The following is a 128,990-nucleotide window of genomic DNA, read 5'->3' on the forward strand; positions in this document are numbered from 1 at the left end:
TCTTCCTTTCTATCTATCATCTATCTGTCTGTCTGTCTTTATCTCTTTCACTCTTTTTTCCATCTGTCTGTCTGTCTGTCTGTCTATATCTATCTCTTTCACTCTTCCTTTCTATCTATCTGTCTATCTGTATGTCTGTATCTCTTTCACTCTTTCTTTTCTATTTGTCTGTCAGTCTGTATCTCTTTCAGTCTCTTTTCTATCTGTCTGACTGTCTGTCTAAATCTATCTCTTTCACTCTTTCTTATCTATCTATCTATCTATCTATCTATCTATCTATCTATCTATCTATCTATCTATCTATCTATCTATCTATCTACCACTCTTTCTTTTCTATCTATCTATCTATCTATCTATCTATCTATCTATCTATCTATCTATCTATCTATCTATCTATCTGTCTGTCTGTCTGTCTGTCTGTCCGTCCTTAAAACGCTAATTTAATAAAAGCAAACACAAACTGAAGCTAACAACAAAATGTTTCAGCCTTGTCCTTCGGCACAGCAATGCAGTCAACCGCAGGTGTTTTTTGCTGCGTGCTAAAGCGCATATTGTAAACATTTATATTCACTGCCCCCTAGTGGCTGATCCTGATACTACGTCATCTAAGTGAAATGTAGCTTTGAAACCACTGCAGTTCCAGCATTTATTCTGGTAGGAATAAACTACGTTATTATCACAGAGGAAGCTGGCGTGTGCCATTAAATGTTTTAAAAGTGGGTATCTCTTCACAGAGTTGGTGTTACCACTCCTGACACAGCCGTCCACAGCTGTCCACAGCTGTCTATGCATTTCTTATAAAAACCAACAGGGATCGCTGCTCTTCCACAAACGGACGCCCACCTTCTGCCAGTCCGATAGTGACGCATGCAGAGGAGGGCTTGGTTTTACAGAATGAGCCGCAACCGGCTGTCAGTTCACATACTGAGATCTGCAGACACAGGAGATATCACAGCCAAGCACCGACGAGACCAGCTCCTATCCCGTTGCAAACCAGTTCACGTTGATTTTTCTTTTGGAAATAATACAGTAATTAAAGAATATACAGTGCATGAATTGAACAAAGTAACAAATAATACGCAGAGAAGGAAGAAGAATGGGGCAGAATACGCTATTAATATTGATGACTTTATTGTCTTATTGCGTCTGGAGTGATGAGGTAAGATCTCAATGCAGATAATACATTTATGTCACATTGTGTTAATGCATGTAAGTGTATTACACTAATTTAGTTTGGTTTATTTCAGTATTTTGTTTGTTTCAATAACCTTGGCAACAACATTTTTGAAGATAAAAGACAGATTGAAATTTGAATTTACATATAACATACAATCCTTGTGTCGGATATGATATTTGCAGTAGTATTTGTTGTTTACTGATGTGTGCGTGTGTCAGTGAGTGAGTAAAAGAGAAAGAGAGAGAGAGAGCCATTTGGGACCATGGCCTGATACATGGAAAGATAAATTAACTGAGCATATTTATTTCTTATGCTAGGTGCATGGCTTTTCATTATTGACTAATAGATTATAATCTAGTGGAATAAGTATTGTATTAAGTACTTAAATGAGAAAAAAATGCTGTGATGGATATTTCACACTGCAAATAATGAATGCGTATTCATGCTTGTCAGGTTAAGATTCTGTATCAGTACAATTTTAGTTTCTGTTTTTTTTTTTTTTTTTTTTTATGGAACCAAACTGACTATTCAGCTGAAAAAAAATTCAGCATATCAGTGAAACGTGACATTTTACAACTAAAGAGTATTTCAAATAAAAGGCTCTGAAAAGCTTAAATTAATTAGGCTAAATAAAGTGTATAGAATGTTACAGCGACTCAGTCTCAACCCTGATGCTTGAATGATGTCTGGAGGTTGTTGATTCAGTGCTATTAGATATGCTGCAGCATCCACGGCCTGCAGTGCTGACGAACCCTGCTGCACTCCAGGCCTAAGATGAAGAAATTACAGAGATGGTTGCATTGACATTTTATGTCTTTGCCTCTTACGCCTTGATATTTGTTCTTCATGGCTTTTTGCATAATGAAAGATTAATATTTTGGATAAAAAATTATATCATTTAGAAACAGCACAAAATCCTTTAATGAAACTGAGCAAAGAACAACAGGGCAGATTATATTATATATAAAGGTTTTATATAACATGATGCTAGATTTGGAAGCATCCAGATGTTGAAAAAAATAAAGTGTTAGTACAGGCAAAGGATTTTGTATTTGTCTGAAACGATCTGCAATTTTGTAAATCCCTTTCAATACTTGTGAACAAATCAGAGTGCATAAGAGAACACATATTTTCCAATCCCTCGCTGGATCCAAAGGGATTTTTAGTGCCACAGTTTTGGGGAGAATAAAATTTGTTAGCCAGCAACATCAGGATGATTTTGACTGAAGGAATAGTTCAGCCAAGAATTTTAATTCTCTCATCATTTACTCACCCTCATGCCATCCCAGATATGTATGAATTTCTTTCTTCAGCAGAACACAAACAAAGATTTTTAGAAGAATATCTCAGCTCTGTAGGTCCATACAATGCATGTGAATGGTGGCCAGAAATCTGATAGGTCCAAAAAGCAGATAAAAGCAGCATAAAAGTAATCCATATGACTCCAGTGGCTAAATCCATAGCTTCAAATGCGATATGATAGGTGTGGGTAAGAGACAGATCAATATATAAGTCCTTTTTTAACAATAAAACCTCCACTTTCACTTTCAGATGTAAAAGTCTTAGGAATTACTTTTACGCTGCTTTTAGCTACTTTTTGGACTTTTAGATTCCTTGCCACCATTCACTTGCATTGAAAGGACCAAAAGTTTAGAGATATTCTCCTAAAAACCTTTATTTGTGTTCAGCAGAAGAAAGAAAGTCATACACATCTGGGATGGCATGAGGGTGAGTAAATGATGAGAGAATTTTCATTTTTGGGTGAACTTTTCCTTTAAGCACAGCATGAGCGATGACTTCTGTCGACTGAAGAAAAGTGCTTGAACTAAAAACGTCCTTACTTTGGTTTCGTCATTCCCATAACGTAATCAATGACCAATAATCAATCAGCTTTAATTAAACTGGTGTCTCATAGAAAGCAGATGGTTAATTAGAGTGATTGAGGTCTATGTATTGTATTTTATAACCCATACCCGGGCCCAGACAGAATCTGCGCTGATTCTGTGGACAGGATTTAAAAGGATTGTTCACCCAAAAATGACATTTCTGTCATTCACTCACCCACATGTTGTACCAAACTCGTATGACCTTCTTTCTTCCCTGGAACACAAAAGCAGATGTTAGGCAGAATGTTAGCCTAAGTCACCATTCACTTTCACTGCATCTTTTTCCATATAATAAAAGGCTGACATTCTGCCTAGCATCTCTTCATGTTCTTCCAAACCCTTATGACTTTCTCCTTTTGTGAACGAAAGTCATATGTCTTTGGAAGATTATGAGGGCAAGTAAATGATGACAGAATTTTCATTTTTGGGTGATCTATCCCTTTAAATAGGGTAAAATGGCAACACGATCACACATTAAGTTGGCATGTTGTTTCCGGAAGTTCCGGTACCCAAGGATTGGCGACATTACGCCGACTCACTGACAAGCAGCATCTCCCATCAAACATGTTTGCATCGGCTCAACCGTGTTTACTTTTCTTTGTGGCATTGCGTATCCCGCGTTGAAACCAGGAAGTAGTCACATTCGTATAATCAGTGACGACTGTGATTAGGAGGCTGCATTTTCCCTCATAACATTACATAACAACTACAGCTGCATACAGATTCCATGTCTTTACCAATATATCCATTTTACTACTTCCACATATTTAGTTGTGTGATGGCATATGTAGTTTTCCAATGAGTAGTTATTAAGCCTGTCCAAACCCTAATATATCAACCTGAATTTTGGGACATAAATGAAAAACATTGGTATTGTATAAACACCTTCCCCAGCCTGATAGAGAGAAAGAGGGAAGGAGGGAGACCTGGCTGACTTCTGCTGTCCCGTCTCCTGCTGTCTGAATGGGTCAGCACTCACCTCTAGCTGCAGGTCCACAGATGCTGTCGTAGGCCAAAAGGGAAATGAATAGCAGAGTCTTTAGGGTGTGTCTAGGAAACCCACAGTCACCTAAAACATGCACGGACCCAGTATGTCAGTATTGGGATGGCATAGCAGGTTGATAAAATGCATCTGTTATGTCTGAGGCACGGAGATCAAAGCTTATATAACTTTATGAGGGAATACCTATTCGCTGTTAATGTTTTTGTAGCTTTGCCTTTAGCAATACCTTTACAGTTGTTATAAAATATCAGACAGACAGGAAATGTGGTGACATATTTGTGAAGATTGTGTAAGGTAGAACCTTTTTTTTGTGTGTGCTCTTTTAAGTAGAGTGGGGTTTTAAAAGTCAGATTTTTCGAATTCAAAATGTTTTATGAAAAATGATAATATCAACATAACAACTTGAATTTCTTAGTATTTGGTATGTCCCCTTTTTGCTTTAATGAAAGTATGCACTCAAGCTGGCATGGACATGTTATTTCAACATGATTTGAAAATATTTCAAAGAGCATCTTGTGTGCTTCATTGAAAGCTAGGAAATCTGACCTTTTGTACAATGGAGTAAGCATGGTTAATGTCACATTTGTTAAGTTGCCTAGAAATAGTGCAGAAACGTGTTCTTCATTTTACATTTATTTATATATATGTCAAGTTTAATTGAAAGAATTCCTAGATTTTCAGTGTGCACTTTTTTGGACTTTTGGACCCAACTGTACATGTTTCGACCCTTGCGACCTTTATTTGTCTTCACTTGAGGCCAGAGTCGGAGCCAGGATAATTTATCTGAGGAGGCATTTGACATTTCGAAGAGGGCACAGATTTGTCACTTTACCCTAAGTTGTAACATTGCTGAAAATGATCCCCCCACCCCAATACCTTCGTTGCCATCTGAAAGGCAGCGCGAGTCATGACTTAGATATGCACATGCATAAGCTCAAATGAAACATCACCAAACGTTTGAAATAAATAAAATCTATTCAAATGAAAAAGCTTTGACAGTTATAATTTCTTGTATGCTCATTTTCTCACTTCCCTAATAATTAATTATTTAAAGAGCACCTATTATGGTTTTTAAATGTGCCTAATTTTGTTTTAAAGGTCTCATACAATAGATTTACATGCATCCAAGGTCAAAAAACACTTTAATTTGCTCATAATTTAAATTGCAGCATTACCTTTTTTTTCCCAGTATCAAAAACGACTCGTTCAATGATCCGTTCTAAAGGATTCATTCTAAACTCTTCCTTTCAGAGAGCCTACTCTGCTCTGATTGGTCAGATGTCCCAGTCTGTTGTGATTGGTCTACCGCTTAGTGTAGTGTTTGAGGGCAGGTCAAAGCTGTTCACGAGTAGCCAAAGAAGACCAGAGGCGGGTTTTTTGTTACCAAATTACGTAGGTTAGTACAGGAAATAAGTCTGGAATTACTAAGGACTCGTTTCAGGTGTTCAGAATCGGTTCTTTCTTTTGGGAGTCAATAACTCCATTTGTCGTGCACTTTGATTTTTGAAACTTTTTAACTTTCACAAACAGCTATATAACACACTACATGAAAGGTAATATTTGAAAAACCATAATAGGTGCTCTTTAAAAAATAAGCATGAGACAGTAAATATGCTGACTACCACACCTGGAGTTGCAAGTTCAAATCCAGGGCTTGCTGAGTGACTCCAGTCAGGCTTCCTAAGCAACCAATTGGCCCGGTTGCTAGGGTGGGTAGAGTCATGTTGGGTTAACCTCCTTGTGGTCTTCATAATGTGGTTCTCGCTCTCAGTGGGGCACGTGGTGAGTTGTGCATGGATGCAGCGGAGAATAGCATGAAGCCTCCACACGTGCTAGGTCTCCGCGGTAACGCGCACAACAAGCCATGTGATAAGATGTGCGGATTGATGGTCTCAGACACGGAGGCAACTGAGATTCGTCCTCTGCCACCTGGATTGAGGCGAGTCACTACGCCACCACGAGGACATTGGGAATTGGGCATGCGAAATTAGGGAGAAAAGTGTAGAATTTTTTTTTGTTTTTTTTAAATAAGCATGAGACAAATGTTAACTAAAAAATTAACAGTAACTAAAATTACTAATGAGAGAACAATAACATTCCATCGAAAAAATTATGCGGACAGTTATCCCATCAATGTGTGCCAACCCGACGGCTTTCTCTGTTGCACACTGTCTCCGTGTTTATATCCGCATCTACCACAGAATGCATTTAGATGCGCTCTACAATATGGAATAGCCTTTCTCTGGGCTCCCCTCCAGTCCGGGCCCCCCTCATACCCGGACTCGGGACAAAAGGTCCAGTTGTCCCCCCTTTTTGGCGTTAGTTATTTAGTTAACAACATTAGTTAACATCAAATAGCAATGAACAATAATTTTACAGCATTTATTTATCTTGGTTAATGTTAATTTCAGCATACAGGATACAGTAGAAATACATCAAAAGTTGTATATGTTAACATTAATTAATGCACTATGAAATAACAACTATTTATTAACTAGCATTAACAAAGACTAATGTTAAAGAATGGAACCATATGGTTACCCATATACCAATTATTATACAGTATGTGTGTGTATATATTTATACAGATTCACTATACATATAATCATTGGTAGGTCAAGGTCGACATTCAAGAAGAAAAATATTTCAAATTTCATTCATGTTATTCTTTAATTAACCACGTATCTGTTTACACTTGCAAATACATCCATCCATCCATCTTCTACAGCTGCTTGTCCTTTGCAGGGTCGTGGGTAGTGCTGGAGCCTATCCCAGCTGTCTCGGGCTGAGGGCAAAGAAACACCCTGGACAAGTGGCCAGTCCATCACAGGACAACACAAACAGACATACACATTCACACTCTCACTCACACCTATGGGCAATTTAGGGTCTCCAATTAACTTAGCCTGCGTGTCTTTTTGGACTGTGGGGGGAACCGGAGCACCCAGAGGAAACCCACGTGAACACAGGGAGAACATGCAAACTCCACACAGAAAGGCCAAGTTGAGCCGGAACTCGAACCCGGGACCTTCTTGCTGTGAGGCGACAATGCTACTTGCAAATGCAGTACGTTACAAATGTAGCACCATACAAATAAACCTGTATGACAGATGAAAGCTGAAGGGATAAATGTGAGAGTCTGTCAGGTCACCTTGAAGTGTGAAACAGTGAGCATAATTCCATTTAGCAATAATCTGGATGAGTTGCAAATCCCATGTATTGTCATTTGAAAGTGGGTGCTTGCAAAAAAGTTGACAGTCAGATCCTAAGAGGATTATTAATATTTCTTTATTTATTAACCGCTAGTAAAGAGTGCTTAAATTTATTAGCCATAAGCTCATCTTTTATTGTTCAATTATTCTGGGCTGGTAAGAGCATTACTGGGATTACAGTAACAGTCAGTAACTCTGTTGTGGTGTACCGTCAGTCTTGGCTTCATCTGGGTTTTGCAGTCACGATTGGGCGTGTTGGATTCCCCCTGTTTGACTCACAATAAAACCACTTCTTCAAATACCCACAAATATGTGGTTTTCAAAAAAGCACCATTTTCTTCACCGTGCCTTAAGATGTACCTCACGTAATCGTCTCTGGGTGATATTTCCCTCATGAAAGCAATGTTTTGACTGTTGTGAATGGATTGTTTTTTGATGGTAGAAAAAAGAGATTATTTTCAAGGTTTTTGAAGGTTTTCTTTTTTCGTTTTTGTGAGTGTCACAGTATTTTTCATACCACAGTGGAGACCAAAAGTCTGAGACCACATTTAAAATGTGTGATTTTGTTTATTTAATTCTTGAAATTAACAACATTTTAGGATTCTGACAAATGTAAAGAAAAGTTATGACGTAAAATGAAGAAGAAATATATCATCAGGGTTGGGGAGTAACGGAATACATGTAACGGGATTACATATTTAAAATACAAAATATAAGTAACTGTATTCCACTACAATTACAATTTAAATAGTTGGTAATCAGAATACAGTTACATTCAAAAAGTATTTTGATTACTTAAGAGATTACTTTGCATTTTATTGTCATTTGTTTCATTTAATATTTAGTCTATTCATTTGAAAAACATTAATCCGTGTAAATGATGTGATCCGAGGAGCGTTTGAACAGCAGTCATACACTTAATATGTGTTACATTTATACGAGCAGACAGATAAGTAAGTTTGAAGTATGTTTGGAGCAGCAGGAATAGTAATAAACCTTGTGTAAATTCTCATGTGAACGGTTAGCTTTATGCTAAGTTAAAAATGCTATTTCTAGTCATTTTACATGCACCTGTTACCAGGCATGATCATATTTTTTATCAAGAAAATCCACGTTGGATCATCAGGTTTAGCCCAAACTTATGGAGTTTAATGCAGCTTGAGTGCATGGTATCATTATAACAAAACGGGGACATACTAAAACCTGAGAAATTTTGAAATTCATGTATATACATGTCATGTAAATACATTTTTTAATTCCAAAATTGCATTCAAATGGTTATGCTGCAAATAACATTTGTAATGAAACACTTTATATTAAATTAGAAAAATGCAAAACTAGTCAAAACTTTTACTAGTGTTCTCAGACATTTGGACCTACATATGTTTATGCACGGATGAAACAGCTGAATTGTGGCATGTTGTGTAGCTTGTTGGGATTGTGATATCCCTCTGAGAACATTTTGATATTGGGTTTCTAGAAGCAGAGGAGAGACTCCACATTATGGAACCTGAGACCAAATTAAGCTGTACTGCGAAGCCCCTCAAGGGAAAATAGCATGAAATGTTTCCAAAAGATCATGCACAATTATGGAGAATATCTGGACTGAGTTTCTAAGGAACAAAGTACATTACACGTTGGTGATCGTAGTTTTACCTCAGTGCCTCTTAGATGATATGTTTATCAAAATGATATATTGCTCTTCATCGTTTTTTTGGTTTGTCTGTTTTGAGTCTGGATATCAGCCTTAGTGGTAACACTTTACAATAAGGTTCCATTTGTTAACATTAGTTAACAACATTAGTTGACATGAACTAACAATGAGCAATACGTTTGCAGCATTTATTAATCTTGGTTAATGCTAATTTCAACATAGAGGATATAGGAATATCAAAAGTTGCATTTGTTAAAATTAGTTAATTCACTATGAACTGACATGAACTAACAATGAACAATTGTATTTTTATTTACTAAAATTAAAAAAGATTAATAAATACTGTGAAAAAAAATCATATTTTGTTCATGATACCGAATGCATTAACTAATTTTAACAAATATAACCTTATTGTAAAGTGTTACCGCCTTAGTCCTTTAAGGCAAGTCCAACTTCCAATCATGCAAGTACAGCTCAGAGTGGGGAAAGACCGAAATCTCCAAAACTGACAGTCAAGCTTACGTTCCAATAAAATCTGACAACAATGGCATCATAAACTGTGCTTCTTTAGCTCAAATCACATAAAAAATATAGAGATTTTTCAGGCTGTTCTTGCTAATATGCATTCTACAGTAAAACAAAAAACAGCTGATTGGCTTTTTTAACTGCAAGGACTTCTATTTCTACAGCCACCATTTTGCATTATGATTTCTCCAATTTATATATATATATATATGTGTGTACACTGTATATATATTAGGGATGTCAATCTATTACAATTTTAATTGAATTAATTACATGACTCATCTAATTAATCACATACAGTATGTCAGTATTTACTGAGAAAAGCCCCCAAATAAAGAGAATTCACTAAACAGTAAATATACATAATAATTCAAATAATTAAATAAAATATATAATTCAGATTGAAATATACTGCATTATTGTGGCAGATGTGTAAAGCATTGATTAGACAATACAAAAAGTGGCTTTAGAGGTCAAAAATTGTTTGTTGTATTCGCAAATCACTGAAAATAAGCCTACAATTGAGAGCAGTCCAATTTGCAGTTGAGTTTGTCAATCTGTCCTGACCTTACAAGGCGTGTTTTCACATTTCGTCTGCGCTATTTTTAATTGTATAGTCGGTCTAGGTTCATATGTGTCAGACGGATGCTTTTGGAGCATTTCACTGGTTGTTAGCAGCATACTGTAAATGCCACGTTTTTAGGACGGGGTGTCAATTTAAAAGTAGTTGAAACTTTACAAATCAGATCTTGAGATTCCTGCATTCTATTGTGATTCATCCAGCTGTCAAGCACACATTCTGTGTGACCGGTTATCTTTCTGAGTGCTGCTTGTGAGGTTTGTTGAGGCGTGCTGACTGGCCCCTGCTAACGTGGCTTGTAAAAACACAAACTTATGTACTTCAAGCTTGAATTACTCTGATGGTAGAACAAACGTGCGTTTTTACTGAATTTACTTACGGGTCAGAGGGGATAATTAATTGCGAACATTTTTTGTAACGTCTTTTTTTTATTTTTTATTAATCACACTAAATGAATGCATTAAATCGACATCTCTAATACTGTATATGTACGAGTAAGCTGGTTCTTCACATTATAAAGTCTCTGTATATAGCTCTCCATACTCCACTGGAAATCCTTATATAGTCATTTTTAACAGTGGGTGGTGGAGGGGTGAGACAGTTTTAATCAGGTGGAGAGACCAAGGATGGGTGGGATGGGCCATTCTGGGGAAGCTTGGGGGTTTGATGGGCTTAAATTGTTAAATGGCCCAGCTTGCACGCCACTTCCCCAGTACACTATGGCTGTGTGAGTACAGAGACACAGCAGCTCTGGCTACAGGGCAGAGGATTTGTTGAAACAGATAGGAGCATGCAAGCCCCACCAGATCTCCCCTCTCCCGTTTAATTAATTTCTGAGCTGGGAGATAATCAGGTTGCACTAATGTTTTCCAATGTGCTTTGCTTCGCCATGCACATTTGCTACAGGGTATGAAATGCACCATTTTAGAGCATAATTCCTCTCTTCCTTCCTCTTTTCCTTCAGTTTTTGTGTTCCCCGTCATTGCAGAAATGAGACATGCTCTGTGACTATGAAAGAGACATAGGCTGCTCATTTAAAAGAGACTTACAACGTTGAAACCCATTAACTCACCAATGAGATTATGGCCATTTCAGCAGTGTGGCTAATTTGGCAGCCACTGTCACTTACGTTTGTTGATTATAATATCCAAGGCTGTGCTGTTGAATTCCAGCACCTTTATAATACAGCTTCTAATTATAGGTAAGGATAAAAACAAGCATACTAAATAGAATTTTGTATTTCAGATTTTTTTTTTTCTCATGTATGGAGCATCATTAAATGTGGATGAAAATCACTGTATGGAAGTAACTAACTGTCTGTAACCAAGGTCTGTTGGTCCATAAAATTGAATGGTGACCAGACCTTTCAATCACCAAAAATCACATAAAGGCAGCATAAAAGTAAGCTATATGACTCCAGTGGTTAAATCCATGTCTTCAGAAATGATATAATAGGTGTGGTGAGAAACAGATCAATATATAAGTCCCTTTTTAGTACAAATCTCCACTTTGACTTTAACTTTCACATTCTGAAAGTGAAAGTGGAGATTTATAGTAAAAATGGATTGAATTTTTTTTATCTGTTTCTCACCCAATGTTATTGCATCACTTCAGAAGACATAGATTTAACCACTGGAGTTGTATGGATTACTTTTATGCTGCCTTTATGTGAATTTTGGTGCTTTAAAGGTCTGGTCACCATTCACTTGCATTGAAAGAACCAACAGAGCTAAGATATTCTTCTAAAAATTTTTGTTTGTGTTCAGCAGAAGAAAGAAGGTCATACACATCTTGGATGGCTTTAACATTGGATAGTTTTAATATATTTAAAATATATTCACCCCTTAAAAAGCTTTAATATAGTTACTTTCTGTTAATGCTGCTAACTACTTTATAAAAAGGGTTTCTTGACCTAGTTTTTTTATTTTTTTATTTTATATTATTTTTTCAATTTGGAATGACCAATACCCAATGCGCTTTAAGTCCTCATGGTGGCATTGTAACTCACCTCAGTCCGGGTGGTGGAGTGACGAACCTCAGCTGCCTCCACATCTGAGACCGTCAATCCTTGCATCTTACCACGTGGCTTGTTGAGCACGTTACCACGGAACGCGTGTGGAGGCTTCACACTGTTCTCTGCGGCATCCACGCACAACTCACCACGCGCCCCACAGAGAGTGAGAACAACACATTATAGCGACCATGAGGAGGTTACCCCATGTGACTCTACCCTCCATAGCAACCGGGCAAACTTGGCTGCTTAGAAGACCTGGCTGGAGTCACTCAGCATGCCCTGGATTCGTACTCGTGACTCCAGAGGTGGTAGTCAGCATCTTTACACGCTGAGCTACCCAGGTCCCACTTGACTTAGTTTAACCACCTAAAATTTTGAGTAACTTTTAGCTTACCCAACACTGATGGAAATAGATGCAAGTAGGACACATCTGCAAAATACAGAGGATGTCTTCCCTCAACTTTTTGAACCATTGAGAATTAAAGCCCAGCACTGGTTTCATTCTTGGTGTGCTTGGCTGGAGTAAAGCCTTATTGGCACTGGTTTCTGTTCAAACTTTGAGAGATTGCAAGGCTGAAAATTAAGGCCTGCTCAAGCTTTGACTTCCCAGTAGGAGACTTAATTCAGACAGCCGTGGAGCATCTGCAGTGAATTGATAACACTGTTCTTGCCTTTTATTGGAGGGAAATGGAAAGAAAGTGAAAGAGAGAGAGTGTTTACATACTGTAAAAATATCATTGGGGATGAAACTGCGAAAAAGAGTGCAGGCTTTGGGAGAAATCCTAACTCTGCCGGCCCTGGATTGCTCGCCTGATACTATTTATCTCTGTCAGTGATCTACACTCACATATGGCCTGGTGGGAGATGTTGGTCAGTGGAGAGTCATGTATGGCCTACAAATCTTCAGAGGACATGTTATATAAAAAGTAAGCCGGACATTTCTGTGTCCAAGAACTGATTTCAACACTGATTCAAGGGTGCTTGCAATAATGAATCACCTTGGCAGAAATGTAGGTGTTGAAGTATGACTGTATGCAGAACTTGAAAATCAAGCCATATATTTTAGTCTACATTTTACAGCAATCACCGCAGTATTTCTGTTGTAAATGACAGTGATTTTGCATGGGCAAGTTTAGACCAGCAGCTAGATATGCAGTTACATACAGGAGTGCAATGCAAACTGGGCTAAATGTGGAGTGATAATAGACTTATTGCAAATGGAGCTGGCAAATGACTGTAGGCAAGATAAGATGGATTTGTAAGATCGAAGACAGAGTTAGGGCAGCCTTGGTGGAATTCTGTTGAATAAAAAATATTGTTCTTTATGAGAAATGCTGGTTAGCACATACCACAGGGAATCATGTAGGTTAAGGCAGAAGCATGATTAAACAGATCATGTATAGATGGCAGCTTGATTCGGCTTACTTTTAACCTTATGGGGGATATATTTTTTGTCTCTTATTGGCTTGTACAGAGGAAATGCAAAACTTGTGATGCAAATAATGATGTCAGGTAGGTGTTTTGCCTGTTATCTGAATATCACGCTCTGGAAAAATCACTCTGGACCCCACTCACCCTGCCCACTACATTTTGAACTGTTGCCTTCTGGCCAACGCTTCAGAGCTCTGAGCACCAGAACCGTCAGGCACAGGAACAGTTTTTTCCCTCAGGCTATCCAGCTCATGAACAGTTAAATTGCCCCATTGAGCAATAACTATGTGCAATACACAGTTTAGTCTTTTTTATATTTATCCAACACTTCCAAGCCATTTCATTCCTCTGAGAATAAAAAAGCATCTGTATTCTGCAATCTGACATTTGTAATGTACATAACAGATTATATTTGCACTGTACATAACAGATAACAGATATGTATTAGATTTGCACTACGTATGTGTATGTGTGTACGTATGTGTATAATTTTTTTTTTTTTATTATTATTATCTATGTCTTGCTGCTGTTTTTGTATTGTTTTTGTATTGTTGTACACTGGAAGCTTCTGTCACCAAGACAAATTCCTTGTATGTGTAAGCATACTTGGCAATAAAGCTGATTCCGATTCTGATGTCAAACCTCATGCAGTGATTGCCAAACCATTTAGCCACAATCTTGATAATACAAATACAAACAAAATAGAAACAACAGAGGCACCTATTCAGGATATTTTAATGTTAAACATAATTTGAGGTGCTTGTTAAAGGTGCACTCGGTAACTTTTGTGTTTGTGTCATCTTGGACCTACAGTGACACCTATTCAAAATCAATAGTTTTTAGTTACAAATGCCATTGTAAGAATTCACTATACACAGTCAGCCATGATTAATTTAATCCAAGAGTGAAAGTGTCCAATAACAAGGTGGTTACTGAGATTAAGCCAGTAGTATTTGGCTAGTCATGTGATTCTAACATGGCAGCCCCCATGTGTGGACCCACTCCATGTAGAATAAAACAGCTTTTATAAGGTTACTGATATGACTGGAGTCTTCAGCTCATGTGTTTGCTTATTATTTTGCACATATGTTTTATAATGACTATTAATTTCTTTAGGAGTCAAACTATTTTAATGAGGAAAAAATTACTGAGTACACCTTTAATGAAAGAATCACTATTACATTTGCTCACACTTAGGTATAGGGATTTAAACCACCCCCTAACCCTAAGTACTGAAATTAAACTTTGTTTTGTTTGTGCTGTGTACAGTATAGGCAGTTTGGTGAGAAGAGGTGGGATTTTACTTTTCTTAGCAATCAAACATTTTCACATGGCGGGCGCTAAAACAAACATACAAACAAAAAAAAACATTATATTGAAGGAGGGATCCGAGCTATATTTAGGGACCAGAATAATAACAGATACTTGTGGGTGGGAGAACACCCTAGCAACTGCATAGCAATACCCTAGCATTGTGGAGTTGACCTTTGCACACGCACCCTCTCAGAAAAAAAAAAAAATTGTGTTTAAGGTGGTACCCTTGTTTTGGGTATGTATTACTATTAAAGAGATAGTAACCCAAAAATTTTAATTCTTTCATTATTTACTCACGCTAATGCCATCCCTGATGTGTAAGACTTTCTTTTTCTGCTAAGCACAAACAAAGATTTTTGGAAGAATATCTCAGCTCTGTAGGTCCATACAATGGAAGTGAATGGTCGCCAGAGCTTTGAAGGTCCAAAAAGCATAGGCAGCATAAAAGTAATTCATTTGACTCCAGTAGTTTAATCCATGTCTTCTGAAGCAATATGATAGTTGTTTCATACTATATATTCTTTCATACTTTTTTACTATAAATTTCCACTTTCACCTTCACATTCTTCTTTTGTTTTTGGTGATTTGCATTCTTCGTGCATTTTGCCACCTATTGGAGGTAGAGGAGAATTTATAGTAAAAAGGGACTTAAATAATAATCTGTTTCATACCCCCACCTATCATATCACTGGTCTGTCAAACCTTTTGAAGAATAGAAAAAAGCAACTTAAACCAGCCAAAGCTGGTTTGCTGGTTTAACTGGTCTTTCTGCCTGGTCTAGCTGGTCTTCATCTGGTTTAGCTGGTCGGCCAGCTGGTCTCTGAGGCTGAACAGCTGATAAGTCCCCGGAACACACAAAGGGGTTTTTTCAATAGAGTTTTCAAAAGGGTTTGATAGGTTCTGATTGAATAGTTGATTCTGAGCATTTCAAACATGTGACGTTCATTCTCGGAAGGTCTTGTTTTGGACTTAGCCATAAGAACCTGTTACAGCATTTACAATCTCTCTTGTTAAGATGAGGAAAGAGTTCTGCCTTCACTGCAGAGCGGCTTTGCTAAATGTTTTATCCAGATCTCAGCTGGAATAAGTTTCTAGCAGTTGGGAAATTTCATTGTACAGTTGTGTCGCCATTATACACAAACCCAAAAATACGTGTGGCAGCTGTCCCTGTAGCGCATGGAGTGTGATGCTCAGCACGCTTTAAAAAAGATGGCTGTTTGCTGCAGCTCCATCAATTATGTAGGGCCTTGGAAAGGTCCAGAATCTTGCTTGTCGTATCTACTTGGGTACCTCTGTCACGCTCTCCATTTCTCCAACATCCCCCGTTAACCCCCTACTGTCCCCCGCAAAGCCATGTGTTCATCCCCAGCCTACACACCACTGCTTTTCTCTGTTTGTTTTCCAATAAAATATTTATGGTCTGTACCCACTTCACTCATTTTCCCCTGTCCCTCCCTGTCTCTCCTGCTAGGTCAGTCAATCTAACCGCTCTCCTCTCTGTAATAGAACTCAGTGTTCTCCACAGCCTCTTTTCGAACCATTGCACTGCAGCTATAGAGTCTTTCTATGCTTGTTAATCACTTTTAGAATGTTTGCTTCTCACCGCAGCAATTCATTTTTCTATTGCGCTCTGTCTGTGCAGTGTGATCTTTCATACAATGTGTTTTCTTGCGAGAATCTTTTGCATAGTTCACACCGGCAGGGAATCTCAAGGAAACCGCGAGAAAATGCTATTTGTAAACACTTGCAACTGTGAGCTGAGAAGAGTTCTATTGTAATCAAAATGATTCAGTAGTACAGATAATAGACTGAATTGTTGAACTGTAGTACTTTATTGTGCACAGATTACAGAGCATTTTTCCCCTGTCAAAAATATAAAGTATTGAATCTCTGGGATTAGACTGAAGAATAGTTCATTGACTATATTGTATACAGACCGTTTATTTTTCCAATCTGATGATGTTCACTGTCAAACTATCAGTTAAAAAGAGTTGTGTTTAATTCAGATGGATAGTGAATTAATTCAGGCTGACACTGTTTTAAATGGTATTGTTGTAATGTTTTGTACCTACCTGGGAACGTGGGAGTTGTTTGAAAGAAATTAGTGTTAAAGGGATAATTCAACAAAAATGAAAATTCTCTCATAATTTACTCACCCTCAAGCCATCACAGAAGTGTATTTTTTTTCTTCTGCAGAACACAAATGAAGATTTTTAGAAGAATATCTCAGCTCTGTAGGTCCATAAAATGCAAGTGAATGGTGGCCAGAACTTTGAAGCTCCAAAAAGCACATAAACAAAACATAAAAGTAATCCATATGACTCCAGTGGTTACATGCATAACTTCATATCGCTTCTGAAGACCACTGGAATTATATGAATTATTTTTATGTTTCCTTCATGTTATTTTTGGAGCTTCAATGGTCTGATCACCATTCACTTGCATTGTAAGGATCAACTGAGCTGAAATATTCTTCTAAAAATCTTCATTTGTGTTCTGGTGAAATAGAAAGTCATACACATCTGAGATGGCATGAGGGTGAGTAAATGATGAGAGAATTTTTATTTTTGAGTGAACTATCCCTTTAAGAATAACGTTTATAAGATAAATTCTTGATGTATAGCTTCATGTGATGGGAAATATAGCTAATAAAATCAGTATTTTTCACAATTATAGTATTTAGATATTTATGTATTTGCTCTGAAATGGCTTAAAATTGTGAAAATATAATTTAAAATAATCAAGGCATGTTATCCACACTATTAACACATGAAAGAATAATATAGAAGAACTTTCATTTAAATACACAATAATGACAATACATAGGGATTAACACCAATATTTACATACATATATATTTACAAAAAAAATTATTTATATATATATATATATATATATATATATATATATATATATATATATATATATAATATATATATATCAGTATATATGAGAAAATGTAATGTTTTTGCACATTTTTGGGTGATGATCAAACTTTAATTACAGCTTTAAGTTGTATTGTTGTAAAATTTTGCACCTGTAACTTGGGAACCAGGAAGTTAGTGTTGGGGCTGGGTCGTGATGCTTTTTGTTTAAGTTAACTTAAAAAAAAGACAACCACAAACACATGCCGGGCAGCTGCCTGTAACTCTCTCTCTCTCTCTCTGGAACTGCCGCCTCCGGTCACCTTTATCCCTCTGGAGGGCTTGATTAGCCTGATTAGGGCCCGGGTGTGCAGAATCACGACCTGGCCCCGCCCTCCTCCCTGCCACAGCATGTTTTCCACATTGTTTTAACACAATATTTTTCATTTATATGCACCTTTATAACAATACTGCACATTTTGATTAGCAATATGTACCTACATATGTTTACAAAAAAAATTAAATATGAAAAATGCCATGTTTTTGTACATTTTTGGTTGGTGATTGATAAAGCATTGAATCAATTAATTGAAATTGATATTTTTTTACTGATTCACAGATATGATTTGAAATTACCAAGTCTAAACACACTCATTCTCACGAGAGAAGCGGAAGAATCAAGAAACCACTGTAGTCTTATGAGAAGGGAGACTTAATGGCCAAACTAAAAGTGCATTAAAATCATTGAAATATTCAAGATGTTGTTTAGTTTTGTATCGCCACCACAGTCATCCTAAAAATATAGTAAATATTCTTTATATTGCCAAGTTCCAGTTGCAAATACTAAAGCAACTACTAAACCTTTGCTAATTGCAGCAATTACACATTGTGATTTAGAAGACCCAGAACATGAATTTAAAACATAAGTAATCACTCGCTAATGGTCTGTGATGAATATGTAAATGAATATTAAAGAGCCCATAAGGGTGGATGAAGCAGATCTTGTATATTTCACATATAAAGACACTCTTGCTGTCACATCAGGGAAAGAAGGCAGAGAAATGAAGAGACCATTTAGAACAATCTGTGTAACATGGTAATTCACTTTTTAGGCATTAACGAAGCAGATAAAAAGAGAGATGCAGATCAAACAAAATGTAGCATGTACAGATACAGAGATTCGAGTAGAAAGGCACTGGACCCATTTAGAAAACTAAGATTGGTCTACATTAGCTGATATGGTTACTCGCTCTTGTGTAATTATGTCTTGAGCCATTGTGTTGGGGGACATCAGTCACATGTAAATGTGTGTGTCTCCCCATCTTAAGTGGCATCAATGTAGCATTCAGACAAACTAAATAAATGGCTTTAATGCTCTGCACGCAATTAGCTGTTCTTTGGGCTATATTTTTGACCTACTGAATATCAAGCAGCCAGGGAAGCATATTTCAGTTCAATTATGGAAAGCACAGAGAGAGAGAGAGAGAGAGAGAGAGAGAGAGAGATGGAGTGGATCATTTGGAATCCTGCAGAGAACCAGTTGCTACGGTAACAGGGAAGGTAGCCAGCTCCATTGGTAATGTTGTTGCCACAGCAACCAGCCTTAGTGGCCAAGTGATGCTGCTGAAAGAGAGAGCAAAAGGTAAAGAATGGGGGAAGGAATGGCAAAAATAAACAAGGAAGTGTTTTAAACGAGTAAGAAAGAAAGAGTGATGGGGAAAGGCTTGGGCTGGTGGTGACGAGATAAGATGAAATAGTTGATTAAAAAAGCTTAAATGTGTTATCGCACACGCTGTAATGCTAGGGGATGCTTAATTGGGCCTTGTGGAAATTTCCACAACAAGTGAACAAAGGTAAATGCGTAGAGGCGAGGAAGGGAAACCCATCACTTCTCTCCTTGGGGAAAGAGAGATCATCTCAGCTGTAGACGTTGACAAGTTCTCCATAACCCCCAACAATCTGCCAACAGCTCAAAGCCCATGGACATAACAGCTTATGGCAGTGAGAGTTTCAATTCCTCAGCTTAGGTTTAATTACACTGATGCAGGATTTGTAAATGAAAGCATAAACATACTGTATTATTATAATTTGACAGTTTTATCTCACAGAAGTGTAAGTCGTAAAAGCTGTATGAATATCTGTCTTAAAAGTGTGAGATCATGCAAAGATTGAGGATTCCACCTTTTGTAGAATTTGTTTTTAAAAAATATCAATGTCTTTTTTTTTCTTGCTTTTTTTGTGGATTTTTGTTTGTTTGTCCATTTAGGAAAGAAAAACCATGAGGACAGTGGAGAACACTGATGTCTTTAATATCACAATTGTTTCTTCTAGACAGCAATGAAATGGAGAGCAAATTGAGACTTTTGCTTCTCAGATTGTTCTTCTAAAAAAAGCCCCTTATCTCATCTATCAGAAGAGATCTCAGCATTGTCATAAACTGTGCTCTTATTTGTCAAGATAACAAGACTTTAAGTCAAATGTCAATTAAAAGTCAGAGATTTCAATGTAAAGATTTCGGTAACACTTTACAATAAGGTTCCATTTGTTTACACTATTAACAACATGAACTAACTATAAACAATGTAACTCTTACAGCATTTATTAATATTGGTTCATGTTAATTTTTGTATTTATTTTTTTCTCCCCTTTTCTCCCCAATTTGGAATGCCCAATTCCCAATGCGCTCTAAGTCCTCGTGATGGCATAGTGACTCGCCACAATCCGGTTGGCGGAGGACGAATCTCCCGTTGCCTCCGCGTCTGAGACCATCAATCCACGCATCTTATCACGTGGCTTGATGAGCACGTTTCCGCGGAGACGTAGCGTGTGTGGAGGCTTCACACTATTCTCCACGGCATCCACGTACAACTAACCACGCGCCCCACCAAGAGCGAGAACCACACATTATAGCGATCACGAGGAGGTTACCCAATGTGACTCTAACCTCCCTAGCAACCAGGCCAATTTGGTTGCTTAGGAGACCTGGCTGTAATGACTCACCACGCCCTGGATTTGAACTCGTGACTTTAGGGGTGGTAGTCAGCATCAGTGCTCGCTCAGCTACCCAGGCCCCCCTCAAGTTAATTTTGAACAGATTGTAAAAAACAATTTTTTTATTAAAAGTTGTATATGTTAACATTAGTACATGCACTATGAACTAACATGAACTAATAATGAACAATTGTATTTTTATGAACTAACATTAATAAAGATTAATAAATTCAGGAAAAAAAATATAGTTAATGTTACCTAAAGCATTAACTAATGTTAATGAATGGAACCTTATTGTAAAGTGTTAAAAAAAAAAAAGTAAAGTTGTAAAAGCCCAATTATATTGCAGAGGCAAATATTTTTTTATGGCTCTGAGGGTGATTCTTATGAAACCTTTAAAGAAAATGTCCTGGTCATATTCAAACCCAAATCAATAAAAAAAAAAAAAGTTGCATTGTTAAATGATTTCCAAGACACCCAATTCTCAGTACTGCAATGCGTCCGGACGTATTACTTTGACTATTTCCATTGTTTTAATGATGATTCGCATTACCGTATAACAGAGTAATTTTTTAACTCTATTACAGCAAAAAAGATGCTGTTGTACAGTGATTTTCTAAATTAGGAGCAATGGAAATGAAAGGCAGTGCTAAGGAAGTACTACTTTGATGTATAACTACTTTTCAGTAATAAATAATATATCATTTTTTCCACATTGGAGTATGCATGACCATCTTTTTTTGCATTGCAGTAATAAAAATTAATGCATAACTGTCATGAAAATAATGTCACAATTTAAAAAATCTTAAAGGGATAGTTCACCCAAAAATGAAAATTCTCTGATAATTTACTCACCCTCATGCCATCTGAGATGTGTATGACTTTCTGTCTTCTGCAAACACTTTTGAGATTTGTAGAAAAAGATCCAGGCTCAGCAGGTCCTTGTGGATGGTGATTAGGTATTTTTAGGTCCAAAAAGCACAGATAGTCAGCATAAAAGTAATCCATCCTATCTCCAGCAGTGACATTAATGTCTTTTAAAGCAAATCGATCACTTTGTGTGTGAAAAAGTATGATATTTTAAATCTACACATTCTCATGGTGAAATCATAAGGATTCATATGACTTTTCTAAATTTGGCTAAATAGTATGATATCGTACGACTTTCACTACAGCCAATGATGTCGCTGGACATCATTTCCATCTACTACGCAACAAATAATTGCTTCTGTCACACACAACAGCTTCCTATCATGTTTACACACTCTACTGATTGGTTAGGTTTAGATAAGGGGTTTGGGTAAGGGCATAATATTAATAAGCATGTCCTTAATGCCTCGTGCGCGAAACTCGTACTTACTTCCGCATTGGACATCCGGGCATTTGCATGTGATGAAGTCGTACAAATTCATAAGAACGACCTCATACGAAATAGCCAACTCGTAAAATATGTACGAATTTTCATGAGACTGTGTTGTTTTAACTATAAATGATCACTTTCAGCCAGGCATTGACGAGACGGACGAATTTTCCCATGTGTTCCCGTGATGTAAGCGCATTGGCACGTTCCTTCATCTCGTTGGTTGTGTGTCTGTCACGCGTCAGTTCACGTGCCATCGTGCTTACGTCATGGGAGCACTCCGGTAAATTCGCCCATTCATCAATGCCTGACTGGAAGCGATCTTATATAGTTAAAAAGTGCTTAAATGTTATTCTTTTTCGCACACAAAGTGATCGATTCACTTTAGAAGACATTGATGTCACCGCTGGAGATAGGATGGATTACTTTTATGCTGACTATCTGTGCTTCTTGGACATAAAAATATCTAAACACCATCCACTCCCATTCTAAGGAACTTCTGAGCCTGGATCTCTTTCTACAAATCTTCAAAAGTGTTTTGCAGATGAAATGAAGTCATACTCATCTCAGATGGCATGAGGATAAATTATCAGAGAATTTTCATTTTTGGGTGAACTATCCCTTTATTGGCCCTAAGAATAGGCTTCATTGTTTATAAGCAAAATATAATTTCTTATTTGTTTCTTTTGATTTGAGTAAAATAGAATCAGGACATTTTCGTATAATTTTCATGTTTCGTGGGAATCACTAGTGTAATCTTAATGTATGTCAACAATTGTCTCATTTGTTTCTATTTTTATCTTTCCAAAGGAATGTTACAAATATCAGAAACAATGTTGACTTAAATGACACATAATTGATAACCCCATTAAGTCACCAGCTCTTTCAAAGACATGTTTTGTTCTTTTTTCATGAACATCTTCCCATCTTTCCCAAAGTCCCTGCAGTGGGTCTCTCTGGCTTCTTCCTGATGCTAAACTCAAGCCTAGACCTGCTGCGCCTGTGTCATCATCTGATTTATTATGCACACGTACCTTATGCAAAAGAGATCCATGGGAGACGGCAACATGAAGGCAGCAACCTGCCGCGTACAAACTGAACAGATGTGCACAGTGTAGAGTAAAGAGAGCGAGAGTGGGGAAGTGATGAGAGAAGAAAAGAGGCAGTAATGAGGAAGAACGTGACATGGAAATGTGCTTTTAAGAGAGAGAGAGAGAGAGAGAGAGAGAGAGAGAGAGAGAGAGAGAGAGAGAGAGAGACAAAGATCTCAAGGTAAACCTGTCAGTGACTTCCATGTCAGATGACAACACAGAAACAGTATTGGAGGCAGAAGCTCTTGAAGGACTTGTTAGGACTGTTTAAATTGTTGCAGGACCATATTAATTTCACACATGGGCAGTTGTTACACAGAAACAGCCTTGAAGAAAAACAGCTTAAATCACAAGCTCCATGTGGAATGCACATTGTCCTTGAGAGGGGAAAACAGAAAAGAGAAAAACATGTTTGTCTGTTTGCTTGTGTTGAGGTGTTGACATTTGCACCCTCTATACAGGTGCTTCTCTTTAGAACGTTATTATTCCATAAACATAAGCAGTTCCATAAACACATTTATTTACTCCACATCTTTTAAAATCCATATGTATGTTTTTCTGTATCTCCCTGGTAGGGTGAATCCAGTCCTTTCAATTGTCAGAACATGAATATGATATATCATACCATATTAAAAAGACCAGCATGGGGTAGTAAATAATTTATATAATGGCGTGGCAGTCTCCGCGAACGACTGCACAGAAGAAGAAAAAAAACGAGAAAATAGCAGTAAATCTGTAGAGAGTCAAAGTACAGCACACAAAACATAATCACAGCATATTCCACAGACATAACCAAGTAAACAAAGCAGAATATGCGGTTCTGCTCGTGGATATCTGCTTTACTTTCTGCTGCGTGCCTCAAACAAATGTCACATACAAAAATCTGGTGATTATTTTGTCCTCAAAAGCGCTTAGTGACTACATTTACATGGACACCAGAAAGTGGCTTATTTCGAGAAAGTGGCATAATGCGAGAAAGTAGCGTTCCAGCTTACATACACTGTATATGCACAGTAAGCAGCTTTCTCTACATCATCGTAATCTTCCTGCAATGCTTGTTTAAATAAACATGGTATCCAAGGAAGACTTCACTATTTTATTTCCCGTTGCTTCGCTTTATTTCCAGATATTCCAGAGTTGTTGCTGTGTTTTTAACCTAAAATTTCTATTGTGACCTGCAAAGGAATTACGCTGCAATAGTGGGGTTTCCCTCTTATGTAAAACTCCAGGATTCCCCCAATGTACGAGCGCATTTACGTCAATATTTTATACTGGTGTGTATAAATGGGTATTGGTTATAGTATATGTGCTTTCCCCACTGTACTCCCAGAAAGGTTGAAGTCTTTCCCCTTTGTTGCCTTGTTGTTGAGCTCCATCCTATGACGTTTGTTATCCGGTCTGTACACGCACATGCGCACTCCTCAAAAACTTTAGAATGCCCCTTATGCGTTTACATGGTGTAACGATGCATTCTGTGACATTACAACCCCCCCCCCCCCCCCCCCCAGGCAGGGACTGGATCAGGAGGCCTGGGAGGCGGCCACAGGGCAGGGACTGGGTCAGGAGGTGAAATTGCTGGAGGAGGAAACTCTGGGGAAGCGGGCAGAGCCATGTAAGACTCTGAGGGCGGGAGCCGTGGAAGAGTCTGAGGGTGGAGCTAGGAGAGGCTCGACGAAGGCAGGCGGAGCCATGGAAGGCAGAGCCGTGGAAGGCGGAGCCATGGAAGGTGAAGCCGTGAGAGGCTCGAGGGGCGGAGCCATGGAGGGCGGAGCCAAGGGAGGTGGAGCCAGGGAACTTGGTGCCTGGAGAGGAGACGATGGCTCGAAGGGCCAGGGTGGAGCCGAAGGTTCGGAGGACCGAGGTAGTGCCAAAGGCTCGGAGGACCGAGGCGGAGCTGGGGGATCTGAGGACAGAGGCGGAGCTGGTGGGACTGAGGACTGAGGTGGAGCTGTAGGGAAGGAGGTCCCCGGTGAAGCCAGAGCCTCGGTGTGACAAAGCGTAGCTGGAGGGTCAGAGAGCCAAGGCGGAGCCAGGTGACCGACTGACCAAGGCAAAGCTGGAGGGATGAGGGACCCCGGAGAAGCCAATTGGCTGAAGGACCACGGTGGAGCCAAAGGGACATAGAGCCGAGGTGGGACTGAGGGAATGAAGGACCAAGGCAGAGTCCAGGGCTTGGAGGGTCTAGGCGGAGTCGGAGGGTTTGAGGTTCCCCTTGACCATGGCTTCGCAGGGAGCGAAGGTCGAGCCGGTGATGCGGGAGTTGCTGGCTGACCAGGAGGAGGAGGAGGAAGTGTCCTGAGTGGAGCCAGCGGAGGAGGAAGGACCAGGGTACTGAACAGAACTAGGGTGTCCATGATTTTGGGCAGAGCCAGTGGAGGAGGAATATACTGGGTGGGCATATGGGTGGGAATGGAATCAAAGTCAATAAGCTCCGTGAAAGCAGGCTCTGGGACAGATGGGGCTACAGGTACTCATCCTCCTTACCCACAGTGAAAGGAGAGCCACAGAGCCACCTCCACGTAGTTGGCGATCGTCCAGTGAGGACCCGTCGGAGGCATCAGCTCCTTCAATGCACTGTTCAGGCCAGCCCTGAAGAAACTCACCTGAGTGTGGTCATCATAGTGCACCAAATTCGCGAGATGGAGAAACTCACGCACGTGATCCTCAACTGGACGGTCTCCTTGTTCGAGGAGGAGGATTGCTACTGCCAGTATATCCATTTTGTTAGGTCAGTCCTTCTGTAATGATGGGTTCTAGGAGATGTAGTCCGTAGGAAAACTTCAAAATAAGAGTCCTTGAAGAACATGAGGGAGACAGACTGTGACACATGGCCACATTAAGCCGAGTTCTCCGGGAGAAGCCTGGGTGTGTTAAACCACTTTCTCTTAACCCCTTAAACAATGTAAGGAAATCTCCATTCTTGTTTACATGACGTTTCAGAACGCCGCTTATTGCAAAAACCCTGCAATAAACCGTTTTCTGAAGTGCATGTAAACGTGGTCATTGTATGAATGCGGAACCTTGTGAAGGCAACTCTGTTTCCAGGTGAACTGATGAGAAGTCCTGTGTGTTTCTACTCACATAAGTTCCAATAAACCAGCCAATAAGATTTGCACTGAGTGGTTCGGGAAAGCGTTTTCCAAATTTGTGTGCTATGTACATCAGATGGTTAGAGCACGGAGTGTGGGCAGTCTGTGGGTGTGCCATCTGAGGCTGAGACTAGGTCAAAACAGGTTGTCCTGCCCGAAACTCTTTTCATTGGCAGAGAGTCGCCTCAAAGTTTTCCGATTGGCTATCCTCCGCGGTCTGCTCAGATACTTTTTGTCAGAACACCTAAAGTAGCCAATGGTCTTGTAGAATCATGTTACTATTTTTACGTGGCTCGTTGTACATATCGCAGCAGTTTCCTGGTTAAATGAACACTAGAGGCGCTACAACAACATTAAATTTTTTTCACTTTCAAACAAATCACGAGTAAAATGAGAGATTATCGGTTCATTAACACTAACTACCTTTCTATCCAAGGATTTTTTGCGAAAAAAGTTTTAGCGCATCAAAATTAAGCTGATGGAAACGCAAATTATCGCTAAAATTTCGCAAGTGTCGACATAATATTTTTCCGTTTAACTCTAGCACATAAACTCTAGGTCGATACTTCAAATGTCGCGAAAAACTGGTTTGGAAACACTTTTTGTCGAGAAAATTGGCATTAATGCAAAAATGTATTGTCACATGACAGAATTTGCCCCAATCATTAGCCTGTGTTAATCATGACGACAAGGTATGCATCCTTGAAAGCCAATTTACTGTACGTGATTATGGATTGATCTTAACAGCATAAAGATCCGATCACTGCAAACATGACACTTCCAGGAATACCAACACAAATATCTCATATCATGCACGTCGACAAGTGCACAGAGAACAAATAATGGCCACTGTTTGTGATTAATGTAATCGCGGTAGCCATCCGTTTATTTATTAAAGTTGCTTTTTCACACCATTCAAAATAATAGACAGCAGTCATGGAATTAGCCCACAATACAAAAAACATATCATTTCTGTGCACAAAGATGATTTAAATTAAAAATAAATACACAATACTAAGAGAAAAGCTTCAGTGTGCTTTTTTGGAACACTAACATATAGCCCAAATCTATAAAATTATTGTTTAGCTTTTGAAAAAATACAGGCAAAATTCCCTATATTAAATTAAATAAATTTCCAAACGAAAAACGCATTAAATTAAGAAAATAAATTACCAAACAAAAGAAATTATATTTTTAGACCTATATATGCCTTTTCTTTACACAAACTTAAATTAGCCGTACCCTGTTCTGTAGACGAATAAAGTCGGCTGAATGACATTTTCTACACTTCAAGACTATAAACTATCAGAACTATTTGTCCAATGAGTTCACTTTCAGAAAACCAGCTTTTGAACCTTTTAAAACTTTTACATTTTTTAAATCTAACCCTCTTTACCTCAGATCGCATTTGCTGAGCATCTTCACAAAATGTAAATTGCATTATGACACTAAAATTAATTTGAGATGACAATCAAGTTCAGATGGTCGTTAAAAGTTGCTGGACGAATATGCGGGACATAATGCAGTTGTGATGGCAATGCTTTAGATTAGATGATTGTTCAAAATAGCCTGTTGAATATCATGAATGTATCATGTAAACCCTGATATTACAACGCATCAATTTTTCTTTAATGGCTGTGCACACTGCATATACACATGGATGGATGGTCCTTATACTAAGACTGAAAGTTTCCCCCACTACTTGGTGCAGATTGCCAGCTTGAACAAGGCCATGACGATCCGCTTTCGTGTCGGAACCAATGGCAACTTGCAATAGGCGCAACATTAGGACAAAAATTACAGTCCTATCAGAAGGGCAACAGTTCCCTTTTGATTGCAATTCCTCATCTACTGATTGCATTTATTTGTGAATTAAAAAGACAGTAAGCTGGCTAATTTCAATGAATTGTCTCAATACTCTTCCCATTTTACCAGAACTTCGGAGGAAAAAAATTTGGGACATCTGGTAGGTGAATTAGCGATAAACACACATTTCTGAATGGAAACGGCTTAAGGGCAGATTTATTTTGCGCTATACCAAAACTTATGCGACAAAGTGTTTTTTTAGACATGACGTCATCACGCACACCATTTTTATAGATAAAAGGCCATTTGAATGGAAACAGGCAGAAGACGGCAAATTTCGCAAAAACTTTTTTACGCATTTTCACTTTGTCGATAACAAAATAGCACGAAAAGTGGATGGAAACTAGGCTACTTACTTTTCACTCTGTTCCTCACAATGCTTATTACATCAAAACACTTATACTATAGTGAATGACTTGTAGGGGTTACATTTTAAAGTTTGCATTATGTAACCAACAACATTTACAAGCTTATTCATATGCAGTTAAGTTGCACAGTAGCTCAACTGATAGAGCATTGCACTTACAATGTGAAGGATCAGAGTACGAGTCCAGAAGAGCACTCAAGTCAACACATGAACTGAAAGTGTCATAGAATCACCAAACAATTTCGTGGTTGCTTCAGCAATTGTGTTTTTCATCTTATTTTTACTTTTTATGACATTATCGGTTTATGTTAAAGGTTTAGGGTAGGGAGGTTGGTTTTGTTTATTTAAAACTCGATAGAGCATTAACCATAAAAACCTCACCTGTTTGGGAACACATTTAACTCGGTTTCAGCACCACACAGTGAAACTGCCACGACACATGTAAAGAACCACATATTGTACAATTTTGCCACAGTCACATAATTTTCATGAGATCACGCTGATTGTAGCAATTTTGGTCAGGTATTAGGGACATGTTTTATGGTATTCAGAAGTTTACAGCAGCTTTAAAGCTGGTTTATGCTGGTTAGTGCTGGTTTAGTTCTAGTCTAGCTGGTGGATGAGCAGGCTTGTTGACCAAGTAAGTCTTGATGGTTGAGCTAGTGAAAAAGCCTGGTGGGGACCCCAGCATACCATGATGCATGCCGATCGTAACGTATTCAGGTGATGGGTCTTAACAGATGGCACTGAATAATGGAAGAAGCACCAACCTCATTTCGTATCCTTGATTGCCCAAACAGGGCAACAATACTCTCCTAGAGAGTACAGGTAATTGAAGTGAGGAAAACAGTAGAAAGCAGAGGGGAGGTTTATTAAATGTTTGATTATAAAGATGAATCACACAGTAAGACTTGAATTAATATCCAGAGGGATAAGCGATCACAGTATTCCCTCAGCTCAGATTAAAGTAATTCACTTGATGGCTTTTGTTTGGTCTTTCATTAAACAAGCTGAATCTGATAAATCGGTCTTTAAACATACACATTACCTTTGATACACGCACCTGCCTTAGCAAAGACAAAATAAAAAGGAATGAAAAAATATAATCTTTATCCTTTCAAATCCAATTCTTATGCCATTCACTGATCTGCAATAACCTGCAAAGAAAAGCTAACAATTTTCAAGCAGGATTAGTAATTTCACAGTGGTTAGGGAGTCAGATATTGCTGGCAAGCATTTAGGTGACATAGACACTGATTTGCAATGGCAAAAGAAACAGCTCGAATGAAATGCATTACATGAGTATTGGGAATAAATTGTAGCATATGTGCAGCTGGTAACTGCTGCCACTGACAAGACATTATTAAAGGGATAATTAACGCAAAACTGAAAATTCTGTCATCATTTACTCACCCTCATGTTGTTTCAAACCCACAAAACTTTCTTTCTTCCGTGGAATACAAAAGGAGATGTTAGGCAGAATGTTCGGGACTGACAACCTCAGTTCTCTCTCACTTTCACTGTATGATAAAAAGAGCAGCCTCAACATTCTTCAGAATTTTTCCTCTTGTGTTAATTCTGTAAATCCTTTGGAAACATTGTCTGGGTAGATTATAAAATAGATTTAATTTTAAAACACAAGACTTACATAAGCACAACATGTTAAATTCACATAGCAGGGTATATAATATATCATTCACATAGCATAGTCCTCTTGCATCATCAAAGCCCCCCTCGAACCAATGGCAGATTGTCAGCAAATACAAGCCTTTTAAGTATACTTATGGATCATTGACAAATAAGGTTGTCCAAGGTGTTAAAATGACAAATCTTTTTAAAAATCTAGTTCAAAACACTTGTGTCATGTTCTCAGAACTTTAATATTTGTGTCCAATTTGGTTTCATACTTTTTTGAAAAACTGTGGTGTAACCATCAAGTAAAAGGTATTATAATACTTTCTTTGAACCTTGAATACATGAAAGTATAAACAACTTAATCATTAATTTCCAAAAAGTTTTCAAACACATTTTTCAAGGTAAAAAAAAAGTTTTTTTTTTTTTTTAATAAATATTATGAATTTTTGAGTCAAGAATATCAAGTTCTTTAGTTTTCTCAGTGTTCCACCACATGACTTGAATAAAATGAGCCTTTTCATAAAAATGTCAAAATTCACGCTCAGTCTTGAGGATCTAAAGGTGTTCACTCTGTTTTATGGTTTTTATGGTCAACATTGGCTACCATCATGTTGGTTTCACCCATTGACTTTGATTTGGTGGACAAAAGCGTTTTTAAATTTGAATGATATTTTAGAACACAATTGTTTCACTGCTTTTTTTATTTTTATAACATTACAAGATTATTCTGCTTTAGTTATGCCAACATTTCTTTTTTCAGGAATTTCAGCTTTTAATGAGACTATCACAGACACAATTTTTTTTCTACTCCAGTAACTGAACTATAAAGGAATTTTGCGCTGTTTCTATGAAGGATGCTTAAACAGTGGTGTAAAAAATTGTTTGACGAAACCTGAAAATTGGTTGAATTCAAAACATGTACATGTTGTAACTGTACACTCATCATAGCAGTATCTCACCTTCTGTTCTCTTCTTTTTAATGAAAGACAAAATATCTTCTTGAACTGTTCTCTTGGCCATTTTTGAAATTGCGCGAAACTTTTGAAAACTTGCATTACCTTCAGCGGCATCAGTTTCACGTGAACACTAGGAAGGACAAGTCAACCATCACTAAACTCCGACATACCTGTTTGCTGCTGTTTTCAGAAATCCTGCATCTTTGTGCTGTGGAGAGAGCTTGCACGGTCACGGTTGCCAGACTGTGTGACTAAAGCGTCACCCTGGCAGAATATTTCCAAACTGTATAAGTGTCCATGTCTGATTGGGGCAGTTCACATATAGAAATCTGGCATCCTCCCACAGGTCGAAATCTAATTCTGACTGGCAAATCACCCTTATTTAAAGTCTGTTATTTATTAAAAGTAGAAAATTAAATATTTTACTTGCATGATTAGTTCTAAGTAATACATGACACAACTGATCTGGGATGGTAAGGGGGGATTGTGGTTTTACAAGGGGGATGCTTTTTGGTATTTCTTGTTACAAGGAGGATGTCATCCTCTCGCGTCCCCCATCAACTCGAGCCCTGCATATACTGTATATATATGTGTGTGTGTGTGTGTGTGTGGAACAAATCTATGCTGATCATACTTAATTTATTAATGACATTACATTTTCTGTTGTTAAGATAAGCGCTAATCAGTGGTAATTAGGGTTAGTTCTAAACCTCTAATCCTAAGAATAAATTTTGCTGTGTAGCTTGTCATGCACCATTTGCGCTATGGACATGCATGATATTTCAAATTGTGTGGCTTATTGAGGAATAGTGTGCTATTTTTTTTCTTAGCAATTAGACTTGGTGGATGATAAAACAGGTGAAAAAATCGCATAGACTTGGGAAATGCTCTTTTGACTTGGGCAAGTAAGCAATATACCAGAACACACTAGTAACATGCTAAAAACACTTACCAATGCATCGCAATGCATTTTCTTTTTGGCAAATGAATCTTATTTAATTCATATAATAGTGGTGAGAGGAAAGGAATAGAAAATGGGAAATGTTGCAAACTAATGTAGCACTCAGCGACTGAGTACATGCTTCAACCACTAGGCCACGGCAGTTTCCAAATATATATATATATATATATATATATATATATATATATATATATATATATATATATATATATATATATATATATATTAAATGAAGTTAAACCTTTTCAATATGAAGTTAAGATCTTCTGAAGATCTTTGATGTTGTTTTTATAAAAGCAATAAGAAATCTCTTTTTCAAAACTAAAGGCTGCATGCTGGGTCAGAATAAAGTTGTGGTCGGGGTGGACTTGTGTGGTTTTAATTTATATTCTTCAATGCAAACATTTTGCTGCTTCCTTTATGAAATGGTAATTGTTTGTCCTTAGTATAACAGTGACATGCTGTTCGGCACTCCTGTTGGGAAAGGTGGGCAGAGAGAAAGGGCAAACAACTTTCTGTGTTTAAGCAAAGAACAGCAAGGGTTCCTCTGCCTACTTTTCATATGAAGAAGTACAGTGATTCATTGTGCCAAATTACTGAATTGTGGGAGGGAGAGAACAAACTGAAAAGAAATAATAAATGTTTATAGCCTATATCGTTTTCATGATCTGTGGTTTTGATTTTGGCATTTGTGAGACAATCGAATGCAAACTCCAAACCACCACTAACCAATTCTTATAAACTTGATACATTATAATGGTGACAATGGGCTAATGACACCGGTAGTATTTATTGGTGTAAGCAAGCAGCACTATTACAATTGCTCATACTTAGGATTAGGGATTTAAACATTGCCGCTAACTTGCTAAAACACTTAGACTGCAACTGCAAAGCAAAAACACTGAGAACACCTTAGCGACCATATAGTGTAACAAAGCACTAAAAACACTCACACATTTACCAACTGCACAGAAACGCCCTGGCAACCACCACAAAACCACAGAATTGTTTTGCACAGGCAAGCAGCACTCAGAACCTTAGCAACTGCATTGCAATGGGAAAACAAAACACTCCAAACACCCTAGCAACTGCATAGCAATGCGCTAAAATCACTCAGGACACCTTAGCAACTACAAAGCAATTTGCTTATAACACACAGAAAACCCTCGCAACTGCATAGCAATGCGCTAAAAATACTCAGAACACCTAAGCAACTGCATTGTAATGTGCTAAATACACTCAGAACACTTTAGCAACTGCATAGCAATGCTCTAAAAACACTCAAAACACCTTAGCAACTGCATAGCAATGCGCTTATAAAACACAGAAAACCCAAGCAACTGCATAGGAATCCGCTAATAACACAGAATCCCCTAGAAACTGCATTGCAATACGCTAATAACACAGCAAACCATAGAAACTGCAGAGCAATGCACTTATAACACACAGAAAACCATAGCAACTGCATACCAATGTGCTAATAACATAGAAAACCCCAGAAACTGCATAGCAATGCACTAATAACACAGAAAACCCTAAAAACTGCACAGCAATGCGCTAATAACACAGAGAAAACCCTAGAAACTGCATATCAATGCGCTAATAATACAGAAACCTCTAGAAACTGAATAGCAATGCGCTAATAACACAGAAAACCCTAGAAACTTCATAGCAATATGCCGGTAACACAGAAAACCATAGAAACTGCATAGTAATGCACTAATAACACATGGAAACCCCTAGAAATTGCATAGCAATGTGCTAATAACACAAGGAAAACCCTAGAAACTGCATAGCAATGTGCTAATAACACGGAAAACCCTAGAAACTGCATAGCAATGTGCTAATAACACAGAAAACCCTTGAAACTGCATAGCAATGAACTAATAACACAGAATCCCCTAGAAACTCCATAGTAATGTGCTAATAACACAGAAAACCCTAGAAACTTCATAACAATGCGCCAGTAACACAGAAAACCATAGAAACTGCATAGCAATGTGCTAATAACACACAGAAAACCGTAGAAACTGCATAGCAATGTGCTAATAACACAGAAAACCCTAGAAACTCCATAGCAATGTGCTAATAACACAAGGAAAACCCTTGAAACTTCATAGCAATGTGCTAATAACACAGAAAACCCTTGAAACTGCATAGAAATGAACTAATAACACAGAATCCCCTAGAAACTCCATAGTAATGTGCTAATAACACAGAAAACCCTAGAAACACCATAGCAATACGTTAGTAACACACGGAAAACTCTAGAAACTGAATAGCAATGTGCTAATAACACAGAAAACCTTAGAAACTGCATAGCAATGTGCTAATAACACAGAAAACCCTAGAAACGGCATAACAATGTGCTAATAACACACAGAAAACCCTAGAAACTGCATAGAAATGCGCTAAAAATACTCTGAACACTTGCATAGCAATGTTTAAAAAAACACTCTGAACACCCTAGCAACTGCATAGCTAAAACATAGAGAACATCTTAGCAACCATATAGTGTAATATAAATGTAGATCAGTGGTAACAAAGCACTAAAAACACTGAGAACACATACTAACTGGCAACCACCCACAAAACCAAAGCAGTGTGGTGCTGAGTTTTGCACAGGCAAGCAGCACTTATTTTCTTCAGAAAATGTAAAAATCAAGTTCTAACTACAGTAACAGTCAGTTTTTTTTATTTATTTATTTTTATACGATTTTACACGGTTACCAACAAAATCGTATCTTTTGTGTGTGTCTGTGTGTGTGTGTGCGCGTGCTTTTTGGGGCATGTCAGACTGTAGTTGTCGTAAGAGTGAAGCTTGATTACAATTTTTTTCAAGAGCTGGAGGAACATTATGTGTTCATCAGAAAGACCCAAAAAACAGAGTGTTTCATGTAGAGCCCTTGTCTTTGAACTGTGCCTCAATCTGAACAGAAGTAATTGAATTTAGAAAATGAAAAAGCCCCTTTGTCTGTTATAAAAAGATTGCTGATGCCATCTTTGATGTTCTCGCAATTAAGCTATAAAAAGGAAGTGGCCCACTCTCGAGTGGAATGGAGAAAAAGCTTTAATGACCATGAGGAACTAAACAGTGGGTGACAACAATAAAGAAAAAATTGAGTTTGACAGGAGATTGTTGAAAGTCGAATGTTATGAGTCATCCAGATTTATCTGTTGAATTACTGGTGAAAAAAAAACAACAACAACCATAAATGTAAAACCAGCCAAGGGTGGTTTAAGCTGGCTTCCCAACCTGGCCAAGCTGGTGTTATGCTGGTCTAGCTGCTCTCTCAGTCTGGACAAGCTGTTTTTATCTGGTTTAGCTGCTCTGACAACAAAAAAAAAAAAAAACAGTTTGCTGGTCGTAACTGCTTGATATAAGGTTGTTTAATTGGTCTTCCAGGCAGGCAAATCTAATTTTTAGATGGTTTTAGCTGTTTCTCAGCTGCCTTAGCTTGTCTGGAAAAAATGTAAACCTTGGTTTGCTGGTTTTAGCTGGTTTAATATGTTTCAGTTGTTCTCCCAGCCAGGCAAAGCTGTTTTTGTTTTTATTTTTATTTTTTTAGCTAGTTTAGCTGGTCTCCCACCAGTTTGGCCTGACTGGGAGAACAGCTAACCATCTTCAGCTGGTTAATGCTGTTTTTTTTTTTTTCACAGGATGCAGCAATGGCACATATGCAGAAAAACATTTTTTTTTTTTAGATTGTTTGTATATTATAACTGTGAACTGTTATTCAAGGTCTGACGAGTGTGTTTGTGTAAATTGACAGTGACTCACCTCTCACTGCTGGTACCCATCTGGACTCATGTGGGTGTGTAGAAACCTCTCAGTCCAGTAGGGTTATTCTCATTATTTAGCTCACAGGCTACGTGGGAGATCTCTGGCTACACATCGTGGGTTTCTTCTTCACAAAGTATGATTTGAAACTCTTGCACAGGACGTGGACTTCAGTCACGAAAGCACGGCCCACAAACACATGTAACTCAATGAGTAAACCTAAAATGTATCATCATTTACTAATCATTCATTAGTAAATGAATGATACATTTTGTTTAAAGAACATTTAGTGTAAAAGTATGGTAAAAGTAGTCTGTACAACTTGTGCGCTATATTCCAAGTCTTCTGAAGCCATACAATAGCGTTATGTGAGGAATACACTGATATTTATGTGGTTATTTGCTGAAAATCTATCCCTCAGCTGTAGCTCTCAAATCTCATTTGCGTTTGGGTATATTCAAATGTGCCAATGTTCTCATGTGTTTCATAATCAAATATGATGCACCAGTTTGAATATGCCGAAGTGCGAATTAAATTTAAAAACCACAATAGAAAGAAGCCCTTTATGAGTTTGGATTAACATTTGGGTGAGTAAATGATGACAGAATTTTGATTTTTGGGTGAACTATCCCTTTAAAGCAACTGCCCTTTTACTTGAGGATTTTTTTAAAGGGCTAAATGGGAGTGCACCCGCTGCACCCAAATGTGTAGGGGTTCAGCCACTCTAGTGTCCCAGAACAACCCCTGTAGGGGTCACCCATCATCTGCCATCTGCTCGCCATCAAGGCAGATGGAGCTTCAGCTTGACTAATCTGGACTGATGAAAGTCTGAGCAGTGAGCGGCCAGCTGCCTTGTCGATTCAGACACAGCTGCCTTACATCCTACTGTTGGCCCATGGCAAAACAAACACACATGAGAATAAATTAATATGATGTTGGAAAAAGAAAATGACCTTGTATGAGAAGGGAAAGTTAAATAGGTGTGGAGCCTGCTGAAAAAGACAAGCACAACTGGTCACCAACTTACAGTATGTTGTGTTTTAGTTTGTGGTGTGTTGATGTCATACGCTTATTTACTGGATCAACGAGCAAGACTTCCTAAGTCAACCAGCTTCACTAGGCAACATGATCACATTGGAAATCGACATGCTGCTTCCAACTATACCCTAAAGTCTACCCCATTCTACTGAATTACTGACAAATGCTATACTTCATTGGACATTTTGCATCATTTTAACTTAGGGTAGAGGGTTAGGTTAATAATTATGCATTCCTATTCACTGTACATCATTTACAACTAAAAATACAACTCACTTTTGGCACCACTTTGGCACTTTTGTGCATATTTCACCTGGAAACCGGAGCTCATACATGCCCATAGACCAATCCCAATGTTCATAAATGCAACATTCATTCATTCAGTCCCAATGTTTACAAACATTGCAGCACATGCTCAGTAAGTTGTAGCAGAAAGCCGGCAAGCAAACTAGCCACAAATTTGCTGCAAATTTGTAGCTTGTTATTTTCACATGCAAATGAGCTTTTGATTCTCCGCAAATGTTTGCCAGTAGTTTGCAGCTCTTCGCCAGCAGTGGTGAACCTCCGACAAACCTTTGGCAACACTGGACAAAGTTTGCCGCAAAGCTCATTTGCATGTGAAAATTATCAGTGGCGAATTTGCGGAAGTTTGCGGCAAATTTGCCACGAACTCTCGATTTTCGTAAGGGATTGTTTTAGATTTGACAGATTAGACAGCTAGCGCTAGCTAGCTCCTCTAAGTATTGCTAAAAGATAATAATTGTTCCTCAATACTAAGAACATGTTCTTCTTCTTGGGTTCATATGAAAATCTTGCCTTACTACCTTTAAAGAGTGAACTCAGAAGACTTGAGGACACAAAACACATCAGTGCGAGTTTTGAGATGTGCTGCCTGCGATATGTAGATTCATAAATATGTTTTTTAGAGGTGGGTGATGACCTCAGTGATGACATTAAGAAACATTGTTTATAAAATAAAATTATCCTTCCTAGCTAGCTTTGAACCTGAAGGATAATTTTATTTTATATCAAAGGATCAAGTCTGATATAAACGGAGGTCGGAGCCAGCTCCAAATGGGTGGGCTTTAGCTTCAAGTGGGCTGTACAGATATCCAACCTTGGTTGTGAATGGGATTTCCACCTACTTGCAGCATAAACTCCTCCCATTTGGAGGCGCCCTCCTACTTGCGGCGTGAGACCCTCCCACTTGGAGGTCTCTGGTCTGTGGTCTGCAGCTATGCATACTTGAAGATATCGATCTGTATGTTCAACAGCACTTCCAGCTTTGGACAGAGGGGGCAGTGATTCAAATTTTTGTCATTTTCAGGCCGATTTCAGCAGCAGAACTTTCGACTTACACTGCAAAAAATTATTTTCTTACTGAGTTTTACTGTCTTGTTTTCCAGTAAAAATATGAAATTCTTAAAACAAGATAAAATTACTTGAGAAGCAAAATGACAAAATAATGTGTCTTGTTTTCAGAGAAATCAAACAGAATGTTGTATTTTATTTTATTTGGGGGGTGGGTGGTTTCTCCCCTTTTCTCCCCAATTTGGATTGCCCAATTCCCAATGCACTCTAAGTCCTCGTGGTGGTGTAGTGACTTGCCTCAATCCGGGTGGCAGAGGACGAATCTCAGTTGCCTCCGCATCTGAGACCATCAGTCCGCACACCTTATCATGTGGCTTGTTGAGCGCATTACCGCAGAGACTTAACGCTTGTGGAGGCTCATGCTATTCTTCGTGGTATCCACGCACAACTCACCACGTGCGTGGAGAGCGAGAACCACATTATAGCGACCTTGAGGAGGTTAATCCAACATGACTCTACCTACCCTAGCAACTGGGCCAATTGGTTGCTTAGGAAGCCTGACTGGAGTCACTCAGCACACCCTGGATTTGAACTTGCAACTCCAGGTGTGGTAGTCAGCATCTTTACTTGCTGAGCTACCCAGACCCCCCAAAATGTAGGACTGTTTATGCTTATATCAAGAAAAACTATTTGCCTATTGGGTAAGAATCTTTTTTTGAAAACTTGATGATTGGCATTATTATTATTTTGTTAATTTATTTTAAGTATAAACCCCACTACATATTGTTAGATTTATCTGAAAAAAATTTCAGCTTTTCATGTTTGTTTTTTTTTTTCTAGCTTTAAAGTTATTTTTCAGGAAAATAAGGTAAAAGTAAAAATACTGTTAATGAATTCATAGTGTGATCATTCTGAACTAGGACTACAATGATGGTTGACAACACTGCAATAAAAAATAAAAAAAATAAAAATTTAAGTATGTATTATTATTGTTTTCCTGCAATAATAATACATACTTAAACCAAGATAAATGTACTTGAGCAGCAAAAAATTGCATGAGATATTAAGACCTGTTTTAAGGGAATATACTGTAGGTCTAATTAAGTTAATTTTTCTTTCTCCGTCGTTTTTTTTTTTTTCTCTGTTTTAATAATAAATCTATCAAAATGTAACAAAGCTTATGTTTAAAATGAGACAAAATGGGGTAAGAACAATAAACTTGATTCAGCATATATTTTCTGAAAACAAGTCATATCCCTTCTCAAGTAAATATATCTTGTTTCAATGTATGTTGTATAATTAAATTTTTTTGTGGTGAAGATTCAACAGCTACATTTTGCTGGTTCACTGGCTAAACAAGCATGGACCATGTTGGAAATTCATGCTGGTCTTTTCAGCATGGGAAATCCAACTACTTGCCCCCATAACATCTCATTCCTGCTGTGTTGTCCTCTCTTCACACCAGCTAAGTGTGAGAATTGATGGCTTCACACCTTGTTGCCTTTCGCTAACATTAATTACAGCATGCAATTAGCATGGGGCATGCAATTAGCGTCCGACAGAACCGAGACTGTCCGGACTCTTTCATCAAGCTTTTGCCTACTCCAAAACCCAGCTGACTCTTCGTTCTCCTAATCAAGGGCTGGCAGGCAAACAAAGTTGAGTGCTGAATAATTAATCAGCATGATTACAATGATGAATGCACTGAAATCTTGTAGGGGCCGTAATACTCCGGCTGGGGGTGGGAGGATGGACGAGGGAGAGTGACACGGAGAGAAAGGGAGGGGTAGACAGATTGTGCAGGGTTGAGATCAGCAGAAAGTGAGTGAGCGAAACGTTGGAGGGGGCTGGAGATCCGGGTTGCCACCCACTACTGGGGCCATCTGTCCAGCAGAAAGACAAGCACTTTTGTGTGAGTGGTTTGCGCATGTTCCTTTCTATTTTTTCCCCCAAACTGCGGCAAAAGCACAGTGTACTGCTGAGATGGAGGAAGAAGTGTTTCCAGGGACACTTCCTGACATGATAAAACTTGCTGTGAAATATTGACTATAAGAGTTGGCTGAACTCCTGGGACTTAAAGCTGCTATGGGTTTTTCAACGTGTTTAAGTTTGATTTTTATGTGTATGTATATTATATCATCATCTTATGTAGCGATAGACTTTTGTCAGGGTAGATGTTATATCAAATTTGACACAAATGCAAATGAGGCTGAGTGATGGATGTACAGTCCATTCATATTATTGTATTTTTAAAGAAAGATAAGCACAAGCACACTTTTCAAGCAAAATATTTCAAGTTTAAAGAGTGTGTAATTTTTTCTGTTAAATATGTTCTCCCATCCCACCTTCCATGCTGGTTTGAATCCCGCCTGGAGTGGCTTGAGCTAGACTGGTTACATAGACATTATTTTTGCAATTCTGTTTGGTGATGCTAGTGGCGTAGAAATTACACACTTCCCTTTAATTGTCCTACATCACATTTATGCCTACGTTTCACAGCCCATGATTCCCGGAGTTGTTGTTGTTTTTTAAAGAATTTAATACAGTAGGTGAATATTGATTGTTGTTTTGTCCTAAATCCTTAGCGTGGAGGGACCACTATTCAGTGCTGCCCCATTATTGCAAAGAACATTAACATTAAAAAAATCTGCAGCTCGATAATCTTGACTAACAGTCACATGTCTAAAATGATGCATGGTCTGTTGCTCATCCCACGGTATAAATAGAGATGACTACATCTGTACTGAACAGAGAACTCAAGCACACATACACACATACACATGCACACACACACTGGATTTACTGCAGGGCAGTCTGTAGGTTGACTTATTAAATGGTGACATGTAATGGACTGGCATCCTTATCCAGCAGCTCTTCATGATTGCATCATCCTAAGGCATGATGTCATACTGCATCTACGACCAAAACTGGTGTAGAATATTTAATCAGATCAACACCCCTGTGGAACACAAAAGGAGATGTTAGGCAGAGTGTTAGCCTCAGTCACCATTCACTTTCATTGCATCTTTTTTCCATACAGTGAAAGTAATTGGTGACCGAGGCTAACATCACCTTTAAGCAGCAATATATAGGTCTGGCTATGTCAAAAGTAGTCTTGTGTGTGGAGCTTGTTTAGGTTAGCAGTCATTAGTTCAAGGTCTGGCTTAATACTTGTGCTAAATTAGGCACATTTCAGTGTATCTGATTAGGTGCGTGTCTGTGTGCTGGACTTTCCTGGTCTGTTATACTCAGACTGGATGCACCCAGTTCTAACTGTCCAATTAAGGAGCTTCTCGGGTAAGGCGAGCACTCACTCTCTGCCTGGATGAGCTGAGCAAAAGTGGGCAGCTTTCTGCACTCCACTTTGGCAGAGGGAAAATCGATCACGACATCCAGACTCTTTCAAAATGAGGGAAGTGCAAACACACGTCACTGCAGCCCAGTCTAAATGGCTTCATGCTTAGTTTCAAAAACAGTATGCTGTGTGGGCACTGTTATTAAAAAAATGAACAATTAAATCTTGAGTTTCCATTGTACAGATGGCGAGGTGGACCGGTGGAAGAGAACAAATCAGTTCAGGCAATGTTTTTAAATGGAGCGGTGTTATTTGTGAATGTAGTCTGGGTCGTTTCACTGGGTTTAATCGGTAGATGTTGAATGTTAGAATTTGAGAGCATACAGGAATCAAATGAAGCTTTTCAGTGGCATTACAATGGAGCTTGACTTGCATTATGACTCAAATATAATTTTCTGTTTTTAAAGCTAATGGATAATAAAGCTTTTGAACCGAATTGAACAGAACTTAATGGAATGGATCAGAACGTAATCTAATTACATTTGCTAGATGCCGTGGTCTATTAAAATAAAACATTGACTAAATCTTGTTGATGGGATTTTCTTTTTAACGAGCTGTAGTATAAAATGCCGTAATTTCCATTGAGAGCAGTGTATGAATGCTGGTATTTTATCCTCTGCACATTGTTTTAAATGGGAAGTTGACATACCCATAGTGTAACATGCTATACTACATCAAAAACTATTTTAAACAGCATTTTGCAGATTCTTTTATAATTATTATACAGCTGTGTGGAATATTTGTACTTTTCAGAATTCATTTGTCACACCACAGGAACATATAAAATGAATTAACCAGTAACAGCACTTAAAATACACTTTCCATTATATATTCATAATTATTATTTATTTTTTTAATCTAAAATCTTGACGTTAATTTAAAATAAAGTTCATGGACATGTTATGCATCAGCCATGCATCAGTTACCCAAGTACTCTTTTCTGCTCGATTAAAACATACACTAACACTTTACAATAAGGTGTATACTGTATGTTACTTTAGTTAACACAAAAGCTAACATGAACTAGCAATGAACAATATTTTTACACCATTTGTCTTGATTAATGTTTATTTCTACCTACAGTATAATAATACATTTTTAACATTTAAGTTCATTTAGTATTTTATATATATATACACTATATTGCCAAAAGTATTCGCTCATCTGCCTTTAAACGCATATGAACTTAAGTGACATCCCATTCTTAATCCATAGGGTTTAATATGATGTCGGCCCACCCTTTGCAGCTATAACAGCTTCAACTCTTCTGGGAAGGCTTTCCACAAGGTTTAGGAGTGTGTTTATGGGAATTTTTGACCATTCTTCCAGAAGTGCGTTTGTGAGGTCAGACACTGATGTTGGACAAGAAGGCCTGGTTCGCAGTCTTCGCTGTAATTCATCCCAAAGGTGCTCTATCGGGTTGAGGTCAGGACTCTGTGCAGGCCAGTCAAGTTCTTCCACACCAAACTCGCTCATCCATGTCTTTATGGACCTTGCTTTGTGCACTGGTGCGCAGTCATGTTGGAACAGGAAGGGGCATCCCCAAACTGTTCCCACAAAGTTGGGAGCATGGAGTTGTCCAAAATCTCTTGGTATGCTGAAGCATTCAGAGTTCCTTTCACTGGAACTGAGGGGCCAAGCCCAGCTCCTGAAAAACAACCCCACACCATAATCCCCCCTCCACCAAACTTCACAGTTGGCACAATGCAGTCAGACAAGTACCGTTCTCCTGGCAACCGCCAAACCCAGACTCGTCCATCAGATTGCCAGATGGAGAAGCGTGATTCGTCACTCCAGAGAACGCGTCTCCACTGCTTTAGAGTCCAGTGGCGGCGTGCTTTACACCACTGCATCCGACGCTTTGCATTGCACTTGGTGATGTATGACTTGGATGTAGCTGCTCGGCCATGGAAACTCATTCCATGAAGCTCTCTACGCACTGTTCTTGAGCTAATCTGAAGGCCACATGAACTTTGGAGGTCTGTAGCGATTGACTCTGCAGAAAGTTGGCGACCTCTGCGTACTATGCGCCTCAGCATCCGCTGACCCCGCTCTGTCATTTTACGTGGCCTACCACTTCGTGGCTGAGTTGCTGTCATTCCCAATCGCTTCCACTTTGTTATAATACCACTGACAGTTGACTGTGGAATATTTAGTAGCGAGGAAATTTCACGACTGGACTTGTTGCACAGGTGGCATCCTATCACAGTACCACGCTGGAATTCACTGAGCTCCTGAGAGCAGCCCATTCTTTCACAAATGTTTGTAGAAGCAATCTGCATGCCTAGGTGCTTCATTTTATACACCTGTGGCCATGGAAGTGATTGGAACACCTGAATTCAATTATTTGGATGGGTGAGCGAATACTTTTGGCAATACAGTGTATATATATATATATATAGTATATAAATGCATTATGAACTATAAATTAACTATAAACTATAATGCTGTAAAAACTAGTGTATGCTACATTGTTAGTTCATGCATATATACATGAACTAATGTAAACACTTAGAACATTATTGTAAAATCTTACCAAATATACTCTCGGAAAGCGTCTTTGTATGCTTTTTGTTTTTCGTTTTTATCTTGTGCTTATTTCAGCTCGTGCCTCAGAGCAAAACTATAACCAGATCTATAACCTTGCTCTCTTTTTGTCTCTAATAATGCAGTCGTGGTTCAACCTGCAGGGGAATGTGCTATCATATGTTGTTTACATGCAGCCATTCGCTTTACTGCAGTTTATTTCTGTATCTCCTGGAGCACAGGGCTGAGTGCTTAAGGAAAAACCTTTATAAATCTTTCTTTTCAACTTACCCGTGCGTTGTTGACCTTTTCATTTTTTTCATGACAGATGAGGTCTGTCATCAACAAGCAAGATATAAGGCTGCACCTTGAATACTTTGTAGTGAATGAGGGTGTGTGTTCATCTCTGTCATCCATAATACACCAGAACTAATGCTTGAAGTTGCTGCTTAGTGCTTTTCTGCTTCGGACGAAACTCCGAATGGAATACTAGTTTGCTACTTACTGAATACTGCACAGTATACACTGTATGCTGCTTGCTATTTTATTTTTAAATAGTACTATAAGTAAAACAGTAGACATTATTCCATGGTAAATGTTTCAAACTACAGTTGTCACATGAGCTTGTCACATCAACATTTGGCAGTCCGATCAAATAATTACTATATTTGGAATAGCATACTACCAGACTACTCTAACTTTTTCTGCAGTATACTGTTTATGAATACAAACTGGCAAACTGTATATACTATACTATATACTGCAGCAGTAGTGAGAGTAGGAAGTATGGTAGCAGGGGCGGACTGGGACTAAAAAGTGGCCCTGGACTTTCTGACCTAGAGCGGCCCGCAACACACCACAACGGCTCATTTATTTCATTTTCAGGCTCAATTTCAGATTCTTGTGTTGAAAAAAATACATTTCTATTGACTGCTAGTCATGACAACGGGCCCCACCAGTGCAAAATTGTCATAACTTTAAAACATATAAAACCGCTGTAAATGTGATGAGTGGATTTTTCAGAGAAAGCACTAAAAATAAGCACTTTATAGTTCAGACAAATAACATGTCTGAAAACTTTTTTTCCCAACCTACAGATTTTAGGTTAAAATGTACATGAATGTACAAGGGAAAGTGTCTATTTTAGGTACTGTGACAAGTCAGCATTTCTTCAAATATTTTAAAGATCTTTCAACTTTTTTCTAGAAGTGCAAAAAACTATTGTCTTAGTGAAAATGAGGTTGCAGAAACAACAAGTATAATAATAATATATTATATGTTGTATGTATATATAGCTATACAAGATCATAAAATGTTGTTTAAAATAGTTAGATGAAGAAAGTGTCACACAGCAGGACACTGATGACAGTGCTTAAAATTTCATGTCAATTACCCACATAACTATGTGTAAATGTTTATTTACAAAAAATCAATGAAAACAAAGTTGGCTAGAATATGTACATATATAAATTTAAACAAACATAAATTTATGTAAAAATAAATAAATTAAAAACATACCTTTTTTTTGTTCACATATGTTCACTCTAAATGAGTTTGTTGCATCTTTATATCTGCAGTGTTTTAATTCCTTCCCCAGGTTATTCTTGAGAAAAAGTGAAAAGTCCAGTGATTTGACAAGTGCCGTTTCTGCTATCCTTTAAACAAAGTAAGCCTCAAAGACTTAAATAGCCACAAAGTAATATTTTTCATGACTTATTTTCTGCATTTTTATCAGGTGTGAGCATTATTCAGCAAGCTGCACTTCAGCTCCCAGTAATGCTTTGCGGTATGAATAAATTATGCAAATTACTATGTATTGCTTATAGCTTTACTGTTTGCCGATTTATTTACGCTGCTGTTATTGTATTTGTAACTTGCAGTTATTTGTCATTTTGTGATTATTCAGAACTCATCTTATACTTAATATGTTGTTTTGGTTGTCACCATTATTGTGATTTGTATGTCAAAAAATAAAGTCCATGTGAGTTACGGAGTAAACATGCACATATGGAGACTGTGCCACTGTGTAAGCGATTTCAAAATAAAAGTCAATACATGATTTCAGAGTTAAAGCCATTGTGTTGTTTTGACCTTACTAAGTTTATTGAATTCTCACTCTGTTACGGGTTCCCGCACGGCCATGTTGGAGCCCAGGGCGGCCTGGTGGTACTTGTACAGCAGCGGACCGGCCCAAATTAACCAGTGGCCCACCGGGAAAACGCTCAGTGCTCCCGATGGCCAGTCCGCCCCTGAATGGTAGTATGCTATTCTGAACATTGCCATTGTGGACACTGGCTAAAGAATTAATCACATTATGCTCATCATGGAGTCACGCGTATCTGCAATCCCAGAATGCGATCTAACCTGAGCCTTAAGACTTGGTATATAACTAGCATTCTGTGTTTGTGTATGTGTCTGTGAGTGCATGCGTAGGTGTGTGAGAGAGTGTTTTAGATCAGACCTCAGGGCTCATGATGCACTGATATTGATTGAAGGAGCTAGATTGTACAGCAGCTCTAGGTATTGATCTTGACCGTGTGTGTTTCTGAGTGTGTGTTTGTGCCGTATGTGCATATGGAACTGAGAGCTGTGCAAGTGCAAGCACGTTATCTTCTCATATATCCGGAACTCTCCCATGTGGCTATGACCTTCCTCCAATTAAAAAAAAAAAAAAAACTCATCCCATTATCTGAATAGTTTTGAATCTCAGCAGATAGAGGTACACCATACTAGCCCCTGGTTTATCCTGTTTTAAACCACATCAGAGGTCTAAGAAAACTCTAAACTTCAGCTTGGCTGATCCTTATCAGCCTAATACATTCATGTAAACATCAAAGCATTGCTGTAATTCAGTGTGTGAAAAATACTGCACATTTTCATGTGTTGTACTTCAAAGTATGTGGAAAGTGCCCATGGACATGTAGTGTAATTTTTACAAATAGATTTGCATGGACATACAACCACTAAAACTGGATGATCACACTGGAAATTGAAAAGTTTCTCAATAACATCATGTACCTTGAAATCGACCACATTTTACTGAATTACTTACAAACACCATCTCCCATTAGATATTTTTGCATGTTCACCTTTCCCTCTGGCATCTTTACTCCACTGAGAGTTAGGTTTAGGGATGGGGTTTGGGTTAGGGGGTAGAGTTAATAAAGTATGTGTTACTGTTGACTGTAGTACATCATCTACTACAAATACAACTCGCTTTATGCACCACCCTGTGGACATTTTACCTGGAAACGAGCGTACATGTTCCCATACATTTAGAAACACTTCTAGCTTTGGCCACTGGGGGCAGTGGTTCGATTTTCTGGAAACATAGACCGATTTCAGCAGCAGAACTTTCAACCTCCTGTTGCCGAATTCACAGTCTGGATACCGATATGGTTGACGAAATAATTGTGCATCCCTAATTCCACTAAATCCATAGAGTTTCCCACATATATGTAATATATGTGGGAACATATTAAATATAAGATTCACTTATGTGATATTTTTAACATGCATTTTAATTTACGAGTAATCAAGTACCCATTTTTTGTGGGTTAGAGTACTCATCTTCAAAATTACTTGAAAATGCCCATCCCTAGAAATGAGCAGATGATCACTTGTCTGAGAGCAGTTTTATGAGCAGCAATCGACAGATGAAATTAAGCGTTGACTAAGCACAAGTTCATGACCCCAGGGTTATCCTGGTTCTTTCAGAACATGCTTTTGCGCACTGCAATAACCAATTCATCAAGGCTTCAAGCTGATGAGATTTTTTTCATAATTTTTAATCCAACAGGCTCCTAATGGCATTTGGCTCTTATTCTCAGCTCTGCACTAATGCTGCTCTCTCCTGCGGGCCCACTATATTTATTGTATATTTACAGCTCTGATTTATATATTTATTTTCTCATAAATTTTTATTAGGACTTCAAACGTTTTTTGCATCGGCCAGCAGAGGCACGGTTTGCCTTTGATCACTCTCACATTTCGGCTTGCTCTCTCCCTCTGCTTCTTTTACCCCCTCTTCCCCGTGGGCATCTCTACTCTAATTGGTTGCCTGAGTTCTATGTGTCTTCTCTGTCATTCACACTGTCTGTCACTGAAGATTAAAGTATGGCAGCTTTCCAGTCTTTGCCTGGGTTGCCAGATTGGTGCCCTCACTGGGGATGTCATTGAAATGCAGCAAGCTTTGGAGTGTAAAAGACATGTGACGGGGTTCTAAGAGCTGTTTTTTAGCTTTGATTGTGTCTCTCCACCCACCAGCGAAGAGCCGTGAAACCTTGCAGCACTCCTCCTCAAAAGGCACGCGTGCAAAATGATATTCAGGCTTGACGTGCACAGTGTCTGGTGTTATAATTACATGTTAAAATGTGTTGTTTGTCATTAGTCATTACAATTTACATAGAAACACACTTGGCCACAGAACCAAACTTGTATAAGTTATTGACTGTATAAAAAGATGAATAGGAAATGTATGTAGCCTGAATTCTTCAATGTAGCTTGACACTTGGGATGAATTGTACTGAGAATCAATGTCAAATATAAACGCTTACAGATAAGTAATGTACAGATATTTTAAGATTTAACAATACAGTATATTTGTAATAATGTTTATACACACTTTAAAATACAGTAAATTGTTATTATTATTTTTATTATTAACATTCAATACACTGTTAAATCTTAAAAGTCAAGCATTAAAAATTGCTTTGTTCATCAAAGGATAATTTTGGATGAATATGATTATATAACAGTCCAAGTGAAGCAAAAATAATTAATGATTTCATAATAATAAACAGTCACCCATGTAAAGTTGTTGCTTCTCTTTAATTCAGTCTTTGTACCCCTGATATAAAATGTACTCTTAATTTAGCAGATTAGACTTAATCCAGGATAAATCACTCCCGACAAACCCCAGGATAATGATGCTTTGTAAGGCACAGTATTTTTCATTTCTGAAATGCAGCCTTGTGTCATCTTCTGTGACATTTCTTATGATTCTTGTGCATTTTGATTTCATTTAGTTGCCCTAAAGTTTACATAAAAGAAAGTTTACATTTTGTTTCTAATTTAACAAAATTATGTGTTTATGTGATTATTGCTTATTTTATAAACTTCTTTTTTTTATTTTTTATCTAAATAAATTAGCTAGTTTTGAAAAGCATTTCATTTTGTGTTCTTTTTAATTAAATCGTGTATGCAAATGCATATATTGCTACTTCAGATCATATTGCTTTTTTGTTTTAGTTTTTTGGCATTCTCTTTTCTAAATTAATATAACCTCAGCTGTAAATCCAAAGTGCTATATCATTAGATCAGAGCTTGACCAGAGTCATTTCATTTGCAAATATTACTGAATGAACAAATGTAAATCTATGCGGGGCTTGTTTCTGTTGAGCAAGTCAAGTGATATGCACATAATATAAAACACTCATTTTTTCCCATTACTGAGAACAGATTAGTGTGCTCACTACAGCTACTATGCTTTACACAATTAAATAGATATATAACCAGATAAAATGAACCCTCTTCCCTGATTAGGCTTCCTCCTCTGCTCCGATCCCTTGTTTCCTGCTCTATGTTGATGTACTCAAGTGACCTGCTGGTCAATGAGCTTGTATTAACACCTGACTCTGGCACGGGTTACTGTTTGTTCTGCTAGTGTGGCTGTCCCCGGGGCCCTCCTCCAGGAGTACTGAACAGATTTCAGATCAATACCAACATCCTTTGCCAGAGATAGCGAGAAAGAAAAAGAGATAGGTGGAGTAAATGATTGAAATAGAATCTTGAGTGAAGTGAAGGAAGAATGAATTAGGTACATATGGTGTTCATAATGGCGTACTACTATAGTACTGTATACTGTTCACAGTTTTCACATTTTCGGAATATTTATATATTCCGGGGCATACAATGTTGTAGTCAGGGCAGTGGTGGCTCAGCGGTTAAGGCTCTGGGTTACTGATCAGAAGGTCAGGGGTTCAAGCCCCAGCACCACCAAGATGCCACTGTTGGGCCCTTGAGCAAGGCCCTTGACCCTATCTGCTCCAGGGGTGCCATATCATGGTTGACCCTGGCTTAGCTGGGATATGTGAAAAAAAGAATTTCACTGCAAATGTGTGATAATTAATTAATTATAAATTATGTAAACAATTAGCATTGCATACTGTATATTGTTTGACATACATTCTATTTTTTATATATAATGTGCAGTATACAATTAATACTGTGCAGTAAGCAGTATGCTAGTATTCCATTCCGAATATAGCCAAAGATAATGAAGAGAGGATTGTGGGGAGGGTATTATGTAGATAACCTGGAAACAGGATATTTAGGGGTAATGATGGCACATTATTTTGATGAAAAAAATGACAATTACCAAATTGAGTCACTTCCACTCATAACATTTTTGAATATAATAGTGTACCTTTTCCCTTAATAAAAAAAAAAAAATTCTTCTGATGGGTAACCAGACATATTTGTGCCTATCAGTGATGCACAGTTCAAGCCATATGAATCTGTTCATTTCCTTCGGGTTCTCTGAGTTGCTGTGCACTTTTGTGGTTGAGAATACTGCCTATGCCTGTCCTCCAGTTACACACACACACACACAAACACACACAGGTTTGATAGAAGATGTATAAGCTGCATTTAGGGTTATCTGCAAGTCTGGTTTTCTGGCTCAATTTGAAATTCAATAATGAGCCTCCATGTTACATTTCCTCGACGCTGTCAGGGCAGCTGATAACAACTGAACTCACCCTTCTTCCCTGTCTCCCTGTCTCCGTGTCTCTCCTTGTCCTGTACTTTCCACTTTCCATATAATTTCTGCTGTACTCAAAATGTTCTTATCACTTGGTGGTAAGTAATAACAGACAGCTATAGGCTAAATTTGTTTTTATTCTGAATGTAAGCCACTCCGAACCCAAGATGGTGCAGATCAATTTGAATTATCTCTCTTTTTCTTTCTGTAATATATAAGATTAAATTAAAGATTGAATGAGAGTTTATTTGGTTGCTGAGCATTTTCTGTATACAGTTTCTTGCTCTTGTGTTGCTCTAAGAATTGTAATGATCTGATAATCTGGACCTTTGGCTTTGTTTTGAATGGAACTAAAGGAGTGTTCTTATTATTTGTCTTTTAGTATTTATCCTTAAAGCCTAAGTGTGTAATATTTTTGATATTGTAAATTACTTCCTCCTATCACAGCATAATATGCAGAGACAACATCAGTAACCCATATACAAGCTAATTTCCACAACCGATGGCATGAGTTTGGGAGAAAACTATCTGTTGGCCGAAGCATTTGATTTGATTTGATTTCATTATTTGTGACGCTAGTGGCACAAAATAATTCAAGTATATGTTACAGCTCTTTTGGTATGTCTAGTTTTTTAAGAAAACATGCCGGATGACACGTGACGCCATGCGAGAAGAAGACGTGTGATTGCGAGCTCTGCGCACTGCTAGTTTTTAAAAGTATTTTCATGTTATAATCTGGTGAGATTCGATACACCCAGTTACATACTTGCTCTTTGAGGTAAACATGGCAAAGAATTCAAAATCCTCAGACTCTGGAGAAATTAAAAGACACTTACGTGTTCAAGCTGAGGCCTCTGACGGGCCTGCGAGCCGGGGACTCGGGAGATGAAATCCAGCGTCAACTGTCTAACATCTCGGTGATGTTGACGAAGGTTGTTGCTGACTTGGAGGATCTTGCTGTAATACGTTGATCGATTATGGCGATGGAAACAAAATTCTCTGAGTTGGTCACAAGAGTCACAGATGTTGAGAAACGAATCGATTATCTGGAATCATCGGAAAGGGAATTATCCGCTAATCCGCCCGCGTCCAAAACAGACTTGGAATACATTTTGGAAAAACTTGAATATTTCGAAAATATGAACCGAAAGAATAACATACGAATTGTTGGAATTCCTGAGTTTGAAGAAGGCAGAGATATGGTGAAATTCTGGAAATCAAGCGAGCTCACAGAGTCCCTGCTTGCAGATCTGCTGAGGGAGACAGGCCCCGATCAATCCTGGCTAAATTTCTGAGATCATCCGATAAAGATCTTATGTTGCACCAGGCAAGGAGCAAAGGAAAACTTACTTGGAAGAATTACAATATTTTCTTGTTCCCTGACTTTGCGAATTCGACAAGAGAGAAATGCGATCGGTTCAAGGAATGTAAGAAACTCTTACATCAATGGAAGATCGCTTTTGCGCTGATGTTTCCGGCCAAACTGAGAATAGACACCAAGGATGGCAGCAAAGTATTTACATGTCCAAAACTGGCACTCTCCTTCATAAATACATTGGAGTGAGTAAGCCATTTGATGTTTCTTTCTTATATTAGTGGACTGACTCGCTGTTCAGTGATTCGATTGTCTGAGGAAGCTGGGCGCCATATTTGTTTCTTTCTGCTTTGGCTCCACCTATCAGCTGGAGTTTGTTTTGAAGAACGACACTCAAAGAAACTTTGAAACTTTCTGTTATGTAATTTTGCCTCACAAAATTTGTGCAGAAGCACCGGACTTGAGCAGTCAGATGGCAAAGTTGTCGCGGGGGCTCTCGTATGCATACATGGACCTTTTGAGTTTAGAAGGATTGACGCCAGTTGGCACTGTCATGCGCGGGGTCAATGTGCACCTTTTTTCTTTTTTCTGTTTGTTTTGTTCGGGGGGAAGTTCGGGGTTTGATTGTTGCACTAATGGGGAATGTGGTCTGTATAATCTTTTGACACACATTTTATTTTATTTTATTTTTTATTTTTTATTATATCAATATGTTAAATGTTATTATGAGTAGGTTATCTCTCTCCACATGGAATGTGAATTGGTTGGGGCACCCCATAAAAAGAAGGAAGGTTATTTCTTTTCTTAAGCGTAAGAAATATGATATAGTGTTTCTTCAAGAAACACATCTTTCCTCGCAGGAAGCTGAAAGATTTGGGAAGATATGGGGTGGACATGTTTTCTTTAGTGCAGGCTCAAGTAAGAGTAGGGGAGTCATTATACTGATAAATAAACATTTACAATTCAAATGTCTTAAACAGAGTAAAGATTAATTAGGAAGAGTCATTGTTGTTTTAGCAGAAATTCAGGGGCAAAGTCTGATTTTGGCTAATATTTACACACCTAACGCTGATGATCAGGGTTTTTTTTGGAGATCTTGAAGGGATGTTGCATGCCGCTGGCACCCCTCATGATATAATATTGGGAGGAGACTTTAATCTTTTGATGGATTCAGTCCTTGATCATAGTGAAGCAAAAGTGTGCAAGCCCACTAGAGCAACACTGACACTTCACAGGATGTGTAAAAATCTTGGTCTTGCAGATATCTAGCAACTTTTGAACCCATCTGGTAGGGATTATAAATTTTTTTCATTAGTCCATAAGATTTATTCTAGAATAGATTTTTTTATATATATCTAAGTCCCTCATTTCATCTGTTGTGGATTGCTCAATTGGAAACATCTTAGTCTCAGATCACGCCCTGGTGAGTTTAGAGATGTTGCCACAAACGGAGAAATAGAAATCATATAGCTGGCACTATATCATATCCCTTTTGCAAAATACTGATTTCCAACAAATGTTAAAGACTGAAATCAATGTTTATATGGAGACCAACTGGTCCTCAGTATCCTCTGTGGGCGTGGCTTGGGAGGCACTTAAGGAGGTTCTTAGGGGTCGGATCATACAGTATGTCTCATTCACCAAAAAATCCAAAGCACGTGAACTCGTGGAGTTGGAAGAGAATATTAAAAGTGCCAAGGCAGAGCTGAAGCGCTGAATGTCATCCGAACAGGGAAGCTTTTGGCTAGATATATAAAGCAGAGAGAGTCTTTTTCTACCATTCCCTCAGTGAAATCTGCTGATGGTGAAATATTTACCTCAGCCATTGATATTAATAATGCTTTCAAAGAGTTCTATCTTGATCTCTATAGTTCCATGTCTTCGTCTAATGATGAAGATATTAGAAAATATGTGGAACCATTAGAAATCCCTAAATTGACAACTGAGCAAAAAAATTATCTTGATTCTGAAATAACCTTGGAGGAGTTTGACGAGGTAATTAAGGCCTTGCCTACAGGCAAGGCTCTGGGGCCAGACGGTTTTGCCGCTGAATTTTTTAGATCTTATGATACAGAACTGGCTCCACTTTGTTAGAAGTTTATACAGAATCTTTAAAGAATGGAAAGCTTCCGCCAACCATGACACAAGCCCGGATCAGTCTGATTCTTAAAAAGGACAAAGATCCAAGCGAGTGTAAGAGTTACCGTCCAATTTCCCTGATCCAGCTAGTTGTAAAAATTTTGGCTAACCGATTAAGTAAAGTTATGACATCTCTTATACATATAGATCAGGTGGGGTTTATTCGGGGCCGTAGCTCTTCTGATAACATTAGGCGTTTCATCAATATCATGTGGTCAGTAGCGAATGATCAGTCTCCGCTGCCATCTCACTTGATGCCAAAAAGGCGTTTGATATGGTAGAATGGGATTATCTTTTTAAGATTTTGGTAATGTATGGGTTCGGGAGTACATTTATTGGTTGGATTAAGTTACTTTATAGACACCCTGTAGCAGCGGTACAAACAAATGGATTAATTTCAGATTATTTTACTCTGGATAGGGGCACCCGGCAGGGTTGCCCTCTTTCCACATTATTGTTCTGTCTTGCCCTGGAACCATTAGCAGCCACGATAAGAAAGGAGGATGATTTTCCAGGGGTGCTGGCGGGAGGTGTGGCGCGTAAGCTTCTGCTTTATGCAGATTATATTTTATTATTTGTCTCTGACCCTGCTAGATCTATGCCTTGCCTCCACAGAATTATTAACTCTTTTTCCAAACTCTCAGGGTACAAAGTCAATTGGTCTAAATCCGAAGCTTTGGCTTTGACAGCATACTGTCCAGTAACGGCTTTCCAGCCGGGCACCTTCCAGTGGCCCAAACAGGGCATTAAGTATTTGGGGATTTTATTCCCAGCAAATTTGTCTGATTTAGTTAATTTTGACCCTTTAATAAAAAGGTTTTCAAGTGAGCTTCATTACATTTATCAATGATTGGGAAGGTTAATGTTATTAAAATGAATTGTATTCCAAAATTTAACTACCTGCTACAATCTCTCCCTGTAGATGTCCCCCTCTCTTATTTCAAACAATTTGATAGCATAGTGAAGTCCTTCCTTTGGAATGGTAAGTGTCCCAGATTGCATTTCAATAAGTTACATAGGCCGATTGACAAAGGTGGGCTGGGCCTACACAAGATTTTGTTTTATTACTATGCGTTCAGCCTCAGACATTTGGCTCATTGGTCTCTTCCACCTGAGAGAGCCCCTCCCTGGTTTGGTATTGAACAGGAAGTTCTTGCCCCTATTTCACCATTTCAAATCCTCTCTATTAAACAAACCGGAGAAGTTAAGTCACGCCCCGTTATTTCGCATGTACACTTGGTATGGACAAACGTGTCCAGAATGTTTAAATCGGACATTTATATAAATGTTGCCTCGAGCATATGGCAGAACCCAAGATTGTGTATCGGTAAGTCCCCTTTCTGCTGGTCGGAGTGGATTGGGAGGGGGGTTACTACATTCGGTGATCTATATGAGAGTGGAGTGTTGAGTTCGTTTGAAAATCTGGTTCAACATTTTGGGATCCCCAGATCTCAGTTTTATAGGTATTTACAACTGTGCCACCTGCTTTGTACTGTCTTTAGGAGTAGCACACACCCCCCCTAAAGCAGCAGATACTCTAGGAGAGGTGATTACTGCTTTTGGAAAAGGTCATGAGGCATCAGTGTATTACTTCATGTTAATTCAGAGTTTGGGGGACGGAGCTTTAACCTCTCTTAAGAGAGTATTTGAGAAAGACTTCAACTTGTTATTGGAGGAGGGAGTGTGGGCTAGGATTCTTAAAACATTAAGTCTGCATCTAGAGATGCAAAGGTGCATCTTATGCAATTCAAAATTTTACATCAATTCAATTGGACCCCCTCTAGATTGTATAGGCTTGGTCTTAAAGACACACCCACCTGCTGGCGATGCCAATCGGAGGATGGAGACATGGCCCATGTTTTTTGGTGGTGTGTTGAGATCCACAAATTCTGGTTGAAGGTTCAGAATTTTGTGTCTGACGTGGTTGGCACTCGTGTTTAGTTTTGCCCCAGACTTTGTGTTCTGGGCGATGGGGCGGTCATTGATGTGGGGGATAGTCATATAGAGAATTGGGTTCTGACCTGTGTGATGATCGCCAGGCAGGTTATTTTGAGGGGTTGGAGGTCAGCTGGTGCGCCCCTATATCTGGAGTGGTGTACGGAGGTGGGGAGGGTGGCGGCTTATGTGGAGGTGTCATCGGGAAGATGGGGTGGCTTGGATTTGTTTATCCAGAAGTGGGGCAGGTATTTGGAGTTTTTGGAGGGCTCTTGGGCGGGGAGAGAGTATTGCGATATAGTTAGTATAATTATTATGTGTGTATGTATGTATGTACGTACGTACGTGTAAATGTTGTTTTTATATATGTTTTGTATCTCCTTGTTATTGTATGATTTCATTAAAAAAAAAAGGTTAATTACAAAAAAAAAAAAAGCATGCCAAAATCATACATGTAAATGTAATGTTTTACCGTATACAAATGTAGGCTTGTTTGGATTAATTTAAATAAAAAGTCAAAATCTTTTTCTCTTTTTCAGGCTCTGGCTATGACTGAAGTGGATGGACCAGTTGGTGGTCCCCATGTGGCAGAACCACAGATTGCCATGTTTTGTGGGCGTCAGCTTCTGCACATGAACACTGAGACTGGACAGTGGGAACCTGATCCTCAGGGGCGCCAGGGTTGCTTCACCCAGCCCAGCAAGATCCTGTCATACTGCCAGGAGGTGCAATTCTATTCTATTCTATTCTATTCTATTCTATTCTATTCTATTTTTGTTTTGTTCTATTTGTATGTTTATTTTTTATTTTTTGCTCTATTCAGTTTTTTGTTCTGTTCTGTTATGTTATGTTTTTTTTTTTGTTTTTTTTCTGTTTTTTTTTTTTTTAATTTTTTAATTTTTTTATTTATTACAATCCATTATTCTTTTCTACTTACTAGGGATCTAAACTTGTTAATTCTGTTGTATTATGTTCTCTTTTATTTTAATTTTGTTATTTTCTTTTGGTCTCTTTCATGTAATTAATTTCAGTGAAGTGTAAAACATCAAACTCACTGCATTTAAATTAGCATACATGGCGACTGGTTTAATTACTATGTGGAGAAGCATCCTCCACTCAGGCATATTCTCAAGGTGAACGCAGAGGGCAGACTGGTCTAATAATAGCAATGTGCAGCACAGTTTATGAACATACACAGAGAACACCATGCTCATTGCAAATCTAAGTCTCTAACTCTTGGTGTATTAAGTGTGCAGGATAATGAGAATATTTTTCACCATCAATCAGCCGTGGAGATTTATGAGCTCTGTATGCCCCGGGCTGAAACATATTGTGCAGCTAATGTGACTGTATTCTCTTTAAGAATACTCTATAAGTTTTGTCATTCCCTGTTGTCTCATCTAGAGGAATTAGGGTTGAGCAATGGTGCCTTGTTGTTTTCCCTTATTTTATTTTTTTTTGGTTTACAGCAGCGCTTCCATATACAGAACTTTCCGTTGTCCCAATTGGATAGCAACATTACAAAATAGTGTTACCCTTCATCCCTAAAGATTTGCAACGTTGTAAATTTCCAATTTCTATCCCTTTAGGATAACACGATTGATAAATTCTGGCCTCCCTTGCATTCATTTGATCATTGAATATAAATGTTTTGCCAAATACGGCATTATGTCACGCATCATCATTGCACAATACTCTAAGCCTCTATGTTATTGCTTGACAGCAACTCTGAAAATTGCAGTGTCAGTCCAAATAACGTAATAAAGGTGCCAGTCTATCTAACCATGTCTGAATGAACACACTGTCCCTAGCTTCACAATATAAAATCACCTCATTGTGGGCTAATCTGAGCTAAACGAGTCAATCACTCTGCTTTTAAAAGCATTATTGTGCCCACATTCTAACCTAGCACAGGATGGCATATACATAAGCTAGCTGGCACGAGTGACACTGAAAGATTTAATGCAATGAAGAGGCCAAAGAATGTGTCATTCTCCTGGCTCGATGAGGTTTAGACTAGTAGGCGGTCGGTCAGTGCACTGCAGCATCATTGCCAGAGCTTGTTTAGAACATAATAATCCCTAACCATATGTCTCTAAGCTACCACTCTCACTTTGTTCAGCCCAGTGTGAATACATTTGATACATCCCTGAGCCTAGAACAATACTTTCTGACATGAATATGATAAGGGAACTATTTCATATGCTATTTTATACTGTATATAATATATTGTATATACAACAGTATATTGTTTATATTGTATATATTATGTGACATCAATTTGAAATATATATTTATATATATAGTACTGTGAAAAAGTTTTAGGCACTTGTGAAAAATGTTGCATAGTGATGATGTCTTCAAAAAATAATGAAATAAATAGTTTTCATTTATCACTAAATGTCATACAAAGTCCAGTAAACATAAAAAAGTTAATCAATATTCGGTGTGACCACCTTTGCTTTTAAAACAGCACCAATTCTCCTAGATACACCTGGACACAGTTTTTCTTGGTTGTTGGCAGATAGGATATTCCAAGCTTCTTGGAGAATTTGCCACAGTTCTTCTATCTATTTCAGCTGTCTCAATTGCTTCTGTCTCTGCTAGTAATCCCAGACTGACTCAATATTCAGTGGGGGGCTCTGTGGGGACCATGCCATCTGTTGCAGGGCTCCCTGTTATTCTATTCTATTCTATTCTATTCTATTTTCAAAAGAAATGTTTGGGAGTCTAAAATGTATATTTCCTATTGATACACTAAAGCTGAAAATATAAATAACCATCTTAAGACAAATGTTTTTGTGAAACATCTTATGTGCCTAAGACTTTTGCACAGTACTGTGTGTGTATATATATATATATATATATATATATATATATATATATATATATATTAACAGAACTTTATTCAATGGCAGTGTGCAGTGAAATACACAGTAGCAAGGTGAACAGATGATTTTCAATCATGGCTATATCATATTACTATACTGTGTATTTTAGCACAGCTGGAACACTGTTTTGACCAATAATCATCCAGGAGGAATTATCTGCTTTGTAATAATCCTTTTTGGAACAGAATGTAATGATATAATGAACTGCAGTCTTGGTTACTGAGTCTAGAATTCTTACATGGAAACTTGCAAGCAAAAGTGTATTAATATTTATATTTTTGTATGACTGACCTTGTCTTGTCAAATCTGATCTATATATGTGAAAAAATATATAGTGAAAGAACAAACCTCATGTGGCAATATACTCCTGTATATTCCTGAATATACGTGCATCTTTCCATCAGTTTATTTTCTCTGTTCCTGTCGTGATCCCCTCCCTCACCTGATGTATTATATAAAATTGTTTTTGATTTTATTATTAATCATAAGTGCCCTAAAAATGTACAGATGGCTGAGTATGAGTCAATGAAATTCTTGAATAATAGGCATCCTACTGGCCAAACTCAAAAATAGTTCACATTATTTAAAGTGTTGCAGTCTTACCCACCACATTTGACTCAGGCACTCCATCTACTGTTTGTATGAGGATCTTTCATTCAAAAAAGCAACCCTGAGCTATCCATAAACAATCCATTATCTATTTGTCTGCTTTGTCATGAATTGCATGTGTGGTTTAGTCTTATGGTCATATTGATGGATTTCCACATTAAACAACATTTTCAGACTCAAGACTTCTTGAGAATACAAAGGATATTGGTGCTATCCTAGATCTCAGTAATAGTGCTTTGTTATTAAAATGGAGAGAGTTACTTCACTTTGGAATATAGAAATGTGGCGAAATGGCCCACATTGATAATTTATTGTAGTTCCAAATTGTTTATTTTTTGCCTCTTTGTCTCTCATTCTTTCTACCCTTACATTTTCCTGTTAAAAAATAAGCTTAAACCAGCCTATGATAGTTAGCTTGTCTCCTAGACTAGTCAAGCTGGCTAGTTTAGTTTGGTTTGCTGGTTTAAAACCAGCTAAAACCAGCTAAGACCAGCAAAACCAAAGGGTTCTATCTTTCATTCCCCTGTGTTTTTGTATTTTCTTTTTTCTGCATGCTAAATTTATTATTTCTCTGTCTCTCATCCTTTTTCCAATTGTTGTGATCCTGACTCCTCTTCCCAACTCTTTTCTTTTGTTTATGTGTGTGATTGTCTGGCTGTATGTCGTTCTCTATGTATGTGTATCAGATGTATCCAGGACTGCAGATCTCCCATGTGGAAGAGGCTTCATCTCCAGCGACCGTCCCAGGCTGGTGTAAGAAAGGATGGGGTCACTGTCAGACCCGTTCCTTTATTGTTGTGCCCTACCGTTGTCTTGGTAAGTTGCGAACCGTAAACCTCACCTTGAATGCTTTCTAAGGCAAAAATCCTATCAAGAAATCACCAAGATTTACAAACAATGTAGATTTGAGATTTTCAGGCTATGATTTTTACATGAAATTGCCATAATCTGTGATCAGAGTACAGTATGTTATATACTGTTTTTCTTCAGCTGGATTCTTTGGTGGACATTCAAAGCAATAGTTTACCCAAATATGAAAGGTCTGTCATCGTCTACTCACCATCATTTTGTTCCAAACTGATACGATTCTTCCGTGGAATGTAATTTTGAAACATATGTATAAAATAATGACCACATGTGAGATGAAGAGTTCAGTTATATCAGTAACCTTATAAAACATGGAGCAGGGGCGTCTCATGGGGGCAGCCATGTTAGCATCACATGACCAACTGAATACTACTTGCTTAATCTCAGTAACTGCCCTGTTATTGGACACTTTCATTCATGGTTTAAATTAATCCTGGTTTACTGTGCATAGTGAATTTCTACAATGGCACTGGTAACTGAAAACTACTGTGTTTAAATGATGTAGCATCCAGGCCACTAGGTCTCAGTGTAAGCCAATGTATGCCACTTTGACATACTTAAAAAAAAACTACTGAGTGCACCTTGTTTAAAATATCATAAAAGTGGTCAGTATAACTTGTGTGCTACATTACACGTCTACTGAACCAATATAATAGCTTTGTGTGAGCAACAGACCTAAATTTAAGTTGCCATTTGCTGAAAATCTTCGCGTTTGCCGTAGTTTGCTGCACATTTGAATATGCGCATACACAATTTGAAAGATAAGTGAATAATAAAATCATTTTAATTTTGGGGTGAAAAATTCCTTTTAACCCTTAAATACATACCTTGGGTCTTTAGTGACCTCATTCTACCCCCTCTACCTCATACATATATTGGAGTAATGTCTTCAACTCTTTAGTATTCCTTAACCTTTTTCTAATGAATATTGTAACAATAACAAAAATGCCAAAACTGCAAATAAATAAATAAATAATCTAATTGCTTAATTGCCAAAAGTGTACAGTTGTTAGGGACCTGAGATATGTTATAGTGTCGCAATATATATTTTAGCTTTCATAAATCATATTTATATGATTTTTTCATATCTATGTACTGTAAGTTTACATCACATGATATCTAATGCTTTGCTTACTACTGTACATAACAAATACCTACTTGCTATATTCCTACAAGTGACTACTATTTAATGTACATTTTCTGCTAAACAATGGCGAATTACAAGTATCCCAATGCATGTTTACATAGATATTACACATGCTGTTTGTTTCTTAAGGTGGCACTGTTGTTTCAGTGATTTACTTGATTAACATTTCACATTGCTATTTGACAAAAAAAGCAACGTGGATGTAAAAAAATAACAAGTGTACAACACATAAACAACTTGGCTATTGCCATTTAGGTGTACTACTGAAATTATTTAAGTTGTACGCCTATTTAGACTCAATAGGTGCCTTAAAAAAATATACTGTATATGTGTAGCTTATGTGTTATGTGTGGCTCAATATGTATTTTACAGCCAGTTGTGTCTCATAAAATTTCAGTGTGGAATTAATGAATCCCGTTCTATCATTTATTGCATCATCTCTTTAATAAGTTCAAAATTAAAATTAAAATATGAATTAAAAAAAAAAATACATTTTACTATTTTCTAATTGTCTTGAAAATTGTTCACTATTTGGGCATTTTTTAGATCAAATTGTGAAATACATATGTGCCAGGTTGCTGAAGACCTGAGGTACAGTATGAAACAATGATTAGCAAAACACCCATGCATTTAAGGCTTAAGAGTGCGATTTGTACAGGATAATTCTGAAATGTATTACCTACAATGTAGTATTCATAGTAATAATTTGTATACTATTTACTCTGCAGTGCTAAAAAAAAAATATGAATCTGTTGGCTCAGAACTATTTTAGATGAATATGTAATGCTGGTACAGCTGTTTAGCTTTGAGAAGCCTTCGTCCTTGGTTTCTGCTCACATAGTGCAAACATTTCAAAGTTCCCACTTTCTAATTTTGCCACATCAGCCCAAGTGGGTATTTTCAGAAATGTTAACACCACTGTTTTGGTTTTATCTCCTTTTTCTGCACAATGATCAACCTCATCTTCCATTGTTTTCATTGTATTAATTTGAGTATCACATTCATTACCATAATTGTATCCTTTCTTAAACGTTCGTTCTTAGCAACCCCCTATAACTGTCCTCTTATACTGTTATTTATCATGTTGTACCCTATTGTTTATCTCTCAGTTGGTGAATATGTAAGTGAGGCACTCCTGGTTCCAGATCGTTGCCGCTTTTTGCACCAGGAGCAAATGGACTCTTGCGAGAGCTACGTGTACTGGCACAACATTGCCAAAGAGGTGAAAAAAATTCCAGATCAAAAATTAATGTGGAAACTATATAGCCTGAAAAAGAATTATAAATGGAATTCAGCTTTAACAACTTAACATTTTTAATGGTTAGTCTGATGTAGCACTCCAACCCCATGCTGTGATCTATGATCCTCTTATTCTCATTTCCTGTCTCATCTCTCATATTGTATCTGTCTCTGTAGTATCTCCTGGTACTTCAGGTTTTCCCTTATGCATTTTGTAGGTCATTTCTCCTCCAGCACCTACTCTCAATAACAAAGGGAGGAAAAAGAAAAATGTACTTCAAACTCATTCAAAAGCATTCCTGTTGCAGTCATTCATCTTCAATGTCAAAATGAAACTGATTTAATGTGGTTCTTCTTTTAATCTCTCTCTCTCTCTCTCTCTCTCTCTCTCTCTCTGTCCCTCTCTAGGCTTGCACAGCTGATAGTCTGGAGTTGCATAGTTATGGGATGCTGTTGCCATGTGGTGACCGTTTCCGTGGAGTAGAGTATGTGTGTTGCCCCGGCAGGGCTGGAACAACTGGACGTGGTGAGACAGAGACAACAGATATTGTACAAGGAGAAACACCACCTCTTGTATCCAAGGCTGGAGAAAAAGTTACCACTAGGTATATAACTTTGTGGACCATTAATCTTAACCTCCTAAGACCCAAGTGTGACTGCTGTGTGCATTTTCCCTTTCTCTTTTTATTTGTAACTAGTAGCACCTAATAAACATAAATTCTAAAGCAAATAGTTTTTCGAAAAATATATGGCAACATATGTGGACAGCGGGACTAAGTTGTGAAATGTTAAATAATACCAAGCTATAGAAAGTCAAATATTTTGTATCAAATTGTTTGTGTTTCCAGGAGTGTTGGTTATTCATGTTTTTAAGACATTACAGATGTTACATCAGAAATTAGAATAATTAATTCTGATTCAAAGTATTGGCTAGCATCATCCAATCACTGCCAACCATATTAAAATAAAATTATACATTATAAATTCTAAATCTATGTACTGATTACCACTGTCCCATGTCTGCCAAACATGTTGAGTGGTCCAAATATCATTTGCAGCCTAAAACAAAACTTTTGGTCAGATTTTAGGAGTTAATGCACTATAGGATGCTCCCTTGCTTCCTATTTAGTGAAGGACTTAACCTCCATTGTGCTGTCTGTCTGCACTGGTCTCAAAACAGTTCAAAATGCACCTTATTTTCATCCTAACTCCATAGAAAGCTCTGAAAGCAAAATTATTCAGCTTTTGGATGAACCCATTTATTCTCAATGTGATAATGCACAGTGTTTATAGGATTTCCAAGGGAAAAATAAGCTTAAGTACACATTAGTTTACATTGTGTTTAGCAGCGTTGGCGTTTCACAATAAATTGCTCAGATTTTAAAAATAGCATATCAGTTGAAACTAGAGGCTCTAATCTTTTGACTCAAACAGGTTTCAATGTAAAAACTCAATTAGGTTTCTAACCAAATTTAGTTTTGTTGCTGTTTCTCCCAAAGACAAACTCGATCTTCGATCGCCGCCATGTTATTTTGTCACATGACTCTGCACATAGAAAGTTTAACCCTTTACTGACAGCCCAGAGTCTTCTGAACTGAGATCAGCCAGTTTAAATTAATTTAAATTATGCTTTGCATATAGCGAAGCCAAAATACAACGTCCACGCATTTGTACACGGGGTCGCAGACCAAACGCGTTCTTGCGTTAAAAAAAGCTTGATGCAACTTAATAAATATTTCAGGTATTCGAGACATGGTTTTAAAAGTTTTAGTTCTTTGTAACGTGACACGTCGTCTGAAAAACGTGGCACTCATGTGCAAGATGCTGAAAAAACAGTTTAACGCAGTGCCTGTTTACATTAAAAAAACAATGCAGATGGATGCAAAAATCGCATATGTTGTGAACAACACCTTACTCTTTTCAGTTGAACAATCCTTTATATGCAGTTGTTCTTTTGATTGGCTAATTGTCTAAGCTAGACTTTTTTTGGTTTTAAATTGTTTATTTATTTTACTTTGTAAAGGAACAATACCAAGTTACTTGCATCACATTGTCTACGTTCACATAGCAGAAGAATACAGTGTTACATACAGTTCTGTTCACACACAGTTTGGTTATAAACGAGAGTGACAACTGCATTCTGTAACCGAAGGGACATCTAAATTTAAGTTTTATTTTTTCAGTACTCACAACCGAATATTGAGATTTCAGTGAACCTGTGCGTATTCGATCTGCTCCTGTAAACTGTTGTATGAACAGACAATTATAGAGTCACTTCTGTCAGCAAATATGGTTGTGAATACTAAACACTGTGGACTGTGAACGTAAACATAATGATTTCAAAACACTATAAAAAAACTACTGCATTCAGTTCAGATCCACAATGCATGTCGACCAACAATTAATACTGTAAAATGTGTTAAAAGAGTGTTAATATATTAATGTAACTTCCTTAAACCAAGATCAAGACATTACTTTCAATTGCTTCCCACTCTAACAGTGTGAAAACGATGTCCCCCACACCCAGTCCCTCCCCCGAGACTGACATAGAGGAAGATGATATGGAGGAGGAAGAGGAGGAGGTAGTGGAGGAAGAGGCAGAGGAGGAAGAGGAAGAGGAGGAGGAAGGGAATGAAGAGGAGGCAGCTGAGGTAGAGGAAGCAGAGGAAGAGGAAGCCACCACAACAGTAAAAGACCAAGAGGAGTACGAGTACCCTATCGATTCTCATTTCCAGCCCCAAGACTACATGGACAACATCTACTACGACAAGACTGCCAAAGCCTCCACCCAACCTCAGACACGGATGGACAACTGTAAGTTCTCAGTCTGCGTAAAACCTGGTATTTTTTGTTTTTGGCATGTACTGTAATCTAAGTCAACATGAAATCAAAACTGATCCTGTTTACTTGACTAATATACTTCCTGGTTTTAGCTCTCACAAGCTATTGGTGCCTATTAATCCAAAGAAAAAATGTTTGTCTTTGAACATGATGGACTTGATACCATGGTAATGCTTTGGTATATTATTGACTTTTTTCTACCTTGATAAAGTCATGTTTTTGGACATGTAGATAGATAGATAGATAAACATTGTAATACCATGTTTTTTTTGGACATGTACAGTACCATGATAATACTATATTTTTGGACATCTACCATAATACATGTACCATGGTACTACAATGTTTTCTGGACATGTAACATGGTAATACCATGTTTTGGACATGTACAATGGTAATAATATGTTTTTTGGACATGTACCATGATAATACCATGTTTTTTGGACATATACCATGGTAATACCATATTTTTGGACATGTACCATAATAATAATGCCATACTTTTTACATGTACCATGGTAACAACTTGTTTTTGGACATGTACCATGGTAATTACATTTTTTTGGACACATACCATGGTAATACAATTTTTTTTGTGATATGTACCATGGTAATACCATGTTTTTTGGACATGTGCCATGGTAATACAATGGTTTTTGGACATATACCATGCTAATACCAAATTTTTTACATGTACCATAATAATAATACCATGTTTTTTACATGTACCATGGTAATAACATGTTGTGGGACATGTATCATGTTAATACCATGTTTTTGGACATGTACCTTGGTAATACCATGCTTTTTAGACATGTACCATGGTAATAATATGTTTTTGGACATGTAGCATGATAATACCATGTTTTTTTGCACATGTACCATGGTATTCTTTGAAGTACCTTGTAGCATCATATATTCATACCATATTGATATGGTAATCGTTCAGTACCATGGTATATATTAAAAGTAGAATGGTATGACCATATATATCACTGTAACAGTTAAAGGACGGGCAAGGAGTAGGCGGAAACTGGCTGAACAGTCAATGTAACTTTTAATGTAAAACTCAATATTAACAAACACACATGCAACATGGCCACGTGCGTCTCTCTCTCGAACTGGCATCTTCGACCCCCCTTTTCTTGCTCTCCCACTGATCACCTGATTCAGCGCCGTTGATTGCACTGATTGCAACTGGACTGACTTACCCCCCCTCCCCCGCCATCTCTGGAGGAGAGACGCTGCCCTTCCGGCCGTTCTGTCAGCCAGTGGTCCACCCCGCCTCCTGGGAACCTGGGGGAGAGACGAGGGGAGGTGTGGGGAGAGGGAAAGGGTGAGCGGGAGACACACAGAGAGAGAGAGAGAGGAGAGAGAGAGAAAATTGCTTGCCGGTCCCCGAACACGCTGTCGCCCCGCCCCCAGCTGCTCCTCCGCCCTCTGGCGGACGACAGCTCGCTACTCCCCCGGCGGATGGCAGTGAGTCCTCCGGCCCCTGGCGGATGGAACCACTCCTCCCCTTCTTTGACGGATGGCAGCAGTTCCTTCGGCTCTTGGTGGCCAGCAGCGACCCCTCCATCCCCAGGCAGACAGCCACAGCTGCTCCTTTGGCAGATGGCAGCGGCTAGGACTCCGCAACAGCGCATCCCTCCTCCCTCCCGGGTTTCGGGCACCACTATAACAGTTAAAGGATTGGCAAGTAGAAGGCAGGAACCGGCTGAACAGTCAACGTAACTTTTAATGTAAAACTCAACATAAAACAAACATAAACAAACACGCACACATGCAACGTGGCCGCATGCGTCTCTCTCGAACTGGTGTCTCCGGTCCCCCCATCTCGCTCTCCCGTTATCACCACCACAGTACTTTTTTTGTAAGGGTAGTTTATCCTCTGGAGTCACTGGTCAGAGAAAAGACAATCTACCTCCTCAAATTCAGCTCAATCCGGTTTGATTTATTTCTGTAATAAAGTACTTCCAATTGCACATATACAGAGAATAACAGTAGCAAAAGTGTAGAGGCAATCAAAGCATCAATAAAGACAGAATAAACAAGCTTAGTGTATCTGGTTTATGTATTCTCAAACATAATATCTGGAACTCACTAGAGAGGTCATATTGTGTGCTGGTTATATCGGTGAATAATACTCAGCATATGAGAAAAGCATATTATGTCCATATTGTTTTTTTTACTCCAGAGAGGAATTAGGCTCATTAGTGAAGCACTGATGCTGGTAAATGTACAATATCAGACCTGACCAGCTCACTAACAGAGGTTAAACAGAATGTGTGAGGTTAAAGATGAAATGTATCCTCTTTAACTCCCTCTCAGATACATAATGCTAAATATTTAAAGATTACAGACTCCCTGCATTGATGCTGCTGAAGCCTCACTGATCTATAGTGATCTGTATCTTTCTCTTTTCCTTCTTTGATAGATTAATCGAGTGAATTATTGATTGGTTGATGATTAATTAACTCTCTCTCTCACTCTCTTTCAGCAGTGCCCACTCCTCGTCCTACAGATGGCGTGGATGTTTACTTTGAGATGCCGGGTGATGACAGTGAACATGCCAACTTCCTCCGTGCAAAAATGGACCTGGAGGAGCGGCGAATGAAACGCATCAATGAGGTGAGGGAGGTGGGACTTAACACATGGGAAACATTTTTAGAATATGTGTATAATTATAGGATCCATACATTTATGTGTTATAAGAAATCATGTGTGTGCAGATCATGAAGGAGTGGGCAGAAGCAGACAACCAGTCAAAGAACCTGCCCAAGTCAGACCGCCAAGCATTGAATGAGGTAATATAATCACAATATTAGCAGTTTCAGTCAAGTAGATAACTTTTACAGTTAAAAGGGGCTATATTCTATCCTTTGTAGCATTTTGTTTTTTCCTAATCTACTTAAAGTGTTATTTAAGGTCTCTTTAAAATAGATTTCGACATTTAAAATGGATTCGCTATCTAAATAAAACTACACATGCAATGCTTTATTGTTATAGCAGTGATTCATTCACTTAAAACTCTCTCTCTCTCTCTCTCTCCCTTCAGCACTTCCAGTCTGTTTTACAGACTCTTGAGGAGCAAGTAGCTGGTGAGAGGCAGAGGTTGGTAGAGACACACCTGGCTCGTGTGGTCGCCACTTTGAATAATAACCGTAGACTGGCCCTGGAGAGCTACCTGAGTGCTGTGCAGAGCGACCCACCACAGGTCTGCCTCTTTAACTAATAAATGCTGTTAAAACATTAGCTCAATAAAATATTTTCAAAAGAATTACTAAAAGAAAATGTATTAATTTAGAAGCACAGTATAAGCAAAAGAACATGATTTCAGAAGACAATTAATGCAGAACCATACTGGCACAGAATTATATTAGTATGTCTCATCCTAACTTAATATGCAGAGACAACTATTAGTAAGCCATTTGAAGGCTGATTTTCCCAAAAAGTGTAAAAATAAAAATTACAAATAAAAGTGGTGCTATTAAAATTTATTTGTTTGATTTGATTTTGACATAGCAAGATACAGGTTTTGCAGGCAATCAAAAATCTAATTCATTATCTTAATAATCAACATTACAATCATTAATAGTACATCAAGGATCTTTTGGCTGATTATTTGTCTTTTATACTGTTACGTAATTTAAAAAAAATACTCTTAAGTAATTTTTTGTTGTTTTTCATAGCTGATAGCATGTTGATGTAATATGGTAATACAGTTTTCTAATCCTCCTCCACTTTTCACTTTATCTTTTTTTCCTACTCACTCACACATGAACACAGCCGGACCGTGTGCTTCAGGCTCTGAAGCGTTATATGGCCGCAGAGCAGAAGGACCGAAGACACACTCTGCGTCATTACCAACACATCGAGTCTGCCGACCCGCAAAAAGCTGAGCAGATGAAATTTCAGGTTTGAAATTTTCACAGTGATCCAATTTAAAAAGCCCACTTTCAAATCCATATCTTTCAACCCTCCCATTCATCCTTTTATTTAACAGCTCACATTTGCAAACAACAAGACAAGTTTTCTGCTGCCACAAAGCAATAAAATCAAAGCTAATCAGAACATATTTGATGTATAATGTACAGTTAGATGGAGCAGGATTTTAGACCAATGAGATTTCAGTGTGGGTGGGGTTACTCAACACAAAACAACAGAAAAACCAAGTGACTGACAAAATATCTTGTTGATTGTTGCATCTTGTTTTCATGATAGGATTAATTGCTTCTTATATACAAATAAATACATTTCTGTTTTTAAAGGTGTACACTCACCTGCATGTGATCGAGGAGAGGATGAACCAAAGCCTTGCTCTGCTCTATAAGGTCCCCGGCCTGGCTGAGAAACTTCACGATGAAATCCGTAAGATCTCTTTGTTTTGTTTTATTTTGTTTTGATGCCAATCCTTTTGTGCAACAAAGACTCAACGATCTTTTTATTTCTCTATCACTTATTCTTATACTTATTCTATCTATCCATCCATCCATCCATCGTATGTAGAGGAGTTAGTGAGAACAGAAAGGGGGGACATTAGTGAACTCATGACCACTTCCTTCTCTGAGACACGCACCACTGAGGAGCTTCTTCCTGCTGAGAGTGAGGAAGAGAGAGATGATGAAGAGGAAGAGGACAGAGCCTTCCAGAACCGTCCATACCCTCCACGCATCGGTACTACATAACACACAGAACACATACATTGAAGGGAGGGCAACCAGCCTGTCTAAACGTATATCACAATGCCAGCATGTCAGACTCTTCAACTAATATAAGGAACCTTAAAAACTTTTAAACAAGTCTTCTAATGCTAAATATGCTTTATTTCCCACTTTGTTGTTCACTCTTCTCCTCTCTTGTTAACTACAATGAAGACCCCCAACCCAGCGACAAGAAAGGTGACTCATAGCTGTATTCACACTTCCAGTAACATATTATTTATTAGATAGATTGATCATTGTGATGTTTATTTGATGTTCATAAACTATGTTCGATTTAATAACTGTGGGGTCACTTTCCGTCTTTTCAAAGTTTCTTTAGTAGATGAGTACGACTACACCACATCTGAGAGAGGACCAACTTATGAGTATGAGGAAAAGGTAAGGGAAAAAACCCCTGCTCTGAAACGGACACAAAACAACACATTTAATATATACTGTATGTATTACTCAGCAATTTGTTTTGTTTTACTAGAGTAACTTAAAAGGAGGTGCAAATAATTCACATAGCACCCAGGCTTTCAGAAATGCTTATGTAGTTTTTACCACCAGAGGGAGTTCTGTACTGTTACAGTTGATCAGATCTGTTTCTAAATAAAAATGCATGCAGAATTTATACTTATTAATGCCAAATTGAGCTAAAACTTTAAATTGGAACTATCCCTTTACATCAGGGGTGTCAAACTCAGTTCCTGGAGGGCCGCAGCCCTGCAGAGTTTAGTTCCAGCCCTGCTCCAAAATGCCTCCTTGTAATTTTCAAGCACTCCTGAAGACCTTGATTAGCTGCTTCAGGTGTGTTTAATTAGGGTTGGAGCTAAACTCTGCTGGACTGTGGCCCTTCAAGAATCGAATTTGACACCCCTGATTTTCATAATCAACTCTAAGTGTTGCTGTGTTCCTCAGATCAACACCTCTGTAGAACTGAAGCAGGTGGTCTACAAGTCTCCAGGAATCCAGAGAGATGAGCTGGTGTGTATTTAAATACTTTCATTATGTCGAAACAATAACGTGCTGCTCATGACTCGCTAATACCCCACTCACGGAGGATATGTGAAACTGGTCTTAAGAATCTGCACAGATATTCAAGCTAATTAACTTAGACACTTTATTAACTAAATGTTAATAGATATGCTTAGTGCCCTATTGTACTGTAGGACTACTGAATTGCAACAACTCTTAACAGGTAGAAAAGATTCCTCTAAAATCAGACAGTAGATAACAAGGAGGGATGCCATTTTACTTTCAAAAATAAAGATATGTAAAAATATGCAAGTAAGGCTAAACAAATAAAGAGTCCTGAAGGTGAAGGTGTTTTTCAAGCTTCTTCTCTTCTTCCACAGCAGCCAGATGTTTTAGAGACATTTAACCGTGGTGCGATGGTGGGACTGCTGGTGGTTGCTGTGGCCATCGCCATGGTGATGGCTATCAGCTTGTTGCTAGTCCGCCGTAAGCCATATGGAACCATCAGCCATGGTATAGTAGAGGTGAGAGTTCAGCTGAAAGTCTAAAATGGCTTGTTTTGTAAGGCACTCACAAGGAGTATAACCCTGATGAGGCCGCAATGTTCTTAATATGATGACATTGTTTAAATACAGACTTTTTAACATTTTACCCCATGTGATTGCATTAGAGTTGGCTGTTACTTCTTCAAAGAGCACAATAGGACATACTGTAACAGCCAACTGCCCCGAGGCAACTTCCTGCTGCTATCTGTTTTTTTATATCTACCTTGTTTTGTATTCTGATATTTTGATTTGATAGGAAAAGAGCATGAAAACTGATTAACAGGGACAGTTTTGGCCTGAAGGAAGATTCATTAGTAATTTCTGTGGTTATCCATGGGCTGGTAAATGTTCTAATTTCACTCCCCAGTGATTGAGTAGTAAATTGGCGAAGAAGTACCGAGATCCTTCCATTGCGTGTTGAGAGTAAACGTTTGGTTTGACTCGTTGCGTTTAATGTGTTTTCAAAGTAGAGATCCATGCAATCCATTTGTCATTGAACAATGTCTCTTTTAATACCCTTTTTGCAGTTGTTGATCTGACACAACAAAAATAGAAATATTTCATTCTAACCACAAATAGCACGGATGCGGTAAAGAAGCCATGCTTGTTAATGTGTGCCCAACCAAAAAAAACTGAAACTCACTGGACTGCTGGTATTCTTAAAGAGACAGTACTGTTTTAGCACTTGGGCTAGGGCTAAAGGCCCCTATAAAACACATTGTTTTTCTTAAGTCGTGCGAATACATTTGTTATGAAGAATGTTCAAAGTTGGCTCACACTGACTGACCCAGTCACAATGTTGAGTAATTTGTTTATACAATACTTGAGATGTTATGAAATGTGATTGAAATTAACAGGAAATTGTGCAACTTTTTCTGAAGAAGTTATTCTGAATAGGCGTTATCTTAATTTGATACTCAAAAAAAACATCTTGCTGTTTCAAAATTATCTGCATTAGTTTAAAAAAAAATTGCACTATAAGTATTGCCCCTATATCTACACAATGTCACTATACCACTAAACTCTACAGTACAGTACTTGTTTCTAATTAGACAATCTCTAAATTCTGCTGTCAAATATGCTAACATTATAAAAAAATATTTGACAGCAGAATTTAGAGATTGTCTAATTAGAAACAAGTATTGTAATAAGAAAGAAGTATGTAATGGGAGATTATGTTCTACACATTTAAAAATACCTTTTTTAATACTGGTCACCCAAACGTGCAAGAATCTTAATGTCTTTTCTATGGAAAGCCTGTTCAGATGTGCTTGCCCTAGTGATTTTAGATTTGCTGAAGGCTAACTTGTTTCTGATTGGCAAATACGTTTCTGTTCATTAATCAACACCATTCCTTTATATTCACACTCCATTTTGAAACTATTCTCTTTATCTCCCTTTCTCTCCCCCTCATCTCCAAGCAGGTTGACCCCATGCTGACCCCAGAGGAAAGACAGCTCAATAAGATGCAGAATCACGGCTATGAAAACCCCACTTACAAATTCTTTGAGCAAATGAACTGAGGAGTAGTCTTCAGTGACAAGGCCATGCCCTCCCCCTTGCCTCCTGTTTTTGATCTGGGTTTCAATGGCAACCCCATCTCCCTTATACTGTATGTATGTCTATATGACCGATGTTAATGTACAACAAACCCGGCACGTGAATAGGGAGTTTGTAGTAAAACGTTTGCATACTACTCTCTCGTCAGGTGAGAAAACTAATAAACAGAATCCGCAGAACATAGAAAGCTCTCTCATCCCCGGTTTTTGCTTTCGTTTGTGAGGGTGTGGCCACGGCAAGCATGTTGGGTGTCCTTAAATGCCATTTAAAATCTTGGAAAGGTGCCCCACATGATTTCCATATGAATTGTGGGTTCAAAGAAGCTAAACCTGTTCTAGACTGGTTTGTTCTATTGTTTCTATTTTCAAAGCAGAGTTAATTTCATGGTGAAACTGTGATATGGATGAAATAATATATTTTTGAGTTCGCTAGGCCCTCCTAGACAAACTAATTATAGACTTAACTCATTTTCAAGACTTCAGACTGATAAAAGAACAAAGTTTGTATTCATAGATAACCATCTGACATTCTGGTAGATCATTAGTCTCCATCACACAATAAGAAATGTCTATCTGAATCAGTGTTTTTAAATGTACCACATACTACCCAAAAAGCGTAGAAATATTTTCTATCATTACTTCTTTAAAAGTAAATTCTAAGTAATCTGAAGTCCATAAACGTAAAGAAAAAGCATGCAAAATTTGGTGTATGATGCTATAACGTACTTGTGTTGGTCCTGTTTCTTGCTTTTTGATAAAAATGAAAAAATCACAGTGCAACAATGACGTGTACATAACTGAAGACGTAACTAAAATAGACGTTTCTATCATTAATTTGTATCGATGCAATGTGTGGACGTAAAGATGAGCTTGTGCTGCTCACACCGAAAGAGAAACATTTCCTAACATGGCTGAATGAAAACAGACTGTTGAATAAACCAGCACAAGAAAATGACACAATAACTTCTGACTGAATGTATCTTAGGTAGACATAGACTCCATCCGCGTTCCTCCTAACACACCACAGCGTTTTCTAGAATGCAGTTAGAGCATAGGTTAGTTAGCTTTGCTAAGCACTCAGTTTTCATATAGTAGTTCATCGCAGTTGATTTACATTTAGAGAGAGTTTGTGTTACATGACGGATACTAGTTTATTGTCATGTCTAAAAAGTGGTATGCTTGGTACAACTTGAATGACAAGTTCTGGTTCAAAGCCTGGTTTAATTTGCTGTACTCAAAGGTCATTCACTCCTAAAAAAACATCATACGTTTGTTTTTAATATTAGAGGGTTGTTGAGTTGTCTGTCTAATATATTTTTAGTATGATAGAAATTTTGGGTGTCTGTCTCGGTGACAATAACATAAATGCAACAATTTTACCGTTAGCTTGTTGTAGAGAGAACATTTGTTGCTCTGAATCTTTTTGTTAAAAGGAAGAATACATTTTTGAGGAGAACACAGTATCATTCTCTGTTATATTACATGACATATCAGTAAAAGTGAAACCAAAATGTGGTCCCAGTACGTTTTAATGTTTTTTTTTTTTTTTTCATAACTTCAAATCAAAACAACACTTTTATATAAACCAATCTCTAACCATTCCATCCTGTGAAATCTTAGCACATATTTATTTTAGTTCATAAATATACTGTTTTGTTTTTTTGTTTTTCTGATGTATGAGACACTAACAATTATGGCATGTTTTTTGTATTTGGTTACATTGCCTTTTTGTTTTCCTTTTTTCCTTTTGGAACACATGGGAATGCCCAAGGTACTCACTACATTGTTGGACAATAACCCACAGAATACATCTGTTAATTTATTCTGAAATTACCACATTTCTGTATCATGTTATTAGATGGAATCTTCTTGAGGCATACTGTACAGTACGTATAAGGCATGTATTATAACAGGTTGGACTGGCCTAATTCGACACATGGCACCATATGCTCATGACACTTACAGTAAAACAAAAAAGTGATGGTATAGTGGCCTGGTTTCAGTTGACCTGCTATTGTTTTGATCGCTCTGCGACGAGTATTTATGAATTGTGATGAGTTTCAAGCTTCCATTGATGTGGATTGATGCCCTAATTTAGGACTTTTTATGTAAGGTGTTACCAAGATTTCTTATCAGCATCAGGAAGATTTAGGACAGTGTATTCTGTAGGGATAAAATTTAAGTTTGTATGTATATATTCTTTTGGCTGAGATGACCCCCTCCTCTATATGGCAACCCCTCCCTCTCTTATCCTAAACCAATAGAAATGTAAACAAAGTTACGGATGTTTTAACTGCTGCATTATTGCCTTTTTCAATGCTGTGTTTTGGATGTAAATTATATGTATTTTTTATTTAAGTCAATATTAATTGGAGTTTGGGTCATTCTGTAGATTTGGAGTATCCTGCATTGGATTGTAAACATTGAATGGGTCTGATTAACATCATGCTTTAAAATTAAACCAACTATTTATCTGGGGTGTGAAACCAAGCACAACTGTATCCAAATTGATTCATTCTAGTCCATTCTAGAGGTCATCGTTTTTTTGTTTTTTGTTTTTTTTGTTTTTTTTTATTATATTTTCTTTTTTTTATGTCTTGCCGAATTAAGAATAAATAAAGTGAAAGCCAATAAGATGGGAACACATTTAGCCAAGATCTATTCTGGAATGTTTTTAACATCCAATATGCCCCAATGTTATCTTACAAATGATAAATAGCATATTAAAATATTCAAGGTTCAGCTTAATAATGTAAATGTCATTTTGGAAATTTGGTAAACTGGTGCTTCAAAGGCTTTCACAGAATTGGTCTGTGTTTCAGATGTCATTAAAATACCGAAACCAATGCAGAGAAATAAGCTGATTGCTAATAAATCTGAATTTCACCAAAGACATGTTCTGGACATGATTGGAAGGTTAAACAATGTGTCATGTTTTAATTAAATCAATTGACATGGATTGAAAGAGCAAGCAATCTGTGAACTGATCTGGCTTGTTGTACTTGCATTAAAATGATAATAAAATTATAAATGACCCACAGAATTTGACTATGCTTTTAACTTTTTTTTTTTTTAACAAATTACAGAGTGGAAAAAGCCTCATTGTTGCCTGTGTGTGTGTGTGTCTGTGTGTGTGTGTGTGTGTGTGTGTGTGTGTTGGAAGTTATCGTAAACAGAACAGAGCTTCATGTGATGTCTGTGTTACTTAATCCACTGCAGAAAACAAGCTGTTATTAAACATTTTAGTATGTCAGATAACAAAATAATACATTTATCTAAAAGATGTGAACTGGCCATGCTCATTGAGTTTCCTTTTAATGGTTTCTCTTTTACCATTATTTATTTAATTTATTTTTTAATTTATTTTTTTAGCTATTGCCATTGTTTATGTGACTAAAACCACTCTAATGCTAACTAAAGCGTTGTCATAGGAGCAGAAGCTCTTTGCATATCCTGTCAGAGAAACACACAACCACAGCTTTGGTTTTCAAAGCTGGCGGAATATTGTTAATTGACACAAAGTGAAGACAATAACAATTATGCAAATATGACTGAATTGTTTTATTTGTCAGTCCTTCTTTTTATTGTTTTTTGATCTATTCCAATTTTTTTTTTTTAAGAAGCTTAAAAGAGAGAGAAAAAAAATCCTTTTGAATTGCATCCACTCTTCATCTATTTCTGTCACACAATTAAAAACTTCCACTCTCAATAAGAAAAGAACAAAGTAAAGACAAGTAGTTTTGAAACTGCCTTATTTACATACGGCTTACAATGTTACAACACAGTACAACATTTTTGTTTCAGGGTACTCACAACGTATGTTGTTGTTGGTTCTTTTTAGTTTAAATGGCTGTAAATGTTTCCATTCTGGAAACATTTACAGCCATTTAAACTAAAAAGAACCAACAACAACATACGTAGCCTGAAACAGTGCACCACACAAGCAGGGCCAGAATCTAAAAAGTTGCACACATTTTTTGATCTGCCACAATTAGCTAGAGAAGAACAGCCTGAGGTTGGAGATGAGCTAGGTAAGGGGAAAGTACATACATAGACAGGAAACACCGAATGTGGTGTCTGATTATCTACATCAAATGTACAGTAAGCCATCCAGCCCCAAACTCATTCCATTGGTTGAGCCACAGTTTCACTTTTTGGTGGAAACAACCTAATACAGGTAGCTTACTTGTAGTTGTCTCTGCAAATTGAGCTGGGATAAGAGAAAGTATCAAAATTAAAAATATATATACACATTTCAACTTTAAGGTTCAAAGAAGACATAGGTTATCTCAATTAACTATTAACTCCCAATTATTTTACATTATAACATGTTCTACCTTAATACTCAGTTCTGATTGGCTGGAATGTGTGTTAAAACCATTTATAAAATGGATAGTTCTGGTCCTGGATGCTGATTGGTCAACAGCTGTGCTTTATTTAAGCAATAAGGCATGAGAGGCTGTGCTATATTGTAAATATAGTCATGGCTGAAGGGCTTTGTTTGGCATAACACGAAGCAGAGTGCCTGCAACCAGGGGTGTGAAAAGTACTCAGAAAGTATACTTAAGTGAAAGTATGGATACTGAGTGAAAAGTTTACTCAATTAAAAGTCCAAGTATCTAGCCAAAAACATGCTTGAGTGAAAGTAAAAAAGAATTCACATTAAATTGTACTTAAGTATTAAAAAGTAAAAAGTTACTTTTTTCCTAGCTAGAATGAAATCAAGAGAGAAGATTGTGTGAGAGAGGATGTTGGGAATTCAATCTTTTGCAACCTGGTCATAAAATCATGTTACAATAACTACATTTTTGCAAAATGATCTTTCTGTGGACTGTTGTACATAACACGGCAATTTCCTGGTGGAATGAACACTAGAGGTGCTAAATTATTAATAATTAATTTGAATCCCTTTCACTCAAATCTCGAGTAAAATGGCAGATTATCAGTTCATAAACACTTACTTTTCAATTTGTTCCTCGCACAATGCTATCTTATGACATCTAAACACTTTTACAATAGCGCATGACTCAATTTAACAAACCAACTACATTTACAAGCTTGTTTAAGTGTGATCAGATTGCATGGAAGCTCAGCTAATAGAGTGTTGCATATGTGATACAAAGGACCGGTAAGAGTACTGAAAGCACGTGAGTCAAAACGTGAGCCGAAAGTGTCATAGAAGCACAAGCACCACAAAATGACATGGTCGCTTCAGAAATTGTGTTTTTTTCTGATACTATTGGTTAGGTTTAGGTTTAAGGTTTTGGGTTTTGGGTTTTGCCACAGTCACGCACTGTTCGTAGCATGAGAGAAGGCACTCACAAATCGCGATGTCAGAGCATCCAGCCCCTTGAGACCTAGAGAAACATAAAAAAGTAAATAAAAAATAATTAAAAATAAGCTTTAAAGAAAGTTAGTAATGTTTTTGGTTTTGTGAATTGTTTTCTGAGGTTTGCTACCAAATCTTGCTGTTGAGCAGATGGATGAATACAATAAAATAATTAATATTTACTCAGATTCCATTTTTATTACCATTATAATCGTCATTATCATTGCTGGTTTTATAGTTATTTTTTTTAATTTAATAGTTCCCTAACAAAAACAACAACAATAATATTTCAAGTTCAAATTCATAGATATGATTTAAATATGAAGGCAAGTGTAGAAATAAATGATGTACACATTTAATTACAAAACCCCTTTGTTTTTATATACTGTATATTTGCAATGTGAATGATCATTTCATAACTGTCCAATCTGTAGAAGTAGCAGGTGTTTAGAATAAAGTTTAGGACAAAAACCGTCAGTGTTTCTCACTTCGTGTTCATAGTTTTGAATGAATGCATCACATTCAGTCAGGTGGTCACATATGGGCTAGTCGCACAAATATTTGAGCATATCCGAAGCTCATATTAGATCCGAAATTCTGCCTCTACAGATGATTAGAACTCCACACAGCCACCATGTGACACTCAGTCGCTTGTCAATCTGTCATTTGTCGGATGCAGTGAAAAGGTGGCTTCAGTCCAGTAAGACGAAAGAAAATGATCTGCAAAAATGTAATGAGTAATTTTCAAGTTTAAATAAAATTGTAAGGAGTAAAAAGTAAAAAAAATTCTTTGGAAATGCAATTAAGTAAAAGTACATGTATTCCGTTTAAATTGCAACTGAGTAAAGTACAAATCCCCCAAAAAAATACTTAAGTATTTTTACTCAATTACTTTACACCCCTGCCTGCAACCCCTTTCAGCTGTGACTTTATTCACAATTTGCACTATCTCAGGTGCCTTGTTGCTTTTATTCACCTTATTCCGCTCCACCCCTTTTCTGCGCTCTGCTCTTCCGAATTTTGTCATCTAACTTCCTGTTTGTATTGAAGTGTACTGAAAAGAGTCGATCAAACTGGATTACGTGTGGGAGCACAGAAAGTATTTTTCCCCAAGAGGTGATGGTGTGAGTCTATACCACCCCTTTACTACATGAAAATGCTTTTGAGGTGTTTTTTCTGTCACTGTAAATGCTCGTTATTTCGACACCCACAGAGGTAAATTGGACCTGGCTGATCATATTCAGACAGCTATGACACACTGCACTTTTTCATGATACAAGTGTTTAATTGCCCAGCAGCCATATCACCCTGTAGCTCAAGACCGGTTGCCCACTGAAGCTAAGCAGGGTTGAGCCTGATCAGTATCTGGATGGGAGACCTCCTGGGGAAAACGTCTTGGTTACGTGAAACGTAACCCTGTTTCCCTGAGTGGGAATGAGATGCTGTGTAATCACATTGAGACATACCCTGAGTGTCATGTGGTCTGAAGCACTTCAATCATGCCAACTTATTGGCTGGTGGCGCTTAAGCGACGTCCCTAGGGAGCTGCTTCATAAAAGCACTCGCTTTGGACCATCGAGTCAGATTTTCTGCACGAAGGCATGAGCCTATGCAGCTGCTAGAGAGTATGGCCAGCTTGTGCAGTGTCTCGTTCCCACTCAGGGAACCAGGGTTACGTTTCATGTTACCTAGACGTTCCCTTTCGTAGGAACTCGAGCTGCGTAATCGCATTGGGAACAATATAAATTGACGCCATGTGAAAAGTAGCTGCCAACTGTCTATGCCCATGTGGCAAGCATATAGCGGTGCACAAGTGAGCTAAAGTGTCTGAATAAAACAACAGATAAATCCCATAAAGGAACACAGACGGGATGAAAAGGTCTAAGCCTGCGTACCTCGCGCATAAAACAAGAGAATGTCTACCGACAGAGACTCCATTGATAAGCGCATACTATAGTGGCAACATAGACTTTAAGTGTTGCCGGGGCAACCCCGACCCCAAAACACTTGTAAAAAATCCAGCACTGTACCGACAGGGATTTTCACCTTGCGCTGTACACCAAGAAGCAAAAATATTCCACTTGATCATATAGAGCTTCCTAGTTGATGGAGCTCTAGCATTCAGAATGGTATCAATCAAAGTGGGGGACAACCCATAATTAAAAATAGTGCTCCATTGAGGGGCCATAACCATAACTTCCACAAGTCTGGCCGGGGGTGCCAAATGCTGCCCCAAGCCTGAGACAGCATGTCTGTTCTGAGTGCAATATCCCAAGGCTCCAGTGGCGCAATCGGTTAGCGCGCGGTACTTATACAGCAGTACAAAGCAGAGCAATGCCGAGGTTGTGAGTTCGAGCCTCACCTGGAGCAGAGTTTTGGGGGCAGTGGTAGCTCAAGTGGTTAAGGCTCTGGGTTACTGATCAGAAGGTCGGGGGTTCAAGCCCCAGCACCGCCAAGATGCCACTGTTGGGCCCTTGAGCAAGGCCCTTGACCCTATCTGCTCCAGGGGCGCTGTATCATGGCTGACCCTGCACTCTGACCCCAGCCTAGCTGGGATATGTGAAAAAGAAGAATTTCACTGTATATGTGCAAATGTATAATGTGTGATAAATAAAGAAAATTAATTATAAAAAAAAAATTAATTAAAAGGCATTTCCTCCAGGAGAAAGACCAGAGTCAAAAACCATACTTGAGATGCCAAACGGTGCCACTAATAGAAGCCGAACCCAATCCTTCCGAACTCTCTGCAGAACTGAGTGCAGCAGACTGACTGGTAGGCACGTGTAAAGATGTGTTGTCGGCCACTGATGTGTCAATGCATCGATGCCCTGTGGTGCCAGGGGTGAGAGGGAAAACCAGAGGGGACAGTGTGACATCTCGCTCGAAGCGAACAGGTCTACTTCCACTCTGCTGAACCTTCTCTAGATTTGTTCCATAATCTTAGGATGTCCACTCCCTGCATATCAAGCTCTGTCTGGACAGGAGAGCTGACCCCAAATTCAACCAGGACATGCATGGCTTGTAGAGACAGCACATTGTCCTGTGCCCACAGAAGAATGCAACTTGCCAGTCTCAGCACGGCATGAGAACGCACTCTTCCCTGGCGATTGATGTAGGACACCACCGTCCTGTTGTCTGACCGGATGAGGACATGGCTGCCCTGAATCTCTGGGAGGAAAATCTTTAATGCCAGCAGCACCGTGAACATCTCCAGACAGTTAATGTGCCAATATTTCCACTGGCCCGTCCAAACCCCATAGGCTGGATGACCCTCATATACAACACACCAGCCTGTGGAGGAGGCGCCTGTCAATATAATTTTGCGGCGACACACCTGTCCCAACGGAACGCCCGACATCAAAAGGAGGGTCTGTTTACATGTTAACAGAGTAACAAACATGTGTCACTTTGAAGAGAAGGAACGCATTTGTAAGTGGTTGAAGTCCTTTTGTGGAGTTCATTCAGCACTGAAAAAGGTCTCGCATGCAACTTGCCCAAGGGAATGACAGTGGAAGCCATGATCATGAGCCCAAAAAGCCTGTGAAATTTTCTCGCAGGGAGAATACCTCCCACTCTGAACATTGCTAGACACTGCCGAAATGACAGAACATGAACTGGAGACAGACGCGCCTGCATCGCTCGCAAATCCAGCTCCACCCCTAGAAACAGAGTCTGTTGCCTTGGATAAAATGGCTGAGAATGACATCTCAATGTTGGGCAGCCAAAGCCTCCGAGTGGGCAAACACCAACCAATTGTCTAAATAATTCAAAACACGGATGCCTTGAAGCCTCAAGGACATCAAAGCTGCATCCATGCATTTTGTGAAAGTGCGTGGTGCCAGTGCAAGTCCGAACAGAAGGATGCAAAATTACCCCCTGAAAATAAATCTGAGAGAGTGTCTGTGCTTCGCCTGTGCTTCGGCGCAATCTGATTATGGAAATAAATGTCCTTCAAATCTATTATCACAATCCAGTCCCCTGGCTGCACTTGACATTATTTGCTTCTGAAATGACATTCCATTAGAGCGAAATTCAAACTTCTCAAAATACAGAATGGGACGGGATCAGAAAATAATGGCTGTAAAAGCTGCATTCTCTCTGAGAAGGGGGAATTTCCTCTATTGCTCCTTTTTCTAAGAGATAGTGAATTTCCCAAATCAAAAACGGGGCTTCCCAAACAGAAACATCTGTCGGAACAACCCCATTGAACACCGGTGGAGCCCGCCTGAATTGAATTACATAACCATGCTTTATTGTTCAAAGAACCCAGTTCGAAATGTCCTACAGCTGCTGCCAAGCCGACAGACAGGCAGACAGAGGGATTAATGCATAGCTCTTGCCTGCAGCGTGACCTGTAACCACTAGATGGTGTGCTTGGCTTACTTTTGGCGACTACCCCAGAACCAGCGGCACAGCGGAGGGAAGCATTCACTCCTCCAATACTGTGGCTGGTTGAAGGGAATTTGATAATATTTTTGCCTTTATTGTATTTAGGTATAAATGATGGGCGCCCTGAAATGTATCTACAGCAGGGACGCTGACAGAATAAACCTTTTCCCTGGTATTTTATGTGGTGCCTTATGTGTGCAGAGCCCGCTCTAATGAAGGGCATAAATGAAGCGTGTTCGGCGCTAGAGAAAATATTCAAGAATACAGTGCAGAAAGATCAGATATGATGTAACCAGCACTGTTGTTTTGTCACGCTGCTCACTAGAGACGATGAGGGTGCAACCATCGTCATGATGTCTTGCAGTCCGGATGGAATCAATCTGGGGTCCGGACCAGGAACGCGGTGACTGGCGTAGCGGGGACATAAGCAACTTCATACAGTCCCAAAGCTAGGAAACAGCTTGCCCCTTGCTGCTGTCAATTCTACAATCCACCTCGCGAGCGTGGCGCTCGGCTTCCATAGGAAGAAACTGAAAGCGCTCACTCACCTTCGCTCACCACACACCAGTGGAAATGTACGATAAGAAAGCTGAACTGCTTGCGTATTTGACAACATGCACCTGATCGTCTCTAGATGTAGAACACAGGCTAAATATAGAAAATTACTCAAAAGCTTATCATTGATATCGTGGAGTTTTTTTAATAGAGATAAATATCGAGATCATTTTATCGCCCAGCCCTACATATGACTACTGACCATGTAAGCTACATATTATTATCCAGACCTTTGCTGGGAAGGAAATGTAGAGACCTCTTGGAACTTTAATTGAATACCCTTGCGCTAAGTTCTTAGTCCCTTACTAAGATAACACTTTATTTTGATAGTCCCCCTACAGATATTCAACTGACTATAAGTGACTTATCAACTGACTTGCTATAGTAAACAGTGTTTCAACAAACATTCAGTAGACATTCAGTATTCTCTGAATTTCAAACAGACTATCAACAGATGGTCAATTCCAATACTGATAATAACACTATTCATAGTCATTGTTTTGTCCAAAAATTTTAATGAACTGATGTTCTCAACAATGATGTAAGTAGAACATTAATAAAGATCTATATACAGGCTACTGAAAGTCTACTTGCTATAGCTAGTAAACAGTGCTTCAACAAACATTCAGTAGATTTTCAGTAGCCTGTATATAGATCTTTATTAATAACCTTCTTACATTTCTTTGCTTACCTGCTCATTTTCTTATTTCACCTTTAATTACCCAAAAGTTTTCTGGAAATGCTCTACTGACTGTTTGTTGCATATGAATTTCCTATCAGTACAGAGTCACTTTACTTTAAGGTAGTATCAACTGTTCATCTATCGTTACCTAGGCACAATCAAAATAAAGTGAACATCTAAGAAATATGGTTAACTGATTGCTATATGTCTCCTTTTTTTAAATAGTCTATCAACAGATGGTAAATACCAATACTGATAATAACACACAGGAATAGCAGCACACAGAATGTATGTAAAAGAAATATAAATGTACAGAAGTCATTGTTTTGTCCAACAATTTTAATGAAATGATGTTCTCAACAATTATAACAGTAGGTCATTAATAAAGATCCACTGAATGTTTGTTGAAACACTGTTTACTAGCTATAGCAAGTCAGTTGATAAGCTCTTATTTTGCTGTTATACAGACTACTGAAAGTCTACTGAATGTTTGTTGAAACACTGTTTACTAGCTATTGCAAGTCAGTTGATAAGTCACTTATAGTCAGTTGAAAATCTCTAGGGGGACCATCAAAATAAAGTGTTACCCTATTCTTCTTTTGGGGAACATTCATCATTTCAAATAGCTGGTAGAAGATGGAGTTTCAGGCTTTGTGCTTTTAATGTTCTCATTTCTCTGTTCAGCATATTCCCAAATGCATCAATATTGCTTCAAGCGGCAATATTTAATTTTACTAGAGCACTCGATTCTCACCAATCATGTTTGACGATTGTGAATGATGCAGCGTGGCAGCAGCGCACATGTGTAACTGAGCTTAAGTTCACAAATGTTGATCTGTTCACTCAGCATTTGCATTCCCAAGTGTACCCCTCATCGGGGAATCAAGGTACAATATTCATGCATGTCATCAGAAATATTTCTCGTTGTACAGGGTCTGATTATTTCCATTAAATAAAGAAATGGATATAACGAAATGCTCTCACGTTTCGTGGTCGCTCCCATCGCACGTTAAATAACGGAGCGTTCTTGACTCATATTTTTACATCCACATTCTCTTAAAGGGGCAGTATCATCTGCTGCTACGTGTCCTCTTACACTTGCGTTAGGCATTGCTCATTACATTTCTGTATTCCATTAACAGTACAATGATGATTGCTCTATAACACAAGCAATTATCAAAGCAATCAAGGTATTACTTTCATATCAAGTTAAATGATTCATATTATGAGAGTCATCTGGCATCATTACAGTGTAGAGATTCACATTACTATGGGTCACTGAAACTATTAATTATTTTATTAGTGATAGGACCATGAAGCTTTCTATGGGGCCTTTCACACAATGGGGCTTTATCACAAACGTTTGAAATCCCAAGCTTCATTACTCAGTTTTTGGATACATTTCATTTCTGTAGATGCTGTTCAAAGCATAAGCTCCTCAGTAATGCTCTCTGTTAGTTTATCAACATATGTGTTCACTGTATGTGCTTGTGGTTGTGGCAATAACATTTAGTAGCAGGTAAGTAAGGTATCTGTATGACTTCTTTGGGATAAAAACAGTGCAGTGCTGGCAAATATGTTGGCAGTGCAAATATTCCATCCAGGCACTGCAACTGCAGCTCGTCTTTCTTGTCATACAACTAAGTGTCCCATGACACCACAACTGTGGTGTGTTTTCTGCTGTCAGCTCAGTACATCACCTAAGCAGCACAAATGTGCTGTTTAAGTACCGCAACTGTGACATGTCTTTCGGGCCGTGATTCTAAGCGTCCCATGACACCACAAATGCGGTTTATATAAAAGCATTTAAATTCCCTTCACATGGCAAAGCATTGTTTATCTTTGCAGGGGTATTGCACAAATAATGCTCACGCAACATCGTTTGACCATTGCTGGGGTATTTCACAGATGACATAAGCCTTATCGTAGGGCTCAAACCCAAATGTTGTTTTGTATATTTGCAGGGGCATTGCACAACCATGCCCACCTTTTCGCATGGGCTAAATTATTCAGTCGTTTTTTACCCAAACAAATCTCACCTATTCACAGGAGCTCTACAATTCTTATAAGCTAGCTACCCTTCTGCAGAGCATGGCACAATAGTAGCATGTGGTATAGCCATATCAGGCTTATGTTTGCATCATTCATTTATATTTCTTCTTTCAGATTTGTCCCTCACCTTCTGAAGACCTGGTTGTTGTCTTGAGCCTAATTATTTGGTTTAGTATTTTCTTTGGGGTACATAGGTTAAATTAGGTCCTAATTCATTTTGGGGTAAGCTACGCTCCCCTGCCGTCATCGCCTCCAGCAGGATCTGACAGTTCAAGCAGCATCTGAGTGCTGAACCATAGGATGGGGCTTACGACAAATGATACAAGTTTCTTTTTGTTTGTATTAATTCCAATAATCTCGAGTCTTTCTGATGGAAATTATTGTAACGATAACAAATAATAATAATAAAAAAAACATTTTCACATACTATGCATAGCATGTTACTTTTCCTGGCAGGATATCTCCTTTTTACATTTGATAATGGTCTGTGCATAAAGTTATTTTAATTATGAGTGTCCAACTAGTAAATACCAGCCAAGTCACTTGTACTGGTTCAGCTACTGAGAACTCAAAACCTAACAATCAATGTACAGTGCATTTTTACACATTGACTGTTTCATGTGATCATGCTTACAAAAGATACTAAGCATTTGTCTGTGTGCGTGTCACACCATATTTATAAACTGGTTTCATGTAATAATAATAGTTTAACCATGACTTATTACTGCTGATCTGAGATCAGTTAGACACTTATTGCTATGGTTATTGCTAAGGCAATCAAAATGGTTTTGTTACTAACAGAATCAAGGATATAAAAGAATAATCTCTTCGTATGCTGACACCCACCACAACTTTAGTTTGCAGGGTTTGTGAGTATAGTGCTCACATTTGACAGGACTCTATTGAAAGTACAAACTGATCTGAGTCTTTGAAAGGGTTCATGAAGAGATTACAAAGAATTTGTAATTCACGGGTGAATGTTTTTTGTTCCACAGCAAAAAACAAAACAAAAATACTCATCTTAAACACTTAATATATTTTTGCAGGGAAAAATGTATCACACACATAATTATAAGAGTAGGCCCCCTCTGATAATCTAAATGTAAACTTTTGTAGGCCTATACACTAGTTCAGGCACCCAACCACAACTTCAGTTTACAGAGTTGGAGGTTGTAAGGTGATGGTGCTTCTAAGCACATGGTTTTAACAGACATCTACAATGGGGACAGAAATGATAAAGCATCCACACAATTTTTACTTACTAAAAGTGCTGAAGAAAGCAGGCTTATATTCATTTGTTTTAGAATTTATAAATGTTAGACAAAAGACAAAAAAAATTCCATGCTTTCTCCACGTAGGTTTGAATGGCTTTTACAAAATACACCACTATAGCTTTATTTTTATCCAATTATGACATTTATCTGGAACAGGAAGTGGTTCAACTGCACATGCATGCTCTTGCAGAATACAGTGCATTCAGAAATTATTCAGACCCCTTCTTTTTTTAACATTTTATTATATTGCAGACGTATGCTCTAATGCTTTAAATTATTATTATTATTTTAACATCAATCTACACTCCATACCCCATAATGACAAAGCAAAATCAAGATTTTAGATAACTGCAAATTCATTAAAAAGAAAAAACTGAAATATCACATTGACATAAGTATTCAGACCCTTTGCTATGACACTTGGAATTTAGCTCAGATGCATCCCATTTCTCTGGATCATCTTTGAGATGTTTCTACACTTTGGAGTCCACCTGTGGCAAATTCAAATGATTGGACATGATTTGGAAAGGTACACACCTGTCTATATAAGGTCTCACTGCTGAAAATGCATATCAGAGCAAAAACCAAGCCATGAGGTCAAAGGAAGTGCCTGCAGAGCTCAGAGACAGGATTGTGTTGACGCACAGATCTGGGGAAGGCTACAAAAAAATTTTGGCTGCATTGAAGGTTCCATAATTCTTAAATGGAAGTTTCCTAGAGCTGGCCACCCGGCCAAACTGAGCAATTGGGGGAGAAGGGCCATGGTAAGAGTGGTGACCAAGAACCCGATGGTCAGAGATCATGTGTGGAGATGGGAGAAACTTGCAGAAGGACAACCATCACTGCAACACTCCACCGTTTTGGGCTTAATGGCAGAGTGGCCAGACGGAAGCCTCTCCTCAGTGCAAGAAAGCAAAAAAGCACCTAAAGGACTCTCAGACTGTGAGAAACAAGGTTTCTTTGGTATGATAAAATGAAGATTGAACTGTTTGGTCTCAATTCCAAGCATCATATCTGGAGGAAACCAGCCAATACTCATCACCTGAGCAATACCATCCCAATGGTGAAGCATGGTGGTGGTAGCATCATGCTGTGGGGGTGTTTTTCAGCAGCAGGGACATGGGGACTGGTCAGGGATGAAGGAAAGCTGAACGCAGCAAAATACAGAGATATCCTTAATGAAAACCTGGTCCAGAGTGCTCAGGACCTCAGGCTGGGCCAAAGGTTTACCTTCCATCAGGACAATGACCCTAAGCACACAGCTAAGACGATGCAAGAGTGGCTTAGGGAAAACTCTGTGAATGTCCTTTAGTGGCCCAGCCAGAGCCCGGACTTGAACCTAATTGAACATCTCTGGAGAGACTGAAAATGGCTGTCCATCGATAGTCCCCATCCAACCTGACAGAGCTCGCCCAGGAACAAAGAACAAGAGGGTATATATACACACACATAAGCTAACAAGATGAAGAACACCTGGGATACAATCAGGAGGGAAACCAGGAAAACAGACATGACAATGATTGCAAAACACTTTCAAAATAGGAGTCATTGGGGGAAAACAAAAGAATGATGTGACATAACCCCTCCCCCCACCACACACAAAAAACACGGGCGACTCCTAAGAAACTGGTCATCAGGTACTATAGGGGGTTATGGTAGGAGACACAGAAGACAATGACTCAGATACTGAGGCGGAGACTCAGGTAGTGACTCCGTAGGCAGAGATTCATACAGGGACTCAGAAAATAAACTCTCAGGCGAAGGTTCAGAAGGTGAGAATTCAGGAAAGGGCTCAGAAGGCTCAGGCAAAGGCTCAGGAGGTGGAGCCTCAGGAGGCAGAGGCTCAGGGGGCAGAGCTGCTGAAGGTAGAGACACAGAGGGCAGAGCTGCCAGGGATGGAGCCTCAGGAGACAGAGCTGCAGGAGGCAAGGGCTCAGGGGGCGGAGCCACAGGAGGTGGAGGTTCAAGAGGTAGAGCAGCTGGAAGATCAGGGGGTGGTGCTGCAGGAGGCAGAGCTAAAGTAGGCTCAGGAGGTTGAGCGGGCAGAGCTGCAGGAGTCTCAGGAGGCGAAGCGGACAGAGCTGTAGGATTGTCAGGAGGCGGAGCGGTTGGAGTCGCAATAGGATTCTCAGGAGATGGAGCAGGTGGAGCCACAGGAGTCTCAGGAGGCGGAGCGGGCAGAGCCACAGGAGTCTCAAGAGGGGGAGCGGGCAGAGCCACAGGAGTCTCAAGAGGGGGAGCGGGCAGAGCCACAGGAGTCTCAAGAGGGGGAGCGGGCAGAGCCACAGGAGTCTCAAGAGGGGGAGCGGGCAGAGCCACAGGAGTCTCAGGAGGCGGAGTGGGTGGAGTCACGGAAGGCGGAGTCCTGAAGGATGAGGACAGCGTAGACACAAGTTCGTGGTCTGTAATAGGCATACCTGAAGAGTATGGGGTCTCTGAGGATGGAGAGGTAGGGACCACCGAGACCACCGAGGCTGGGACCATCGTGGTTGGGACCACAAAGGAAGGGACCACTGGAGTAGAGAGCAGAAGGTCAGCCATTATGATGTTAGTGATAAAATCCTGAAGAGGCAGACGATCACAATCTAAAGGGACCAGCTTCCTCACAGGGTCATCAAGTCCAAACCAGAACATGGTTCTGAGGGATCTCTCATGCCAGTTCAATTGAGTGGCCAGTTTCCAAAAAATGAAGCAGTACTCTGCTGCAGGAGTGGATCCTTGGGAAAGTTTCTCGATCTGTTCTGCTGGATCCATAATGTAAGGTCGGTTCTCCTGTCACAGTTTTGGAAGGGAAGAGACGAGAGAGTGAGGATCCAAACAAAGAACTTTAATTGTAAGTTTATGTTAAACTTTAAAGGTAAACATATGAAAAAGAAAGTAACACAAACGCTACAGCAGTATGCTGGTTAATTAAGCACTACACACAAACAAGAACCAACCCAGGAACAAAGAACAAGAGGGTATATATACACGGTATATATACACATGGGCTAACAAGAAGACGAGGAACACCTGGGATACAATCAGGAGGGAAACCAGGAAAACAGACATGACAATGATTACAAACACTTTCAAAATAAGAGTCCTTGGGGGAAAACAAGAATGATGTGACAATTGTTGTCTGACAGTCCTTGAACAAATTATTTTATTTCCTGTACTCAAAACAATAAGTTGAGACTGACATGAGGCTGCTGTAACCAATACCAACCATTGTGACACGCACATGTTGTCATCTTCCATTTCCATATGTAAATTACAAATGCACAATCATAAATAATTGACAACGATAACAGACTGTCATGCAGGTTAAAAAGTGAAATAAGTGAAAATGTGTTTCATCCAGAAGTAAGCGCAGATTATTTCACAGACAATACTGCTCGTTTACTTGCTACCTTATTCTTAAAACTGAACAATAAATATCTTTCAAAGATTTGATGCCACTAATTTGGCAAACTTCAGAAAATGCTATGATTAGTTCTTCCTCAAAATAACTCATTTTAGCTGGCCGGTACCTTGTAAACACAATTTTGTTTCCAGACGTACTGTTAAAAACCTGTGTACACCAACTCTCAGAAGTTAAATAGTCAACTAGATTAGAGGTTGCCTGAACGGGAATGTGCTTGCCATTTATGTGTGCAATATGCATCCGATGGTTAGTAAATAGATTTTGGGTGATTCATCTGAGGCTGAGACTAGAGAGAGATATACATAAACTGTATTTAGGGCCAGTATAAATATTCAATAAATGGGATGACACTGTGGATATTCTCTCCTTGTGTTCTGTTGATACCAAAATGGATGCAATGTCTTATCTTTTATAAGTCTTTGTTATATAGTCAGGGGTTTGGGCAGATTGCACTTGCTCAGTGACTGGTGATCATTCCTAATGATTCTATTTATTATTATTTTAATATACTAATAATATACTATTATCTTATTAATTTATAAGGGGATACCCTCTCTGCTGAGATGTGTCTCCTTCTGTTCATCCTCAAAAAAAAAAAAAAAAAAAAAAAAATTGTATTTTTTTTTTATTATTATTGAGTTCTACCTTCTTTGAGCATCATCACGAAAACAAATTTTTAGCACAAAATCTCAAACTCTAAAATACACACCACAGATATGCCTTCCTTTAAGAGGTTAAAGTTAACATAATTTAACATTTATGTCCAATATTGTACCTGACCTTTTTCGAGATCAACTGAATACAGTTTGGTAATAGTTATTAAATAATAGCTAGTGTAAACATTGTGAGACTCATGAAGGTCCTGTTTGATGCGAAAAATCAAACAGCTTTGATTAACCACACCTTAAACTTTGTCATCTAAAGAACAGCCATGAATAATGTAGTTTACAGAAAACTCTCATGTGCAGCAGAGATACAATGACAACAGAATCAATCTTTCATTTTTATGTTGATTCAGCTGTGATGTATGAGCCAGACAAGCTAAACAGGCATGTTGTTATTTTACCAGTAGAATAGGGGAGACTGGGCCTAGTTGTCACACTTTTACTCAAGTGAATATTTCTCAATATATTTATAAGCACATACACATACAGTCCATCATTATTGCCAAGGAAAAGATACAGTTCATATTAAACAGCCTTTTATTTTGTAGAATTTTCAGCTACATTTTTGCAGTAAAACCAGTGTTTCCCGTAGGACTTTTTTGCAGCAGCGGTGCTGTTGTGCACGGGTCCATGAGCCCGCAATGTCAGACCCATATTAATGCTTGTCGGTGGAGAGATAGCTTAAAACAGGGGTGTCAAACTCAATTTCAGCCTAAGCCACATCAGGGTTTATTTGTGCCCTTAAAGGGCCTGATGAAAATGGAGCACAAGCACTTGCTTTGGTAGCACCCATGCAATTACCAATAATATTACATATTATGTGCATTGAGATGCACATTTGACAGTATAGCATTGATTTTGAGGTTTGGATGCAGATGTAAATTATGATATTATCAACAGTAACATCTGTAACATCGGACACAGCAATAGACTTCATAATTCAAAATGCCCATCTTGGCTAGGTATTAATGTAAACAGTCAGCTATGTCTAAAGTGACTGTAAACAGTGGGATAAAAAGCAGAATTTTTATCAAAATGTCGGACTTGAAGTGTACATGTAACCAAAAAGAGCACTGTCATTATAAGGCTATTAATCAAACTACAATTACGAGAAAACCACTCAATACTTTTGGCTGAACAAATTTAGTAGCTGTAAAAGTATTAAAGGAATGTTCCGGGTTCAATACGAGTTAAGCTCAGTCAACAGCATTTGTGGCATAATGTTGATTACCACAAAAAAATAAATATTTTCTTTAAAAAAACAAAAGCAAAAATCGAGGTTTTATTAAAGCACTTACAATGGGTTTAAGGGTTTAAACACAGAAATGTGAAGCTTAAAATTAAATTAAAGCACTTACATTTAATCTTCTGTTAAAAGTTGTTTATTGTTTGAGCAGTAAAGTTGTTTAAATAGTCATTTTTACAATAATTTGAGAGCATTAGTGTTTGTTGACATTACATTTACACAGAAAAAGTGTTTTTATCACACTAAAATCATGTTAACACACAGAGTGTATTTTAAGGTTTATTGAACCCGGAATATTCCTTTAATGCAATATAATAAAACAGTGACATTTTTAATAATAATATATTTTTTTATAATACCGACCCCTGAAGAAGAGAGTGTCTTAATTTAAATATTAAATTTCCAGTGAAGTATAATAATAATAATTAATTTATTTATCACACATTTGCACATATACAGTGAAATTCTTTTTTTCACATATCCCAGCTAAGCTGGGGTTAGAGTGCAGGGTCAGCCATGATACGGCACCCCTGGAGCAGATAGGGTCAAGGGCCTTGCTCAAGGGCCCAACAGTGGCATCTTGGCGGTGCTGGGGCTTGAACCCCCAACTTTCTGATCAGTAACCCAGAGCCTTAACCACTGAGCCACCACTGCCCCATTTTTTTTTATTTTTTTATTTTATAAAAGTAGAGATGATAGAATTAATTTATTATTATTATTATCATCAAGTTTTTCAAATGCCTGATAGAAAAGTATCAACCTTTATAGAGCAATACTTCAGGCAAAATTTTCCCACCAGACACAAATACACTTCAGAAAATTGTTCATCATGCATTAGAATGAGTACACAATTATTTCTTAAAAGATACAAGAACTAAATCAATGCAGAACACTGTATCTCAAAAGGAATACAATGTTGTCCCCCATGTACTACTTGAAGCCCGATGTGGCCCCTCTACCAAAAACCTGTTGCCCGTGGCCCCTGTACCAAAAAACATTGCCCACCCCTGCTCTATACCACCTCTATTGTGTGGGACGTGACATGCCAAGTGACAGTCTTTTGTTTCTTTTATTTTATTATTATTATTGTTTTTATTTCTTAGCGTTTGTTTTGCATACTTTGCATTGTTTTGAACATAATGTTTTACATGCAACAATAACTCGCTCTGTCTCCTTTAAGGTCAATTTAGACCCTACACATAAATCCATTTATTGTAATTGTTTCATTACGATTTAAAATGGTGATCAGTTTATTGAAAATAACATACAGTGTTATGTGTTTATTATAACAGAGGATAGCTTTTGCAACTCAGTACACAATACTCATGAATACTTTTAAATGAATGAATGAATGAATGAATACTCTTTTTCTTGAGTAGTTTTTAGGACTTGTACTTTTACTCTATTCACACTACATTTTTTGGGAAGTAAAAGTACTTTTTTTTAATATATTTTATACTGAAGCATCCAAGAATAAAATGTGCTTATATATATATATATATATATATATATATATATATATATATATATATATATATATATATATATATATATATATATATATAGTTCGGAATGGCATACTACCATACCATTCTTACAAAATCTGCCATAGATATAAATGGCAGAAGTAGTAAGTGGCATGGGTAGTATGGCATTGCGAACTCAGCCTAGGTCTCTGCGAAACAATAATGGGTGTTTCCCAATCTGTGGGTGTTTCCAAACCTGGATGGGCGTTTCTAAACTATCCAATGTAAGTAGGCAATCTCAGTGTAGTAGGCAAATTGTGTAAAGTGGTTGAAATATGCCCATCCCAGTTTGAAAATGCCCACTGATTGGAAAAAGCCAATTTTTTGGTCTCAGCTGGCTAGCTCGTCTTATATTTAACCAATTAAGGTTATGTTCCCAACTTAGCAAGTGTTGTGGTTGTATTGTTTGTTGCTAGCTGCATGGTAATAATTGTATTATGTTCCTAACTGCTTTCTCTGATGGAGTAATTCTAATTTTCCCTATTTTATATGACTGAAAGTGTGAAAGTCTGCAGTACTTCTGTTATTATAGATCAAAGAATGGGTTAGTTTGCCCAAGTGACCTGTCGGCCTGACCTTGACACTGACAAAGGGTGGATTTAAATCAACCGTACCAGCAGTAACCCTGGTTCTCTGATAACATGAAGTTAGATATCTTACTAAGTGAACACCCCAGGCATGACCAATTGTGGAAGCTCCAATAACAAGTCAAGATTGACAGACCAATCGCTGCAGCTTTTAAGGAGTCCCACCTCCCTAATATAAACCATATCTCTTCTCCATGCGAAAATGCAAGGAGGGCGATGATGTGAGATAACTAATTTCATGTTATCAGAGAACCGGGTTACGTGAGTAACCTAGAGTTCTCTTTCTAACACTCATTCAGTATCTCACTAAGGGATATAGACAACTCCTGAATTGCAGATATGCTGGCTGAAGCAGATGCCACAAGCAGAGAAAACGCAGAACCTAACAATTGAACTGAATCATATTCTTTGTTATCCAAGAAATGAAATCAGAAACATAAGAATATGGATCTGCTACTCTATACATTTTATACACTCACTGGCCACTTTATTAGGTACACCTGTACATCTACTTATTCATGTGATTTTCTAATCAGCCAATCGTGTGGCAGCTGTGTAATGTATAAAATCATGCAGATATGGGTCAGGAGCTTCAGTTAATATTCACATCAACCATCAGAATGGGTGATCTCAGTGATTTAGACTGTGGCATGATTGTTGGTGCCAGATGAGCTGGTTTGAGTATTTCTGTAACTGCTGATCTCCTGGGATTTTCACACACAACAGTCTCTAGCATGTATAGAGAATGGAGCGAAAAACAAAAATCAACCAGAGAGTGGCAGTTCTGTGGACAAAATGCCTTGTTGATGATAGAGGTAAACGGAGAATGGCCAGACTGGTTCGAGCTGACAGAAAGGCTACGGTAACTCAGATAAATCCTCTGTACAATTGTAGTGAGCAGAATAGCATCTCAAAATGCACAACATGTCGAACCTTGAGGTAGATGGGCTACAACAGCAGAAAACCATGTTAGGTTCCACTTCTGTCAGCCAAGAACAGAAAACTGAGGCTACAGTGGGCCTAACATTTGTGTACCTCAGCAGAAATACAGATTTGTCAGGCCAGGTGATGTTTTGCCAATCGTCTACTGTCCAGTTTTGGTAAGCCCGTGCCCACTGCAGCCTCAGTTTTCTGTTCTAAGCTGACAGTAGTGGTACCCAGAGGGGTCTTCTGCTGCTATGGCCCATTTGTCTCAATGTTTGACGTATTGTATGTTCAGAAATGCTTTTCTGCATAGCACTGTTGAAACGCATGTTTATTTGGGTTACTGTCACCTTCCTGTCAGCTTGGACCAGTCTGGACATTCTCCTCTGTCCTCTGTCATTAACAAGCCATTTTCACCCACAGTACTGCCAATCGCTTGATGTTTTTTGTTTCTTGCACCATTCTCTTTACACTCTAGAGACTGTTTTGCGTGAAAATCCAAGGAGATCAGCAGATACAGAAATACTCAAACCAGCCCGTCTGGCACCAACAATCATACCATGGGTCTAAATCACTGAGATCACATTTTTCCCCATTCTGATGGTTTATGTGACAATTAACTGAAGCTCCTGACCCATATCTGAATGATTTATACATTAAACTGCTGCCACATGACTGGCTGATTAGATAATCGCATGAATAAGTAGATATACAGGTGTTCCTAATAAAGTGCTCAGTGAGTGTATATATAAATATACAAGTAAATATAGCAATATACTTTATAATCCAGCTCTTATTGAAGAATGAACCAGAATCTTTTGACAATGACAAACTGCCAATTCTAAAACAGGATTTATAATATTGTCTTAAATCCTCATTGAGTAGTATCATTGGAGATTATCATTTGTGTTGAGTGAAGATAGAAATAGATTGTTTGTTTTTTTGTTTGTTTGTTTTTTTTTTTTACCACTGCCCCAGGGAAGCTGTATAACAAATATTTATATTCCATAAGAAAAAATAATACAAGTTACACAAATTATCCTGTTCAAATTTTAAATACTCTTGGATCTTAGTATTGTGTGTTGCCTCCTCAAAGGATCAATGTCTGTTTGCAGCCTTGGTTGCTGGTCCTTCTAATGTTATTTGGGGGTAAGTTGGATTTGCAATGACCTAGCTGTGTTTTCATACAATTTGTACAAAAACTGTACACAATCTAAGTTGGTATAGTCCACATAAAGTTGTATTTCTGCAACGTTAAATATACATACATATTTTTACATTATATGTACACTCACTGAGCACTTTATTAGGAATGATATGTTTTTAATAAAGTTCCTGACATGGTCTTCTGCTGTTGTAGTCCATCCTCCTCAAGGTTCAATGTGTTATGCATTCTGAGATGCTATTCTGCTCACTACAGTTGTACAGGGTGGTTATCTGAGTTACTGTAGCATTTCTGTGAGCTCGAACCAGTCTGGCCATTCTCTGTTGACTTTTTTCATCAACAAGGAGTTTCCGTCCGCAGAACTGCCACTCACTGGATGTTTTTTGTTTTTGGCTTCATTCTGAGTAAACTCTAGAGACTGTTGTGCGTGAAAATCCAAGGAGATCAGCAGTTACAGAAATACTCAAACCAGCCCACCTGGCACTGATAATCATGCCATGGTCAAAATCACTTAGATCATGTTTTTTCCCCATTTTTATGGTTGATGTGAACCTTAACTGAAGTTTCTGACCCATATTTGCATGATTTTATGCATTGCACTGCTGCCACATGATAGGCTGATTAGATAATGACATGAATAAGTAGGTCTAAAGGTCTTCCTAATAAAGTGTTCGGCGAGTGTATATTTTCTTTTAGTAAGGCATTTTAAAAAATGAAATTAATCGAAAACTCATTTGCTCAGTAATGTGTAGATCCAGCTATAATGCAGGCAAAGCTATCAAGATACTACTTTTCAAAGAGGATTTTTCTGTTTTTCTCAGCAGCGCAAAGAGATAATTTTTGAGGTAATCAAATGCATATGATGTTCCACTACAACCAAACACAAAATGGACAAAATCACAATTGTTTATTCATATTAGTTCATAATTCATTAGCCCTCTATGGGACTAATTATGAAATTACAACTGGAAAAAATAAATTACCTTATGTTTTAAGTATAATTATGTCTAAAATCATTTTCCAAAATTTGTTTTCTACATATGACCTTTGGCTTTTTTTGGGGTGCCGTCATTTATAGCTTGTATGGCGCCCTGGGCAAAACCCGTTTCAGCACACATCCATTTTGTTTGAGTTCTTTTTTTTTTTTTTTTTTTTTTTTTTTGTAAAATGTACTTTAAAAATAGTTTTTTTTTTTTTTTTTTTTTAATTAATATGAGGTTACCATGGCACCTTGACAACATATGACCTAACATGTGCTACTGTCTCATTCACTTCCTTGTTGCCAAATTTTGAGCATTTGGCAAAGAACTTTTAAGTGTAATGTCTGGAGGGTATGTCATGTGAAGGAATTAAACAAAAAAATTATTCGCTGAAAATTATTTTCGTTTTTTAAAAGCACATTTCTTAGCATCATTTATAAATGATGATGTCCCATAATGTTAACATATGCAACTTTAAATTTTAAAAATGTATATGTTGAAATTAACATTAACCAAGATTAATAAGTGAATTATTGTATATACTGCTCTTATTGACAATGAAAGTGAATGGTGACTGAAATTGTTAGTCACTGACACAAATTCTGCCTAAAATCTCCTTTTGTGTTCATGGAAGAAAGTAATTCATACAGGTGTAGAATGACATGAGGATGAATAAATAAAGATGGAATTTAAATTTTGGGTGAACTGTGGTTTTAAGCATTACTTGTCTGCTTACTGATGAGGTTGCATTTGCTATTTTTACACAATATTTCAGGAAATTATTTAGAAACCACAGGGTTTGATCATCCCTCCATATACTGTAATTCATAATGTATCTGTCACTTATTATTTAGCAGTAGACAGGTGTAGAACACAGTATGTATGGAAAGCATTCATACTACCAAATGGCCAGACACGCATGGAGTATAAGGATAAAATCTTTCCAAAAACAAAAACTTAATCTCAGATTACCTTGAAAAAGTCAATTTCGTAATCCTCTGTCTGTCACTGCTGTATGAACAGGTATCCACCTATCAACTCTATAGCAATTCGGCAATAAACAATGACATTGCTTTTCTGAAACTGACCATTTCAATTGTGATGACTCACCGAATCTCCCCTATATATCTTGCACCATCAGCCATCAACATCCCATCTGGAACCCATTGCTTCACCACTGGCTGTGGCAAAACTGCAACCACATGTAAATCAACCGGTCTGGTCACCTGTAAAAAAATAAAATAAAATAATAATAATAATAATAATAATAAAGAACTGCAAGAATTACAACACATATTAAACTTATGACACTTATGTGTTCTCACTAAATTCATTCAACACACGATGTGTGCATAACCTCCTGTGTTATAATATCCTGTGACCTGAGAGAATAACAGATAATCCCATTAAATTGCTCACTTATAAATTCAAGTTTTTACTATTTACAATTTATAAATAAATATTAAACATTTATAATTATTATTACAAGTTGAATTATATATAAATAAATTAATTGCTAATTATAAAATTATAAAGAATGAATTATAAAATATTAATACATTATTTCATTAATAGAAAATAAAAGTAATTTAATTGTATTGTATTAATAAACATTATTACTGTAAATATTACATAGTACTTTATTTGATGCTTTTTTGTTTTTGTTTTTTATGTAACTCAGAACAGTGTGGGGTATGATGTTGTTACACAGTCTGGGGTCTGATTATTTATTTATTTATTTATTTAGCAAGCCATCTTATCCAGCAGACAGGCACACCCATAGTGAGACCTACTGTGTGCAAGCAGATCTGGGGCCAGAGCAAAACCCACTGATGCCATGATTTGTGCTGGAGGCTCTGGATCCTCTTCTTGCATGGTATGTAAAGACAGACACACACATAAAAATAAAGACTTATACACAGATAACAGGCTTTGAACTTGGTGCTTTATGTTTTCATATATCATATACGTATGTTTGTTTGTGTCTGTGTGTTACTCACAGGGTGATTTTGGTGGTCCTCTTGTGTGTGAGAATTCACTGGTGGGCATTGTGTCTTGGGGATCCAACACTTTCAAAACTAAATTTCATGTAGTCTGTGGTTGTGCCTCGAACTCTGCTCCTGGATTGACAAGACTGTCACCTCCAACTAGTTTGCCAGCCTGAGTATATGCCTTAAAAGTAAAGCAAAAGCAGACTGTGATCAAAAGTCTTTTGCAAAGTTTGTCTGTATGGATCATGGGTCAGTGTGGCGTTCTAGTGGCCTGGCTGTGACTTCATACTATTGCATTAATGTTCCTGCTGTACAAATAAAAATATGTACATCAAATAATGATCAATAAAATAAAATGTGAAATTCTTACAAAAGTGTAATAAATTATCTGAACAACAAAAATCGGTATAAGCAAACCATGTAATATGCATGAGCTGAAACTGAAACTTTCTGTCAGGGAATACCACAAATAAACATGGTTACAGAAAAAGCTTTTCTAAGTTAGTTAAAGTTTCCTTAAGGTTTCTCTTATTAGGTAGTACTGTATGAAGAAATGGTATGGAATATGACCATTAAATGGGACACTAAATGAGATGTTGTTTCCAGGGCAACACACAGTGGCCAGAGATAGATTAATAATAATAAATAAGAGTCTCTAAATATCAGCATCTGCCAATAGAAACATATTGGACGTCGACCACCGGTAATCACTGTTATTAATCAATCCACACTAATAGAGTTTATTTATAATCAACAATTTCACTAATGTTTTTAGTATTGCATTTTGATCTGTTAATTACAGAATATATACACCATGAGGAGTTAATATGGTTATTACCACCTTGTTCCACTAGAACCTAGCTGTTATGATTGTAACTGCACTGGGAGAACATGGGAGAAAATTATATTGTGCCTCTTTATACATTTATATTGCTAAACACACACACACACACACATGTTGGTGCAGCTATCATTATGAGGACTTTCCATAGACATAATGATTTTTATACTGTACAAATAGATTCTATCCCCTAACCCTAACCCTACCCCTAAACCTAACCCTCACAAAAACTTTCTGCATTTTTAAATTTTCAATAAAACATCATTTAGTATGTTTTTTTAAGCGATTTCAATTATAGGGACACTAGAAATGTCCTCATAAACCACATTTATAGCATAATACCCTTGTAATTACCAGTTTGTAACCTAAAAAAAAGTCCTCATAAACCACTTAAACCTGCCCACACACACACACACACACACACACACACACACACACACACACACAGACAGACACACACACACATACATATTTAATTTAGTCCTCTCCAAAACAAAGTGAAAAAAGCAGTGTTATTTATAATGACAAATTGATTTTTCTCCACTCATAATATAAACATACTATTTCTTCCTAATTATTAAATTCGTTTTTCTATTTTAATATGAAGGAGGGAAAATAACTTCAACAAAATTATGTTCACATTGCATCTCTGTGTGTATACTGAAAAGAACTGAAAAACATTTATATAAATCTCATTCATTCACTGCCACTAGAGGTCAGTAATATTCTTGATAACCTTGAATCTTGCAGGTGTAAGGAGCAGGTTAAGGCCAAAATATTTATCATACCCCTGCTCTCGCATTAGTTGTCACATAAATAATAGGCTGTTTATTACAAAATACAAAGGGGTGAGCAGAACAACAGAAATACCAATAAATACAATTATAAATAAATATATTTAAAAATAAATAAATGTATATTGTAATTATATATAAATATATATATATATATATATATATATATATATATATATATATATATATATATATACATATGCACACACACACACAATAACTAATATGAAAATATTAAAAACATTATTATTATTTTAAATAAATAATTAAATATGTAATTTTCTTTGAAAACAGCTTCAATCCATGGTGTATTCACAACAGTTGTTGCTTTAAGAATGAAGCAGATGGATATCTACTTCACATAGTCCATACTCTAAAAATTTTGCCTAAATGTTTATTTTACACTATTTTATTTCACTTTGAGGAGGATATAACAATGTGTATTTGCTGTTTCTCAGCTCTACCTCTTGCATATGTTCCTAGGACCTCTTCACTTTGGACCATATTTAGACAATAGACAATCTCTTCTATTTTGTACTTATTTTTTTATTTTATCTTTTACTAAAGTGCACTTTTGTGTTATCCTTTTCTGCACCCTGCAGCACTGGGGAACCAATTTTTCTCCCTTGTATACCCTTGTCAGTGCTGAATGGCAATACAGTGAATGTGATAATGCAGTTATAGGAAGTGCTCTGAGAAATATTGAATCCTTCTTTCCAAAATTTCCACTGTAAAAATGGGAGCTCTGTTGTAAGCGCTATACTGTAAGTCACAATACTAAAGTTTTGTTCTAGAGGATTGTGGCATACTCTTGTTGTTTGCATTTGATAGAAACATTCAATAATATTTTAAAAGAGTGAGAGCTGATCTTTTAAGGAGATAAGGTAAACAATTAGACTTTCTTGAGAAATACAGTATGTTTTTTCGAGTTATGATCTTCTGGCACACCACTGCACAACCACAGTGTTAGCTTATATCTGTGAAAAATGCATACTCCAAACATGTACTAAAATTGAGGGACTCATATATTGTTTCACAAAATGTAAACTTCTTCCATCTTATGGAAGCTATTTTTCTTCATAGGACAATGTATGGAATTACCACCCACTTGTTGTAAAGAGAGGAACAGAAAGAAATGCCACACTGTATGGGATGCTGTTAGTGGAGCTCTGTGTGGGCTGAAACAGGGGTTTCACCTTTGACACCTGACCTCACCCTCACAAAGATTTCAATAAAGAGATCTTCATACACTCACTTATGTTTGACATTGCCAGTACAGTACCAGTGATTTAAATATTTCCAATGAGGTGTTAATGCTACAACTGTCATGAGTAGATGGCTAAAATTATAAAACCTAAACCAACATAGTGCATCTGCTCTGTGCACACAATGTACAATAACTTGCTTCATATATTCTTTGTTTTCTGACCTGATTGAAACGTTCTCCAGAGTTTGCCTTAGTCATTGTGCTTTAACTTGACATATAGTCCTTTTTGAAAATTGTCATGGATTTTTTCTATTAACTGAATGAGCAATCAATAGCCTATCTCTTGTTATTTAATTAGTAAATTACGACCCAGATCTCAATAACGTGGTCACTATTATGCAGAAACGACCATATTGTGACTCTCCATAAAAAATGAACAACAACAAAAATGCTTTCTGTGGTAAATTTGTTATTTATCTCGCAAGAAGAGACACCACTGATGGATGAATCCAAAATATGCGCATGCTGAGCGCCCAAGGTACGATTTAAGTCATTTACATATTTTAATATTCATAACATAAGATAAAACCAGGACCACGTCTATAAATACTGCCCTGAAGTCGTCTTTCGATTGACAAAATGAAAATGAATGCCAACGTGAACTCCCCAAACAAACAATCTTATACACTTGTACTGCCAGGCAATGCTTGAATGAAAAGTATTCCTGCAACGGCAATACTAATAATACTCCAGTTTATAAAGATTTGGAGTTCCTGAGAGGAAAAGTCTTAAAGGGTGCTGGAACATAGAAAATTATTGATTTTCTACCATAAACATGCAGAAAGGACACTGCACATGGCTTAATTTATTTATTTATTTGATGGCTTCATGTCCTGAGTTATGAATGGCCCTGTCAAAACTCAGACATCAGTCAGTTCAAGGATCTGTGGAATCACTGTTCACAAACAGGCCCAGCTCTAGCCAGCTATGTTAGGGTGGGCTGGGAGATGCCATACAGATGCCATAAAGGTGCAGTGCCGTTTTGTTGTTTTTTTATAAATATTGTCATTATTTATGTTAGGTCAGTCAAGTTATTGTCATATATTAATAGTGCTTTTCAGAATACACACTGTTTCAAAGCCATCGTGATAACAAACAGTCACCCCCTGGGGACTCTACTTCACAGGCGGACTCATTTGATCATGACACCGGCCCAGCCTATTAAGCGACATATGTGGCTGCATGGGGTCCTCGCAGCCACCAGGGGGCCCCCTACCACAGTTTCGGTATAGGCAGAAAAAATTTCCAACAAGTGTTAATAGCACTGGGCACACAGTGCTATATGCATGCCAATAGTCCGATGTAACCTATCAGATCTATTAGAAATATTGCTGTGGCAGACACTCTTGTTCTCTTGTTCAACGAGAAAGAAGGAAGCAGAAACCGGGTTATACAACCAAAAGAATTTTAAATAAACAAAACACAACATAAAACTGCTTTCCACCATAACACAAAAGCACACGTCTCTCTCTCTCTTTCTCGAACTGGCATCCCTGGCTCCTCTTTATCCCTCTCCCGGCTGACTGGGCTGATTCAGCATGGGGCGTCCATCGTTATGGCCCAGCCACGCCCTCCTCCTCGTCACAATTACATACGCTTTGATGAAAAGACTTGCAGAGATAATTATGTGAATTTGACCTTTTTTGGTCAATGGTTTGTTGTGGCGACACTGGTAAGACAGTTGGTTAAATGCATAGGTGACCTGGGTTCAAGTCCGTCTTTTGCAAATTTCACTATTCACCCCTTATCATTCCATATAAGGGAAGACAGACAGTGGCTGTAAATGCTATCGGAAAGTCATTTATTTTAAATAAAAATGAACTGAAAAAGAGGAAACAAAGAATCAAAGGGGAGTGTGATAAAAGTAAACACGGTGTTCTCGTCATGATCGGGGGCTCACTAAAGGTTGGGCAGTGCAGAGAAGGGGGTGACGGGCACACGCATGCCCTTCTCGGTCTGGAACACATGATTGGCGGCTTTTTCCAGAGGCTCAGCATCTTATAGGCCGGCGGAAAGCGAGGGTCATCATGGCGGCAACTCGGTTACCCATTTGCTGGACCCGGTGAGACACCGCTCTAAAGCTATGCTCGGCATTTAAAGACAGCAGTGACGAAGTTCCATTTTCATGACACATCAGGTGCGTTTCTTCCCACTGCCGGTGATGAGGTTAATGCTGCCTTCATGTGCTATCAGAATTATCCTACTTTCCACTTCTGAAGTGGTAATTACGAGTATGTCGTGTTCACCTGCTTTGTTGTTGGAAAGAACAGGAAACATGAACGACGCCAGGTTCATTCATAAATATTTCTTGAGGAACTTTTATTTTGACACCATAATACATATCAATCAGTTAGCTTGCTGATGATAATGGAATTTTGGTCAAATACAAGCTATTTTCACGGTGTAAATATGTACAACATGGTTGCTGATATACATAAATGAATATGACCAAAATGGCAAGCGCTATAAAAAAATGAACAAAACCTGTCATTCACTTCAGAAATTGTACTCTCCTCCGCCATGTTGAAAGTTAGGATTCCTCCCATCTCGGAAACTCGGGTATCAAAATGATCTCCGAGTTTCCCAGACGTAATTACGACTTGAGGGGTCATTCATGTGCAACTTCTGAGTGGTAAACTCGTATTTACGATAATTCCGATAGCATGTGAAGGCAGCATAAGTTCAGTCACAATACTTATACAACATACACTGATGTTGTTAGATTATACACCAGGGTACAAATAGCATATGCCACTATTTACAGCAAGTGTAAATATTGTCTAATGCCTACCATACCTTCATTTGGTAATTTTATTATTTCTTAGTAAATTGCACATAATTTAAATATATTTAATAATTTGTGCATGTGATATGTGTTTGTTTGTTTAAAAAAAATAATGTTCCTTATTTTTTTGTACATCTGAAGTAGATATTTTTAAGCTTTTGAATAAATAGACTTGTTTATTTGCACAATTTTAAGTTTGCTTAGCTATTGATGTTGGGTATGTTTGGATAGGTGTACTTGTAGGTAGGGGGCCCCATTTTGAAAATCAGCTTAAGGCCGCCAAACTGCTAGAACTGTCCCTGCATAGTTGGGAGGTATTATACCTGGATGTAGTACCTTATTCTTGGTATACTAACTCTATTACTAAAATAAATTTAACACATTAGAATTGCAGCCTTAAAACATATTACAAAACAAATCAGAGCCCCCAAGGGTGGAGTGGAGAGAAATAAGTATGAATACAAGGATGAGTGGGGAATCGAAACTGACTGACGCAGTCTCACAGTTTGCCTCTCACGCCGCTTTCCTAATTAAAGGAATATTTCACCCAAAAATGAAAATTCTCTCATCATTTACTCACCCTTATGCCATCCCTGATGTGTATGACTTTCTTTCTTCAGCAGAACACAAATTAAGATTTTTAGAATAATATCACAGCTCTTTTGGTCCATACAATGCAAGTGAATGGGTGCCAAAATTTTGAAGCTCTAAAAATCACATAAATCAGCATAAAAGTAATCCATATGACTTCAGTGGTTAAATAAATGTCCTCAGAAGCAATATGATAGGTGTGGGTGAGAAAACGATTAATATTTAATATGTATTTTTTTATATAAATTCTCCTCATCTCCACTTTAACTTTAACTTTCACATTCATCTTCTTGTGTTTTTGGCGATTCACATTCTTCATGCAAACGCCCCCTACTGGGCAGGGAGAAGAATTTCTAGCAAAAATGGACTTAAATATTAATCTGTTTCTCACCCACACTTATCATATCATTTCTGAAGATATGGATTTAACCATTGTAGTCATATGGATTACTTTTATGCTGCCTTTGTGCTTTCTGGAGTGTAAACATTTTGGCACCCATTCACTTGCATTGTGAGGACCTACAAAGCTGAGATATTCTCCTAAAAATCTTAATTTGTCTGCTGCAGAAGAAAGATCTTTACACTGCAAAGGTGGCACAGAAGCTGCATCTGAAGTTGAATTTAGGTGTAACACAGACTGTTTAATCAGAGCAGGCATACATGCATTTACACAGCAATTACAATTGCATACATAATGTTATAAGATTATTGTTTTAAATATTTAAGTATGAATGTAGAAATATGAAATGAATGAAAATATGAAATTTTACTTTTAGATCTGAAACTAAATTATGAAACTAAATCATGACAGCAACATTTAATTTACACAGAACCAAAGCAGCATCAGAACTGCCTTTTATACTAGGGGCTGAGGTGGGTTATGCTGTGTAAAGTAGTAATTCCACATAAAATCCAGACAAAATTAAGCCTGCTTTGACCCACCTCAGCCCTTATTATCAAAGGCAGTTCTGATGCTGCTTTGGTTCTGTGTAAATGAAATGTAATATGTTGTTGTCATGAAAATGTATTTGATAATTTAGTTTCATATCTAAAAGTATAATTTCATATTTTATTTCATCTCATATTTCTACATTCATACATTTATATTTAAAACAACAATCTTATAACATTATTTCTGGAATTGTAACGTATGCCTGCTCTGAGAAGGATTAGATAGTTTGTGTTAATACACCTAAATTCTACTTCAGCTTCTGTGCCACCTTTGCAGTGTAAAAATGGCTTAAGAGACTTGATTTCAGTCATAACACTATTTTGCGTTTTGCCTTTGTTGGGCAGTATAATTGTTAATTGTACATTTCCATTTAACCAATTAATCACAAAAATCAAAGAGAAAAACCATGTATAACGTATGTAACGTTATATCTAGCTAGCTAACGTTAGCTAATTATCTAACGTTAATGTTATTACCAGCGGCACTGACAATGTAACTATATGTAAAAATAAACCAGTTCAACACAGGTAACCACTTTTGCTTCATTTCTTTGATGGCTCAAATGTATGCTCTAGTCGATTTTGTGTTTTGACCATTTGTGAACTGCTTTAAATTCCATCTCATTTACCATGCTTTGTGTTTGAGACTTTTTTGCCATGTCATCATTTATATCTATACAACCAATGTGTTTATGATTAAATTACTACTAGAGCACAAAATTGTTTAAAGAGCACAAAGTTCTTCATAGATCTAGCCTCTTAATTTTGCTCTCTACAAAATTTTCTTAAGGGGTAACATGCCCCAGACCCCCCTAGAGGGTCCGAGGTCCACCCACCACAGTCTTACAAATCCTGTGGGAAACACTGCTGGATGTTTTTTTGTTTTTGTTTTTTTGGCACCATTCTGAGTAAACTCTAGAGACTGTTGAATTCTGATGGTTGATGTGAACATTAACTGAAGCTCCTGATCTGCAAGATTTTATGCATTGCACTGCTGCCACACGATTGGCTGATTAGATAATCACATATATATGTAGGTGTACAAGTGTTCCTAATAAAGTGCTCATTGAGTGTATTTCCTTTCCTCTTTGTATTCATACTTAATGGTATTTCTTTCCACTCCATCCTTTTTTCCATGGGGGCTCCGATTTGTCTTTGTAGTAAGGTGCTACATCCAGGTATACTGCCCATCTATGACATCTCCTAGCCTACACTGACATAGCTGGCTAGAGCCAGGCATGAGCCACATGCTAGAAGCACCACCTCTAGGCTTCTTTATGGGCACCGAAAACCTATGCATTGCACAAAAATAGCCATTATTATAGTTCCCGCTCCCGAATCGCATAACTGACTGTCTCTGGTCTGCAGCAGGGTAAGCTGTCTCTTGAGTGTGTCGTTGCTTATGGCCAGAGACAAAAATAGAAAAATACTACACACTGGTGCTATTTTGTGATTGGTTGGTGTGGTATACAGCCTACCCTCGAAGTTTGCAATACTTAGCCCACACCCAAACTGCTTTAAACCAATGCACAAATTGTAAAAAAAATATTTTTTTAAATAACAAAAATAATATATATATATATATATATATATATATATATATATATATATATATATATATATAACACACACACACACACACACACACACACACACACACACACACACAAACACACACGTGCCCAAAGGTTTGGAATAATGTATAGATTTTGCTCTTATGGAAAGAAATTGGTACTTTTATTCACCAAAGTGGCATCCAACTGATCACAATGTATAGTAAGGACATATATAATGTGAAAAATTACTATTACAATTTGAAAAAAATGCTCAGAACTTCTTAAACTACTTCAAAGAGTTCTCATCAAAAACTCCTCCATGTGCAGCAATGACAGCTTTGCAGATCCTTGGCATTCTAGCTGTCAGTTTGTCCAGATACTCAGGTGACATTTCACCCCACGCTTCCTGTAGTACTTGCCATAGATGTGGCTGTCTTGTCGGGCACTTCTGACACACCTTACAGTCTAGCTGATCCCACAAAAGCTCAATGGGGTTAAGATCCATAACACTCTTTTCCAATTATCTGTTGTCCAATGTCTGTTTCTTTGCCCACTCTAACCTTTTCTTTTTGTTTTTCTGTTTCAAAAGTGGCTTTTTCTTTGAAATTCTTCCCATAAGGCCTGCACCCCTGAGTCTTCCCTTTACTGTTGTACATGAAACTGGTGTTGAGCAGGTAGAATTCAATGAAGCTGTCAGCTGAGGACATGTGAGGCGTCTATTTCTCAAACTAGAGACTCTGATGTACTTATCCTCTTGTTTAGTTGTACATCTGGCCTTCCACATCTCTTTCTGTCCTTGTTAGAGCCAGTTGTGCTTTGTATTTGAAGACTGTAGTGTACACCTTTGTACGAAATCTTCATTTTTTTTTTTTTTTTTTGTTTTGTTTTGTTTTTTGGCAATTTCAAGCATTGTTTAGCCTTCATTTCTCAAAACAATGATTGACAGACGAGTTTCTAGAGAAAGCTGTTTCTTTTTTGCCTTTTATGACCTAATGTTGACCTTAAGACATGCCAGAAACAGTGAAATCTGTACATTATTCCAAACTTTTGGCTGCCAGTGTGTATATATATCTTGTGTTTGCCCAATTTTTAATTGGGTGGGCAAGACTCAGCCCACCCCTGCCCATGCCTACATCTGGCTGTGTTTACTAATTGTTTTATAGGTAATATTTGACTGAGCTTGAGCTGTTTTCAGGGCATTGAGTGTAGTGTCAACGATCATGATGGGTATGTCTATCAGTGTTGTCCAGAGACTCAACATCATTGCCAAAGGTGTTCATATCTGAGGTAAATACATCTTTTTGTTTGTCTGTTGCTCATTTATTCTATTCCTCATAATATCCATCCACCCATCTATCCATCCATAGGTATTTCACACTCAGTATGTAAAATTTGACAAAAAATATTTGGTGACTATAAAAAATAAAAAAGGTGATTTTTTATTTTATTTTTATAGATGCAATCATTTTGAAGTGCAGTATTCTGATGTGTAAACTTACCCTTCTGTGATCATACATCTAAAACAATTGTGGTAAATGTGGTGTTTGTTTGTGTGTGAGTATGCTTGATGTTAATTTTGAGTAAACGTGCAGGGAAATACCTTTAGTCAAACCACAGCTCTGGGAGACACTACTGTACCTTGTTCAGTAAGCTTCCCTTTTGTTTTTAAAGCAAGTCAGGGTGAGAACTGGCATTTCTGAGGAACTAGAAACTTAACTCTATGGGTTTGAGTGGGTGGGTTGGAGGTGTTTCAAAAAAAGAGACAAAAATGTGCATCATTTTTTCCAGGAAAATCCATATCCTCACCCCTCAGTTTAACTTGGTGGAATTACAGACACAATTAGCATTGTGGGCAGCTGTAGACAGCTGTTTCACACAATTAAGTGTCACATACTTAATTAACATCAAAGACATAATGGCACAATGGAATCAATAATGAGACGTTGTTCTTTTAACCTTAGAAAAGACATAGATGTGATGTGTGGCCACTGACAAAAATGTGTCACTGGACAGCATTACTCACCCCAGGGGCTATTCATCCCACTTGTCTACACTGGGGCAGCCCCATTATACTATACTGACGCTGATAGCTCACCATGGAATGTTGATAAACTAGTGATAAAGGCTTTGGGCTAGTGATAAGATCACAGGTTTGACCACATCGATGGATGACCCATACATTTATATGTTACAAAAAAAGAACAATATCATTACTGTTCCCTTGAGCCAGGCAATGAATCATCATTTGCTCCAGAATGACTGCAAAAAGTGAAATAAAATCTGTCATGGAATATCATGTTTCACTCAGAAATGTCACATTACAGAAGTACATTAGGGTACAAAGTAAATTATCAAAATTGTATCCCTGATTAATATAGAGCCAATTATACTGTAACTAAGCCATTAGTAGGTTAACCTTCTCTAAAAGTGTTAACACTATGGCTCTGTGGTGCTATCAAAATATTACTCTGGGGTGTATTTCCCATAAAACGACAATACTCACTGCTTAACCACCATAGTAAGATGCATAGTTGGAGAAATTAACTAGCTAGTCACGACTGATTCTGAAACCGTAGTAACCATGTTGCACATCCATCTTTAGAACCACGTTGGTTCAACAATATAGAGCTGTTGTTAATGAACAACATGAGTAATAATTTCTGTGAATGTTACAGTTATATAAGTTTATTTACACATACAACAGAAAGTCGTTTAATGTGAGAAAGCTGCTAAAAACAGGAAAGCTAGATAGATACGCTGCAATAGACCGCATGGTTCCGTGATGCACCTGAGCACATACGCACATGCGCACTCTTCAAATACATAAATGGCACTTATGCGTTAACATAGACACATAAAAGCTGTGTTCTCCAACAGAAACTGTGTGTGGTAAAGCACTTTCTCTTAACAGACTTTAATCCCTTAAACGGCTGCATTTGTGTTTACGTGACATTTTAGAACAGCGCTTTTCTGCAAAACCCAGCAAAAAGCGGTTTTCTTAAATGCATGTAAATGTGTTCAAAGTCTTGACAGAATGAAAGAAATAAATGGAATAAAAGAAACAGAAGCCTCAGCTAAGTGAAATGATGTCCACAGACCAAACTAACAAGGAACTATGCTTATAACCACAGGTAAACGACTCTGAATGATCATTGGAACTGCTGTTTCGGGAAACACCAAATCGTTAAACTATGTTGCAAACGATAGAACTTGCAACCATAGTTGGCTAATGATGCATTTGGGAAACGCACCCCTGTTTGTTTGAGTCTCCCAACCAGCCTGACATAATCAATGATGTGGTTTTGGGACAGAACTATCTGTTTGACCAACCAATGCCAGTTGAGAAGCGTGTTCAGTAAGAATTGCTACACATTTGTAGGGAACACCTGGGAGTTCGTGAGAGAGTGAAGAGGTTTTTTACTGAAAAAATGCCATCATTAACTGAATTTTAAAAATATTGAAAGATTACTCCAGATGTCTGTCATCTAACAAATAGACAACAAAAAAGAACACAACTTAAACCAAGCGCATCCATTTAACCACTGTCTATGCGGCTTCACTCTCTCTTTTTTCCTGCGCATGCTGCATGTGTGTGAAAAAGGTTTTTAATGCAAAAGTAAATTACGCACTACTCTCCATACCTAGTTATGACTAAACATATTTACTTTCATATCAGCAACGCAATCATGTTTTTTCTTTTTGCCCTGTAGGCCTGAAAAGAAATAGGGTATTGACTATACTTCCTTGGGCTGTACTGTTAACCGCTTGTGCATTGGTTTTGTTTAGTGTCGAACCGATTGATGGACAGAGGCTTTTGCTGGGTCCTAAAGGTGTTCTTTAGGCAGCCAGCTACTTTTTTCATGCACAGTTGCCGAAACTCTTCAAATATAATGTTTAATTCATGAAATATAAATATAATGTTTAATTTCCTAAAAATATTTCTAGAATTAAGGAGAACATGTCTCCACCCCAGGTTATAATGGGTGCTACAGCCCTGGTTTTTCTTATATGTAATATCAAGATGTCAAATGTACATTCACTGAGCACTTTATTAGGAACACAATGGTCCTAATAAAGTGACCGACGTGGTCTTCTGCTGTTGAAGCCCATCCTCCTCACGGTTCGACGTGTTGTGCATTCTGAGATGTTATTCTGCTCTCTACAATTGTACAGAGTGGTTATCTGAGTTACCATAGACTTTCTGTCAGCTCGACCCAGTCTGGCCATTCTCTGTTGACCTCTCTCCTCAACAAGGCGTTTCCGTACACAGAACTGTCACTCACTGGATGTTTTTTGTTTTTGTTTTTGGCTTCATTCTGAGTAAACTCTAGAGACTGTTGTGTGTGAAAATCCCAGGAGATCAGCAGTTAAAGAAATACTCAAACCAGCCTGTCTGGCACCTACAAACATGTCATGGTGAGATTACATTTCTTTCCCCATTATGATGGTTGATGTGAACAATAACTGATGCTTCTGACCCATATCTACATGATTTTATGCATTGCACTGCTGAAACACGATTGGCTGATTAGATAATCAAGTGAATAAGTAAGTGTAGAGGTGTACCTAATGAAGTGCTCAGTGAGTGTACATACATAAAATGGAATTAAATGTGTTTATAAAATTTTGAGGGAAATTAAAACAAATGACAGATAAATATAGACCATTTTACATGTTTTTTGTTGTAAATTTTGCCCTTTATATAAGATAATTATATGTAGTCCAATCTTTGTTTGGGATAGAAATGCCAGTGGTGAATAAAATAAAATGGAAATGCCTTGTTGATGAGAGAGGTCAACGGAGAATGGCCAGACTGGTTCAAACTGACAGAAAGGCTACTGTAACTCAAATAACCACTGTGTACAATTGTAGAGAGCAGAATAGCAACTCAGAATGCACAACATGTCGAACCTTGAGGCAGATGGGCTACAACAGCAGAAGACCACATTAGGCACTTTATTAGGACCATAGTGTTCCTAATAAAGTGCTCAGTGAGTGAATGTACTTTTGTTACGGAATTTACGTAGGGGGCATGATTAATCTTGTTATTTTTTTAACATGATGTTTTTTTATATAATTAATTACACTGAATTAATGTGTTAGATTGACAGCCCTTTATTTATACTTTTTTTATGTTGAAGTAGATGCCGTCTAAGCCTCAATTACAATCATGAGGTTTTTTAAGGACAGAATTTATATCTACAGTCAGATAATTCTATAGTTTACGATGATCATGTTCCCTAAAAGTTCTGGATCCTCACTGCTACATTAATGCGCTGTCCAGCTTACATATGTTTGACATTTATCTTGCAAACTCCAAAGGAACTACATGTACTGCTTATCACATCCTTTGACCTGAGGATAACACCACACCACAGACAACCTCAAAATACAGTGTGTTAAAAGAAATATGTTAATTTCAGCATGAAATAGAAAACTGCATTTTAGTCGTCACATTTCCCGTACATTGTTATTGCTGACAAGTAACCAAGTTGGTCTCCATTGGTCTCTTCATCTCACTACATCAAACCCACAAATTACAGCGAATTTCATGATAAACCATGGCTGGAGAGTTCCCCATACAAGATTCATTCATGACACATTCAGTGCTATATGTTTCTTGTTTTCTCCTTCACTCGCTCTCACATCTCTCATCTCTCTCTCTCTCTCTCTTTCTCACTCTACGTTTCTCTCAACCACAACTCTTGACATTTGTTGCTTTTTCACTAGCTTGTGTTTACAGAGATCAGTCTGGTGACAAGCTGTGGTAGCTAAGAACTGCTTGTCATTCATGGATTTTGTGTAAGTCCTAGTCATTTTGGAAGTTGTTCTTCTTCCAAGTAAATTATTTTAGCTCTCAATTCATTTTTGTCCCAGTCGTACTTATCTGCTAGTCAAAGATTCAGTGACATTTTATATATGTTGTGCAAATAATACAAGTAATTAAGAAGCATTATACCACAGAGCTGTTGAATGCTTAATTCTGATTGGTTTACAGACATTCTAAGGTGATAATTCAGTAAATGCAGGGCTATGAAGTAGCTGAAGGTCTTGGCCACATTACTTTCTCACTAAGCCACATTACAATGGGAACCTTGGAGATGGTCCTGATTTATAAGGGGTCCAAGTAGAAAGTGTATGAAATTTGGCATTCATGTTGTCTGCAGGGTGTAGGATATAGTGTGTGGCCTTCACATTAGAAGGTGAAGCGCGTCATTTCTGCACCATTACTGGTACCAAACGGAATTGTGGCACGAAACTGAATGTTTCCACTTTTCAAGTGAATCAATTTTTGAATGGCTTAATTATAGTTGTCTGCATATCAAACACTTCAACTTTCAGGGAAAAAGTAATTTTGACAAAAAATGTTATATATTCACTCAGAGGACACTCACCAATATAATGTATTTTTTAATGTGCATTAACTGTTGTTAACAAACGTTTGTGTAAAGAGAACAGAATAAAAATTAGCTTAGACTATGTGCACTAAGTGTAAATATCAACAAAAGGTATATTATTTGCACTAAGTGCAAATAGTGTTAGATGGTATTTGCATCCCAATTCGCACAGACCACCGACCCCTACCCTTAAATCTAACCCTAACCTTCCCTTACAAAAATTAAGCATGGTTTTACTACAGTAACCATTGTATCAACATGGTATTTTGTGTTGAAATCAAATTAACCACAAAATTAAACATGGATACTGTTTAAGCAACACCATATTACTGTAGTAACACCACTGTTAATTGCATCAAATCTACGATGTCTGCCAAAAACATGGTTACTATATTACTATAGTAAAACCATGGTTAATTATATCTGGATCAAACCTTTCCAACTCTCTGACCTTCACCTTGACCAAATCACTGTGAGAAAAACAACCTTTATATAAATGTTTATTTATAAGTAGTTTTAAAGGAAATATTAAAAGTGGAGACAGGAAATAGGATGGGAAAATATGGGACAAAAGGCGGAGGTCGTCCACACTAAAAAAAGCTAACTGACACCATTGTTATACCCCACGCCACTGCAGCAACACTAGGGGTGCAGTTTGTCTCCATAATTGCAGCTTGCAGTTATATTCTTAAAAATGTACCATGTCTCAATTAGAATTTAAGACCATTCACTCAGGGCCGGCGCTGGTAGAGTCGATAATCTGACATGCTGTGAAGCAAATCATCTGTGTTCCGCAACTGCTATTGTGTCCATGAATAAAATATAATGTGCAAGGAACAGCAGCTGGTGGAGTTTCTGGTGCCACCTAGGGTAAGACTAAGGCTAGAAGCTGAAAATCTTTTCGCAAATCTTTGCAGGAAGATTGCTACACCAAAGGGGGGTGTACGTAATTGTTTCTTAGAACTGATGATCTGCTGCAAAGATGCTGTAGTTGTGGTTTTTCAGGACACTTAGAAGTGGCTCTAGACATGTTAAAAAGATAGCTTTAAGACATAACGTGGGCATGAATCTGATCTGTTTGCTTGTCTTGCTGAAAGATGACAAGATTGGTTCCTTAGCTTTTCATATTTCTTGCAAACTGCAACTTAAAAAAAAAAAAAAATTAATTTTCTTTTTATTCTGTTAAGTCAAACTGGACTCTTTATTGTTCATACACTGCAGGTTCCTAGCATTTAAAACAGTGGCCCACTTAGTCAAACCTTTGAGGTAGATCACCACTTCAGAGTTGACCTGCTTACGTTGTTTCCCCTTAAGATCTTACAGTTTTCTGCAAATGTCAAATGATATAATCTAATGGACTTGGATTGTGCTAGCTAATTAAAGGGTTAGTTCACCCAGTCATTTACTAACATTTAAACTAATAAAGACCCACAAACCAGCTTAGGCTAGTTTAAGCTGCTTTATTTCAGCAGGGACCACTGACATAACCTCTTCAGTCAAAAATACTTTTGTAATACTGTAACAAAACAAATTCATGCTAAGTTCCGGAGATCTGTAAATACTTTGCTCAGAAGTCCCCCCCACCATGTTCTCTCCTCAATTTTACACATGTACACACCAAACACATTCACTCGTACATTTTCACAGATGATGCCATTTATTTCAAAGTGACTCAGCAACATGTGGGTAGTGGTCAAAATCGAGAGTGTGGAAGTCTCAATACATTGATGTCTTGAGTGATCTGTAAACTGTGGCTTTTGATATAAATGTCAAGCCCCTTTGCTCACTTAACAGGTGGTCTTCTGCTCTCTGATTGTACTGTAATGACATTTAAATGCATTATGCACAGTTTGCACACTTTACCTTGTATTTAAACCGTAAATGTTTGCTCATCAAGGTATGCGTTGACACAGTGGCGGTTTTGGCTTGTATGGCGCCCTGGGTGAAACCCACTTCAACACACCCCCAAAGTTTTTTACCGGGGGGTGGGGGGCAGGTGTCTATGTGGGTGCCTCGTACCGCCCCCCGCAAGATGCTGCCCTGGGCAACTGTACGTCACCCATGCCTACATCTGCTACTGCGCTGACAGTTGTTTTAGTAAGGCTAGTCTCAGAAAAGTCTGCCTTCCTGGTTGTGTATCACCTTTAAAATTAGCTCATACATAAGACTACATGCACAATGTTGGCATAAATTCTGATTAGTCTCATTACACTGTTCTGTCTTAAGGTCTACACATACTGTAGCTGTGGTACACAAAATAACAGACTCAGAATGAATGGATTCTGTTCTTCAGTGTACGATTGTTTGTTTGTTCGTGTTTGTTCCAGCGACTCACATTGAAGCAATGATTATTAATCCTTCCTTTAGAGTGGCGAACACGTAAGGACGTCATTTATACAGTGTAAATTTCAGAGCAATTTTAATGTGTTTTTTTCCAAACATTACAAGGGTCCGATGGGGACAGCTGCACTTTCGAGGCTCGCAATTTCTCACTACGAGGTGTTATCCGCACTTGTTCCATTTCCACGGCCTCCAGATTTGGAGCTCCGTGTGCATGAGCTGTTTGGGATTTAGGCTTTGTGTCTGAGAAATTTGGAGTGCGAACGGACATCGGGTTCTTCCTCATGTTTGTCGCCCTGCCCCCGAGGGAAAGAGCAAGTCTTATCAGACATGCTCTGAGGCCTAGCTTGGCGGTCATTTTCTGATTAACAAAGCATGCAAAAGAGTTACCATGCGTGTCTTGAGCCGTCGCCATTAAAAAACACTGTATGAGAGAATTCTTAATTGGAAGGTAAAGAACAAATTGGCCCCTTTGTCCTTATTATCTTTTTCTGTGTCGTTCTGGGAAAATGCACATGAATAAGGCAATGGAAGAGCAGTCTCTGCCTTTCTCTTTCTCCCCTCCCCATTCGAAGTAACTGCTCGCGGCAGAGGGGATCATGCATGGGCCGGTGAGCCCAGCCGCAGAACAAGGGGGCTGAAATAAGAGAATATTCCCCAACCGAGTGATAGCCAACCAATACACGGAGTGCTTTTTCTGTACCATTATTCTTTCAGGATTCTATCATGAGATGCAAGGGATTTTAACTTAAGAGACGTGCACTGCTATCTCTGCTCAATTTTTCGGTGGCAGCATGGATGTTGCTATTTCAGTCAGCTGTTGGATCTACACACAATGGTTTTGCAGTCCAGCCAAGTGCATTACATTAAGGAATGACTTTGAGCTAATATCGGCTCCATTTGGAATTTCCTTTGTGTTCGTCAAGTCAATGCTTTTGTTCGTGAGGGTGTTTCGTGCTATCTGGGTACTACACGTTGTTCCCCCATTATATGTTGGGACCGGTGTAGTGTCTAACCTGTTTTTCAGTACACCAATTTAGCTCAGTTCCCCCGTAATTTACGATGGTGAACAAGCATTGAATATTTTCAGCTTGAGTTTTACCTCTGCCTCCATGACCAAGGGTCTCGGGGCACACGTAATATAACTCAATGTATGATAAAAATAGGTCTACACACGGGCCTGACAGGCTTGTTGTGTAATAAAGGATGAGCCCCCATTCAGTGAACAAAATGGGTTTGCCCTTCGGTCAGTATCGGAATGAGTTTGCCGTTGTATGTGCCTCGAATGTCCGAAAACCAGAATATGGTTCAGTTTTCCCCCGCAGCTTGCTGGGGAGTGAACATAATTTTTTTTTTTTAAATGCTTCCCGAATTCAGCCTCTATCTCCATGACCAACGGACTCGAGATATGCATAACAGTATTCGATGTTCATCAAGCAAAAGTATACACAAGACACACAGTGAACATAAACACCACACATTGTCCCATAAACAATGCTGGGGCCATTGGCAAGCTAGTTTTCCCTAATAAACATCCCCCCCACCCCCCATTTTCATACACTTTTCCCTGTTCAAATACCAGTTTGAAGGTTTATTCTGTCAGCATCCCTGCTGTAGATACATTTCAGAGCACTCATCATTTATGCCTAGATACAATAAAGGCAAAAACGTTATCAAATTCCCTTCAACCAGTCACAGTACTGGAGGAGCGAAGGCTTCCTTCCGCTGTGCCAGTGGTTCTGGGGCAGTTGCCAAAAGTAAGCCAAGTGCACCATTTAGTGGTTACAGGTCACACTACAGGCAAGAGCAATGTATTAATCCCTCTGTCTGCCCATCTGTAGGCTTGGCATCAGCTGTAGGACATTTCAAACCGGGTACTTTGAAAGATAAAGCATGGTTATGTAATGCAATTCAGGCGGGCTCCTTTCAATGGGGTTCTTCCGACAGACGTTTCTGTTCAAGAAGCCCCGTTTTTGATTCGGGAAATTCACTCTCTCTTAGAAAAAGGGGCAATAGAGGAGATTCCCTCTTCTCAGAGAGAATGTGGCTTTTTTTAAACAGCCGTTATTTTCTGGTCCCAAAAAAAAAAAAAAAGAGATGTCGGCTTGCGCCCCATTCTGGATTTTTGAGAAATTAGAATTTTGCTCTAATGAATTGTCAATTCAGAATGCTGTCACAGAAAAAAATATTGTCACAGGTGCAGCCAAGGGGACTATTTTGTGACAGTAGATTTAAAGGACGTTTATTTCCATATTCAGATTGCGCTGAAGCACAGGCACTTTCTCAGATTCACTTTCGGGAGCAAGCATATAAATTTTGCGTCCTTCCATTCGGACTTGCACTGGCACCAGGCACTTTCACAAAATGCATGGATGCAGCTTTGATGCCCTTGAGGCTTCAAAGCATTTTGAATTATCTCAACGATTGGTTAGTGTTAGCCCACTTGGAGTCTTTGGCTGCCCAACATCAAGATTTCATTCTCAGCCATTTGATCTAGGGCTGTGTGTAACCTAGACAAGATTGTCCTGTTTCCAGGGCAACAGACTCTGTTTCTAGGGGCGGAGCTGGATCTGCGAGTGATGTAGACGCGTCTGTCTCCAGTTCATGTTTTGTTATTTTGCCAGTGTCTAGCGATGTTCAGAGTGGGACGCGTTCTCTGTGAGAACATTTTACAGGCTTTTGGGGCTAATGCTCGCGGCTTCTGCTGTCATTCACCTGGGCGTGTTTCATGCGAGACCTTTTCAGTGCTCCACAAAGGGACTTCAACCACTGACGCATGCATTCCTTCTGTTACCATGGAAACGGACCCACCTTTTGATGTTGGGCATTCTGTTGGGGCAGGTGTGTCGCCGCAAAGATATAACGATAGACACCTCCTCCACTGGTTGGGGCGCTGTATATGAGGGTTGTCCAGCCTATGGTGTTTGGAACGGCCAACAGCAATATTGGCACATAAACTATCACGGAGCTGCTGGCGTTAAAGATTTTCCTCCCGGAGATTCAGGGCAACCATGTCCTCATCCGGTCAGATAACAGGGCGGTGGTGTCCTGAAACAAACACCAGGGAGGAGAGCGCTCTCATGCCATTCTGAGGCTGGCACGTCGCATTCTTCTGTGAGCACGGAACAATGTGCTGTCTCTATGAGCCGTGCATGTCTTGAATTTGGGGGTGGATCTCCTGTCCAGACAGGACTTGATGCCTGGAGAGTGGACATTACATCCTCAGATTATGGAACAAATCTGGAGAAGGTTCGGCAGAGTGGATGTGGACCTGTTCGCTTTGAGCGAGACATCACACTGTCCCCTCTGGTTTTCCTTCTTGCCTCCAGCACCGCTGGGCATCAATGCGTTGGCGCGTCAGTGGCCAACAACTGATCTTAACGTGTTTCCACCGATCAGTCTGCTGAGGCTCTGGGCAGGTTGTTTTTACATAATTTCGCTCACAGATTATTAATTTTCAGGCTTTCTATCCTCCCCCATTTGAGTCAGAGGAGCATGAAAGATTGCATATGCTTTGCCCAGTTTGGGCGCTGCGAGTTTATGTTGACCGTACTATGGCATAAGTCAGACCAGTTGTTTGTGTGCTTTTGTGGCCATAACAGGGGTGTTTCGGTGTCTAAGCAAAGACTGTCTCATTGGCTTATTGATGCAATTTCAAGTGCTTACGAAGCACGTGGTTTACCTTTGCCTTCGGGTATTTGAGCCCATTCTACGAGTATCATGGCATCCTCATGGGCTTCATGGTGCGTCCTTGGAGGACATTTGTATGACGGCAGGGTGGTCCTCTCCACATACGTACATTTGTAAAGATTTTATAATCTTAATGAGGGTTTGACTCCTGCTTCCCAGGTTTTCACTGTTGGAACAGGAGTAAAGTCATAATTTTCTCTGTTTTATTCAGACGCTTTAGCTCACTTGTGCACTGCTATATGCTTGCCACACGGGCGTAGACAGTTGGCAGCTACTGTTCGCATGGCGTGAATGTTTATCGTTCCCAATGCGATTACGCAGCTCGAGTTCCTACGAAAGGGAATGTCTCGGTTACGTGAAGCGTAACCATGGTTCCCTGAGTGGGAAAGCTGGCGTAAGCTGGCCATACTCTCTAACAGTTGCATAGGATCGTGCCTTCCTGCAGAAAAAAGCGAGCACTTTTATGGAGCCTGTGACATAGCTCCCTTGGGGCGTCGCTTAAGTGCCACCAGCCAATAAATTGGTGTGATTGTACAAGGGCTTCAGACCACATGACACTCAGGGCATCTGCCTATGCTATTATGCAGCATCTCCTTCCCACTCAGGGAACCAGGGTTGCGCTTCACATAACCGAGATGTTCATGGTCTCATAAATTCTACTTCTTTAGCTCTGATCAAGAAAAAAAAAGACAATTTCAGGCTGGTCCAACTTATGCGCATGCGTGTTCTCAAGTTAACTAACAGGTGATATCTGTATCTAAAAGGTGACTGATTCTTTTACCTGTAAGGTGGGATTTCCTTTTCTACTTTCACCATATTGTGCTTTCCAATTTCTCCCATTGATTGTAATACAAGTTTGTCCAATCTAAACAGTCTGTGATTAAAGCCAACTCATGATGTTTCTGATCTCTTATCAACTAATTTAAATATATATTTTTTCTAACCACATGTATAGGTTTAAGCAGTAATAATATTATAATTAAATAATAAGTAAATGTATATAGCAGTGGATTTATATTGAAAATAAAGTAGGAAACAGGCTATTAACATATTTATCTGGTATTGAAGTCTACACAAGCTCACTTAAATGCTTCCAGTGTAGACATCTTCGAGCTGTTGCAGCACGTCACATCACATTAATGAGCACTTTCGGTGTAGACAGGGTGTTAAACTGTTAGGAACCACACCCATATGTTTATATATATATATATGTTAGTGTATTCTAAAAAGTTTGACAAATTTACTCTGAGCATATATGCACATTTAAAAATGTGCCCTTCATTGTGTCCCACTCCCGCCCCAACTTCCTGTTTCATTTGGAAATATGTCAACACAGAAAACGCAGAAAACTGTGCTCGTCAAGCAATTCCAAGGGGTATTTATTGCCCGCTATACAGTGTTTTATGAAATGTCTTGAAATGATAGTAAAGGATGAAAGATCTTCAATTGTTTCATCATGAACAATTCTTTGTTAAACTAACCAAACTGAGCTCACAGTGCAGAGCAAACACATCTAAAGTGTACAGCTTTATGGTTGGGATACCCTCTATGTATATATATATATATATATATATATATATATATATATATATATATATATATATATATATATATATATATATATATATATATATATATAAAACACATCAGAAGAAGATAGGTGCAGAGTAGAGTGTGTTTTCAAGGTGATTTAGGTTCCTTGAGAGGTTTCAGTCATTGTAGTACAGTTTCACTGTGCATCACCATCTTCATGTGGCTGTGAGAACCGTTGCGTACAGTATGCAAAACTTGACATTTCTTTCAAAGGGAGGTGGAGAGCCAGTCTGGAAATTACTGGACCATTCAAGCAGCAACTGCTAAATGAGCATTTAACAGTTAGACTAACTATAGACTAACCACTTATTATAGAATAACCGAAACCTATACCCCTAAAACTTTTCACACTTTTAGAATTGTATATATACATGTGTATATACATATTCATGTATGAATCTTCTTTCCAGTTGAGGATGTTCCCAGATGTCTGCATAGAAAGGTTTTGCCAGATTTTGTCCAGTGTCCAAACTATAGTGAAGTACATGCAAGCACACACACATCAGACTGTTAGTCTCTACACTCTTCTATAGCACTTAAAATTATATTTAGACACAATTTGCAACTTATATCTTTTATTTAAGTCAAACATGTTTACAAACTATCAGTGTTTGTGCTGGCCATTTTTGATAGGCTAGTCTCCCAACAGGAAGCCTGACCTGAAGACATTTAAATATGTCATAAATGTATACATGTAGTTGGCCTACAGGCTACTTCTCTCAGTTGTGGTTTCTTGTATAACAGTTTTCAGAACATGAGAGAAGCCCGTTTTTAGACTGAAAGTCGAATTTCAGAGTCAAATCACCATTCATTATGTAATTTTATCAAAGCTTACTCTTTATACATGTTTACTATTAATTGTGTGAACACTGATTAGAATAATTGTTGATTTGCAAAAATAAAAAAATAAATAAATAGAAAATAGAACCTTATCCCCCAAAAGTATTTGTACATCAAGCCACAAATTCAAATGTAGGAATTTTATTGCAATATGTAATCAAAATATCAAACCTTACATTTAAAAAAAAAAAAAAAAAAAAGTTGCACCCTTTACAGTCTCCAAATAGTCGCAAGGGGATTTTTAGTGGATGTATGAAGCCAGACCCCCTCACGTTCACAAGTGCAGAGTAACCACAGGTGTGGTTTATCACATTAACTTTGGACATGTTCCACTAATGTTTGACAACCAGAAAGTTTCAAAATGTAAAAGTTTAAAATGTAAAAAGTTAAAAGTTGAAAGTGAAAGATCTAACAAACTTTTTTTGTGAAATGCTTTGCTTGAAAAGTGTGTGTGTGCTATCTTTCTTTAAAATAAATGCCAATTGGTTTGATATTTTGTTAGTTAATGCAATGATCCTAAAGAGAGGGGAAGCTTGCACACAATGTGTAGAAAAAGTCTTAAAAAATCTTTGTTTACTGAGAGGCCAAAAAGTGCTCTTGTGTTTTGCACTGAGCACGTTTGCACTTTTTGGCTTCTCAATAATCTAAAAAATTGTGAGACTTTTTCTACACATTGTGTGCGAGCTTCTCCTCTCTTTTGGATCTTAGTATGATTTTTTGAATTCACGCACCAAAGCTACTTGGAAATATAAGCCCTTTCAGTATTTGACACGGACCACCACCGGGTAGTGGACTAAAGCACTGAACTGGTAAGTGGAAGGTTGGTCGTTCAATCCCCACAGCCACCACCATTGTGTCCTTGAGCAAGGCACTTAACTCCAGGTTGCTCCTGGGGGATTGTCCCTGTAATCAGGACACTGTAAGTCGCTTTGGATAAAAGCATCAGCCAAATATGTAAATGTAGGTCTACAGCTTTTGTTCTGCTGTTGGTTTACTACCGTTAGTTAATGCAATCACATTCAGACATTTTTAGTGTTGCATATGTATCCAAATACTCTTTGGAGCCTTTGTGCTGTTTTTACTTGTTATTATTATATTATTTAGCACTAAAAAGTCAGTACTGTCATTCTGCTTTTAATACATTTTTTGGAGATGCAACTAATTAGAGATGCTACTAATGTGCTAAGGGGAAAGGATTTAAAATAATCCTGTTTAACTGAGGGGCCAAAAGGGCCTCGTAGTTCCATTAACAAGATCTATTCCATGCAATATAATAAATCAAACTTGCACAGTAATAATTCAAAATACACATTTTAAACTATTGACAGTACAATGCAAAGCCAGTTGCTTGCAATGGGCAAGAAGGTTTTGGTGCAAGCAGAACTTTTGTTTAATATAATGTTTAATTATTTTTTTATTGGTCTTTTTTTAGATTTTGCAGAGGTGTCCGATGAAGCTGGTAGTGACCTCTAGGGACCACATTGCACCAGTTGAATTACAGCGGGGAAATGCTCCAAGACTTTCCTTAGTGTGAAGTGTAAAAATTCACAGTCTTTTTCCATGATAGTTTGAAGCGTTGTGCATCATAAGGTGAGAAAAATCTCCTTCCTCCACATTGAAGATGCTATCTTGCATAACAATTTGCACAACTTCACTTTCATTTTCTTTACGGAATTATTCTTATCTGTCACATTGTGTTGCCAATGAGCCTTTGTTGCAGTACTTTTGCAAAATGCGATTATATCATCACTGTGGTGTCACAGAGTACTGGGAGATACATGTGTGAATTTATGTGTGTTCAGAGGAAGGGTGCTTAGGAGATTTGAGGAGATGTGAGAGGAGAGTCTTTTTTTTATTTTATTTTTTAGTTTCAGTTGTTTCAGTAGTTTCAGTGGCCAAAGTGACTATTTTCTCTTCATATCCTTTCTCATTTAATTGGCTGTTTTCCATAACTTGGTATTTTGTGATTGTGGAACATGGGCAAGAGTGGGCTGTTGAAAAAAACAAATCAAGGTCGTAAAAGTGACATAAAGTGGGAAAAAAATCTCAAACTTTACTAATTGAGACTTTTGAGGTAACGGTATTTAATACATGGGAAATTGTGACCAACAAAGATATAATTGTGTATATTTATCACATGGCTGAAATGTATGTGTTCCTTGTATTCTATTAGATGAGTCATTCCTACTATGCAGTAGATTTTCTCAGTGTGTACCCATCATATACAGTAAGTTTTAATAAATTGGATACAGTATTACACTAAATATGGAAATAATATTGGATAAAAGTGAAAAAATACTGGATATTAGTTAGTTTCAGATTAGTTAGCTGCACATACAAATACACACACACACACATTCAGGTTGCTTTTAAAGATTCAAGTCAGATCCTTAGATACTTCAATTATAATTTCACAATTAAGTGAATATAGGGTCATATAGGGATAAATAATTTCACTATGTTTTAGGCATACTGTATATTGCCATTTTACAGTGCATCCGGAAAGTATTCACAGTGCTTCACTTTTTCCACATTTTGTTACATTACAGCCTTATTCCAAAATGGATTAAATTCATTATTTTCCTCAAAATTCTAAAAACAATACCCCATAATGACAACATGAAAGAAGTTTGTTTGAAATCTTTGCAAATTTATTAAAAATAAAAAACGAAAAAAAATCACATGTACATAAGTATTCACAGCCTTTGCCATGACACTCAAAATTGAGCTCAGGTGCATCCTGTTTCATCCTTGAGATGTTTCTACAACTTGATTGGAGCCCACCTGTGGTAAATTCAGTTGATTGGACATGATTTGGAAAGGCACACACCTGTCTATATAAGGTCCCACAGTTAACAGTGCATGTCAGAGCACAAACCAAGCCATGAAGTCCAAAGAATTGTCTGTAGACCTCCGAGACAGGATTGTATCGAGGCACAGATCTGGGGAAGGGTACAGAAAAATTTCTGCAGCATTGAAGGTCCCAATGAGCACAGTGGCCTCCATCATCCGTAAATGGAAGAGGTTTGGAACCACCAGGACTCTTCCTAGAGCTGGCCGCCTGGCCAAACTGAGTGATCGGGGGAGAAGGTCCTTAGTCAGGGAGGTGACCATGAACCCGATGGTCACTCTGACAGAGCTCCAGCATTCCTCTGTGGAGAGAGGAGAACCTTCCAGAAGAACAACCATCTCTGCAGCACTCCACCAATCAGGCCTGTATGGTAGAGTGGCCAGACGGAAGCCACTCCTCAGTAAAAGGCACATGACAGCCTGACTGGAGTTTGCCAAAAAGGCACCTGAAGGACTCTCAGACCATGAGAAACAAAGACTGAACTCTTTGGCCTGAATGGCAAGCGTCATGTCTGGAGGAAACCAGGCACCGCTCATCACCTGGCCAATACCATCCCTACAGTGAAGCATTGTGGTGGCAGCATCATGCTGTGGGGATGTTTTTCAGTGGCAGGAACTGGGAGACAAGTCAGGATCGAGGGAAAGATGAATGCAGCAATGCACAGAGACATCCTTGAAGAAAACCTGCTCCAGAGTGCTCTGGACCTCAGACTGGGGCAAAGGCTCATCTTCCAACAGGACAACGACCCTAAGCACACAGCCAAGATAACAAAGGAGTGGCTCCGGGACAACTCTGTGAATGTCCTTGAGTGGCCCAGCCAGAGCCCAGACTTGAACCCGATTGAACATCTCTGGAGAGATCTGAAAATGGCTGTGCCCCCATGGACGCTCCCCATCCAACCTGATGGAGCTTGAGAGGTCCTGCAAAGAAGAATGGGAGAAACTGCCCAAAAATAGGTGTGCCGAGCTTGTAGCATCATACTCAAAAAGACTCGAGGCTGTAATTGGTGCCAAAGGTGCTTCAACAAAGTATTGAGCAAAGGCTGTGAATATTCATGTACATGTGATTTTTTTTTTTTTTTTTTTGATTTCTTTTTTTTTTATAAATTTGCAAAGATTTCAAACGAACTTCTTTCACGTTGTCATTATGGGGTATTGTTTGTAGAATTGAGGAAAATAATGAATTCAATCCATTTTGGAATAAGGCTGTAACATAAAATGTGGAAAAAGTGAAGTGCTGTGAATACTTTCCGGATGCACTGTAGCTCTATGCAAATTAAGAACTTTTAAATATATATATTACTATTGTTGTATAATAATAATGACTGTTTTTGTTTTCATCATTGTTATTATTATACAATAGTAATATATATCTCTAATTATGTCTTAATAGTTATTATTATTGTTAATATTATTATTAAATATTGTATTCTAATAATATATTATTCAAGTAGACTGGGTTCCAAAATTTTATTATGAGAAGTGGGCTAAGTTTGACCCTTTGTGACACTACCACAAAGAGATAAAAAAAAAAATCCCGTACAAAGTAAAAATGTACAATGTGAATGCCAAAAAAAATACAGTGAATACATGTAAATATGGTGTATATTCGGTATAAACCCATTTTTATCAGTGTGTTTGTTCCCTGGGAATCAAACCCATAACCTTCCTGTTGCACCATCTCGGTATAAATGCAGTGTCTCTCTGAGCAATGCTTAACTTTAGGCGTTTATTTTTATCCTGTGTGGTTGCATTCTGTTAAAGGAATATTTCGGGTTCAATACAAGTTAAGCTCAATCGACAGCATTTTGGCATAATGTTGATTAATTAAAATGGAAGTGAATGGGGCAAATTTTTGGAGGATGCTGTAAGTTGCTGTAAAGTTATTTAAATAGTTGATATTGCACCGGACTATTGTTCTAGGGTGATGAATTTCCAGTTATTTGTCACCGATGTTACATCATCATGGCAACAAAGTTATAAATTGGATATAACTTTACACAGAAAAGGTTAGTAAGTGATTTTACCACACTGTTGTTTACGTCTTGTGGCTATACTTTTGAAACAATGAGTATTTTAATGTTTACTGATAGGCCCCATTCACTTCCATTTTAAGTGCCTCACAGTAACCCGGATCTTTCCTTTTTTTACAGAAAAGGAGGGACAAATCGAAACTATTTTTTTGTTGTTGTAAATAACATTATG

The 128,990-nt window shown here is 38.1% G+C and overlaps 1 protein-coding gene and 1 non-coding gene across 7 annotated transcripts; both read left to right on the forward strand.

Annotated features, from left to right (window-relative positions):
- The first annotated feature begins 936 nt into the window (after positions 1-936).
- Positions 937-76,561, forward strand: LOC127422360 (amyloid beta precursor like protein 1-like). Of its 6 annotated transcripts, none has more exons than XM_051665816.1 (18): positions 937-1,159; positions 6,812-7,132; positions 56,679-56,864; positions 60,326-60,455; positions 62,763-62,875; positions 63,301-63,497; positions 65,393-65,706; positions 68,234-68,364; positions 68,466-68,540; positions 68,792-68,950; positions 69,523-69,651; positions 70,005-70,104; positions 70,243-70,410; positions 70,611-70,634; positions 70,768-70,835; positions 71,358-71,423; positions 71,795-71,938; positions 73,381-76,561. In XM_051665816.1, the coding sequence occupies exons 2-18, from the start codon at positions 6,941-6,943 to the stop codon at positions 73,480-73,482; spliced, it is 2,298 nt and encodes a 765-aa protein (XP_051521776.1). In that variant the 5' UTR covers positions 937-1,159; positions 6,812-6,940; the 3' UTR covers positions 73,483-76,561. The 6 variants fall into 6 exon arrangements, with proteins under 6 accessions (XP_051521776.1, XP_051521778.1, XP_051521779.1 ...); XM_051665818.1 differs by having other exon boundaries at positions 73,384-76,561; XM_051665819.1 differs by having other exon boundaries at positions 71,798-71,938.
- A 4,562-nt stretch (positions 76,562-81,123) lies between these two features.
- Positions 81,124-81,217, forward strand: trnai-uau (transfer RNA isoleucine (anticodon UAU)). The gene is made up of 2 exons: positions 81,124-81,161; positions 81,182-81,217. It is a non-coding gene; the product is annotated as a tRNA-Ile (tRNA).
- Positions 81,218-128,990: the final 47,773 nt, after the last annotated feature.

Source organism: Myxocyprinus asiaticus, chromosome 31 (assembly GCF_019703515.2).
Source record: "Myxocyprinus asiaticus isolate MX2 ecotype Aquarium Trade chromosome 31, UBuf_Myxa_2, whole genome shotgun sequence".
Taxonomy (NCBI): domain Eukaryota; kingdom Metazoa; phylum Chordata; class Actinopteri; order Cypriniformes; family Catostomidae; genus Myxocyprinus; species Myxocyprinus asiaticus.

Excerpts from the sequence above, each read along its gene's own strand:
- LOC127422360 (XM_051665816.1), top strand. The coding sequence starts at position 6,941 with ATGGGCAATTTAGGGTCTCCAATTAACTTAGCCTGCGTGTCTTTTTGG. Across the intron at positions 70,635-70,767 it reads CCAACCCAGCGACAAGAAAG|TTTCTTTAGTAGATGAGTAC; the intron begins GTGACTCATAGC and ends GTCTTTTCAAAG. Across the intron at positions 71,424-71,794 it reads GAATCCAGAGAGATGAGCTG|CAGCCAGATGTTTTAGAGAC; the intron begins GTGTGTATTTAA and ends CTTCTTCCACAG.